The following is a 144179-nucleotide window of genomic DNA, read 5'->3' as shown; positions in this document are numbered from 1 at the left end:
CATCCACAAATATTTTACATTGCATGTACACAAATGTCCCCTTACTATTGAGACCATTTAAATAAAACCTTTAAAAGAAAAGTATTATGAATTGGAATCAAAACCACAAAGATCTGGTGTATCTGCATCACATTCACATGTGGGTTTAAACTATCTGAAATTGATCTGCTATTACTATAAACTGTCAAACTATTGTAGTAACACAGGGACACTTCATAAATGAGAAAGTAAGAGCTGGTGCCAAAATGTCATCTTGTTTATGAGGGTATAAATTTGGATTAGGCTTTAACCCTATATTAGCAGTGAAACTTCAATGGAATCTGGCTGACAAATTCAACTCTGTTGCCTATGTAAGCAGTACTGGACATCACAAATCAACAACAATGAAAGGTGCTGACTTTAGAAGTCTAGGTAAGACATCTTGCTTGGAGAAGCTGCCATTCAATGCAGGAATCAAAAGGTGTTTGGTGGATGAGAGCAGCAAAAACCAGCTTGCAAGACAAAATAGAAGTTTATTGCTCCTTTTCATTACTTTTTGAGGACTACATTATATAATATGTATTTGATATATATTATACCCCTTTTTAGTTTAAAACCATGACCCCTTGTCCTTTCACAACAGGAGGCCCTGGTAAAAAGTCTCTCTCCATCTTTCTTGTTAGCCCACTTTAAATATTGAAAGGCAGCAATAAGGTTGGAGCCTTCTCTTCTCCGGGCTGAACAACTCACAACTCTATCAGTCTTTCTTCAATAGGAGAAGTGTTCCATCCCTCTGATAATGTTTGTAACCCTCCACTGGAACAGTTCTAAGAGGTCCACATCTTTCTCTGGCTGAGGGCACAGAGCTGCATGCAGTATTCCAGGTGGGGTCTCAAGAGAACAGAATCCATAAGATTTTTCAGTATAATTTTGTTTATTTTAAAGAGATTACTGTGAAGTCTGTTAGACGTTATTTTTTTGTCTGACAGCATGAAGATGAATTTCAGTGATGAATCTTGAGACATTTCTTTCAGCTTCATGATCATGGTATGTATCACGTGTCCATGTGGGCTTGCCTCCTCTTATGCTAAGATCATTTATTTCTGATGGTAAGACATAGGCAGCAAAGTCAAGATTAGTGTCAAGGAAGAGTAAAAAACTTTTATTGTTTTTTGTTATTGTTCTTTATTATTATTTTTTATATTAGTTATTATTTTAATAATAACAAATATATTATTAATAATTAATATAATTATAATTATATAATATTAATATATAATTATATTAATACATTAATATGATGATTATATAATATATAATATAATTATAACATTAATATATTAATAATAATTACTAATAATGTTATTATTTTATATTCGTTATTGTTTTTATTATTTTTTATTATTGTTTTTTATTGTTTTTTATTATTTATTGTGCTTAGCTCCTTACATTTTAAGGTGGGCACAACTACATCTCAGGGTGTTTATTTTGTTTGTTTGTTGTTTGTTTTTTTTTTACTTTTATTCATGGAGATTTTTTTCAAACTAAGTGCTTTCCTGACTGACTTACAAAACTGTCCTGAGCAGGCTAACTGATTTTCACTGTTGAGTAATTCACATAAAAAGTTAATTAAGCCTTTGACCTGATGCCCCAATTGCTCCTTGGTAGAAGAAGAGTCTAGGCCACTTAGTTTCCTAGGAAACCAACAAGTCCCTGTTACTCTTAGAAATTATTTAAATTTCCTTGATTTTGTTCTGCAAAATAGTGTTATGGTGGCCATGTTATTTTCTGATGCCTTTTACATAAATGGGAAGAAAAAATTCTATTTGCCTTTTTCTGTGCATCTCTTGGAAGGCTATAGCTAGCACTTAAAGAAAAGACAGGCCTTCATTCTTTAAAGTTTTATTTAACCACTATGATGTGTGTTTTTCTTTTGCTTGTATGGGTAATGCAACTTGCTATGCTTTTCTTTCCAGTATGCCTTTAACCATTGAAATAGATACTGGCATTTTGCTGAGAGAGTCAATGACATAGTTGAGAGGTTAGACAACCATGAGATTTCATGTACAAATCGCTCAAACAGATCACATTTTAAAAATTGTGTAAAGTAGTATTTTCTAAGGCTGAGTTATTCTGTGTTGCGTATCTGTGAACATCTGAAAAGAAATACTGAAGTACTTCATGCTTTAATTTGATGATAAAGAACTCAAAAGGTTAATAACAAAGGTAGATTAAAGCAATAATGTATGCAATCACAATGAATTTTCTATGAACTTGCTGGATCGAAACCTCAGCTGCAACAGACAGCACCATTGAATCCTGTAGGTATCTTCAGTTTGCACTAGCTGAATTTTAGCGCTCTAGTGTCAAAATAACAGAAGGAAGTTTTTCGATGGGGATAATTTATACTTTCTTTTTTTTTTTTTTTTTTTTTTGATCTGATGAGAGTAAAATTAGTGTAATTAAAATAGATTTTTATTCTGGATCTGTTTTTAATGCCAGTCAACTGTTATACATTGTGGCTCACCACAAAAATAAAATGTGGATTTAAAGATCTCATGTGTCATGAGATAACTATCTAGCTAAATTTTGTCCAAGTCTCTCTTCAGCTGGTCATACCATGTAGCTTTAAGTAGCTACTATTCATCAGTTGAATTTTGTTGTACATCTGCGTGTCCCTTAATTAAATTTATATCAACTACATATGCACATAGTCATAAGGAAAACTGTATTACATGGAGAAGTAAAGTGACTGCCAGTAAAATGCTTTCTAAAATCAGTACATTTTAATGAGTTTCCAGTTACAGCAACAAATCAGAAAAATCAGCATCAGTAAATACTGCTCATATGGACTTTGATCTCTTCCAGAACATCACGTGTCTTTGATTAAAGGATGGAAGAGAAGGCTTTACATCTGGCTCTGACAAAATAATTAACCTAAACATTATTGACTCAAATGGGCCTGGTTTTCATGTGTTCAGTTTAGAAAGAAAAGAGGTAGTCCTCTTGAAGAACTGATGAACTTACTTTATAGCTGTGGGAGTGTACATTTCCAATTGCAGTTCTAAGTGGTTCATCATCAGAACATCGTCATCATTCAAAGTTTGTGTTGTGAGGAAGAACTCTCACTATTTGCCCTGGTTAATCCTATTTATAACACACTAACACTTTGGTTTAACATATTAGAAAATGACATGAGCAAGAAATACCAAATACTTGTTTAAAGTCTTTGATAGGTTATAGGCAAGGTATATAGCAATGATGACCTGTGTTTTTCTACGCATACTAGAAAACAATAGCCGCTCAATAATCTCTTCCAAGATTAATGATTTCAAGCAGTGCTACTTGAAATATAACGTGCATCTCGGTCGAGACTGCTTCAATTTCTTGAGACTGCACCACTACTCAAAAGGGAAAGAGTAGAAAGGCAATTTTTGTATTGCTTTTATTTTCATGAGACATGGTTTATCTTGCATGTAACTGTACTCATGGTCTTAAGCAATTGGTATATGTTTTTTATAAATAAATGAACAAGACATAATGAGTGGGACAAGTGCTGGCATCTGAGTTCTATAGAAGGTGTTCTCAGACATTTTCTTTCGTCTATGAAAGTGTATCCCGGTTCCCTCTACTGCTGTAAACCATGTTAGCTCTTAAAATAACTTTAAAATAAGCAGGATTATTGTAGTTTTCATCTAATGCTATAAATATCTTTCTGGGAACATTATTCATGTGATTTACCACCACCATGAAATGTAGAATTTTATGAAATCTCTGCTCATTTTTTCCTAGTATGGTTTAAAACACTCCCAACATTCTGCTTGAAGATAATATAATTTGAGGAGAAAATGCACTTCACAAGTGTATGTATTCTTCAGTCAATGGTCTACATTAACTTTTCTTTTCTAATTGTGTGTAAAATCTTTGGATACGCTGATTTTTAATCTTGTGATATTCTTAGTGTTATTATGTATTTCTTCCCCTCTCCTCAGAGCAGCCAAATGATATTGTACATTCTAAAGCTTCATATTCCTGTATTTATATTTTGTGTCTTATATGGAGATAGGTGAGGGTGTGACGTTTTGGCTCAGTGCTGAGCCCTGGAGCTCAAAACATTTATTCAAGAATTGTTTGGATCTGTTGCTGTCTAATTTCAAGTTGAAGGTGGAATATGAAGGATTTAAAAGGTTTATCTTCATCTATCCTCCAAACACAAAAACTAATTCAATGAAGTTATTATAAAAACAAACAACTAAAACCAAACAAGAACAATCAATCAAACAAGACACAATTCTTCATCTGTTAAAGCATCATTGTGAGTTCATGCCAGCAATAAGAAGAGGACTGAAAGAAGTGTAGAAGAATACTTCTCAAAAATATCATATAGATTCATAAAAGTGTTTCAGAAACTGCTCCTTAATGCTTAGAAGTGTTGTACCATAAGTGTAGCATTTATGAAAACCTTATGAAAAGTTTTGTGTAATCATTGATTTCATTTTTGTAAAAAAGGTTGTCATTATTGAAGCATGTTGAAAAAGAATGTTGCAGCTAATATCTTCTATGAAAAATGTATAGCAATATTTGGTAATATAAATGTTTTCATTATTTAGACACTTGTAATTTTATTATTAAATACAACAGATATTTAGAGCTTGTTTATTTGTTTTTATTATTATTATTTTTGACTTTCGTTCCTTTTATTTTTCTCCTCCAATTGCATTAACAGGTTTCTAGTTCTGGGATGTCAGGATAATAGAAAGTGAATTTGGGCAAGTAATGAAACAATAATAAACATAGCTTGGACTCAGTAGGAGTGATGTTGTTTAATGTCAGCAGTGACTGAAACTGCTTTCCAAGTGACTGAGGCTTTGTAGGTCTGTTCTACTTTAATTACTTTCTGCTTCTCAAAGGACATTGATTTAAATTGTATGTCATATAGCCAATGACTTTTCCTAGTTCACATCAGCATTTCTAGAGCAACCTGCTGGTGCACATTGTGGATGGTTTCATACTTCAGGGCTATTTTCTATTCATTTCATTTCATTATCCCTGACATACCCCTTTTAAAACAAAGGAATCTTTAAAATTTAAATGCTACTAAATCTTAAGAAAAGGAGACTGCTAGTTTAATTTTAGCCTCTGTGAGTAGGCTTGTTTGTATAAAGATTGTGGGAGATGGAAGAAAGAGGGAAAGTTGGAGCTCAGAAATAGTAACTGTAAAGAAGAAAAAGAATAGCACAGAGGTCATCTGTTCTTAGCAAAATGCAGAAAGTTAAGATTTCATACTCCATCAGGTACTGCAGTTCCAGAGGTTAGGGGCCGCCAAACCCTCATATTTGCTTTGAGTCCTCCTCTGTTCTCAGGAGGCTTGTATAGAAACACAAGCCACTGTTTCATATGTAGTTAGTTAGCTTTCCTTATTGTCAGAGATGAACTTGAAATTAAATCCTGGCCTGAGTAAAACCAGTGAAAAATTTCTGGCGAGTGTGTGGGACAGCATGTATATTGAGGGTGTCACAGCACAACCTCTCCGTTACTCTTTTCCTTTTATCTTCAGCACAATCAATGTGTAAATATTTCCCTCTCTTTAATGAGTGCAGCTTCATGGTACAAGTAATATAACAGTATTTAATCATACAAGTAGTATAACAGTATTTATTAAAAACAATCTATTACAAAATGTAGTATACAAATTCAAAGACAAAGTTCTCAAAAAGTATCTATCACTTGATAGGGAAATATGTTGTCACCTTCATGAGGCTTTGCTTGAAATACAGAAAAAAACTTTATGTGTTGCCATCCATCTAACCCACTGAGCTTCCATGTTTAAATTTGCACAAAAGCTGCTTACATTTGCCGGGGATTTGGATCAGAAATCTCCTGAAGGCTAAAGCTTCCATGTATTATTACTATAAAAGAAGAGGAAGAGGACATGTTAATGATGATTTGAAGGTGTCTTGTATGTGGGAGATACCACATTTCTCTAAATCCCACCTCCTCTTGGGACTGGAAATAGAAGTTAGCTATTTCAGTATATCTATCTGTCCTGTCTCTCACCAGAGCAGCCTGCTCTCTGCATCTGCTACACTAATAACTGGAGCCTACTCAGACCAAAAAGCCTTTTCCCTCAGATAAGACATTATTTGCTTTGAGTGTAACACCACTACTTACAGAGGAATTCTGTTATTGAGGTTACTTTGGAGTCAATAAATCTGTAAATGCAAATTATCTGAACTATTCCAATCTTCATGATATCAGAGTCAGTGATTCCCTATACTATACCTACTTGTATAAAAGATTTCTGATGTGTTTTTGTTTGTTTGTTTGTTTTTGGTGGTGGTGGTGTTGGTTGGTTGTGATTATTTTTGTTTGTTTGTTTGTTTTTGTCATGGCTACATTTTGTTTTAACCTTGCAGACAAAGTTCAAATTACAGTTCTTGTCCACTCTAATGATTTAATTCTGCATGCACTGGTCCTGTGTTCTTGTGTAACATCTGAAGTCCAGCAGATATCTTCTAGTAAAATTTTGCTTTAATTCCTAGATCATTCAAAACATTAGAAAAGAATTAGTTTTCAGTTCCCAGGAGGGATCAGAGCATAACATGTTAGGCCACTCACTGCCTGTCATGATCTGATATGCTAAGGATTAGGCAAAACTTGAAATTCAGGCTTTTCCAGATAAGGCACATCACTTTGTGAAATACTAGCTTATATTTTTCCATGAAAATTGAACTGAATATATTGCCTAAGACTTAGGCAGATGAAGGACTATTGTATACAGTCCCCACAAATTCAGCATAATGAGGACGAAACATATTTTCCATCCAGTTAACTAAATAGCAGTCAGAGAAGAGAGTTTAAATCACTAGATTGCAGCTGCTTCATTTCTGTATCTTCTGTTTTGTTTTACTTCTTCTTCCTGTTTTAGTTAGCTAACATGCAGGAAAACAAACTTTGTTTCTCTGTAATAACCTGTCATCATCCCATGAAAACACCCCTTTTTCTCGCTTCACCAAGATTGCCTAAGATTTATTACGGTAATTCTTATATTTTAATGACTTTCCCCCTTACTACCTATATTTCTGTATTTCCATGTTCTCTTGCCCTTTGCATGGAACTTGCAGGTGAAATAAAAAGATAATGGAGTGGTGATAATACAGTTTTGCCAAAAGGCACCCATGGAGATTGAAGTGGATATTAAGCAGAAATTTTCAGTAAAGAAAGAAATAAAATAGGGCTGGAAAGGACATCGCATACCCACCTGACCTGTGGCAAAATCAAGAATATCTAAGATATTTTAATCTTCAGCAAAGACTCTACAATTTTGGCAGACTTTTCTATCCTTAGTGCACTTGATAGCCACATCTCTGTTAACCCTACTAATGTGAGCACTGATCAGCTGAAATACTAGTTGTTCAAAATGGTATCAGTAATATATTCAATATATGTCATATGGCCAATCGTTAGCCAAAACACCCCCATCATTCCTTGGAAGAGCATACCCTACATTTCCACTGTTCCTGCTCAAAAGGCTGAGTACATAGATTAATTTGCTCTGCCACATCTGCCGGTCAACTCCTGTCTTTCTTCTGTTCTCCATGCTGAAGTACAACATCCCTGCCTTGAGTCTCATTCACTATTGCTGCTAGGCTAAAGCTGGCATTATGTTGATTCATGATTTATGACCTGACTTCTTGCTGATGAAGTTGTTCCTATCTAGGCATCAATGCATGGTAGTAAATCTGTGTCACTGTGCAGAGCTGGGAGTGTGTTTCTTTGCCGGTCTGGAGTCCCACAGTGTTTTATGCAATGTGTTTTATCTCAACAGGAACCTCAGCCTTTTTCCTTTCCCTTCACCCATGACATGAAGCTTATTTACCCCTGCACGGAAATTAATGCTCCATTGGCATGAAAATTGCTCTTGAGAATTAAGCCCTTAGGAAAGACAATTAGCAAAAACAGTTGCTCATTTTACTCCCAAAGAATGACCTGCAGTATCTAGGAAGCTTGGCAGATATCCATTCCATTGTAAACTTGGATTTTCAAAAATCCTAAATTTTCAAAAGTTCATTGTTGACTTAACTTTGTTCTGCTGAAATCAGCAGTAAAGGTCATGCTAACCACAGTGAGGACAGAGCTAAGCAAACCCTGACCACTCCTGGATATCTCATTCACAACTGTTGTCACCCTAGAACAATAATGGATAGAAACCAGCCACAAAACAATGGGTTGGGAAGGAGGACATTTTTGGGGTTGGAGGCCAGGACTTAGGGGACATTCCTCTTATGTCACACCAGGAAAAAAAAAAAAAAAAAAAAAAAAGAGTTCTTAGCATCTCTAGCAGTAAAAGCTTCTCCATAAGCAAAACTGAGATGTGCATATTCAGGCAGAAGGGCCCCTGGGCCCCTGAGTTCAGGTGAAATCTCATTCATTGCAAATTGATTATGAACTTCAGGATTCCACCTGTGGTTCTTGATCAGCCTGCTTAGCTACTACACAAGGCTGTAAGTTTCCATGCCAAGCAGAAAGGCAAATACTATTCTTCCAGATGTAGTTAATTTCCTATGCCTACAAGTTTACACATAAGCATTTACTTTGACTAGTTTTGTAATTAAATCCTGGACGTACCAATATTCTCTAAAAGAGCTACTATTTGGTATATAGCACCCAGTATCTTCATATTTTCTCACATCATTATCACTATAATTTGGGTCTCCTCCAAGAGGATATTCTATGATATGTACAACCTGTTTGTTTTCTGTTTTAAGCTAGTTGAGAGCAGCCCTTTTTCTATCTCCCTGGCAGTGATTTTTCCCCTGGTTCGGTAGCCCTGAAAAAAAAATAAAATAAAATAAAAAAGTCTGTTTATATGGCAAATGTGTATAGATTCCCTTGTTTTCCCTGCCCCTGTTTGAATGATACGCACCTGATAAATGGGACTTACAATTGAAAGTGGGGAAATTCTCTGTTATATTGTTGTCACGTATTGACAGTCCAAGACTGTTGCTATAGGGAAAAAAAAAAAAAAAAAGAATAGAAGAGGAGAGGAGAGGAGAGGAGAGGAGAGGAGAGGAGAGGAGAGGAGAGGAGAGGAGAGGAGAGGAGAGGAGAGGAGAGGAGAGGAGAGGAGAGGAGAAAAAGAAAAGAAAAGAGAAGAGAAGAGAAGAGAAGAGAAGAGAAGAGAAGAGAAGAGAAGAGAAGAGAAGAGAAGAGAAGAGAAGAAAAGAAAAGAAAAGAAAAGAAAAGAAAAGAAAAGAAAAGAAAAGAAAAGAAAAGAAAAGAAAAGAAAAGAAAAGAAAAGAAAAGAAAAGAAAAGAAAAGAAAAGAAAAGAAAAAAGAAAAAAAGAAGGTCTTTGGGCACCAATATATCCTGTGTATTGAACTATTCATATTTTCTTGTTAACCTCCACTAACATTTTTCTGTCACGCAGAGTTTCTCTGGAAGGCGTTCAAATTCTTTACCTTTTACATTTTTTGTTTTGGCTTAGTTGTTCTCTAAGTGCACTTTTTTCTTAGAGGGAATTAATTCCTTCTGTGGTCCCATTACAAATTCAAGTCAGCTACTCTATACTAGTTTGCCTTATTTTATGCTAAATTGCACATCTTAATTGTGATTGTGCAGTCAGTTATTTTAAACTGAATCAGGTGCTTTGCTCACTGCCAGGGTTACCCAGCTTTGCAAACTCCTTAGACTTGTGGCACCAAGCCTGGATGTATCTAGTCAGGTAGACTCCTGTTCAGATTTGCCAGGGAATATGTTCACATCAGAGTAAACTGATTGTCCAAATATACTATTTTTTAGCCTAGTTCTGTCTCACTCAGGCCCCTATGAACTCAGAAACTCTGGAAACAGGAAATGGAAAACAAATTGTCATTTAAATGCAACACCAAGAACGAAACCATAACAATACTATGGCCATCTCTACACAAATGACAGAAGTCAAGGCAATAGGATGTTTGACTTACAGTGAAAGCACTCGTCAGAGAAAACCTGGCGGAGGGAAAACAGTCAACAGGACACTGCATTATGAAAGCTGGAGTGAACTGTGACACTATGAGATTCATGCTATATGCTAAGGAGAGCTTACAATCAAATCAAATTAACAGTCTAATTGCTTTGATGGAATCTGTATGGATTCATCTGTATGGATCACAAAATCTATATGGACTGAAACCCAAGGCCTAAATAGAGAGATATGATTCTGGGTCATTGACAGACAAATCAAGATGGCAACGCTGGCTGTAATGTGTGGAGACAAATCAGGTCAAAGAGGCAGCAAGGGTAAAAAACACAACTTTATTGGATTACTTCAGTTTCCCACATCCTAACCAAAGAAATGTTGCAGGGAAACATGAAACAGAGGTTAAATGTTTAGGTGCTCTCTGTGATTACTGATTGAGCCATTGGCCAGAGAACACATGAGGAAGTAACACCCTTGACTCGATGCTGAAATATGTCCAAGATCTGGTTAAAAAAAAAAAGTTAATTGTGGAAGTGCTGGTGAGGGGCCTGGAGAACAAGTCCTACGAGGAGCGGCTGAGGGAGCTGGGCTTGTTCAGCCTGGAGAAGAGGAGGCTCAGGGGCGACCTTATCGCTCTTTTTAGGTACCTCAAGGGAGGCTGTAGCGAGGTGGGGGTTGATCTGTTCTCCCACGTGCCTGGTGACAGGACGAGGGGGAATGGGTTTAAGTTGAGCCAGGGGAGTTTTAGGCTAGATGTTAGGAAGAACTTCTTCACTGAAAGGGTTGCGAGGCATTGGAACAGGCTGCCCAGGGAAGTGGTGGAGTCACCATCCCTGGAAGTCTTCAAAAGACGTTTAGATGTAGAGCTTAGGGATATGGTTTAGTGGAGGGCTGTTAGCGTTAGGTTGGAGGTTGGACTCGATGACCTTGAGGTCTCTTCCAACCTAGAAAATTCTGTGATTCTGTGATTCTGCTCCTCTGTAACAGTAGGCATGAGGTCACATCTGCAACAGGGTCCCTACAGATCCTCTGCAGCCATGCTCCACTTCAAGGTGAACCATGAGAGATGAGAGAATTTGTTTAAAAGAAAACAAAAAGGACAGCCAAAAATTAAAATCCTAACAGGCAATTCTAGAAGGACACAACACTGGAAGGGTCATTAAAAGGGGAAATGGAGAAGTTCTTGGAAGGGAGATACGGTGTTGCTTACAAAACAAGAATAGAAGAGGACCTTTCAGCCTGGGAAAGCAGTAGCTTAAAAGAGAAATGAAGGAGTCAACCAGAATATGCGTAGCACTGAGAGGGTGGGGGGAAGTTGACTGTTCATCAACCCTCCCAGTCAAAAGCTACTGACCATCAAATCGATCTAGCAGAAAACAGATTCAAAACAAACAAAAGAAGATGACTTTTCAGACAATGGACAGCCACTCTATTCACTTTCTCACCAAAGGGTTTTGTGGTTGCAAAAATTTTAATGCAGTCCAAAGGGGGGGTCCAAACTTGAAAGAGAGATTTTGTGGGCTAGCAGATATACAAATTATAGTAGGCTCAGTAGGCTTAGCTGAAAGTGACTGGAGATGGGAAAACTGTTAAGGAGAAGTATCATATATCTATTTTCAGTCTTCCTTAGGCATCTGTTTATGGTTACTATTTTTTTTCCCCAGATACAACATTTATTGTGCCAGGGAAAATATTACTTAGTTCAGGGAGGCCCACAGGATAACCAGCAAGTCAAAGGAAGAGTTTATTCTGTGCTATTTTCATAGAGGATAGTTGTTATTAGAGATAGTAATTTATTTGGTGTATGATTATTTATGATTATTTATTATTATTTAATTTATTATATAATTTATTAGAGATAATAAGTTATTTTTAGAGATAACCTCTTTTCAGTGGTTTGCAGGGACAGGATAAGGAGTAATGGCCACAAGATAGAGCACAGGAAGCTCCGCACTGACATGTGAAAGAATTTCTTCACAGTGAGGATGACAGAGTACTGGAATAGGCTGCCCAGGGAGGTTGTGGAGTCTCCTTCTCTGGAGATATTTAAGGCCCATCTGGATGCCTACCTGGGCAGCCTGATCTAAGGAACCTGCTTTGGCAGGGGGGTTGGACCCAATGATCTTTCAAGGTCCCTTCCAACCCCTTCAGTTCTGAGATTCTGTGATAAAATACTGGGCTACACACGAAGGAGAGGGCCTGCACTATCCCAAACCAGCACAACGATCTATTTTCCAAGCCCAGAGGGAAACCTTTTGCAATTGAGTTTAACACTGTGAGTAGGAGAGAGCAACTACAATGAGTCACCTGCCTATATGGCCACTACCTGAGACCTGGCCATGCCTGCCAGGGGTATTTTGGGATACCTGGGAGCCTTGGTCAACCCTTCACAAACCAAGCCTGGGTTCTTGAGACCTCAAATCAAAAGTCAGAGAAATGAGCAAGAAAATAAGCTTGATGACATCTACACAGTCTTACAGAAAATCATAGATAGATAGATAGATAGATAGATAGATAGATAGATAGATAGATAGAAAGAAAGAAGTTTCATTTTGATGAGTTCACAGTTGCTGGGGAAGAGAAAAACAGGAGAAAAACAGCTATATATAATTCACTGTGCAGACTTTCAGAAAGCAGAAGCTCCAGCAAAGTATGAATTACACAGTGCCAATCTCTGAATTCAGGGCAATAGTTTTAAAGCTATTGGCAGTCTTTCAAAAATATTTATTTAAATGAAGCAATAAATACAGACTGCTTCATAGTCACAGTTACAGTCCCATAGTGGTTGAGGTTGGAAGAAACCTCTGGAGAGATGTAGTTCAAGCCCCCTGCTCAAACAGGGTTACCTAGAGCACACTGCACAGGATCACTTCCAGGCAGGTATGGAGTATCTTCGGAGAAGAAGACTCTACATCTCTTTGGGCAAACTGTTCCAACACTCTCTCATCCTCATGCTGTGTTTCACCTTCATGCTGTGTTTCAAATCACTTCATATCAGAATTGCTGCTTAAAATAAAAATTATTCATAGATTCTATTAGATTTTCTTTGAATTGATTGATATATTAGTATATACTGTGTAAAAAGCTTTCCTACCTTTGCAGAGAAGTGAACTCAATAAGCCATGTGGTCCTCATCTTGCTCTTAGAGTATGGTATTTTTGGTGAACCATATAAATACAGTGAAAACAAGTTCCCAGATAACCTAACAATGTTTTTTAAAAGGATGAAATAAGTAATGTTCTGTAGAAATTAAATTTTTTGTTAGATATTGTAGACATCAGTGTCCATGCTACAGTATTATACAGTATTATATATTCATCTTTTTTTCTTTTTTTTTTTTTTTTTTAATTTATTGTAACCTGTTGTGCTTTTCTACAAGGGATTGTTTTACTCAATTTTCAAATAGCAGACGACACACTAATTTACTTTCTAACGTCTTACATTGAAAGTTCTGATGAAACAAGCACTGAAAATGAGTATTTACTTCTTGTTTATTTTACTTAATTGTTTTTAAGGAAGCAAGCTAATAAAAGCCTGACCTTTGGAATTACTTCAAAGACTCAATGGACAAGTTGGATCTGATATTTATGTTCTTCTAGGAGTTTACTTCTTTAGTAAGTGAATCATGAAAAGCTACAGAAGCATTCAACAATGAAATTCAGCAAATTCTCTTGATAATTATGTCATGAATATAATTATCAGACTCTGAGAATGCATACATTTACATTCCCCTTTGTGAGAAAGTACTCAAGTCTCTGACCGTACTTTATAACATAATCTGTAGGACTCGTTTCTTCATCAATGCAGCTTTAAGTAAAACACCATTTATTACAGATAACACATTCAATAAGTGAGCTTCTCAAGAAAAATACTTCTATTTAATCACTGTATGCTGAAGAGAATACAAAGAAAATAAAGCTCTAAATCTGTTTATGGTACTTTCATCATATGAAAGGAGATTCATATAAAGACTGTGACCAAAAGCTCCTCTGTAATCTTTATATGCCTATCCTCCTTGGAGGCACTGATGAAACTCACAGTAAATTCAGTTACATTCCTGTCAAAATCTAAAATAAAATAAAATAAATAAAATAAAATTAAATAAAATAATAAAAAATATACACTTGATAACGACTGAAGTTGCACTGATTTTGGTTATCTGTGTGTTCAAGCGCACCTGGTACACAAAATAAAAGATGTTCTTTTCCCTCCATTCCAAAGAAAAGACACATTTAGTTTTTAACATACTTTCATATAGCACATTAGGAGTAATTGAAATCCTATACAAGTAAATGGGAAGGATTCCACTAACTTCAGTGAACTTGGACTGTTCGTGGTTTGACATCACTTGTACAAATATTGAAAAAAATTACAGCTATTTAATTTATAGCACAATATAACAAAATGGATATGGAGTGAAAAAATAAAATCATAAGGTCCAGATTCTCTCTCAGTTACTCAGGATAATTAGAAACTTATTGTTGAATAGGCACATTCGTTTCTTCAAGACTACTCAAGCTGTTTACAGTACTTCTCAGTAATAAAGGCAGCAGAATCTCCAAATAAAATTAGCCTGGAGAAAAGAACCTGCATTTTTGCTTTTATTAAATTAACTTTCCATAAACATTTATATGAACAGCATTTTGTTTTCAATGATGTCTGCAGCAAGAGAGTCTGAGGAATAATCATTTGGCTGTGCTGTCCTATTACAATTTTATGTAGGCAAATTTTGAAGTACATGAATGAATGTATGAATAACATCTACTTTGATTCAACAGCAGGTCTTTTGAGGACAGAAAGGTGCATTCATGACTAAAATACTAGTTGTTGTTTTTTTTTTATTTTCCCTCAGATTTAATCAAATTTCATTCAACATAAAATCTGAAATATGTTTCTTAGTGAGGTAAATGATTTCTGTTAGATATATATATTTTTAGTGAACTGAATTTCAAAACTAATGTTTCAGATTTGAAATGTAATAATTTATTTTATTATCATCTGAGTGCAACCTACTATTTCAAAATAAGTACATAGTAAGGAAATATTTTCTATCTGAAGTACATTGTAAAACTCAAAACACCTCAATTTCTCTAAAACAGCAACAGCAACAACAAAGAAAAATGTAGCCATGGATTTTTACTGCTACTTATTTCACCCAGCTAACTTGGAAGCACTTCATGCTAGAAACCCAGAGGACTAGGCAGGATTTAAGAGACTTATTGCTGCTTCCAAAACTTGGCTTGCACAACGGTCCGTTCCTCACTGCCACTGAGGCTTGCTTACAAATGTATGTTTCTATGAGGATATGTACAGAGTCTGGAGGGATTTAAGGGGTCCATGTGCTAGCTCAGAGAGCTTGTTCATATCAATAGACCAGTGCTGTGCTGCAAAGAGGCAAAAGTTCGTACCCCAGGATGTCCTCAGCAGAGTTTGGTAGTAAAAGCTCTGTGTGCCCAGGACAGCTCACAATGAGGGCCATACCTTACCACCATGCTGAATTGAGTAGAGTGGACTGGGTAACACTTTTTGTGTGATGATGAAGGGCTTGTGCCGAACACTTGCTTTGGCAAATATGGAAAAAAAAAAAAAAAAAAAAAAAAAAAAAGGAAAAGAAAAAGAAAGTGTAATTGAACTAAGTTGTTTTGAAGTAGGTTCTCCCAGTTTCTCACTAGTCCAGTTACACTTATATCTACCCTTCCCAAAAGAACTTTTCTATATGTTACAAGATTACCATTCTTACCCAATCTGTGTTCCATCTACTCAAACCTTTTCAGAAAAGTTCCCACAAATAACTACTGATCACTGCTGAAGAAAATTCAGTTTTAAGTTCATGCAGCCATGCACTGTTGATGGGTGTGCTACAGACACTGTGGAAGATGTATGTAAACTTATTCTGTTTCCTCAGACAGGACAATCTTGTCTACAGACATTTGCATTAGTTTCTTGCAGATACATCAGTTCTGGCCATAGGGAACATGCAGTGATATTTTCCACATCAGGTGTATTTTGCTTCCTGCAAACTCAGTCTGGTTGTGCTTGTCAGATTTTGTCTTAATCTCTTTACTGTATCCTTGCCACTACATGTTTCTGTAAGTTTGTGGTTTAATAAAGCAGACCATAGAAGTGTCTTTTTTTGTCTCCAAAGTTTTCATTTTACCTCTGGTTCTGTTGTGTAGCCTCCCAGTCACCACTGTTTCTTTCAGAGTCCTTTTCTCAATATCTAGGTACTAACTGAAATCTGAAATTACTTAAAACATTTCTCCAATATGTTACAGGGGTTTCAGAAATACGTTTTGGTGTGCAGCTGATACCTTTCAAAACTTTATTTCAGGGAGTGTTATATTTTCATTAAATTATTTTCATAAGCACAATTTTTTTCCTGACCAAACATATTTTTCAGGAAGAACAAGAACAACAAATCAGCTTTTTGTTGCTTCACTTTTCCTTACCAACTTCTCATTTTCTCCTATTTCTTCTGCTATCCCTCCTTGTGTATACAGTTTTTTTCTTAACAACACATGTTTGATAGTATGTCACGGTCTTAGATAGGATATCTTTAAACTAGACCAATATTTTAAACTAGACAAATAACCAACTTTAGTGCTTATTGTATCTGAGAGAAAATGAACAGAGAAGTACTAAAAACCTTTGTACCACTTTTCAGTGCCAGCACAGATGAACTTGCCCAAAAACTGCTCGTTTGAGGCAGATGTCTTCCAGTCTTGCCCAGGGCCTATGAGGCTGGCAAACATTTTCTGAATTTTCCTGAATAAGTTTCTTAAATATCTGGTTCTTTTTTATCCTAGGTAGTGCTGGGCAGCCCAGGAACTTAGGACATTTATGATTTATAAACCACTTAAAGGACGTAGTTCAGTAGCCATTTGCAGAGCATGGCTACAGGAATAGACCCTGCACAGATTGATATACAGTTTTTCCTCAAAATATGTTAAGAAAAGAAGATGTGAAGAAACAAAACAAAACAAAACTAACTAACTAAAAAATACCCTAACTTTCCTCATATTGACCAAATTAGGATTCCTTTTCTGTGTCACATAACTTTTGTCTCTTTTTATAGTGCAGCAACAACTGCAACATCCTGTCTGTGATTGTGTATATGCATATGTGTCTGTGTCTGTATGTATTCTCATGCAGGGTGAGCATATTTTGGCAAATTTTGGAACTGTTTGAAAAACATAGACTGCAGTTCATGTACATAAATCCTCCATCTGAGATGCATGTTTTATTTGATTTTAGCAAAAAAACAGATTCTGAGCAGCACGTTGTTTTTCTTGAAATTAAAGGAACTCAGTTTCTAGGCATTTTCTTGTCTTCAAAACATAGGCTCCTATTCATGTTACATATATATTTTAATTTGAGTTCAAATCTGGAAGAAAATGGATGAAATAAAGGAATTTTCTGTTTAATTTGAAATAAGATTTTTGCAGCCACAGATGTAGAGACTATGTATTCATGCCCACATGGCAGGACTCTTTTCTTTTTTTAAAAAATGGTGTACCAGCACAAGAGCAATATATAGCCACAAATATATAGGGGGAAATATATATATATATATATATTATTATTATTATTATTACAAGCAGTTGGACTATCTTCATAAGAAACAATCTGGAAATATTACTCAGCTGTGTTTGAAATGTATTGATTAAATTAAGTATGTCAACTCATTCAGAGGAATACATACAAGTTACCAAATGCTTGTTTTGTTACTAGAAAACCTCATTAGCAGAGGAATAAAATAGCTCATAAGTGAATCTCATTATTTGTCTGTCTCCTTCTGCCATGCCAATAACATTTAGATTTGCAAATAACATATTCTGATGTGAGGCACGCAGCACGTGTGTGTGTGATGGGACTACTTCTGTTGGATGTTGATTACTCTCTGTGTATGTGAAAAGCTTTCTATTCCCACAGCTTTGTGCAATATATCAATGGTAATGGATTCATAATCATTATCAAGCTTGATAGAGGCTTGACTACCATGACAGATGTCTTCTCAATTTTCCTGTTGCATATGTTCTTTTCCCTCTGGAACAATGCTTACATAAAATTCCAGTATTAATGTATCTCTTTTATGTTGTTTTGTATCAGTTGCTGAGTGCAGTGATCAATCTTTTAATTCAGATGAATAGGTAATTACAACCAAATGCCAAACACATCAACAGAAATTCAGCAACTGTCAAGCAAACCACAGTGACCAGAATTATTGGTCTGTGCTAGAGACAGCACACGGGTGTTTTTGCACAGTTATGCACCTCAATGGTGTTTCCATTGGCAACAATAATACTCTTCTGGTACTTATTGTTTTAGCAAAAGACAATAAGTAAACTTATTCTTTCTCATGCTTGTCATGAGATTAATTCAAATGAACGTGTAGTAGCGCTCACCAAGTGCTATCCTACCTTAACCAGGGTAAACTTCTTTAAACAAATAAAACAAAAAAAAAGAGCTTAATGGTGCTTTAAGTCTTCCAATGGAAAACAAGAGAAAGTCATCTCCATGTTTTCTATTGACAACAGTATTCTGTACTGAAACACTTATTTCCTTGTATTTCCTGTGTTGATCACTTGAAATTTGAATTGAGTTTTCAGAAGTCTGCTGTGATTAAAAATAAATAAACAAACAAACAAATTAATTAATTAATTTAAAAAATTGATTTATTCAATTTATTCTACTCAAAGGAGGTCCTTTCATTTGCTGAGTTTGATGTTTTTCCCATATTTTCCTTTCGATCTCCATCCTGTATGATACACAGATCCTGGAGAGCTTCTCCAGGAGTTCAGAGTACCAAGCTCAACTTAAATCTTCGATGCCCCTTGATAGCAACATATATGTGCTCGTCATATGTGCACATATATTTTTTTCCAGCTTACTCACCACTTGTTTGGCTGTGGCTGAAATATCTTTTTTCAATTTAACAGCTCTGCTGTAATAAGAACCTCCTGTGACCTGTGTGGACTATGGACTCTTCTGCTCATTCTGCCGCTTAGAGCATGCTACAGAAAACTTCTCCTTGGGAAACAAAACAACCTTTTCTTAAAACTGGTCTATTTTAGACTAACAGAAAAGTAATGGAAGACCAAGGGCAGTGAGTTCAGTTTTAATAATAAAATCTATTCTGTTTCTTCAATGAGGTATAAAAGACTTGCAAAGAGCTATCTTTTCTATGTGAACTTGTTGTTTTGTCCTGGTTTCAGCTAGGATAGACTTCATTTTCCTCCTAGAAGCTGGTAGGGCGCTATGTTTTGGATTAGGATGAGAATAATGTTGCTAACACTGATGGTTTAATTGCGGCAGAGCAGTGTTTACGCTAAGCCAAGGACTTCTCACTCTGTCCTGTCAGTGGGCAGGAGGGGGGTGCAGCAGGAGCTGGGAGGGGACAGACCCAGGACAGCTGACCCAAACTGGCCAAATGGGTACTCCATACCATCTGACATCATGCTAAACTATATATAGGGGTGGCTAGCTGGGGTGGGTGGGCTGGCTGCTCGGGGATAGGCTGGGCATTGATCAGCAGGTGGTGAGCAATTGCATTGTGCATCACTTGTTTCGTACACATTAGTAGTAGTAGTACTATTATCATTATTTTTTTTTTCTGTCTTAATAAACTGTCTCTATCCCAACCCACAGGCTTCATTTTCCTGTTTCTCTCCCCCATCCCAGAGAGGGAGGCAGGACAGCGAGCAAATGGTTGTGTGGTGCTTAACTCGCAGCTGGGTTAAACCACAACATTAAACAATATAACAGAAAGGTAGGATCCCAAGAGGTTATCAATTACATTCCTCTGCTACAAGGCAGAATCAGCTATACCTGTGTAATTTCTGACATACAGTGATCTAATTAGTTAAAAACTTCTGCTTTAGAAAGTTTTTAGCCCCAACATCCTTGGACATCACTTGCAGTATTTCATATTCCTAAGGTTTTCTAATGTCTAACAGTGGCATTTCCTACTGCAATTCACACCTTTTCTGTGTTTTACCCATCCTTTACATGGAGAAATGATTATTCTTTTTCTCTCAGTAAAAATGATTACATGGTGAGTCTGCTCTTTTTCTCTATTCCTCCACTAGTTCCAGTTTTGTCTTCCTTAGGCTATAAAGACTGGAATATTTCAATCCTCCAGTTTATTCTACTAACTGAGAAATAATAACAATATCGAATGAAATTAAATCTGTTGTCTCAGGTTTTCTATGCAATCTCATGTAATATTTTTGTGCTGTTGTGTATTTCCTTAGCTAAATGATCTCTGGTTGTGGATATCCAATTAGGTCTGCATCTTCCTTACAGCCATTTCTTCAAAACTGAGTTCATGTATTCTCAGAAAGATGTATTTAAATATTTGTTTGATTGTTCCAAAATTTTCCTAGGGAACTGAAATCAAGCTGATCAGTCTTTAATTTCTTCATTGCTTTTTAAAGATATGCACACAGTTGTCCTTACCTCATCTTTAAATACCTCATCATTCTTCATCTTGTTTCAAAGACAGTAACTTTGTGATTGCTTCAGACAGCTTTGCACTTGGAATGAACAAAAGATATTTACTGCTGGTAATCATTTTACTAGTATTAATTCAAGTGCACTAATATTTCCAGATAACTTCAGACCTGGAGAGGTTATAAACACTTTCAGGGCTGAATAAAGGTGCTGCTTTGAAGTGACTGTCGCCTTAAGGATTTTTGGGTAAGTAGGTGAGGTTTACTATCAGCAAATGCTAAACCTCATAGGCAATAAGAGCAAATAAAAAGATACAAAAGGAGGGGATATAAAAATGACAAAGTGGCAGTATCCATTCAATGAAATCAAACTTATTTTTCCTGTTGCAGCTTCTCTAGGCTGTTATTTCAGAGCACAGATAACTGTGACTGGAGAGGGATCAGCATTCAATTCCCATTGATTCAAAGGAGCTCAGATAGTCAGAGAGCTGGAGGCAAGTCATATTTCCACCTGTACCTGGGATCTCCTTCTTGCAGGGAAAAGAAGATTTGGACATGACTTCCAGCTCACAGAGACCCTGCTTGTGCTTGGAGAAGCTGTTGAAGGGCAGAAAGAGAAAGCACATAGTCCAAGCATAGCAGAGGTCTGCCAGGGGAGCGCCCAGCCCCAGAGCTGAGCTGTCTGCCTGGTGCTTACAGAGCAGTCACAGCACACCTGGAGTCACCTGCAGAGTGCTGCAGCTCTGCTGCTACTTTGCTGTCTAGCTGCTCTCAGCAAAGTTTGAGACTGATGCTGGGAAATACCCATGTAGGAACATCTCTTTTAAGATCTAACTCATAAAAACAACTGATTTACCAAGTATAATAAAAATAGTACATCTATAAACTCAAGTTTTCTAAAGCTTCCTTTCACTCAGTACTATTCGAAGTGCAATGGATGAAATTCAACCAAGAAACAACTCTAAATGCAGGCCTAGAATATTACCCACCAGAATATTGAGCTAGGATATGTAAAATGCAGTCATGCCAACACTGGCAACTCAGAAAGAAGTAAACCCAGTGCCTCTCAGGTTGGACCTACAGAGCATGCACAATAGACTTGATGGGCAGATGCCATTCAGACCACACTCCTGGATTGCCAGAGAGGGATCTGCCTCTTCTTGAGGAAGTGGAAAAAAATAAATAAATAAATAAATAAGTTAATTCAATTTCTTTAAAGAACTGTTCAGAAGCTTAAAGGAATCTTCCCTTCCCATGACAAGAGCCCAGCACAAGGGAAACTACACTTCTGCATGGCATTCCTCCTCCTGCCTCCTCAAAACGGGAAAGTAGCTCCTTGCAGCAGGAGGGTTGGCAACATTTGCTCCAACTGTGACAAACCCATCATTCAAGAACCAGCAAGGATGCCCTCCATGCCTGGGAATATCCGGATGCCAGAAAGGAGGTTTAAATTTGTACTGCCCGAGTCTGTGCATATGTACATACACACGGGGCTCCAGGTTGTGACACAGTTTTCATTTAGTTAATGAAATTACAAGCCATACAGTTAATTAAAAAAATATACTTTTAAAATATCAAATGAATTTCAATGAATTATTCCTCTCATCTTTAAAGAGATAATGTTCTTCATTAATACAATCAGACTTTAGTTCCTGCTCAAATGTAAGAGGGTGTGCGCTATTCATTTTAGATTTCATTTTATCTCTTCATGTTTCCTAATCAGTAGTTCATACTTCATTAGGGAATCACTGGCATATTCTAAAAGAGGCTGGTGAGATAGACTAGACTTTAATGTTTGAATTGAAGAAGTAGTTTGTTTCATGGTTTAACCAAAAAAAATAAAGTAAAATTAAAATAAAAAGAATGAAAAAAATATATATCAGCCATAACTGTCAAGCCATCAGGGACCTTCTAGTTTTACTGCTATCAGAGACAAAAGATGATCAGTGAACTTTTCCACAAAGCGTCTAAATTGAACTCTAATTAAACTACTGGTTTTAAAATGAGAAGAAAATCTAAAATTTGCTGTATGCTGATACAACTGTTAGTAGACTGTCATATGTGTTGGAAATACGTAAGTACAGTCTTCCCTGGAGTCACATCACTATTAATTGAAAATGTAACTCTGGGCACTTTGCTTCTTTGTTTCTGATTAGCTGTTCCAACAGCTCTCTCTATATGTAGGGCCCCAGTCCCAAATGATATTAAGGATAACTGGAGAAAGAAATAAGATGCTATGATGTAATTCTTTTATACGGTTTTAATAAGTCCATGAGTGATTGATGTGATTGATGTTTTCATACATTTCCAGGATTAGGATTTTCAAATTTAAAATGATAGATTTTTTAAAATTATAAGCCATTTAAGATTTATTTTAAAGGAAAATAAATAAATAAATAAAAAAGGATTAAGGCTCAATTCTGCAGTGCTCGAAAATAAAGTGTTGGCTTCAGATTGAAATTCAGAATGCTGCATATATTGCCTAGGGATGTAGTTCCATATTGCAATATCTCTGCTGGAAAAGCTGGTTTGAGAGGTTCATGGGAAACCCAGAGTTCTGTTCCCACCACCACCCTCCTGAGTTGTCCTTCTGCTTGGTTGTGTTGATTAAGCTGTTTGTAAAGATATACCACAAAGTGGTATGAGTGATCAAGTGGTAGCACAACACTACAGGGAGTTGCACATGTCCAGGTGCAGGAATAGACGTGCAGGAGTAAGGAAAGGTGTAACCTTCTTTAATCAGGTTTATCCCTAGAGGCAGTGGGACAGGGCACTACATAAGTGATAAGCACATGATAGGGGAGAGATTAACATATTAACATTTGGGGGATAAGAAATGTAAAATATATTCTGTTTGTATATATTTCTTTTTCTAAGAGGCATCTTTGGAAAGATCAGTTCCCTGTTGTGGTTTACATCACAGAAAGAGTAGCACAGTCTTGGATGAGCAAACTGCAAGGTGAATCGCTACCAGTTGTTTCATATTATGAAACCATGGGGCAGGCTCACCGTGGGAAGTGGGCAGTGTAGAGGACTGCCTAGGGCAAACTGGCAGGAAACACCAGCTTCACGTCCCAGCCCACCATCAGGACACTCGGCAGGAAAAGCCTACAGATTATCCTCCTCAAGACTCTTTTGCTCCCTGCTCCTGACTGAAGGAAGCAGTAAGGGGATTACTCTCCTGAACTCAGATGCCTAAATTCTGTCTCTGACATAGTTTGGGGGAGAGGGTTGGATCTAGCTATTATCAATCTTTAGAGATATTGACATGCTGACACAAGGTGTAAAAGTGGTTTTCTAATACAATAGGTGGGTGTTTGTGTTGTTATAGTGCTTAATCACAGTTTACATGACAGTTTATTGCACTTGGAACTATTATCTCAGATCCATAATTTAAAAGTGCCATATGTTTAGAAAGATTAAATTAGAATTTCATTAAAGTAAGGGATAAGGTGTGAGGTTTTGTTGTTGTTGTTGTTTCTTATTTATTTGTCATTAAAAATAAAAAAATATATAATTAGATAAAAAAAATGCAAAGCATAGCTAAAAAACAAACAAACAAACAAAAAAGGCATTACAAAGCAGCTTTGAACTATAGGTCTTTATTACTCAAACTTCTCACCAAGAAAAAAAAAAATAAAAGAAATCAAACTCTTTTTTCCTCATATATCCAGGAAGTCACCTCCTCAGAGAAAATGAATGAATCCATCAAAAACTCAAACACAAGAGCTTATAAATGTTATAAGTCCAGATTTCAAACAAATACAGCCTAAGGAAATAAAAAGTTATTAAAATCAAATAAAATTTAACAAAATGCTGATATCTGACAAATAACTTGAAAACCCTCAGCCTCTACACTAAAGTTTGATCAAATACCCTGGAGAACAAAAATTATCTTTCTAATTGCTATTTAAAGAAAGTGACAAAATAGACAATTTAGTTAATCATTGGACTCCTAGCAGCTCTGAGTTTTCCTGGGAGCATTCAGAAACTTGGCATTTTTCTTTGCCAGAAATGACATAGGTGTCACCCTAACTTTTGGAATACTGTCTTGCATACATGAGTCTATTTTCTGTTTCAGGCACAGAATGTGGTCTTCTCATCAATGAAAAATTAATGATCCTTCCTCACAGAGATTCGTGGGAGATTTCTGTTTTGCCAGGGACCTCTGTGGAAACACCATATTTCACCACGGTTTTACTGAAATCTTTTGATACAGATGTGATATTTGGACCTATAGTGTGGCCAATATACTTGGTGGCACAGCAGATTCTTCTTCAGGATCAATCCCAAAGAAGTGTCTCATGAGAAGCTGGAAATGTCAGGTTTTTACTAATTTTCAAAATTAATGATCTTAGAAACATCTGAAACCATATGATCCCACAACTCAGCAAGCCAGTTCTGCTCAGCAAAATATTTGTGTACATGCTTAGATTTATACATATAATACAGGATCTTTGCCTTTCCTAGTCATATATTTTACCTAGATTCATTGAGTCAAAACCTAATAGAGGATGGAGGAGGAGCTAAAAAAAAAGACCAGAATGTTGAATTATCAAAGGTCAGATCTTGCAATTGAAATTCTTTAAACAACTTTGGCACAAATGCATGTGAATTATCTCCAGATGCACCAATTTTTGGCATGAATGATTATCGATAACAGCCCTTGGGATTATTTCAAAGATCCTCCATCTTGCATCACAGTTTAGCATTTTGTTGCATTAATACATTCAACAACATCTTTAAGCTATTTAAATCTAGATTAGTTTTGTCTTGATCCTTAATTATATCCTTTCAAAACAAATTTCCATCTGTTCTTCTTTAAATCTTCCTGCATCTTATCTTGGGAGAAAAACAGAACAAAATACAGTGTTTTTCCTTGATATTTAAATAATAATGATTAAAAAAAAAAAAAGAGTATTTATAAAATATATCATATCTTTCTCCCAGATTCAGAGGAGCTGAATTTTCTCCATTCTCAAGAGATTTACAAATGGAAAGCCAAAGAATTTGTGATGTTTATGAGAATCCAGTTTTGACAACAGATGAACATGGCTTTTTCTCACACTGTTGGCTTTAGGCATATAAGTTTTCCGTTCTCCTCTTCTTCCCCCCCCCCCCCCCCCCCCCCCCCCCTTTTTTTTTTTTGGCTGGACCTAAATCGAGAATGAGCAAGTATCTAAATACAGTCAGCAAAATCTGCTAAGACTGATCTTAGGTATTACCATAGCTACTTCTAGCTTCCCTTTTGAATATATCTCCACAAAATAGGTCTAACTTGTAAAGAAGAATATGAATCTGGAAGGTAATAACACTTTTCACATTATGGATACTGAACCTTTATTTTTTTTACCACTGTTGTGATTTCCCTCTCCCCAATGAAAAAAATCTAACAGAATGAATGTTTATTTATGTATGTTAAATTATAACAGTGAAATTTAGGTATTTCAGTGACAAGGGTGAGATAATATTACATTTCATTAAAGTATCTTGAAAGATTCATCTAAGAATCTTGTTCTTCAGTGTTTACTATTGATTTTTTGAAAGCAAAATAAAAATAAATTACTTTCCTACATGACATTGTTTTAAGGAAATATCTAGGATCTGAAGATGGAGTAACCAATATAGAAATGCTTAGGGGCAAGTTCACATGTAGAAATGCTTGAGGGTAAATCTATATGTTACAACATAAGTCAGTTTTAGAGATACATGTGTTAAAGCTGCCATGCTGACATGTTGAGAGAGGATATTGAAATACCATGCAAAACATAAGTTTAAACCCTGGATGTTTGCATCTGCAATGTCCTGTACCCGCGTTAGTAAATTCAGTCTCCATAGATCTTTTTGTTATACATTAAACTGATTTAATGTATTAGCTTTCAGCATTAGAGTGACCCTAGTAAACATGATAAACAGGATATTTGTACTCTGTAGTCTGCTACAGAGTGGCCTAGTACAGGTTAACAGAGGGCATAGCACTATGGTACTGAGCATCATTGACTTCCTCATTCATTTTGGTAAGGTCTTAATTCAGCTGCCTTGATAATGATCAAGGATTAACATTTCCAGCTGTTGTAACCTAGAGGGTATGGCATTGCTCTGCACAGTTTACAGTGGGCGAAGTCTCATTTTGCTGCCAAGTAGGGAATGTTTTGGAGAGGATCCCATCTATTGTTCCTCTTCCAGGAGACAAGCACATAAGAAGTCTCAAAGCCCAGGGAAAAATTCAAGATCTGCAGTGTACTGTGACCGATGTCTTATTTATTATGTTTTTAAGAATTTATATTTCCATTAAAATAAGCAAACTCAGGAAAAAAAATATAAGTCCTCATATTTCTCAAAATTTTAACTCAAAATTTGGAAACCAACAAAATTCCAGAAGAAAGAACTATCAAAGCTTACTGAAACTGAAAATAAAAATAATTAGTATTTTTCCAGCTATCTACTGTACTTGTCAGCCACATTGTTTTATCTGAAGTATAGATTACAGCATTTAAATAATAGCTTGTCCAATTCTAAATATAAGTGTAGACTGTGTTAAATATATTTGGCAGAGAGTCAGGCATACTTCATGTGTATATAGTATGTCCAAGAGTGAAATTCCATTTCCTGCTAAAAATGCCAATCTATGATGCAAGTCATTTATTTACTAATGAATCAATTTTTTATTCCACTTTAATATATAGGAAATAACTGTAAACAAACACTCCATACCTTTCGGTGTTCAAATCAAAGTCATACCTGAAAGCAAAACAGATACAACTCCACTAAAGTTTGCTCTTTTACAAGGCTCTAAGTCAGGGAATGCTGTGTCTGGCTCCCAAGGTAGGGAGGTATAGGTCAGCAAATTTACAATTCAGAATTAACTAGAAAGTATTTTCATTTTTGAAAACCCATAGAATGCAATGCATAATTAAAATCAGAAAATACACATGGATAGATTCTTAACTGATGTAAACAAACATTTCTCAGAGGAGCTGTACTGCATGCCTGAAGTTTCTAGGTTTGGTGTTATTTTTAAATTGTGCTGTCAAGTGAATTCTTCCTTGGACGTCCTCAAATATTTAAATAACTATCTCATTATGATGAATAACCTTTATGAAACTGTCTTGTGCTTTGAAGCTTACAAGACCTTGATGTATGGCATGGATTATGGCCGTACTACATTGACCAGTACCATTATGCTGGTATTCTGTAATGAAGGGAGATGTATGTATACTCAGTGTAAGTCATCTATGTAAAAGTAAGGAATTGTGAGGTGATAAAGGTTGCTGATGGCAAAGTTATTCAGAATAATCAAATCTACATTGAGCTGTGAAGAACTGCAGAAAGCTTTCACATTACTGGAGAGACAGGGTGATAAAATTGCAAATGAAATTCAATGTTGATAAAAGCCAAGTGCTGAGGAAAAAATAACCCTAACTACATTTTCTAGTGTACTCTACCTCTACTTCAATGATACCAGCTGTCATTTTTTCAGAGATGGTCTAATTGACACATATTTAACTAAACTGAGCAATTGGTCTGTACTTGCCACTAGCTATGAAAGCTTCTGTTTCTCTTTCAGACCGAGGGGTCTTATGTACTCAAAAATTATTTATTGATTGATTGATTTTAACTTGCAAAATATGCGAGTTGTCTAATGAAAGATAGTTCTGCTTCCAGATCTCATCCTATGTAACTACATATATATAAAGAGCTTCTTATTGTATCCTTTTCAGGACATCCTTGTTTTTTCTAAATCCAATCAGAACTCAGTAATGAATGAACTATACACGTTAATGATATGAGATGTTTTCTTTAAACAACAGCTGTAAACGTGCATGTTTACATTTCACCCTCCATAAGTTAAGAATTTCAGTATTCTGCTGAGATAAATATTCTGGAGAAGAAGGGCAGTTAATGGATTGGGGAAATACAGACCAAACTACCATTTAAGTAAGTCATAGCTAATGTGTGTTTCTGCAGGACACAAATCTACAATATATTGTTCCAGATATACAAAAACATATGAAAACATAGTGCCATGTCGGCTGCACAAGCCACTTGAAGGGCTGGTAATAATGGGGTGTCTATGGAAAAGTCCTACATTTGCCAGAAAAGTTCTCTGACCACCAGCAATATAGTGTGGATCATAATTGAACCTAAATATTCCAGGAGAAGCTTATAAAAACTATAAAATTTCTTTCATCATATTCAGGAAAGTTATGTTAATGTCATTGTGAATTGGCAAAAGAACAGAGGATGTACTAGAGAGCATTGTTAGGCCACTGAAAATATCTGTTGTGTCAATATTTTGAAAACTACACACAGTTCTGCTTATCTCATCTGCAGTTGGACCTGATGATCTTTGTAGGTTCCTTTCAACTGAACTATTCATTTTCAATAGTAGTAGTTAAGTACAGGGAAGGGTGTCCAGAAAGATGAGGGATGTGGAACATCCATTAACCATTTTAAAAGCAGTAAGAACTCATATCAGAAATGTTTGAAGGGATGTATGGGTGCACTGTAGATAAATCCTTGCAGGACAGATTAAACATAATAGCCTGAATGTAGTATCGGACAAGAGATATCTTTAAATCGCTCTTTGTTGCAAGAAGAAGCAATCTTGTTATACTCAGCCTGGTTCACTCCTTCCCTAAGCAGACACTGCAGGTGAGTGCAGGAAACAGCTTTCTAGATCAGGATTGTTCCAGACATGATGCAGTTAAGATGTTCTTGTGCTAGCTTAGATCCACACCATTATGTCCAAACACAGAGGAAACGGATGGATTTGCTCTCATTTATTGATTGCAAGTTTGAATTCCTGACGGCTAGAAAAAAATAATGGATCTATTTCCAGAGTGCTTTATAAAAGAGGGGTTTAAGTCAGGGAGCACTTTGTCAAAGAACACATGCCCTTAGTGCATGACTCTTCTTAGTCAAGTCATGGGTAGGTTTTGACAAGTTTTGTTCCTCTTGATTTCACCAGCTAAAAAAGACTCTCTTTTACATGTCTTCATGAGAGATCTACTGCATTACTGGTGATCAGTTATGATACTAAGACTCCACCAGTGAAAATCAGAAGATGAACCCCAAAACAGACCTAGTACAGTTGCAATAACCATTGTCCTAGGAGTGGCCCAAGTTTGAATAGGCAGAAGAAAACTTTGATGGCTACCAAGAAACAGCAAGCCTTGTTAACTAACCAGAAGAAATATCATTTAGCAGATGTCTATTTCAGGAGTTGAATGTTCCTGAGAGAAACTATGGTTCTTCTTCACATTAGCTCCAACAAAGTTCTAATCTTTACTACCGTCATTATTAATGCATGCTTTGTGCTTTCCAGAAGAGTGTGGTGGTGGGAAGAATGATTTATATATGCATTTCCTCCAGCTTTGTGAACTAAAATAGTCCTATTATGCATCATTAACAAGCAGCTTCTGGTACACAGGAATAATAAATTAGCACCTGACCGAAAAAAAAAAAAAAAAAAAAAGGAAAGAAGTATGCATTGCCTACAAATATTGACACTGAATTTTACTGTTGGATAATATATAGATGAGCCACATCAAAGAGAAGTAGAGAAACAATACTCATAAAGGTCTGAGTTCTGTGATTTACACTGTCCCACTGGAGGCGTTTGAAATAAGACAGTAAAAAAAAAAAAAAAAAAAAAAAAGAGAGAGAAAAAAAAACCACAGGAGTAATTAAGGCTTCGAAATGTTGGAGGTTTATTGGTTGAACACCATAAAGAGTTCATTCATAAAGCTCCTGGCATTCATAGAATAGTCAAACTATAGTCTGTGAAATTATTTCACAATATTTTGCACATTTCTTGTTACATTTATCCTTGTTTATCCAAGATGTTTGTTTTTATCCCTTTGCCCACTGAGAAGAAGGGGAAGGTGAGTTACTCAGTTTATATGATATAGGTATGCTAGAACCGTGGAGGCAGTACTAACTTGCTCCCTACTTGCATCACTGCTGCAGCCTGACCTATATAAGGTGCAGACTGTGAATCTAAGCAGGGGTTTAGGTTTTTTTCTGCTTGCACACAGCACTGTAGTTACTGGAACACTGAGACTTAAATGTATTTTACTTTTTTCTTCAAATGCATTTTTCATGCATGTTAAGCTTGCTGTTTTATTTTATTCTTCCAAGCTAGAACTACAATGAACAAATGTCCTGACTTTTAAATTATAAAATAGAATAGTTAAACAGTACAAAATGTTTAGTCTATGATAATATATTTAGAGGTCACTTTTGCCTTTGATTGGTCTTCCACACTTGCACACATCTTGTAGGGAATCAGGAGGAAAATAAAGTATTTTAAATTGTATTACCAGACAGTAGGAGCAGGTTCATGTCTTTCAGACACAGGTAACCTCTACAGACTGACTGAGACTGAATGGGAGAGAGCTGCCCTTTGTTGTGTCTACACAGACTTGCCTTGAAGCAAGCTTAAAGTCAGCCTTGGCATGCAACCAGACACTCCAGGGCTGCATCCAAGCCTTCTCTCTTTTCCCGTTAGCTCTGGCCAGCTGGTGGGCCATTCCTGCCACTGGTGGGGCAGCTCTGGGAGAGGGAGGTGTGAATCACCAGCCTGGCCTGGCAGGCAGCACACGTCATGCTGGTCCGTGATCAACAGCGCAGCTCCAGAGGGTGAACGAGTGACTCCTGCTCCAGCCTGCCCCTAACTGCCCACCAGAGCTCGAGGGAGGTGGAAGGGCTCCAGCTCTGGACTGGGATCAGCGCAATGTCCAAGTGACAGGAGACGGTATGGGGGTCACTTAGGCTGCTCTGACCCAGTCCTCTTGGAGCGTTACAGTTTCAGAGCACAAGTTTAAAAGACTTTTCCATTTTGACACAGGGCATACTAAGAGCCATTGAAGAGCCACATAAGCTGAGCCATCCTGTCTTCAGCCTAATTTTCTCCTGAAGACAAATTCCATTCAGATTTTGAAATAATTCTGGACTGCACCCTTCTGCAGTGAAGCAAGAGCAGAAAAATTATGATGGGAACTACAGGGCCACCACTTTCAGGATTGAATATATGGTGCCTGGTCAGAGATGTACCACTAAAGATTTGTTTATATAAAATAATTTTCTTGCTCAAATTTAGAAGTTTTAGAAAAAAACTATAATGTTCTATCTATGGACTTCGAGCAATCAAGTTATAGAACTTAGCTGTTTTTGATTCAATGTGAATCATCATTACATCTCTGCAAATTATTTTTTCCAGAATAAGTAGGAATATCCTGAAAACTAATGGTCAGCTTGTTGCTACCAGGAAGACAACTTTTGTTGTTTTCCCCTTCACATTTAAAAACGGAATATGTCCCCTCTAAAGCAATTAATTTGCACAAAATATTCTAACTTTATAGATACAGTTTTTAAATTCTGAGAAGAAATCCTTAAAAATACTATTATTTGACAGATTTATGTCTATTATTCTTGTAATAAAAGTAAATGTAGTTATTTTATTTCATCTCTTTTTATGTTTTTATATTGAAATTATTCTCTATGACTCTATTTTAACTACAGGTGTATTTTCACCAGAAGATTCATAATGCTACAAGTATTTTCTACAAAGTTATAAATTTTGATTTTGAGCAACATGGCGGTCTTCTTTTCCACCAACACCTTCTTAGTTGTTACCAGAAAACAATAATCTTCTCCTGATTAAAACACAAAGCAAAACCAAAAACAAACAAACAAAAACTTTTATATTTTCTGTTGTATTGCATTTCCACTCCTCTCCTTAAATGTGCTAAGGATATGTTGTGTGTCTTGAAAGCTTTGATTCAAATGTCTATAAGTGATAAGTGAACAGCGTTTAGAGAGAATAGAGAGAAGCACTCTCCAGAACAAATCGTTGAGGGGAGTGCAGAGGGGGGATGCTAAATCAAACTCCCATGGAGGTTCATGAGAACAACTATTGTAGAGTTCAATAGGCTTTGAGTCATGGGGCAAAAGCCACTGGTACATGAATGAATAAATAGGGGAGTGATGAAATACATTGAAAATATCTTTCAAGAGTACTCCAAGGTTTGCTTTCAGATGTACCAGCCAGCTGGAATACCATGGAAGAGCCCTCAGGTTCTGCACACACCCAGCATTTTAAGAGACACCACCCTCGGTTGTTATTAAACACACAGTCCCACGGAAGAAGCTTTTAAATGCAAGAAGCTGATTAAGAACCAGATTGTGACATTTAGCTAGAGGCCTAGGTTGGTGGCTGTGCCCTTCCCAGGATAGCTCTGGACAGACTGTGCTCGAGGTAGTGCAGTGCCTTCCCCAGCTGCTCACTATGGGTTTCGAGCCCTGTGTGTGTGGATGAACCAGCAATCTTCCTGGTAGCTGGCTGCATTTTTTCTACACAAATTTCCAAATAAAGCAGTATTTAATGCATTTTTCTTCTTTTGCTTGGATTTTATACTGGATATTAATGCTCGAAGTGAGGATTTGAGGAATGCGTAATTAATTGTTCTGCCTGACATGGAAGGCTTTCCCAAGCTGTTTGTATTAAGGTTTCTACTGTCATGTTGAATAGGAGGTAAGAGGAAAGGAAGGGGCTTGCCTTTTCCATTATTAGCTTCCTCCATCTTGAGCTAAAACCATAGGCACTGACAGCAGAAATCCTTAGAGCTGTCATTAGGAGAACGGTGGAAGTTATTAAATCTCATGATTGTCCACTCCAATGAAACACACCTGGAGACAGTACCAACAGTTTACCTTGGAGAGAAAGGGAAAGAAGAGCAATAGAGTGTCTGGGGAAAAACTATCATCATTTGATAAAACTAATTAGGAATCTCCTAATTAAATCTCCTAATCTGATTCCTAAACTGTCACACTGTTTTAGAGAATAGTGGAAAGATATCAAAAAAATGAGAAGACTGTCTCAAAAGCTGAAAAAAATGTCTTCCAGAAAATAATTATGTGTTAAAGAGAGAATGTTTGTTTCCATACTGTCTTAATTGCAAGTAATAGAAAACCACTGGAAAACCAGAAGCAAGCAAATGCCTAATACTTTAGCATTTTCTTCAAAGTTATGTCTAGGATGCCTGATAAAGTCTGTAGTCTGGTTCAACTTCAACGTTCAATCCCTAGACTGAGAATATCTGTCACAAGAGAGGTGTGGGAAAGATTTCTCTGAAGTTGAAAAGAGTTTTGTGGGGAGGGTCAGATCTGATTCTGGGAGCCAAATGCAGGCCACAATTTATTAAAACACTTAAAAGAACCCTGGAAATGAAACTAAATAACCTCAAAACTAAAGAAAAGCCAAAGAAAGGGGCAGAACTGCAGCCTACTCAAGACAAAAAATGGTTTGATGGTGAGGGCCCTTGTGGTGGGGACCTTGACTCAGTAATGACAAGCTGGGGATTTCTAGCTTTTGGATCTAAATGAGTCCTTGCAATTCTGTTCTTGCTTCTGGCTAGCTGTTCATATACAGATACACAGATATTTCATATACAGATATACAGATATTTCTAGATCTCTGTAACTAGCATAGCAAAGCACATGAATGTTCCCATTTAGAGCATTGGAGTCTATTTGAATGTTTAAATGCTTTATTTGATAGGGTTTATGAACCCAGTCCAGCACTACTCAGTGAGGACAATGAAATTCTTTCCCCTGACATGAATGGATAGTGGTTTGGGTCTGGTAAAGGTAACTACTTATGCTTGCCAGGCTGTTATGGGAAATAAGCACCATCCTTTTATGAGAAGGAAGTACAATTATACCATACCAAGAAACCATATCCCTCAGGCTTTCAGCATTCTTCCCAATGAATGAAGCCTTATAATTACCACCCCTACCTGTGAGAGCTTGCATGGGTAGGACTCAGTTTAATATCTCTCTTTCAAAAAAGCAATAACAGCAACAAACAAACCCTTGTGAGCAGCCTGTGGCTTAGATCCTGTTTTCCTGACACTATTACCTTACATGCAAATATTTTTTTCTCCTTTGCTGTAGGTTTTTTTTCTTGGTTTGCTCAGCTGGCAGCATGAATATGTAGAGGATCTAATACAAATGGCTCAGCTGTACCTGTAGGCATGTCTCACCACAGCTTAGGGAAAAGGATCAGAAGGGGATAAAAAATATATATATTTACTCATTAAGAAGCATATTTCTTCACCTGGGAAGACTGAGTTGAGGACTGAGAAACTTTCTTAGTACTCAGTCAAGACAACCTTCCATCCAAATACTTTGGGAACATAATATTTTCCCTCACTGTCTGAAACAAATGCTGTAGAGATTATTCTTGCCTCTTAGAAGAGTTTTTTTGTGGATAAAGTATCATTTGCACAAATATATAGTAGATAGAATAAGGTCAATTTTTGTATCCTTATTAGAAGTATAGATATTATGATTATAGTCTTCTCATTATTTATTCAAGATTATTGAGCTAATTGTACTTTGGTGACATACATCCATAATTTTTGCTTCACTCCACATCTTAGAATCATGAATAAATTGCCAAGGTAGGGAGGCACATTTGGCAAGTTTGGTAAACTCCTCATTCTAGTGAATTTACTTGTTTTTAGAGGCTAAGATTAAAATCTTAATCTATTCTACGACTCTGAGATTAGTCATTTTTGTATGGGCCAATTCAGAAATAAAACATAAATATGTGAGACGTGCTATTGACATAAACTATAGCTGCCTTGAAATCTCCAGTTGTTTTCCTCCCTTACTGATGGGGACCTTCTTCTCAGGTGTCCACCAGTGCTGCAGAACCAAACCCTCAAATGTACTTAAGTAACGTTGGCCAAAAAGGGAGTTTTGTTGGTTTACAAATGAAAGGATCACAGCTTCTGATGATTCATGGCTATAGCAGCAGCCACACAAACAGCATAAATTCTCCCCAAGATATAATGGGGCTTTTTTTTTTTTTTTTCCTAAATTGGTGAGATTGTCATTTGTTGTTAGTGAGATTGTTGGTGTTGATTGTCATTGTTGGTGAGATTCTCATTTCTTGCATTAGCAGTAAGAGCACAACATAAAGCTGCCTGGTACCAGGCATCAGGTTTCCAGAAAGAACAGCAGGAGTCAGAGGGGATCAGCAGATGCTTTGATGACCTCAACAATAACTGGACCTGTAAGGGCAGCTCCTCCTGTACCACCCACCATGATCCTTCCCCCAGAAGCCACAAAGGAATGAGAAGGAGGGAGTCAGTGTTGCAAGGGCAGCCAAATGCAAAGGCTTTGAGTGCAGGGATGGTGGTTGCTCTTCATAACTGTGACCTGTGTGTGTATGCTGTCCCTGGCTTGTCCCACATTTGCCTAAGAAAGTTAACTAACACCACTGCACGGTGATTCCATTTAGTTCTGGGGTTTAGTAAACCACGCGAATTTATCAGAACAGATGTTCTTGTCTGCCTTTATGCAGCAACTACAAAAATTGTTATCAGCAACTCTAGATTGTGGTGAGAAAAGAAAAACATCAGTAGGAATCTAACAATCCTAAATTTACAACACAATTTGAATAGTGTAGACAATAAGGGCTAGGTTCAAAGAATGATAAAAGTAAAATGCAGAATATCTGCCTGTCTTCTAGGGCAGGAATTTTGTGCAAAATTAAGTGTGTACCAATGATCTCCATAGACACAAACTAGTATTGCATTAGTAATAAACACTAAAATGCTAGAAACCCTACCTGTCACTTCTTGACCTATCCATTCTTGACCTTGTAGCCTTAAAATTTTTAGACTTTCTTTGTGTTTCTCTTCACTACTGACCTGGAAAAGCCATTCATTTTGGAAAAGAGAATTGCACGAGCATTACAAATTGTTAGATGTTTTTTCAGAAAAAAAAAAAAAAAGTTCATACTTTTGGACTTCTGTTTAATGCCCATTACCTTCCTTTGATCTGCACAACATTGCAATTTAAAATAAAGTCAGAAAATATACTCTAGGGGTAATTTATCTTCCTTCTGGATAAGTGTACTGTCACGGATTTGTTTTCTTCTGATAGGTAGGTAGGTTTTCTTATTTTTGCAAGGTTACTAACGGCAGTTCAGCTTTACACTTCAGTATTAGTCTTCTGAAATATTGGCTGAACCACAGTTGCAGCAGCTAATCATACAGTGTCTGTGAACTACATTTGTAGGTAGCGGTAGTTTATCTGTGAAAAAAATACAAATGTAAAGGCTGTCATACTAGAGGTTCTTTTCTTCCCAATGTTGGCAAATACATCTAGAAAACAGAGATCTTCTTAAGCAAGGGTTTAAGAGAGTTTGTATGTTTTAGGAGAGAAGATTATTAGTATTATTGGTATTAGGTTATTTTCCTTTTTTTCTCAAAATTTCCTAGAAAATTGATGGATAAAAATGTTTTTATTACACTATTAATTGCTAACTTTTATATTATTTATTACTTTAATTAAAATTTAAAATATTTAAAGGAATTTTAAGGAGTTGTTTCCACAATGGAGTGCCTGTGCCAACTGTGTAGTTCATCCTTTGGCAGGGGCAATTTATGCTACTTTCTTGTCACTTACTGCTAAGGATTAGCATGGATCAAAAGGAGGTGTGCCCCTCAGCTAGCTGCAATGAGCCTGTCCATTGTAAGGAAGCCCATGTTCAGCTCAGGCAGTCCCAGTGAGGTGCCAGCTCTGCTGCCAATCCATGGGAATGCCGGACACCTAATGATCCTGGTCATTTGCTGGATGCTAATCTCATTTCTCAGCCTTTACCTTTGAAACAGTGGCAAACATCCAGGAGTTTCCCCTTTTCAAAGTGGGGAGGTGATGAGCTGAGAGACAAGGGACCTAGTCCTTAATTTTTGTTAGGAAGTGGAATAGAAATGCCTCAGTTCTGTGTCTCACCCCTTTGCTCTCCTGGCAAAATTATTCTTCATAGCAAAATCCCTATTCAGTTGTAAACTCTGATGCTAGCTTTGACTAAATTGTTTTTCTTTGTTTGATCTTTCTTTCCTTACAAGAAAGCCTGTTATACAGAAACCATATACATATGCCAGTAAAAACATCATAAAACCCCTTCCAAGTGTGCTAAAAGGAGGTGCTGGCAGCAATGGGAGGAGTGGAGGTGGAAACAGACAAAATATAAGATTAGGACTTTTTTATTATTCTCATTTATATCCACCATTCCACTGATATTGCTGTATTAACACCAATCCCCTTCCTATGGAGCAAGCCTGGCTTAGACCTGGCCCCAGGTTCAGTAGGAACATATTTTTAAAAATAACTATGCAGAACAACATTTATCCCATGATTTATCAGGTCTGAATCCACAGCTCTGCACCCCATCGCTGATGCTGGTGATGAAGAAAGGGAGGGCACATGATACTGGTGCCCCAGTAGCAGGGCAGGAGGGCAGTGAGGGGTAGCGCTGCCCCAAGCAGGCCAAACTGAAGAGTGATGCCAAGGGGTATCCCGCAGGGAGCCTCCACTCCTGCAGCCCACTCAGAGATGGACACCTCACGTCAACAGGCAGTGTCTGGTGGTGCCTTCTCTCCATCAGGAGAAAGGCATCATAAACTGCCCTTGGGATGGTGGAAAATATGTTTGTTTTTTGTTTGTTTAATTTTCAGCACTGCTGCATGTTTAATAAATCACTCAAGCCCTCTGTGTCCCTAGGAAATGGGTCACCCCAGCAGGGCATGGGTACTGGAAACCCCAGTCTGATGGGGAAAAGTCACAGCCAGCTTCCTTGTGTTGCCTCCTTACTCACTGTGGTGCTGAGCATGCCTCATTGCTCACCGAGCACACCTTTAAGCTAGAGATTTCCTTTATAAAGAGGCATGAATAAGCCAGTACAACTATATATATATATAACTTTTAATCTCCCTCTTAGTCAAACAATTCCCCCCCCCCCCCCCGCCCTTTTCCAGAATTTTGCAAGGTATGCATTTTTGAAAGGTAAAAAGGGTCTTAATGAAAGGGTTTGTTCCTAACCCCACCCTGAGAAGCAGAGTTCCTTGTAACAAAAATAGGTATTAGCTGTTGTCCAACCCACTTGAAAAGCTCTTGTATATTCCCCCAGTGTGAAGGGTTTATTGAAGACTACAATAAGAAAACTTCGCAGCTTAAGCATTTTCACCCTTGGGACTTAAACTTCCATTTATGTTTTTATTTGCTACAACCCCAAAGAGCTGCAATGTCAGTGCCTGAAGAAATGAGGCTTGAGAGGTGATTATAGTTTTATGTGGTACAAGAGCTGTTATGAATCGGAAGACAGATGCTAAAAACTGAGTCAGATAAAGGTATCTATTTTGCACTTGCAAGATATCACAACGCCTTCTGCTGTGTTGCAATCTTTTAATCTCTGTCAGCACATCTTGTACTACAAAATAAGTGTGGATCATGCATATGGATATATGGGAAATATTTATTTTAAGAAGACTACAAACTGCCATACATACATGTAAAATGTAATTAAAAAGTGCACCATAAATAAATAAATAAATACTTCAGGATTAAAGAAGCTTAACAGTATTGAACTACCATTTGCCAAAAATATCTTTCTATCTTGCTCTAGATGACTTTCTGAATTAATTGCAAAGATATCAAAACATAACCCAAATACCAGTAATATCACATCTTCTTTTCTTTTTTTTTTTTTTTTCTAAACCAGATCCTGTAGCCTGTGTACTCAATTTTAATGGATGTAAAATTTATCCACCTACTATGTTTTGATTACTGATCTATCAGCATCAGGTTTCAAATTTGTGCCAAGACCTAGCCAAGAGTAAGTTACACAAGGAGAAAATCTGGAAAAAGGCATGTATTCTGTATGTATAACAGAGGGTAAGGGGAGGAGTGACAACAGCAGAGTAGTCTCTCCCTCTTTGTATTTTCTGCACGTGCACTTAGCAAAAGGCACATCTCTGATGCTGAAGAACTAGCTCATGAGAGCTGTTAAGGGTGATGGGGCACAGGACAGAAGGAATTTTGTTTGGCCACCAGAACCCAGAGAAAACATGCTGGGTATCAATTTAGTTTATAATCATTGAAGCTTTTGCTTGACTTAATCTGATGATCCAACAAACATGTTTATTTGAGGAGTGTGGAGTTGGCTGAAGACTTTTGTGACTTCATGCTGCTTCTACATGAGTTCCTTAAAATAAATCTTAATTTAATTGTTGCTGACAGTGCCAGACCTTTGTTACAACACTGTACTTGTCCAGCATCAGATGATTTCCCCAGTCTACAGTAACACTAACTGTATAGCTGATGAGATAAAACAGGAACAGTTCACTGACCAACATTTTCCATTTGCTATTAACCATGTATTCTGAACCCCTTCACTCCCAGATATCAGTGCTAGGATGCTTACAGATTTGGATGACTATGAAACTAATCTGTGAAAAGTAATTGCCAATATTTCTCAAAGAAAGATGTCTGTAAGATATCACCTCTTCCTGCCCACCCCTTCCCACAAGAATAATGGAAGACAAATCAGGACTAAATGTACTCCAAGTCTGGGAAATGACAAAGTAAATATATATGTGAATCCTCAATTTGGACTGGAATCCTTCTTGCAGTGTCTTTGCTATTGTCTACCATCCCTTTGTGGTCTCTTATTAGCAACTGGCATTTCCAAAGCACAGTGCATTTTCTCCTCACAGACACATTTGAAATGTGTAAGATAAATTGCCTTTTCAAAGTGCCTGTTTCTCTCTAGTGACTGTAAAGAGAGTCTAGACAATTAGATCAGAGACAGAAGTCTGCACAATAAACTTCTAAATTAAGAGTGAGGAATCTCACCCTTATATCTCTAGGACAGACTCTGCATTGGGCAGACCTTTACTTCCATCACCTCTCATCCCCCAGACACATTCAGTTGCTGCTATGGTTTATAAACAATAGTTGAGGTGAGATTTCCAGTTCTCAGGTGTCACTGTCCAACCTTAAATTCTTCTGAACTCCCACTTTGGATACCTGAAACCTTTTCTAAATCTGAACCTTGCAATCTCTGCAAACTACTGCACTACCATGTGAACAGGACAAGTGGCAGTCTACATGGGTGCACTATGGCCTTTATCTTGGTGAAATATACACACAATAAATTGCATTCCTTTTGAGCTGAACTTGGCAAAAAAAAGTCACAAGAACAAGCTTCTATGAGCTGTGCAGTAACATTTTACTATGGTTTTGATCAAAGAGTTGCAAACAAGAGTTCTTTGTCCTGAAAGACCAACTATGTACACGTTTTGGGAAAGTTCTTTCAGTGCAAACACTGTTTTCATTAGCAGTAACATCAGTCCAGACCACTTTTTTGAACTTTTACTCCTCATTTACAAAAATGACTGGATTTCTACCAGAGTAGCTAGTATTATGAATCAGCTTATCATTATAAAATTCAGTGCTAGTGCAAGTATTTATCTACATCACACCTCTGGTGCTACATATGGTGCAAATTAAGGTATCAATGCTTTTAATTAATACCTTTGAAGCACATAAGTACTTATGTGATCAATAGGGATACTCATAGGAAAGCACAAAAATAAAGGATTTGTTGGAAATGCATCTGTATTCCCATACGAAAAGTTAAAAAAAAAAAAAAAAAAAAAAAGACAGAGGTCAGTGTATGAGGAAAATTTCTAAATTTCTTAAATTTCTAGCAAAATTTAAGCTGCAGAAATTCATGTAATAAGACATCACATGGTGACCTCTACACTGAAACACATTGCATAGCAGACAGATATAGTATTATGAATCCAATCAGAGATAATATAGGCAAGAAAAACTACTAGGTGAAACTAGGTGATGTTAGAAATAATTTCTGTGGTATGACTCACTGTAGTTAATAAATTACCAGACTCTGAGTAAACTGCATTTTTTATTTTATTACCAGACTCTGAGTAAACTGCAAAACAAATAGTACCAGGTACAGATACTGGCGTGGAAAGGAATAGCATCAGGGATGGAGAGCAAGACTGGATTGTGTGCAGAGCACAACAGGAAAGTACCATAAAAGCCACGGGAACACAGATTAGTAAAAATAGACTCAGCTGATGCTATTACCAAGGGGAAGACTGCAGATGGACAACATATATTACAAGAATCATCAGAGTTCTGCTATCTGCTCACTGCAGATAGACACTCTTTGTCATCCTCACTTTCAGAAAGATTTGCTGTCAAGTGGACATGGATGATTAATTTTACAGTGTCTGTTCATGCCAGATTTCTCCTTCTTGACACCACCATGTTTTTACACAGGTGGAGTTGCAAAGGCACTTTTTTTTTTTTTTTTTCCCAATATTATTCCTTACAGATTCAGAGAGACTGCTCCAAAAGCTAAAGTTAAGTGGCTGCACAAGTTTCCAGAACAAAGAGCTTCAGACATGTTTTACCGTGATTATTGATCTGTCACTTGTACATTTCAGCTTCTGTCATTTGGACTGCATCCTCCCAACAGCAGTATCACTTCGGTTTTCAGAATACATAGATTTGCAAGGGCTGATACAGACCACCTACATAATGTCAAGCCACATCCTTTGCTAATGATAGATATGATGATGACAAATAACTTTCAAACACTTTCAAAAAGGATGAATTACTCTGAGAAAATAGTGTGATACACAAAAATAAAAATAAATGAACGAAATAGTTGATTTATTTTTGTTTGTTTGTTTGTTTGTTTGTTTTCAGGACATCTGTGCTTGTGACCTTCCACAATGCCCCTGTGCTGCTTCTCAGTCTCTGATTACAACCAAGATGCAGAGATAAACATTCAGGTGCAAGTGGTTTTGTACCTCCAGGATGTGATGCCTGCCTTATCTGTTAGCTAAGGAGAGCTATGAGAAACAGCAAGATTGGCAGCATTGCTCTGGATAAACTAGATTATAAAATATACTTCTCTCCTACAGCAATGCTGGTGTAGTTCCAGTGGAACTACAGCTATTTAGGACTCTGATAGTATTACTGATGCATGGGAACTCCCAACTGAAAGTCAGGCTGCAGTCCTGGGTGCATATCTGTGGTGGGAAGGGCTGTCATGAGTGCGCAGGCCACTCGTAGCCATTTTACAGGCTCCTCTGTTGTGCCAGCACAGCTGTTCACACAGATGTGCTGTGACCAGGACCAGGGTGAGAAGCAGGCTTCAGCGTATGACCATGCAGGCACTGCCCTAACAAGGGGGGGAGGAGGAAGGAGGAGGTCAGAGGAAGGAGGAAACTCTGGAAATAAGAGAACAGGGATTTCTTAAAAACTGCCATGTCTGGCCATATCTGACATGGCAGAAGAGATTTAGGGCTTATTCCTGCTCTTGCTGAATGAAAAAGGGAGCCATAGAAATCGGGCCAGTGCTAACTAAATATGATGAAATTTAACAAATTCAAGGCATTCTGGATCTTATTCCTTGAAGAGATGAACCTTTTTCTTCGTTTAACTTGAGAAATTGTCTTTTCAGTGCAAACAGACAACAATGCAGTATATGAAAGAAAGACATGTGTGTCACAGCTATTCTGTTTTCTAGTGATATTCCTTTTTCTCTTTGGTTGTCATCGGCCACTTTTGGTGTGAAATTGAAGATAGGCTTGTAAACAGCTGCTGATACGTATAATACGCTACATGGAGCAAGAATGCACATCATGAGTCATCCACACCCTATTTTGTCATGATGGTATTTGCCTCAGACTGTGCTGAAAGTGTAATTTTTTTTTTAATTCCCTCCCCCCCCCAAAAAAAAAAAAAATCTTTTTCAGAAAAAATAAATAAGTCCTGAAAATGTCAAGTGTTTGCTTAGGATCTGATCCAACACACCACTAAAAACCCTTTTTGAAATCAACTACATCCCAAACTGCCCATTCCTTTTGGTAATCTAGACCTTGTAATGGAAATTCTAGCAGAGCTGTAACTATTACTAATGCACTTAATACATTAAGAGCTCAATTTTGAATGCCTTGAGCACTTAGTCCTTCTGCTAAAGTGGATAGGAGCTGTGGTGGTTTAGTGTAACAGAGGCAGTCCCGTAGTCTTTGTGACCTTTTGTGAGCAACTGAAAGAGATTGCATTTAATGATTTTAAAATGTCAAGGCCCATTTCAGGAAAAAAAGAAAGAAATCAAATTGGGTTTCTGCACTGTGTAAGCTTTTGAAACGAGTCCGTGGACTTTCTCAGACATAAGACATTGGGGCTGAAGTATCTTGGAGGCTGAATACATTATATTTCAGAATCAGGACTCAGATACAGTGATTTTTAAAAACAGGCCTGCAGAATAATAATGTTACGGCACATGCCTGCCATAATTTGCTTTTTAGTTCATTCTGAATTACCTCAGCACAACCAAGTAATTCATCAGTGCATAAAGCATGCAGAGACTGGAAGTGTGAATTATGCATGAAGGATTATATCGCTCTGATGTTCTGCTGGATGTGTATGCTTGTGCAGTGTACACTGGAAAGCTGCACTAACAGCCCATGATGACTGGGTGTTGGTTTGTGGAATATATGTGGTCCTGTGTGAAAGCATAGTCAACTGTGATATGGCACTAGTAATAAAAACACATCAACAGTATAAATAAATGATGGCTTTAAAATATGAATTATGCCATAAATAAATGATCTTTGCTTCCTCACATTCTGCCTCATAGAAAGCTAGTTAACCAAACACATTATTCACTATCCATAGACAGCCTGACCAATCAAGGTTATTTACTTCACTAATATGGACAGATACACCAAAGAGTGCAAACTTGTCATGTAACCAGTAATAAAATATGTGTTGATGACATAATTTGTCTGGCTGGTTCTGGCATGTCTTGGATTTGAATGAAGCTCTCCTGGGATTTAAAATAAAGATGCAAAATTAGACTTCTGAAGAATGAATCCAAGTTAATCATCATAATTAAAAACAATAATGAGCAGTCATTTCTCATGCATTATATAATAATCACGTAATAACATGTTAAGATGAAACTAAAGCTGCAGACATATTGGTGATGTGACTGCCTATTAACTTTTCACGAACACTAACAATGAAAGCAATAGAAAATACAGGAAATATAGAATTAACATGTTATTTCTCTAAAGAGTTACCTTGACCATCTTAATCGTAGAACTGGTTGAAGAATAGAGCTACTGTATGAAACGACTTGACAAGTTCAAAATTATTTTTGTTTTATAGACTCTTTAAATAATTATATTTTTATACAGTTTTAGACATATGTGAAAATGCTATTTGATTTAACAGACGTTTTGTTGCTTTGTCTGTATTTTTCCTTTTTCAGCTCTACGTTGGAAAGCAGAATGATTTACACAGAGAGAAGGAAAAGACAGCAAATAGATCTCTTGATATTTTGTTGATAACTGCATTTAGAAATGTAAGAAAATAATTTCAGGTTAAAAACAGGTTTTTCACAAAAGCTTCAATTGCACTTTACATAAATCTGACCTCCTAATGGGATCTTGTAAGAATAATAATAATAAAAAAAGTGGTAGATTTTCTTATCATATTTTAAGTCACTATCTAAACCTGAGAATTAGCGATGCCAATTTTGAGGGTAAAACATTTGTGTGAATTCTAAGGAGTGGAAAAAGGGTTTATTTTAGCAGTAAACAAGTCACTGTTTTAGTCATTCAACCGTTATTTTCATTCACTTTAAAAGCAATATTGTTTATTGAGTAATGTAAGTATAGTTATATTTTTAATCTGCTGGGGTGTTGGGTCCCAAAATGTGAGGTTCAGATATTCATTGTGAAAAAAATGCAGATTCCCAACTTATATGGCATTGGGATCACTGCCAGATGTAAAACTAATTCATGAGGGAATAGATGAGGCATGTTGGAAAACAAAGAACAGAAACCAGTGCTCCCCAACCTCCCAACCCCAAACCTGTAAGGTGCAAGAAAAAATATCCATGGGATCTGTAAAAGCCCATGATGACAACTACCAGAAATAACTCTTTGCTCACATGCTACCCTCAAGAGCACAAGCAACTCTATGTTTGAAACACATCCATTTCCCAAAAGCTCTCATTCATTTGTTCACTGCAGGAATCACTGCTGGATAGAGCCTGCCCATGAAGGTCACTCCAGACCCAGATAAACATCTCAGCACTACCATGGTAAGGCAGAAGCTCCTACATTGTTACCAATTTTAACAGGCAGGAAACAGATTACAGTAAGAAAAGGGGACACAAACATCATCCCCTATGTATACCCACATCAGCTATTGCTGACTGTGGTGGTAACTTCCTGTATGGGGACCAGAGATAGAGACCATTGCACTTTTTTCACCATCACCTCCAAAATAACTGACAAGCAGTTAGACAAATACCAGACTCTCATACATTTTTAGTTATTTAAGGCAAAGTAAGTTTCATCATTGAGCACAGACTTTTCTGGAAAGGGTAGGATTTGTCTCTCCTACATTTAGCTACCTGGTCATGAGGCTTGTGTGAGCTAACTGTCTAGCTACCATTCTGCACCCAATAAACAGACTTGGGCATATCCAGAAACTGATTCCCCTTGCTTACATGAGACATCCTTCACTGGATGAAGGTACCCCTCTTAGCTTGACCTAATGCCTTATGTTTGATTTCCTATAGATAATAATTGCCTAGCTAAATTCCCATCCTTATAATTCAGAATGACCTTTAACAAACAAACAAACAAACAAACAACAAAAAACAGCAGAAATATGATTCTAGAGTTCTGATGCATTTCTGAATTCACTAAGGACTCTCAGTTCTTAAAAGTGATTTTTTGCAAAGATAGTACTGCGTAGGTGCCACTGGCTTCAAACAGCAACTGTAAGATTCTGAGCCCTTGCAAAAATTTGTATATCTTCTTTAACTGGGCCAATACATTTTCCAAAATTTTCTGAGAATCTCTCTATGATGTAAAAATTAGCAAGAGCATTTACAAATAGATATGGCAGAAATATTTTGGGGGGTCCTACACTGCTCAGTTAGATTCTGTAAGGTGGATTACTGTACTCTTGGTCCTCTAGCAAGGACTCGTATTAGATATAAGTGTCCCAATGCAGAGAAATCATAAACTGAGGCTGCCTTTTCCTTCTGCAGATGAGGACAGAGCTATCATTTGGCTACAGACACAGAGGAGGTTGCTGCTTCCGATGCTGAGAAGCAGCTTGATGTATGTTGGCAAGATGAAATTCTGCTCTAATTCCTCTATGCTTTAGTTTGGCCTATCAGAGGAGCAAGCAGGAGAGCAGTCTGTGGCTGCTTTTCCTAGAGGGATGATGCAAGCTGCTGCACACTGTGTTCCTGTCTGATCACCACCTTCAAAATATTTCTGCCAGCCGCCACTGGAGAGCACAAGTCCCCAGCACTCTGGACCCTCAGCACAACAGCCTGTCCATCATTTAAATTCAGAGGTGGTAACAGTCTTGCAAAGAAATCAATACATTTTAATAGGTATTTGCTGAGGTTTATTAAGTATCAAACAGAACTGAAACATCCACTTATTGCTTATAGCTGCTGTCATTTCTGCTTGTCTTTTTTTTTTTTATTATTATTATTAACGAAAGCAGATGTGAGTTAGTCACTGGCAGACTTCTCATTAAAACGATGTTCGTTGCCTCTTTTGTGGATTGCACAGGAAGGTTGCGATAAACAGTTCACTTTATGTCATCCATCTGATGCTGCCGTTGTTACTAATGAAATACTAATGCTCTGATAATTCAGTTGTATCTTTTATTTACCTCTTAGGTTTCAATGTTATCCACTGCATAAAAAGAGCATTTGGAGAAACAAGTTCCACTGAGCCATGACAATTTATTCCAACTGAAGATTTGCCCCCCTTCCTCCTGAGGTAGACTTGGACTAGAAAAAGGAGCTGTCTGGCTAATACAAGCATACTTTGTAGCCATTGTCAAAATAGTTTTTATTCTCATCCAATGCAAACCTCAGGCATTATTACAGGGTTTCATGGAACAGATGTTCTTGAATTTACATAATGACAGACAGACTGCCTTTTCTTTATGAAAGGTCAGTAAAAACCAGTGCTACTGTTCAGTTAGCCCTGCCTTCATTAAGCAATTTGAGGACAAAACTGCTTTGTCTTCACTCACTGTTTTCACAACTACTGCTTTACATACTTTAATCAGATGAAACTGCCACCAAACCATTGGCTTATGTCACACCACATGGCTGTCTAGCTTCCCTTATTTCCTAAACTTTGGGCATTCTTGTATGATTGTTCAAAAAACAGAGGAGCAAATCCTTAGTTGTTGTTGGACTGTAGCGACATTGGTGAAGCCTCCCTGACAGATGCTGGCTAAGATAAACAGCTCTTCAAGATAACATCCCAAAACTGTGTGCTCAGCCTCAGTTTAAACACAATTCTTTAATTACTTGTTTTGTTTTGTTTCTTTTTTTTTTTTTACAACAGAAAAAAATAAATTTGCATGAATATTCTGAACAGAACTGTTATTTCTCATAAAGTGGATTTCTACTTAATAGCATGTGTCTCCATGTACAAGCAAGCTAAGCTGTTTGAAACATTTGTCTTCTTTTGTTTGTGATGTATGGGCACATCAGATAGCTGATGGGAAAGTTTTACATCTTCTACATCTAATGTCCCCGTGACAGATAAATTCCATAATGGATATCCCCAAAGAGAAGTGCTTGTTTGCCTTCAAGGCAAAAACTGAACTTTGCATGCTAGACAGCATGCAGCTGGAGGGTTATTGAGAAAGTTGATAGGCAGTGAGTGTCCTCATGGAAGTGCACTGGGAGGGGCAAAACCAAGATAAACGAGCATCATTGCACTACACAGTACTATCAAATCATGCTGAGATGCCTGAGAGAGGAGATGGAAGCTCTTTGCCTAAATGGGATGTGAAAATAATCACAAACTCAAACAATGAAATTCCTTGAATGGCCAAATAATTGAAGGTGAATCAGAATCATTAGTAGTCTCACTTATTGCTGTTTTTATCTAGAATTTTTTATTTGTCTCTGAGTGGTGTTCCCTAGAGGTTAACACATTCAGGCACACTGGACAAGAACGGGAGCAAATTTATTGTGCTGGTCTAAGAAAACACTGTACCAGCATCACATCCTTGCATGCATTTACATATAACTTACCTACTTCAGTATCGATGTTTACAATGACTTGTCAGGATATGAAGCTGGGAAGAAAGGGTTCTTTTAGTGAATTTAAGCTTAAAGCAGGCAGAGCTTTAGATTTCAGAGCCACTCATCATCCAACTAAGCCATGCCTGGAATTGAATTAGAAGATTGCTTGGAAGCTTGTTTGAATAGTGAGGATGATAAGGAGAAATGAATGGCTGTGGAAGGGTGAGAAAAGCATAATTCAGAGAAGAGAGCTTCACTCTGAGTCTCGCTAGTGTGAACTTTACAAGTCTGAGAAGTGAAGACCTACCAAAAAGGGTGTTAAAATTGAAAATCTGATTTTTGAGCAAAAAAAAATCATTTTCAAGTCCTCTCAGTGATGCATGATCATGCCACAGATTTTACATTTGGACAAGAAAAAAACAGCCAAGTTATTTGTACTTCTTTCTCTCCAGAGTTACATGGGGAAGGGAGTTTTACGTCCTCTCTGTTTCCTTTTAGCTTTAATGTTCCATTTAAATGCAGCACAGCCACTTTATCTGAACACAGAAAGATCTCAAAAGAAGTGAGCCTGACCTTCATGTCAGGAAGTGTGACAGATGCCCACAGACACTCTGAGGTGCCCACAGGCAATTGTGAGGCTAGCATCTGGGCAAAACTGAGGGAGGATTGATGAACAGTGGAAGAGGACTGAGATACAAAGGAGTAGATCTAGGAGTAGATCAGCCTAGCACTCCACAAGCAATGTCCTTGTCTGTACTGGAAGTACAACCAGAGTGATGGCGTCTTCCATCCATGTTCTCTGCAAAGCACAAGTTGCAATTTGATGTCTTGCTAAAAGTCAGGCTGTAGCAGGAGTTATTCAACCCATGGAAAATATTAGTATAAATTACGTAAATTTGGCTTTTGTCAAAAAGGGATGAGGACATATCTATTTACAAGACAATTCCAAGAGTTCCATAACTTAACCAATGTGTCTTGCTCAAAAATATATAAATGCACTTTAAACCTTTTTACTCACTTAGCATAATTTTAATGTGATATAAGACTATTGTACAGTTTGACAGTCATTTAAGGATAATTAGCGCAGCTCTTAAATGTATGGCTGTTATGACTGTATTCCTTAAAGCAGGTACAGGTTACACTTGTTCTTCAACTACAAGTTGAATTTGTTTGTGCTACTAATAAAATAGATTCCAATAATAGATCATTGGTTTGTATGATAAAACCGGAGGTGGAAAACCTCAGGATTTTCTGGTTTCTGATTTAAAGGGCTGATATGGGAAACTGAAATTAACTTCAAAGTTTTAGATTAAATTACCATTGCCTATTAGATGATGAGCTAGTTTCCTTTCAGTATCTGTTTCCTGATATTTCTTTTCTATTAAAGGTCGCTTAATGAAGTGCAACATAGAAAGCCCATGACTACCAGTCTTCACAGATAAAATGCTTCATGACACCATGTTCATAATTAATATCTTCTGGCAGCTCAGCCAATGCTATTGGGGAAATATATATATATATATATATATATACACACACATATATATGTTTCAAGACATGGCTTTAGTCTGTTTTTAATTCAAGTCGAACTAGCAGTGATTATTATTTGTGTTTATAAACTTTGTTGTCTACTCTGAAGTCCTTTTGGTTACTGCAATAAAACAGACATCTCATTTCAGAAATAAAATTCTGATGGAAATGAAGCCTTGATGTCGATTAACACTTCATGAACAAAAGGAAAAATTTCAACAAACCCATTCACATTTATCACTAATGAATAAATTGTTCTCTAAACAGAAGCGCAATCCCATAATAAGGTACATCACTTGCAGCATGCAGAGCATTCTGTTGTGTCAAAGAAAATGCTAACTATAAGTAAAATATTCATCTTTATTATTATTACAATTTTCATTTGTAGATGATTCTTAAAAGTGCCAAATATAGATGAGCATTTGACAACAGTGGAGGCAAATAGCTAACTCCAGACAACTGTGCTTGTAGTATCTTACTGAAATTATTCCTAATCAGAGAAAATCACACACACAGAGACACAAGACAGCCTGTATTCTTTTATTCCCTTAATATTTAGATCTGTCTTCTTTTGCTGCCTGAAACTGTACTCTAAACTCATTTTCAGGCTAGAGATACCTAAATTATGAGTGCCATAGTAATTCTGTAGAAATTAAGAACTGCACTGTCCACTGGCAGAAGAAAAAGAAAGTGAAAACAATTATTTACATTTCATCATATGGCAGATGATCTTACAAGTTAAATCCCTTAAGGGCAAATATGAATTTAATTTTCCCGTGGCGATAATTTTTCAGGATATCCACTGACATTAGACTCCTATTTCAACTGCCAAATTTGTGCCTGTTTTCCAAGATACTGATGTCCCTTTGAAATCAAGCCCCTATAAAATTGCTTAAATTTCAGAAATGTGGTTTTAGACACACATGTGGAGAGTCTTAGAATTTACTTGTAATGCACATTAAGATCTAACTTTCAAGTGTCTTTTACAGTTTACTATAAATAAGATTTACTATTTAAAATGTAACAACAACAAAATCTTTTCATCTGAAGCAAGGCCTTTTGCCAGTAGCTTTGGAGGCTGAGCAAGATAGATAAAGATTTAGCATAACCCAAAATTCATCAGTGAGCTCTTGTTAAAAGTCAGAGGTTTGGAGGGCAGGAAACTAGGCAACAGACCTGCCTGGTTACTCATTTTGACAACAGTGACAGCAGGTATTCAGATGGGAAATAAAAATGTCACGTCTCATCACTAAACTCAGAGGGATGTAAAAATCATTTACTGTCATGGTGAAAGAGACGGAGAGAGGGGGAAATTCCACTGGAAATGCCATGCTACCTGATTAAGGATGAGATGTTTTTTCTGGAATATTTGACGGAGAGCTGGGGCAGGATGGGGGAAAAAATAGTGAAATGGCACTAACACAGAGGTAAGAGAATTTTAGCAATACGTAGGTATAGCCAAAAGTACTTGACAAAAATAAAGAAATTAAAAAAATAATAATCATGTACATGATCCTAGAACTGGAAAGTTTAATTTCAAATAATTTTTAATTGTAAAACCCAAAGTATTTCCATTTCCAAGTTTGCATTTGCATTTTTTTCAGGCACATGGAAAAAAAATGTACAAAGTATTTTGGGCTCTATGCTCATTCCAAAAACTTTTAACATAAGAAATTAAAACATTTTGTTTCTAGCATGCATGGAAACTTAAACTGATACAAATAGGAAGAAGCATTTGACATATAAATTATCATCTACAAACAAAGTCATTTTAAGACTAGGTTGAAATATTTTGAAAATGAAAAACTCAGTACCCAAAGCATTTCAAATTCAGAAGTGTGTCTAGCAACTTCTTTGTTTATCTCAGTATAAAGGAAAAAAAAAAAAAGAAACAACAAAACACATTCTTGAATCAACAAAAATTGCAGGCTAACTTGCCATAGAAAATTAAGCTTAACTAAGCCTGAATACAAAGAGCAAAAAGCCCTAATAATCAATGTGAGAATGTTCCATCTATAAAGGTAGGACTTTTGATAATCTTGTACCCAGTTTCCAAGTTGTTTAGACTAAAACCACCAATGAACTGTGAGCATGAGCTTCATCTGAAAAAGCAAAGCTTTTCTGAGGACACTCAGGTCATTTAAACAGTGACTGATGTCCAAATGGCAGATTTTTTCTTGTTTGAAGGAGTCTAGATTGTGAAAGATAAAAATGAAAAATCAAGAAAATTGTCAATTTTTCTAACCTACCTTCTGCAAATTTTGCCTCTACATTGGCACTTTTCTAATACATTACTTAAACTGTCATTTCAAATTCACTTATTAACATTTTGAAGGATACCTTAATATATTGGTCAGGGAGCTCCTTCTGCCCTTAAGACATTTTTGTCCAGTCCATGCTCAATGGCAAAATAGCCCATAAAGAATACAGAATTGCAGCTGATAATGCTGAGAATGGCCATCATGTCACATTTTATCCCCTTTCTGGTTCCTTGCAACTGTTTTAACTGCTCCCCTCGGGGAGCTGAGATTTTCTATGTTCACTTACTACCAGAAGGTCAGTATTTGTTGACTTGTCCTAAAGTTTAAAAAGGACTCTGTTAGTTGAAATAGCTTTGAGGAAAAAATATCTGCAGTCTACTTATCTTAAAGAAAATTAATAAAAAAATCAACAATAAAATGAAAAATAAGCTCACAAAATAGAGAAGTGTTAACACTAAAGCCAAGCAAGCTAAAGAGCATAGATCTTCCACTGAGCTCTGGGCAGGATAGTGCGTGTAGAGGCAGGTACAGTGTCACTTACTAACATCGCTTTGAATTATTAATCACACTACTTATCTGGGTGCATCTTGAGACTGCAGTTAGGGAAATACCAAGTTCTCTCCTCTAGCCTTTTGCAAAACTGAAACCAGTAGAGAGGAAAGCTTCCTAAACACCCATCTGGGCAGTATAACAAAATATAACTCTCCACATGTTAAAAAGAAAATGATGTCTGATGTGAAGGATTGTTTTTCATTGTGGTTTAGCATCTTTTGTCTAGATATGCTCTCCTGACCTATGGTGTGTAGTGTATTTTCTAGTTCCTGGTGTGTGTCAACAACTTCTTCTTGCAGTTGTTTCAGCACACCAGCAGAATACAGAAAATTGTCATGTTGTTAATGGTTTTTAGCTGGCTCGCTAAGGTCTACGAACACAGTCCCCATCATGGGAATAATCTGGTCATGCACTAAGATTTTACAATCACTAATCTGTAGAAGGAAGTCTAATGCTATGCTGACTGGGAAAGCTGTCATATCTCTGTGATAAGAACATGCATCTTTAATGTATCATGGGTAACATGACACCACAAGATACCTTTTATTAGTCTGAATATGAAGAAAGCACAAATATGCTTTCTTAAGCAAAAGAGTGTCTTTTTTTATTATTATTATTTTATTTTCCTGCATTCCTTTGAGCACACAGCCTGCTCCTTTGTGAGCAGGGTTTGCTTCTCTGGCTATTTCTTCCCTATGTCTAGCTCTGGCAGGGACACTGACCTTTCCCCTGTCTTTTTCATCAGATTTCTCATTCTTCACTCTACTTGGTTACAAAGGCTTTTAGGCAACTATTTTGTTTCATGCTGCCATGTTCATCTTGCTATCATTCAGTAATGGTTAGAGAGATTTATTTTATGAAACTTCATAAAATGTGAGATGGTGGTCCCTATACAAATTTATTACCATCTTCCTTTAAAAGAAGAAAAACAATCACAAGATTACTATAGACAGGGGTGCAAAAACACATCAGGTAAGTGCTTTTAAATATGTCATGTTGTTATTGATCTACTGATATCTGGCAGATTAAATCGCAAATTGAAATTTCTGTTTATGTCTTAGTCAGTGTTAACTACTGTCATTTATCAAAAAACAAGCCAAAAAAGCCCCATGAACAACAAATAAGGTAGTGATTATTCTATAGCTGTATCAAGAGGGTTGCAGTGTAGCTAATTTAAACACTGGTAATGAAAGCATTTTAAAGAATTGTCTCATAAAAATATACAGAATCATTGCAGTCATTTTGTTTGCTGAAAAAGTTAAAACATGCTGCAAGTTACTATTGAATTACTGCTACTTAGGAAATATATATATATATTTATATATATATATATATTTATATATATATATAAACAAACAACACAAATCAAATTCACTATTTCACTATTCCTGGGAAAAGTATTTTACTTCACATATGAAAGAGTTGAACACGTATGTCTCTATAGACAGATGTACACACTGGGTTTGCAGACATGATTGTGAATTGAGTAATTCTTCTAGTGTGACAGCAACAAAGCAGATCATTAATCTACTCATCAAAGAGCCAGGTCTTCAACTACACTCTTCAGTTATAGCAAGATTTTGTTCTTTGTTACCCAGTTCTTCAAAATAAAATGGCTGAAGAAATGGCCAGAAGCTAAAAGATCAAACACTGAGCAGGAAGATAAAAGCAGAACAAAGCTGAGTGCAAATGATAATGTACTCCAACGTGCACAAAAGCAACTAGTCCGTGTATTAACGTATAGAACAAGCTGCAGTAGGTATTGTTTTCATTATGGTAAATCCTCTGAGACCCCTCTCTTGTTGCATGCTGCTAGTGGCCACCACAGTTTTAAAAGCAGCAATATACCATCAGTCCCACTGGATTCAAATTTGAGCTGTATAGCTTTTATAGCAGCTATATAACTTCTTAAACACAAAGTGTCACAACTTACTTGTGACTATTCATGTAAGACAAGGGCTAGAAAAAAAAAGACCTAAAATCTTAAGATCAAAATTGAAGATCTCAAAGCCTTCATTAAATTGCTGCTAGTCCCCAAAGCACATAAATACCTACATGTCTGAAGTTTTCACCATTAATACGTTTTGTAAATACCCATACTTCTGCTACTTGGGGTCCTTTGCATATTCATGCAAGCCCCAACAAAGCTAAGATGTTTAATCATCTGAGTTTGGAGACAATCTCTTTTTCTTAATCCTCAAATAATGGCTCAGGCTATTCATACCCCTAGGTCAGAATCCCAAGACGATGTAGGCATCTTTCCAAAAATGTGAAATAAATTTCAAATTCGTCCCTGTCCTCAGAATTTTCTGCTTTCTTGCTCAAACAGGCTGACTTGCTGTTTTGTAGATTCCTCCCTGAGACACTCAGGCTTTTCTGGGATCAGCTGGATTCTGCTCAAGGGTGAGTGCTTCGCTTTTAGACAACAATAGGATAAAACAAATGCCTAATTTCCTGAGAGAAGCAGATCTTGACATAAATAAAACAGATTTTAAAATGGGGGGGGGGGGGGAGAGGAGGGGGAAGCGGGAGCGTGTAATAGCAGAATAGACATAGGACTTACGTACTTACGTCCTATGTCTATAATCCTGAGTGCTTTGGGGTTCAGGTCTCATTCAGGTGATGCAGTTACATCTCTTGGTGGCCAGTATTCAAAGAGAGTTGACTGAGGAAATGAGTTACTACAGGAAACAAAAAAAAGGTAAACAGGAAGTCCTGACTCCATGGAATTTCAACATGGCTCTGGTTTGATCTTCAAAGGCTACTTACTCCCTAACACCACTTCTTGAAAAATATGAATCAATGCTGGGCACCTAATCTCTAGCAGATAGTCTTGTAATATATATCTTCAAAAACAGTAAAGGCAGATGCTTAGTTGAAGCTGAAGTGAGAGTAAACTTGGTATGTTTCATCCTCCCCAAAATCTGTCTATTGTTTAATAATGAGCTCTTTTGGCATTGGAAGCAATCATTTTGCTCTGAGTTATATACTACCACTATGTTAGCATTGCTCTGCTGACTTACTGCAGCTTTAGCAGTTTATTCAAACAGCAAATTTGGTCTGATGGTTTAAAAAAACAAAACAAAACAAAAACACTGTCTCCTGATAATCTATAAATATGTGTGATTTGGGAAACAATTGACTCAGTTAACTGGAAAATAATTGTGTAATTTTTGTGTAAAGTACATGCTAAATTCTAAAAACATGTTTTATATGAATATGTTCTATTTAAATCACAAAAAAGTTTTAATTTATTAATATAATGTATGCAAAAATGAATGCCAGTTTAGCAGAAGACATAGAACATAAATGAGAAAAAAAAATCTGTCCTTATGTATTTGAATGCACAGAATATATATGGAGATAACTGCTTTGATATATTGTGAAGTTTTATTTCTCACTTTATAAAATAGTGCTGCACTATACAAAAAATAAATAGGTCATAATGGTGCCTAGAGACTAACTTTGACAATCATTGCAACCTTCATAGATAGTAGTGCAAAAATATATCTTTCATAAATAGAAACTTGTTTCTGCTGACCTACCTGAGGGATGTACTTGCTGTGAGTATTCTTTATTTGGAGATTTGGTGATGTAGTCAAAACAGAATATGTTTTTATGGCAGCTAAGCCCAAAATGAAAAGTTTAGTATATTCCCTATTTGACAACATATAGTTTTAGGAAGTACAAGTTACCTCTGCTGAAGGATAACAAGTTGGGGAAATGTACTTACTTTCAAGTGGCTGTTGCTATTTTGTAAACTGTTTTCCTCTGAGGCTCAAAAGCCATACTGAATTGTATTTTAAACAGCCATTCCAATTCTTATTTGGATACTGTTGTAGACAAGTGAAAGAATAAATTAATTTTCACATACCCAAATATATGTATTTAGCTATGAATTGCAATGTTCCAAAGAACATTTAGAAAATAATTAACAATTTTAAACATTTTGAAGAGGAATAGGTTCTCACCTAATAAGCTCCCATCATGCTGTGAGTGATGAAATACGACTGTCCTGTAAAATGATGTTAAATACTGCAGGGTAGAAGAGACACAAAAGACACTAACCCATCTAACAATATGATAGAAGGAGAAACAAGTGTAAAACTGCTATATAGGATTATTTACCTTTATAACATCTCCTTTGGAGCTAAGCTCCTCTTTCAGTTTGCTGTCACACAAGTTTCAGAAATCAACATTCACAGACCATAAAATAATACGAATTTTAGCATATGAATCATGAATATTTAATTATTCTTTTTCAGGTCTTTTTTTTTTTTTTTTCAAGAACATTTGACAATTATTTCACAAGACAGATTTTTCTCTAAGTGAAAAAGAAAGTCTGCAACAGCTGAACTCAGATATCTGATGACTGCTGACAGAAGTGTTCGGGGATGCTCAGACTGCTATGCAGAAACGTTAGACGTGTCACTTTTCAGTTGTGATTCTGGATTCACTTGAAAGGCAACTTGCAACATACAGGTACCAAACCTTACATATACCTTACACATATGCATACATACATAAGGAGAGTTAGACAGTTTCCAAGACTCATAGGAGCCTCTCCAGAAGATGAATGCTGCTATACCGAGGTAGGATGGATGAGGATGGGTGAGAAGTCTGCAGTGTTTTGACACCACTTGCTATCTCACCACTCCAAGTGCTCCAGTCTAGCTGAGGTTAGTGTGAAACAACTTGTAGGGCGAAACACCTCTACAGTGTGAAGAGAAGGTGCTGCTCCTGCAGGAGGTAGTGCAGCAGAGGCTGATGCTTTGAACTGAGTCTTAAGGCACCATATTTCTAATGGTAGCTGTATTAAAGACAGAGTCCCATGTCAACTTTCAGGGGTGTGTGGGAAATGTGAGCTGAAAATCCATCTCCTTGGGTTAGAGAGTTCTGGTGAAATATTGAGAGAAGTTAATGAATGTAGGAGGTGAACAAATACTGTCCATTTTAGTGCTGTGTTATAAAATAAGTCTGGAATTACAGGCTGGATTTTTGGTTTGGGCTTTTTGCAGCTACAGAATAACACTAAAGGCTACAAAACTATATTAAAACAGATTCAGATGAAGCACTTTTATAGCAAACTGGGCTTTCAGTTAGCATGAGTAGAAACAGATCTGTGTATCAATTATTTTTGAAGCCCTGTGGCATAAAAGGGATGACCAGGGAGTTGGCCTAAATGCCAAGCTGGGCAAGAAGAAACTATATTAAGCTTTATGAAAGCAATTTTAGCCAGTCAAACAGGAATAAGGAAAATCTTGGTGGAGGAAAAGGCTGTCTTACAGTCTTGTTCAACCAAAAGACTGTTAGAAAGTTGTTCCTGCCACAGTCAGAGGAGCAATTTGGCAGCTGTAGGCAGGGCCAATACTTGCTAAAGAGGTAGGTTAGCAGCGATCCTTTGCCACTCCTAAAATGACACATTGTTGTATAAGATTCACAAATTCATCAGAATCTCATTCTGGGGCCCTTGAGGGGCCAATACCATAAAACATCCTTAGTGAGTTAGAATAAATTGATATTGTCAATATCCATCACCTCCCCACTCCACATGGTATATAGATAAAGGAGGAAATGACAATTGCAGACATCCAGCTTGATCTTCTGCTGAATGCAGGCTGTAGGACTGCCCTGAATTCTTAACATCTATGTGAGTTTTTTATTATAAAAATTGCAACAGACATCCATTTGGCCCAATATATTGTTGTTTATTTGTATTATTGTCATATTTGTAAACTATAACTGCAATAAGGTGGCAGGCAGTGAAGAAGTTATGGGTGTGAGCCATCTCACCTAACTTTAGCTACCTGAAGTTTAATATCTGATTTAAAGTGTAGCCAATGGAAAGGGGTAGTGAGTGAGAAGTATGTCCAGAGACCAATTCATGTTATTCCAGTCTTAGATGAGTGAGATGAAGCATCCTCTGAAAGTGTCTCTTGGTATATATTAAATATACAGGGAGTCTGGATAACTAACAGAAATGAGATTTTAAGATTTTAGAAGACTAATGTATGATGAAGTCTTGCCTAATTGCCTACAGATTTGCAGTCTAAATGAGTCAGAGAGATGAGAAGTGATCTGCCTAGCGTAACACAGTTGCATCATAGGTGATTCTTCCCAGCAGTCTATTAACTGCTGGCCCACTCTGCCCCTTTATCAGGTTTATCAAACAATATCATGTAGTAGGACCTTAAAAGCATAATAAAGAGTCCTGAAATTTGTCACCTGTACAGTTCAGTAACAAGATAAATAATTAGTCTTTAAAAACACTTCTACAAAATTTTCAAATACAACTTGTTCATTTCCAAGTAAAAGAGTTTCCAGTTGAATGAAGTATAGCAATTTACCCTGTAATTTGCTGCAACCTTGTTAAACCTTTAGTTTTGCTATGTGGGGTTTTTAAAGTAATTTCTAAAAGTTCCAGTTATACCGGCAATGATGAAAAAAGACGTAATTAATTCTGTTCTGACACTGCAGTCATCCATAGCCAATCCACTAGTTTTGTTAAATTATAAAAGAGTCCTAGAAGAACTTACATGTTTACAGTGAATAATTACTGCTGGCACTCTGCTTTCTCACAGAATATTTAAATATAAAAGTACAGATTTTCACTACAGATGACAACCTCATTGTCTCAAGACCTCATCTAATGTTTAGTAAAGTAAGAAAAATACAAATAAAAAATAAGTCTCATATTAATTCCATCAAACTCTTCATGATTCTTAAAAAATTTCATTGTGTTCCTTATTTGAAACAAATCACAAAAGTTAGGGTGCCAAGCTTACAATACTCTTGCCTGGCTCCTTAAAATACATTTAGTCACCAAAATATAATTTAATTTTCAAATAAAAAATAATAAATATAGATATATATTTATCCTTGTTATGTTAAATAATAGCTTTGCCAGACAATACTAATGTCTCTGTAAAACAAAGAATTCTGTATTTGCTGAATGTGTCATCAAAATAAATTTTCAGGGTTGATAAACACAAGATTGAAGAAGGACGTCAGGGATCTAAAATAACTTTATACACCCACAAAGGTATCTTATCAGCCAGAATGAATTCTCCAGTAAATATGTGTGCTGAAGACATAACTCCATTAATAAAAACAAACAACTTCCAATCATATTACAAACAAAGGCACAGAAATGTTATCAAATGACTGATAATATTGTATAAATCAATGATGTGTCCTTGTCTGGAATACTATGTTCAACAAAAGAAACTGTAGCAAAAATAGATGGGCTTGCATGGAATATGAATGAACAGTGTTACAGAAAACATGGAGTCTGAGTACACAAGAAAAGAATGGGTGATATAATGATATCCCAAAAAGATACCCCGCATCAAGAATTGTTGAAAAGGTGTATCACTTTCTGCCTTGCATAAAAGAGGAATTCACTCCAGGTGTGTATTCCTGTAATGTTTGTTTTCTGCACATCCTCTAACCATTTAGTTTCTGTTAGACTTCTAGAAAAATAAATTTAATACATTACGTAAATAGGGAAAAAAATGAAAGAAAAAAAAAACATGCAAATGTCATTTTCAGTTAAGGCAGCTTGTTTTTATCAGTGACATGGCTTCAATGGGAAGTTTCAGAATTGCCTGCATCATACACAGTTTACAGGTTGGGGTGTTCTGTAGAGACTTTTTAGATGGGGGTAGAGACATTTTTAGGCAGGGAAGAAAAGCCTTGTTCTTTCCTATACTGGGTGAGTGCCCTGACCACCAGACTAATATAGATTTCATTTCCTAACATTTTATTTTCCCTCCATTAAAAACAAAGCAGTAGCATTCTGAGCTTCTTCTTCCTCATATCTGTGTAGGTTTGAGGAGTGCTTTCAGGGCACCTTTGGAGTTTTGAGGAGGACATCTTCTATCTGATAATCTAGAAGAAATATTGGTCTGAATTAGTCACTGGTTTGTTAAGCTCTGTCAAAACTAAGGAGCAATTGCAGACCTCAAGAGACAATTTGTTGTTTACTCCTTACCAGTAAATGCTTGCATGCACGTGAGAGGTGTCTGAGAGCACGTAGCTGGCAGACTCATTAGGGAGTGTGCAATCAGACCTTTTTGCTGCTGTTTGCTCTGATAGTCTCTGTGGTCTGAGCACACCAAACAACACAATGATGTGTTTGAGCTTATGGAGGTTTGCTAAGATTAGCTAAGTAAGTATCCAGATATAGAAATATCACCATTCATTTGCTTCATAAACTACATGCCAAGAGTAGTTTGGAGGGTATGAGCAGCACAGAAGAATTCATTACAGCTCTCTACAGTGTTCCCTCCCTCACCTGTGATTCACAGCTCTTGTTTTTGTTTTCTCATTCCCAGCAGCCAATTTAGAGATAAGTGACCTCTGACCCAAATGAAAGCCACTATTTCTAGCTGTTTGATGGCATTTAGCTACAGTCTTGTGCTGTTTCCCTCAGGCAAGAAGTCTGTGGGCTCTCTAGTAAACACTGCTTTACTAGAGCTCTGTACTGCTACTGAGCTCTCTGGATCTTGCCTACCTGCCCCAGGGCTACCAGTGGGATCCCAGGTTTTGTCCTCCAGCATCTGATGGAGAAGGGCAGTGATGTAGATGGGGGGGCAGCAGCAATCCTGCAGAGTGTGCGGGAGTGCCGTTTGGCAGGCAAAGCCAGAAACAGACTGCCTGAGACTGGTGCTGGACATCTTTCTTTCACTGTAGGTCCTGCATTTCTGATAGTGGGGACAGCCACTTGCTGAGGGCTGCACTGTAAGTGCACAGCCTGAGAGAGCACATTGCCATGATGGGCAGCGGCATGAGCCCCAGGGACTGACTGACCGAGTGACACAGCATTTAGGCATGTCTTTGCTGAAAAGCAGCTGTTTTTTATACACACATATATATGGGGAGGGCACTTAGGCATTTTTTGAGGGAAAGAAAGTCTTCTAAGCTTGTATTTTATTTTTAAAATAGGGAAAAACTACAATGTTTTGTATCAAACAACAAGTTAACTTATCAAAAAGGGCAAGGCAGCTCTCCTTTATTATAGTGTCTGGACCTCTGTGTTACATTTCATGAACTCAGAGGAAAAGCTGGAAGGAAAGCAATTCTTTCACAAAGATACACAGCCCATTATGTTTACGATAAACTACTTAGCTAGGAATTGAGCTTCTCCCTCAGGTAAAAAGCCAGATAGCCAGAGCAGGACAAAGTACAGATTTGGACATTCCTGTTGGATCCAGCCGTACCCTGGGGAATAAGATGAACCTCTGTAGGATGTGAGGTCCAAATAGTGGATAGCTTTTAGGCTGATACCAGCCCCATCATCTCACACACATTACTGTAGCACACACATTACTGTTTCAGCAATAACTGAGAGCCAGACAATCATTAATTTCAGAGCTGGAGCACTGCTTGTTGTTTATCTGTTGTCAGGTTTATTTGCTGTCGAGTTTCTCAACTGCCGTTCTTACAAAGCTCTGAAGACACATATGATGGTCATAAGTGATGGAAGTGAGGCTTGAAAACTCATAGTATTAAATCCATTCATTCAGTAGCCCACTTTTGTAATACTGTTTTTGAAAACAGTTGGCATTTATGCTTTACATCTATAAGATGTATGGCATTTACCCTCACAGTAGGCCTTATTGGTCACTGATAGTTGCACTGCAGAGACAGAGAAATCAGTTCTCAGGAAAAGAGAAAAAAAAACGCTCATGGAAAAATGTGAACATATCTGCAATAGAAGACAGACCAGAACATGGTATTTTGAAACCTTACATTTAAAAACACAACTGCAAAGGCAGGAACCATTTTTTAATGAAGAACCAGGGTAGAGTTTTTGTATAATATCTTTCTTAATAGTATTTTTAAAACTATTTATTATGTTTTATATTATTCATTTTTTCTATGTGCCTTAAAGTCAGCTGGGAACTATTAACAATTACTTATCAGAGTTTAGAACAGTAATTAAGTTGAATTGTTTAACATTTTTTTGATGATTGGAGCTCTGACCTGTGTTCTAGGAATGAGTCACCCTCATCAGTACAGAAAAGGTTGTGCTAGAAAAAAAAGGTTGTGCTAGATATAAATCTACAATATTGTCTCATTATCTTTCTACCTCATTATGCCAGAAACTCATTCATATTTCAGATACTAGAGTTTCATTTCTATAGATTCTAAACGTGGTGTTTAGCTTTCTTTGACTCCTTGATACTTTGTTCTGTTACACAGAGAATTGCGAAGTGTGTAAATATTTAAATGTTCAGGAGAGTCCCATTTGCTGGCACGATGTGCTCAGTCCATATTGGTTTTATTGTAATGGAAGAGCAGAATTATGTACTCTTGATGACACACTACATTATTTTTGATTTTTTTACTTCTCTGTTGTATGTCTGTTTAGTCTAAAGCAAACTCATGTTGACTGAAAGAATATGGCAAGCTGTGTAACAATAGTCAGTATCCATGGCAGTTTCCTAATTTGTGTAATTCTCTTGCCACACTGGAACATACAGATCCCTTTCTTTCTCCTCCCAACCCACCTAAATGAAATTTTTAGTACTTGGACTTCATTAAAGTTAATTTCTGAGGATTGAACACTTGACTCATCTTCAAAGCTGTTAATAAATTTAGATCAAAACTTTCCTATCATAATGGAGGAAAACTCCCAATCTTTTTTCTCCATTTTTTTTAAATGAATTTAAATGTAAAAAAGTATCCTTTTCACATATATATTTTCTTTGATCTTCCTCTTCTTTCCTGCCTTTTAAAGGCAAAATGACAGAGAAGAGAGTAAGGGAGATTAACTCTGAAATAAAAAGTATAAATTTAGACAAAAAGATGGCAAAATATATTTCAAAATAATTCACTGTCTAATATTGATGAAAATTGAAAATGAATGCCTGTTTTCGTTATTTGCATAAATTAATGAGAGTTTTTTCTGATAAACTTGAATGAATTTTAAACTGTTACTGAATAACTTATCTTATTTCTTCTTGTTTTTTGGACACAGTGATGGGAAGAGGGTGATCAATTGATCATCAGCTACTGGTTTTCTATACAACACAAAAGAAGGTGGAAATCTGATTGTATTGTTTTGAAACAAATTGACAAAGAATCCTGAGAGCCCTAGAGTGTTCCATCTTGACCTTTGTCTAGAACAGAATGTCTGCATTTTCCACTGAAATTTCCTTTTTTTTTTTTTTTTTTTTTTTTTTTTTTTTTTTTTTGTGCGGGGGTCCCGAGACAGCAACCTCTGTTCTTCATCAGACCTGGCTTTTTCACATCCCAGGCTGGCCAGCACTGCTTTAAAGGCTGACTATTGGACTGCAAAATGATAAACACCTATACTTATTTGATTTTCATCTGCTAATATCTTTTTATTTTTTAAAGGGAGAAGGTTTCTTCTTGTATTGTTATCTCATAATTCAATGTAATCTCATAATCCTTTGGACCGTAATGAGAGCATTCTGCCAGTTACTCTATTTTGGCATGGTTTAGAGATATATGTGAGTAAGAAAGGACTTCTGTCTCTTCATCTGTTTGCCCCACTTTTTTTTTTACTTTTTTTTTTTTTTTTTAAATAAAGGCCATCTGGATTTTATTTTGCACTGAAGAATGTACAGCATGTACAGAATTTGTTTTCCATGTGAGAGACAGCATTCAGTTACGACTGCTTGGATTGTAAGCCTGCAAATGTTTGTGGCAAAATACCTGGCTTCGAGTTCTGCTTTCTAAAAAGAAATGTGAGCTAAGCCTGATCTTGAGAATGAAGTGTGGGAGAGGGGCTGACAGGGGTAGGGAAATGCCATGTTGGAAAGCCTAAGAGTTTCATATAACCCACATTCAGACATTACTGCACTGCCCTGAATTTTGCATGCCCCATCTAAATAACATGTAGACTATAAGCATGTGGCATTTCTAGTGAGAACAGATCAAAACCTCAAATAAGACATATAATGGCTTTAAGCCAGGGGAAGAAAAAACAACTGAAAACCAACTTGAGGAAAGTACAAATTTAGCTTGTGGTGTACTGTGTACTCAGTGCACGCTGTCAGAGAGGGGTGTGGTTCATTATTGTGAACTTCTCGCCTCACAATAACAACTTTCCCAGCTATCCCTGCTATCCCTGCTGTAGTGACTATTGCCATCATCATCATTGATCAGAAGGAACATCTGGGCTCTATGAGAAATATAGAAATAACCCAGGTATTATACATTTTTTGCATCTGAATTGCTTGGGCACATGCACTAGCTTTCACAGAATATTGAACAATTTCTTGAAATGCTTTTTGATTCAGTTTTAGGACTATCATATTTTACTCCATACCCAAGGGAGAATGACGGAGAATATTCTCGCTCCTCAATAGTTTAACAAGGTTTCTTATCCAGGAAGTTAGGGAATGTAGACACCAAGCTCAGAGAAGCTCTTATGTGACAAGGCTCATTGTACCTGGAGTTTTCAAGGCTGAAAAACACTGGTGATGAAGGGGGATAACATGACAACACTTCACTTATTCACTTGGGCTGTGCCATGCTCCTGGAAGCGCCTTGCACATGATCAAGCTTTTGAACAAGGGATCAAGTTGTGCTGGAGCACCTGAGCAATACGCCCTGGTTCAGTCTGGAAAATTATTTTATACCTGATAATGACAAAGGGAAGGGAAGGGAAGGGAAGGGAAGGGAAGGGAAGGGAAGGGAAGGGAAGGGAAGGGAAGGGAAGGGAAGGGAAGGGAAGGGAAGGGAAGGGAAGGGAAGGGAAGGGAAGGGAAGGGAAGGGAAGGGAAGGGAAGGGAAGGGAAGGGAAGGGAAAAGGGTGTAGTTCAAAGAAAAGCATTTAGGCATTTCAGAGGTGGAACAAAAATTTCTAAGCTACATGCCTTCTGGATACAGCCGAACAGTCCTGAGAAGAAAGTCATAAAGTCTCACAAAGCAGCAGCAGTAAGAACGTGGAAAGCTGAAGTCTCTTACCCTGACTCCAATCACTTCTGTACAATTCCTACAAGCTGGGGACAGCATTTGTTTTGATTGATTGCAGCCATTCAAAATCCAATTATTCAGTATAAAACTGGTATTTGGCCTTACTCCTATAATCAAGAGCACTTCTAGAGGCACTTCTAGAGGAGAATTTAATTCATTCTGAGATAGGTGTCTGGAATAGATGGGATTTGTAATAGTCTGGACATTTCTTATAATGGAAATCTTGGCAGCTAGCAAGATTTAGTTTTCTAAATGTTAAGGAGTCTTCTCTCACAGGTACTCACAGGATGCAGGACCTACAAAAGAGATCAGGAAGTTCAGCTGTTTTTGATTATAATTTCTTTTGCTTTTTTCAAGTGTGTATCAACCAACTGCTTTAAAACCTCTTCATTTTCTTTCATCTACCACTATACATCACTGACATATGTGTTTCACACACTGTTCATATAATTTGTTTTTCAAACTCATAAAGCATTGGTTAATCTTCCTTCAGTCACAGAAAGAATGAAAACATGTCTCCCTCTATAATCTATTTTAATTTCTCACACAGATGATTTAATGCATTGGCAATCTACTATTTAATGTTTTCAGTCACTTAATATCTATTTTATCTCTCACAAATATAATCACATATATAATCAAAATTTCTATCAGGCTACATATTTTAAATATACGTTTGATCTGTCCCTTGTGGTGGGTTTCACAAAACTGCTGCCAAAAAATACTAAGGCAGTTTGTGGGAAGCTACAAAAAGTTCAGCCTGCACAGTCTGCTTCCTTAGGTCTAAGATTATATTTTGGTTTTAAACTCAACCAGTGCTTACTAAAATGCCATCAATCAAGATAATAAATGATTTCTTTTTAATGTGATATGTTCTCCAAGTGGAATTTTAATGAGATACTAAAGTATACTTCATAGCTCAGGTTATACACAAATATCTTAATGTCAAATATCTTAGTGCCATAAAAAATATTTGACTAAGGCAAACATATATATGAAGGTATATGTGTTGCTGTAATGGGAAACATCTTTACTGATGGAAGATAAAAATAAATTTATTTATTCTTCCAAGTACAGTGGTTCCTGTATAGAAGCCACCTCCTTTAACATTAAACTCATTTCTTTTAATAGTAAACATTAACCTGACAATGACTAAGTCTTTGTCAGGACTTAAGTCTGACTTAGTCTGATGACTAAACTAAGGTTTTTGCTTATTTCTGTGAAGAGTTACATGTATTTAATAGGTTCACTTTCATCTTACCTAGCATTAATAGTTACTCTTATGGGCAGTAAGATTTTAAAGAAAGGCACTCTGGTTTTCTATGTCTTAGAGCAAATTGGCCCTTCCTCTTATGGAAACATCCTCACTTTCCTCTAGTATGCATGCCTAGTAGTAATAATTAATAATGGCAATCAATTACTTGTTTCAAGGCTGGTGTTATTTATGCATTGGGAGCATTCAAAACCTGCCAAGTGTTGAACTGCCAGCCTCTCACAGGCCTCCCATTCCTGGCTGTGCTGGGGCTGGCTGCCAGGCCTGCTGGCTGGGGCAGTGGTCGTGCACTGAGCCAAGCTTGCACAGCAGCCCCCATCCTGCTTACAGTCACAGAGGGTATTTAATGGGGACCCCGTGTTTGCTTCAATCATGAGGGAGGAGCCAACTGCTACCATCTTTTCCCCACTGATTATAAGCTCCAATAGACAACTGTGGGAACTATACAACATCTTTCTGAAAGCAACAACTTATATCACAAAGAGACAGTAGAAATCATATCAATCACTGTGTTTACAGTAGTGTTCCTCTTGAGAAATGAAGAAAGTAACCATGGGAAATGTTCCAACAGACGAGAGAATTTTCTCCACCAGCAAGTAGACTTGTTTTGTCCTTGTGCAGTAAAAGCTCTTCAAAGTGCTTGCTAGGTTTGTAGTACTTCCCCCAGTTTCCCCACATGTTCTTAAGAGTCTAAATAATGCTGTAGGAAAAAATAGACAAGAATTTATGTTTGTTTCTGTACAAATAAGTTAGTTGAAAGAGTATATTTTTTAAAATCTGAAAATACAACAGTTTCATTGAATCTTTGATTGGGAAAATGAGCTCTCAGACAGAAGCTGGAAATTCAAGTGGGTAATGAAGGGAGGGGGCTGAAATAAAATTTACTGAAATAAAAGATTTAATGAAATAAAAAATAACTTTGTGATAGGTCATTCTTTCTATATGTGAAAAATCGGAGTTTATATCTGTGGCTGAAATCACAGAAAATTTTTCATTCTTGATTTGGGAATTACTTTTTGGTTTGATGTCTTTTAGCTTAGTTTAGGGAGGGTAAGGGCTATTGTTGGTTTTCTTCACTGAAAACCTAAGACTTAAGTCAAGATTTTGTCCTAAAAGGGAATAGGGAATGGGAGACAGCCAGACAGAGACAAACCAAGAGAGACAGAGAGAGAGGAGAAGAAAAAAAATATATAAAAAAAAAAATGCCTCACACTGGAAAGTTACATGGGACAGGAAAATCATTTCCTGCTTAGCCCAACTAGTAAGAGCTGGCAAAAACTCCACAGCTGCTCTGGAGTGTCTCGCTGGTACTCAGAGCTAAACGCATCAGAGGGAAAGGAACGCAGCATGAGTAACACGATGAATATTCATGTCCTGGATGTGGGTCTTGGAATCAGCAGAAGTGAGCTACTGCCAGATGTGAGAGTTCAGTCCAGACGAAGGAGACTTTCAAAGAATCCTGCGGAAAAACTGTTGAGTTCCTACTCACTGAAAGAGTTCATGTCTCTTCTGGCTGATGACTCATTAAAACGACTTTTTGCTTTAAATTTAAAAAGAACACAATTGGGTCTAGTGTGTGTGTGTACAATTTTGTAGAAGTGAATGAAACTAACTGGTTATCACAAGTAAATATTTTTCTTCATCCTTTGAGATGCTATGAGGTGCATCTACCCTGCTTTATGTTTTATTTTTTTTTCTTTTTTTCTTTTTCTTTTTTCCCCTGGTACTGACATGGTCCTGCTTGTAACTACTATGTTCAGTAAAAACTTTTTACTCACTTTCTTTACTGTCTACTTGCTATTTGTCATTAAATTGAGAATGTTTTCAGGCTAATCACAACAAAAACTCAGTGAGTGTGGAAAGAGCTCTGTAACTGGCCTCGAGCAGCTGCCACATCTCCATGCATGCACAAAGGCAGCCTTGAGCAGAGCAGGCAGCAGTGGGAACCGCTGAGCCACCTCCGCCTTGCCTGGCGGAGCTCTGCCTTCCCCCTTTCCTCATCGCTTCCTGCCCCTCCACTCCCTTCCAAGTGTGTGGGCCTATAAAGTACTGGCAGTCCCTCAGTTCATTGTATGTCTGGGCTACATATTATTTACATTACAGTAGCTGCAAACAGCTCCAGTTAAGACAAGCTCTTTTTTTTTCTTTTTTTTCTTTTTCTTTTTCTTTTTCTTTTTCTTTTTCTTTTTCTTTTTCTTTTTCTTTTTCTTTTTCTTTTTTTCTTTTTCTTTTTCTTTTTCTTTTTCTTTATTTTCTTTTTCTTTTTCCTCTTTCTTTTCCTTCCTTCCTTCCTTCCTTCCTTCCTTCCTTCCTTCCTTCCTTCCTTCCTTCCTTCTTTTCTTTTTCCCTGAACTTTGAGCAAAGAACATAAAGTCTTGGTTCTGAAGAGATCACAATCATGAACCATGAGGGTGGTAATGGCAAAAAGAGCAAAAAGGAAAGTGGGGGTTAGATAAAAATGCCAGTAGAAAGTCTGTGGATCTTTAGCAGATGTGGGTCTGCTATTTAGAGCTGCTCTATCCATAGCATTTGGTTAGGGCTTGCTGTGGGGGACCTGAGGAAGCCATGAGGACTCCAGGCTGCTGAATGCCACCATGGCATGTAGGTTGCCTGTAGGCAGGGTCTAAGACAAAACATTCTGGGCCTACTGGTTGTCCTTTCTCATTCGTCTCTGTAACATGAGAGCAAGAGAAAAAGTAAATGAACAAGCACAAGCTTGGCTTTGACCTCAGACCTTTTCCTAATCATTTTTAATACATTTGGTGAAATTTAACATGCTATGCTAATATTTTCATCCAAAGCTGGAATCAACATCAAATATTAGAACTGTTTGATGTGTGGTATCAGGAATTGCAAGCAGAATAGAGCCATGCTTCACCTAATTTAGAATTTAGGCTTATGATTTGCCTACGTAATCATTTGAACCATTAATAATGGTTCCAAAAAGCACATATGTGGCTGAAATGTAATGCATAGATAAATAGTTGCTGTCACAATGAGGACCTTGATTTTCTCAATATGGTGTTCTACTTTCTACTGGTAACAGGGCAGTACATCTTTGAAAAACAAAAATATTATTATTCATAGGCTTTGCTAACCTTATTGGGGTAGTTTTAGGGTAAACTGAATGAAACTTCTAAGAGGAGCCAATTGGCCATCTATAATGACAGGATCAAAATAAAAACAAGAGAAAGTGCTGAAAACCTTGTATGTGTATAGACCACTGCAAGAATAATCAGAAATATATATATATATTCTTGCAACATGATCAAAAATGTGATTTACCTGGCATAATAAAGACTTCCTGTAATTCATAAGCTGAAAAAATCCTAGAATACAGATTGCTCATTAAGGACATATGAGGAAAGTGAATAAAATGACTTGAAATCACAGGGTAAGCCTGATGAAACAAGTGCCAATAGAAAGTGGACCAAACACAGGAACTAAAATGGAGGACAAGGCCGACCACCATGAATAGATGATCAAGAGTATAAAGCTTTATACAAGCTTCCATCAAAAGATCAGGGTCTGCCTGGGGAATTTTAATCAGTCATTCATTGGGAAAATAAAATGGCAATATATGGACAGGTGATAGTTCTGGGTGTGTTGGAAACAGTGGAGGAGAGGAATTCTAGTAGGACAGGACTAATTGAGGATAAAAAGTTGATAAGTGACTTAGGTGAAAATCACCATGAAATTGTAGTTCAGGATCTTTACAAAGGGGTGGATGGGAACGGCAAAAACACCAGTGAAATTCAAGAGGCAGAGTTCAGTATATGTAGAGATTGAAAAGATAAAATCCCAAAGTTTACAAGAGACAATTGAAAGAACATTGAAACAACAACAACAACAAATGAACAACAACAAAACATGTAAGGACTGCAAGCAATTTCTCGAACAATTTTTAGGACTCAGATACAAGCTGTTTCAACATGGAGAGGGAATAAAAAACATAGAAAGAGCACTACTGGCCAAACCTTATGCTGTTTAATAGCCTCAGATCTAGTAGTGGCACAGTAAGAAAGTGGAAACTATGCAGAGTAATAAGAATGAATATGAAAGAAGAGCACAGACATGGGGGCAAGAGAATAAAGGGCACTGAGTAAAGAGAGGTGAGTCATAGTCATTTGGTAATAAAATCAGTAGTAAGAAGAAGAAAAGTTGACAAATGAATTAAGAAAACACAAATGTTTAATTTCTGTTTTGTTCCCTTCCTCAATAAGAAGGTCAATGGCAATCATGCAGATATCACATTTAACGTCAGAGATGATGGAGTGAAAACTCAGATTAGAACAGGGAAAGAAAAGGGTAGAGAACAGACCAGGCTAGAAAGAATTTACATAGGCTAGATTGCTTTACATCAACAAGTTCTGATGAAATTTGCCCTATGGGACTTAAACAACTGGCTGAAGCAGTACTCAGGGACATCATTTGTTATCTTAGACAATCTGAGCAGAACAGGTGTGGGTCTTGAAGACTGAAAAAGGTAAATTTTGAACCAGTTGAAGCTGGAAAATGAAACTAAATATGACAGTAGTGACCCCAATCAAACTTTGGAACAGTTTCCCTAATATTTTGGCAGATTCACTATTACTTAAAATCAAATTTAAGCATAGATACTTTTTCATAGATGCTTTTTTCTTTTTTTTCTTTTTTTCTTTTTTTTTTTTTTTTCCTATAAGAGCTGCTACTGCTCAGACAGAAGTTATAGAGGAATCTCTGAAATTGTTTATGTAGAATAGAGAATTTTTTAACTGGGAAACTATCAAATATTTGCGGTGTTGCAAAAGAGGGAAAAAAAATCAGGGCAGTAAGTCAATGCAATGAACTAATCATCCTATTTCCATGGAAACAGCTGTGTTGAAGTGGTAGTCATAAAGTACAAGGTACAGCCTAAGATATTTATCATTGCTTAATGCAAAGATAACAGTGTACCGAAGAATGATTCATCTGAAATGGCAATGCAGTGATGGGGATGAGTGGGCAGAAAAATATTTAATACTGAATAGTATCTCTCTCTGTTAGAGACCCTCTTGATTTTGCAGAGTCATGACTGCACTCTTCCCATAAAAACCATAGCTGCAATGTCAGAAGATCTAGACAACCTTTTTGAGGGAGATAGTAGATCATCTGTAAATAATACTCAGATTTCTGAAGATCACGGTGCATTCTTCATGACTGCCTAGCATTTCTGAAAGTCTATGACAAAAATGAAAAGTCCTTAGAAACAATCTCTATTCCAGTTTCTTTGAAAAGTTCCATTTCTTTCCTTTTACTTTTATTTTTTTTAATAAATTAAACTTGAAGATTCAGACTGTGTTACTTTAAGATTTTTTTTATTTAAAAGCACTCATACTTTGGTAACATCCCTTCAGATATGACTAGCTATCTATTTACAGTCAGAAGAAAATCAGAACACTAAAATACTGGGAAATTACTTCTACATTACAGAAAAACAAATAGAAGTTATTTGGGTTTTCAGATATAATATGCATCTTTTTAGTCAGCCAAAACAAAAAGATTTCACTCTATGCAACAATACTGTTGTTCTGTTGAAATGGAAAAATATCCAGATATCTAAATTTCCTAAAGCTCATCTTGGGATGTAAAACTCACTTGGGTGTAAGAAATATTGAATAGAACTGAACTGTTTTATCATCCACTTTATGATTAGAATGACATTAGCAAAAAACAAAAAACAAAAAAACAAAACAAAACAAAACAAAACAAAAAAACCTCCAGGTAGAACTATACTATAACAGACTTTCTGAATATACAAAATATATTATGAGATAGATCCGTTTTTTTTTTATTTTTCTTTAAGTAGCTATCTCAAATAATTTTCAGCAAACCAGCAGAATGAAAATGTGAAAATGTTTAAAAAAAAAAAAAAAAAAAAAGAAGGATGGGACATGATGACACATGATCAAAAGTCTATTACAAAAGTCTATTACAAAACATGATTCTGTTATCAGATGTGATTATCTCTGGCTATACAAGAATATTATTATATTTGAAAAGGGAAAAAAACACTAAGCAGTCCGAATTAAGATCTACATTCTGCTGAAACCATTAGAGTTGCTCATAAATGCATTATCAAATAATTCTCCAAGTGGATATTGTTTTCACCAGGGAAAGATGCAATGCCCAAGTGTATTGGCTATATAGCTACAGTGTTGTTAAAACACATTATCTAGTTTATAGAAAGCTTTGCATAGTGAATGTATAGGTGTTTATCAGCAAAATATTTTCTTGTTTTCGTCAGCAGGCCTATTTTCTTTATCTGCAGTACGTGTGACTAATATTCAGATCCTCTTTCCTTTCAAGTAGCTTACCAATCTGTCAAATGTTTACTTGCCAGTTTAAGTTTGTTGATCTGCCATAGTGTTAAGTCTCACAAGATTTTTTTGGATTTGGATTTAATTTCTTCCCCTCACCCCAGATAATGCAAGCCACAAGAATGTACAGGAGATGACAGAGCTGCTCATGTATACATGTGAAAACACTAAGACATCTCAAAGATATTTTTGGTTTGAGGGTTTTATCAGTATACACCAGAACCATTTTAACCAGTGAGATTGTCTGACTCTACTATGTATAGCTAAAGGCATTTGCTAAACAGTGGAAGTCTGCTATCCAAATATGCAGTGCAACTGAGAGGACAAGTGTTGTAACAAAAAGGATTGATCAAACCTAAGCTTGGTGCAGACCCTAGTGAAAACTGTTAATCTTTATATGATTCTCTTGTGATTTTCTGTGCTAAGGCCTTCCAGATAACAACATTTATCTCCTTCTGAGGCCTCTGTTCCTATTGTCTGTTGTTTAAAATGTGTCATCTTCATCACACCCTTCCACGCTTGTGCTTTTTTTCATTTCTGTTAGCTGCAGTAACACAGTAGAATTGTACCTGGAGATTTCAAGGACCAGAATCGTTTACATCATGATTTAATGCTCTGGAAATCATATGAAAATGTCAATTTGTAGTTGCACATACTGGTTAATTCAGTTCCTGTTAGCCACGTAAGCTTTTCTTATCTCTTTTCAGTTTTACATGTAGCTGAACTCACTCTTCTTGATCAGATTTTTCAATAAGAGTGGAAGAACACCTGTACACGTGGTAGACCAGTTTTCAGCATTTCCTCTTGTCCTGTTTATCTAACCGAAACCAAAGCAAAAGAACCCCTCATTTTATGGACCCAGACTTAGCCTTAGAATAAGATTTTAAAAATATGGACTATTCAGATAAATTTATTTGAAAATAGAATTGTGAAAAGCATCAAATCTACCTTTTACAGCATTAATATAATGTGGGAATGGTAATGTTAAAATGGTGCAGAAATATGCTAATTTTTACTTAATTCTAAACCACATATTTGCAGTTCAAAAAGCAAGGTTTGTCATACATATCAAACAAATGGTGTTAATAGCTAAGGGCTGCTCATAAAGTTTCCTTCTACCCTACCACAGTGTGCCTGGAAAATGATTTGAAAATATAGATAGCGGAGCAATATGGCTTCTGAAAAAGCTTAAACTATTAAAAAGTGTCTAGCTAGTGAAACAGTTGAATTTTTAGGCTACAATTACAAATGATGCAAACATCTTCTTTTTAAGACTGAATCTTTAAAAAAATAGTACTTCTCAGAGGGAGCACAAACTATCTCCCCAGGATTTCCAAACAGGCTGCATTAAAGAGGAATAATCACAGCAGTAAGAACAGCTTTCATAGTAGCTACAGTTGGTAAATTACATTTTTTATTTTTATTTCTTTTACTTTAGACATTCTGAGTTGTTTTTTTTTTTAATTTTAAAGCAAGATATATAGGGTGACTCTGAAACCAAATTCAGAAAGCAGGGGGATTTTAACACAAAGAATATTTGTTAGTTTTGAATATTTATACCAAATAATACTGATTTGCAGAAGTACATTTTCATATTTCTTTTTATACACATGACCATTTTGTACGATGTTTCCAATTTGTCAGCAAAAACATTTTCTAAAAATAAGGGTAGAAAAAAATCTAACAAGTAAATGCAGATATGAATGCATCTGTTTAGTGCTCTGATAGTAGCATGCAAAATCCTATCTGAATCTTTCTGGATTTTTTGTTTGTTTGTTTCTTTCTTTCTTTCTGTTCTAGAAGTCATTTAAACTTGCAAATTTCTGAAGAGGGCCTGACTGCTGCAAGTCTATGCTGTCTGCTTGGTGGAGCAGCATTTGGTACACTCACTACCTGTGAGTGCAACTGGGAATGGCTGAGGAGTAATGTAAAGCTGTCTTGGGCCTTCCTCCTGTGCTGACTTGGAAATCCTGTTGTTTTCTTCCCCTGTTTGCACCCAGCTTGAAAAAAAGGACTAACCTGATTCTCTGGAGCAGAGCAGTAGGTGTAAAGGCCAGTGATAGTAGCCCTCTACCCCAGTTGCAATCTCTGCTTTGCCTTCTGGCAGTTTTTAGCTGATGTTAGGCTGGAATTTCAAAATAGTTTTATAAAGGACTGGAAAGTTTCTTTGCTTTCTGAAACAGGTAAAAAGTTGGAATGGTTTTCAAGCAAACCATTCCAATTATAGCCTACCACAGAATGCCAGCATTCTGTTTGTACTCAAGGCATGGTTTAAATATGCTGCCCCAAACTAACAAACCTATCAGTTTACACTTTACCTTTCCTTTCCTTTCAGCTGCCACTTTTTGTTTTATAAAATACTACCAAATAGCAGAGTTCTGATAAAATGTTTTGTCTGGCTAAGGTAATTTTCCAACATATTTTTCCCGCACATTAAAACCTTCTTGTTCTGCTAAAGGCGAATGCAAAGATCTGCATTTTTGTGTGCTCAAAATTCTTCTATGAATTCCTTTCCTTTCAACTCAGCTGATGCATGTATTGCAATATCTAATGTAAGCCAAAGAGGAAAACTCCGTTATGGGAGAATGCCAACAACTGTAGACTGAGATAGCAGCTTTCTTCCAACAGTTTACTTGATTCATGAAAGAAGTCTTTAATATATACTTGCTGATCTTGGAGACATCAGAGATTTTTTGTACATTCAAGGGACTACTCCATATTCATAGGAAATAATCATAAAGAACAAACACAAAGAGTGAGTTGCAAAACAGAAGTAAAAATGAAATTTGTTTCAGAAATTCTGTTGATTTTCCTTCCCTCAAGTAAGGGGGATGAACAAAGTAAGAAAAAATCCATCCCACTTAAAAAAAAAAAAAAATATATATATATATATATATGGAAATTCCAGATTCTTAGAAGACCACTTATTTCCAGCATTTTGTCAGAATGAAATAATCTATTTACAATGCGATTATCTCAGAGCACTTTGTAATGGAAAAATTTGCAAGAGATACAGGTATCTGTGACATCCCAAAGTGTTGCATTCTGGGATGTCTTTAACAAGAAGGAAAGCCTGAGGCTTATTATAATACTTGAAGAGAAGGGGGAAAAAATAACATTGATTTAATCCTTAATCTTCCTGACAGTATGACCTGCATCTCCAAACAGTTTACATGTTTTTCACTGCTGCCCAAGTCCCTTGCCTCAGTTCCACAACTCCATGTAGGAGATTGCTGGAGATATCCTTGCCATTTACCAGAATCACTGAATTGTGCTATTTATTTTTCTTGTTCTGAATACATTTATTTACACTTCTAGAGGTTTCTTCAAGGGGTTGAGGCAGTGAAAGTGACAACAAATGTGACACCTTTGGGATGGAGAAGGAAAAATAGGATTTGTGTACAGCAGCATAAGCTCTGTAGAGATGTTCTGTAAGAGGGATGATGAGAGATATAAGATATATATGAGTGAGTTCTATCAGAACTCTATAACTTAGTGAGTTCTATTAGATGATTGCTTCCAGAAACAGTCTTGGGTACAAAGAACAGACTGGAAGATCTCCAGTCCTCACACATGCCTCAGCCATTGCACCATTCCCTTAGAAAGGGTTCTTCAGCATCTGTCCTTTATGATGTCGTTTCCTGAACAGACTTCGGCAATCATGGTTCTGTCAGTCTACCACCCATTCAGATACATCATTGCATGTGGAGTTTCCAGTGGACTGGTAGGCACCTTGGTGTGTGTGTGCACAGAGAAGGAACTAATTTCCCAATACAGTAGGTGAGCTGTACTCACTTCAGGACTCTGGATCAGCCTTTGGAGGCACCTTTCTGTCTGGGCAGATCTCTAATGGCAATTTAGGATAGCATGATGTCTAACTTAGGCTGGCACAATCAACTTGGTGGAGCCAGGCACTTATTTCTTAGGAAACCCAGTAATGAAATGAGACATCTGAAGGGACAAGGAAAAATCTGGCTTAAAACCTACAAGAGAGAAAGACAGAATCCACATTCTCTTTGTAACTTGTTACTCACTGAGTTGTCTAATTTTCTGGGAGGAGAGAGACACCAGTGCCTCTTCATGAATGTAAACATTTTCTAGAATTATTCTACCTGAGGCAGAATGAGAAAAATCAACCCTTCAGGCCTCTATACCCCACTAGTTAGGGAGTTCTCCCTCCAAGGGAGAAGATTCACCTTCAAATGCTGCACGATTCTTCAAACCCTGCTCTGAATCATATTTTGTACTTAAAATGAAGGATCAGTCCTTCCTGTAGCCCTATTTATAGATGTATCTGGGTAATATGTCACTGTTCAGAATCTGTTTAGACTCAAGCTGCTATTCTTAGATTACACCAGACAGTACATAAAAGCAGTTACTAAGTAATGTCATTTGTCTGGCATACCCACACAAGCCATGCCATTACGTACAGCCGCTGACAGCGGAAAACAAAATTGTTGACAAATAATCAAAATCCAGATAGTACTGAGAGGTGATGATCTGTTTTGTAATGGCAAATGGAGATCAGGCTTGTTTACATACAATCAAGCAAAGACACAGACTAACCACTGGGCGATACAATTTTACCTCATCAAATGCAGAAGGACACTAACTTTATTTTAAGTGACCATGTCCAAATTTAAATTCACCTTTATAATTCACCTTTTTCTCTTTTAATCAACTAAATGAATAAGTAAAGTTTCTCAGTATAAAGCACATAGTACCTTTCTGCTAAATGTGTTACACTTATTACAAACTTTGTTTTAAACCAGGTTGGTTTATTTGCTTTCCTGTAGTTCATTTGTGAATCTGCTTAAATATATGACTCTCCATAAAGCCAACACAAGCATATTATCAAAGTAAAATTAAAGCTGGCAATACAATGAGCATGCTTAAGAACCATTATGTGAATATATATATATATATTTGATTTTTTCTTTGTTTGTTTTCAAACAAATATGTTTCGGGTTCTTCTTGGTGACATCCTGCTTGCTGAGCCTTGAGGTCAAGTAAGAGAGATATTTTGATGTTTTCTTCATTGTTTATGGGCAAAATGATACTTGAAAGGAGAAAGGCAGAAGTAAAAATGAAGAATAGCAGTAGGAAGAAGAAAGAGCTAAGTCGAACAGAAAGACCTTGATAGATGTTCCCAACCGAACAGTGGTCCCAGCTGCTCTGAAAGTAAGACTCTTTCAGGCCAAAGGCCTTGATGACAGAAGGCAGTCTGGGACCATACTGCAGACTGGAGCATGAAGTATAAAAATCATAATTGCTTTTGGTTCCTTGAGGAGAGAAGAGAGACAATATAAAGCCAGGCTGAATGATGGAGGGGATTGATTCTGGGAATGCAAAGTATTACAGACTTTTTATGTTATTGCCAAGTCAGGGAGTTGCTCTTGACATACTCCTTTCTCACTAGGAGGCAGGATGCTCTCACCTCCCAGGATGAGGCTCTCTGAAAGGTCCCTGAGACAAGATAAAAGCAGCAAAACTTGAGATATTTTGTGCTTCCCTCTACTATCAGTCAGAGAACAATTTATCCTCTACAGTTCCTGCATGCTCACTTGTGTGGCACTACTTCTTACTTCAGCATCTGCTTCAGAGGCCTAAGAGGTCATTTACCCCTTACTTTTTCTTTCCTTTCACTGGTGTCTCGATCCCCTGAAGATGGCCCCTTAGCACACCAATGAAGTCTGAAAATTGCAAGAAATTAAATTTCAATCTGTCACACAATGGCAGGTGCATCCTTTTCTATTCTGCTTGTGGAGGATGAATAGCAGCTGCCCCATCAGAACAATAAAACTACTTTCCAGCTCTCTGTGATTGGCTGTCATTGAACAGCCATGCATAAAAATAATCCATGGAGATCCCAGGGGTGGCATTTCTCATCTCTTATCAGCTCTGCAGCACACACCAGAACTTGATAAGACACCTAGAAGGATGATAAAAGTGGCTATCAATCTGTCTAAGTAGAAATAATAAGAGCAACACCAACAATATCAATAGATCTATAGAAAATCAGTGGCTATATGACTTTGATGTTGTTTTAATTATTAATTTCTAAAATCTTTCCTTCTCCTCTTTAAGCCTAGTGTATCTAACATAACAGGTCTGTATTTTTATATTAACTTCACAGATTAATATCCTTTAGTATCCCTGAATCAAGCTCAAATTATCTTCTCTTTAATTAAAAAAAAATAAATAAAAAAAAAATCAAATATAGTCCTTCAAAGCAACCTTCCTGAGCCCTTTCAAACATCCACACCATTGTGCACATACACATACATATCTCACCCTTCTCATCCCAAGTATTTGCAAAAAGGTAGTACACATAATCCTGCTAAAATTATTTGGGGATTTATTAACAGTGGAATAGACTGGTAATTTGCCTGGTTCCATATCCTTTCTCAGGCAATGCTTTATGGCAGATGTTCCAGAGGAAAACATTAAATTCCCTGTGGTGTACTTGACAATTGTGTAATACTACTGCTCTAGGGGAAATCTAAAACTTTCCCCAGCTGGTAATCAGCTCATATATTGAAGTATGAGGACAGATAATTGTTATCCTACCCAGAGAGACTGAAAATGATATTTTTATTCCGGAGCCTTCCTCTCTGAATCCTACTGATTACTTTCTTTCAGTATAATGCCCTGTGACTGTGAGTTCCCATGGCTAACTTTGTATTGCACTTGGTTTTGTTCTTGTGGATGTAAATGAGTATGTTTCAGTTTCATCAGGTTTCCTCTTGTTCGTCTTTCTCTTTTTAGTTATAGGTACTGCAAAGAGGAGATTTGAGCTATTCTAAGCAGTCTCTATAATATGAATAACAGTAAATGCCTCTAAAGCATCTGCTTTTACTTCTCCAGTCCTCAAAGGAAAAAGCTCTTTTCTTTCAGAAACACTGATAACACAGATAGATACAACCCATCTCTTTAACATCTAAAGGAAAGCATTACATCAGAGCACAGTAATAATAACTAAAGACAACAGTTTACCTTTTGAAACTAAAGATGGCTATAGCATTACAGAAGTTTCTCCTCAGTGCATACTTTAACTTGGTTGACTGAGACCTTTGCACGTCAAATAATTCCCCTCAGAGGAACAATACTACCTCACTGCAGTAGTTTTAGAATTGGTCCTACAGATACTTTACTGCAAAGTACATGGAGAACTATGTGCTCAGTGAAGCACATCCCTCTCACTGAAACCATATGGCAGTTGGAGGATCAGCCTCTCTTCTTTGCTGTGGTGTTCAGCGAATCGTCAGCAGAGGCTTTCCTTCAACATCTGTGTGAGACTGTGTGACTACAGTACCTTACACATAGAAGGGATGTTGGGATCACTTCCAATGAGCTTTTCCATGTCATAAATATATAACCACTAGTCTTAGATTTCCCCAGGTTGAAATCTGTTGACTGGAAGAGGTATCATTTGAATGGATGCTTCTGTAGACAAATGTATCCTCTGTGGACATATACTAATTATAATTGTCCAGTAAACAGAAAATGTTTTAAGGCTTGCTTATCCAAATGTTTTCCTTTTGTTTAGGAATACGTATATATATATATGTGTGTGTAAATAATATATAAATATATAATTATATTATATTATATTATATTATTATTTTATTATAATATATTATATATAAATATATATTTGTATATAATATATATATATGTTAATATATATACATATATTTTTTTCTTATACACATTTAATGGGAAACTAGAAGGCAGAAATTCTCTCTTTCAATAGGAGAGGAAAAAAGTAAGGTCTGCTTGGTAAATCTTCTTGATGTGTTAGGCAAGGAAGTACGCATGAAGTTTAAAGGTAGGAGGCATTATGAAACACCAGAGGGAATAGAAGTCAGTGGGGTGCACGGATGCTTCCTTTCAGAATGATACCAAGGGGGTTAATGTCTGGCCTGGTGTTAAAATCCTGGCATCTGTTACAGAAAACACAATGAGCATTGTTGTCATTGAGAGAATGGCTCTGTTTTTCCTGGCAAGAGTTGCTGTTTGGAAGCTGTTTTAAAATAGAAAAGAAAAAAAAAGAAAAAAGAAAAAAAAAAGAAAAAAAAGAAAAACTCACTCTGAAAAATTAAAAATAAAGGGCTTATGCCAGAATTGTGTTCTCTGCTGTATTTCTAGGAAGTGTTGTTGGTTCATTGTTCTGAAAACATTATTTGCATACCTTAAATACAATTGATGTCTAAATGCACAGCAAACTGTACAGACTTTGACACAGACACCAACTGCTGTATTGAATGTGCATAGGCTCAGAAATACAATCATACCGGAGTCTCCCCTAAGGCTGGCTGTAGGCACATGGCACTGATCATAGTGGGTTTTCTCCTTTGCCAGTGGAGAGCCTGCCATCCCCAGTGCAAGATTAAGAGCATCCAAAATAAAAGCCTTTTCTGACTGTCCCTAGAAAAGCTTCTCAGCCCACTCTCACTGACCCTCATCCCACCACTGGAGATTAACCTACAGCTAAAGTTAGTCTTTGTGGAGTGCCCTTCCTTAACATGCCAAGTATTCACAAGTGAAATGAGATTATAGCCTGCTTCATTAACTGGTTGTCATTTTTATGTGAACTTTTCTCCAAAGATGCAAAGATTTTGTTTGCACCTTCTAGTCCATATAAATTAACCATTTATGAAACGTGTCCTTCTATAACATAGTATCTCAGTTTATATTGAACTAGAGTATGCACTCACTGTTTTTGCTACCAGAGGCGGTGGTAGTGGGCAGCAGGCTTTTCATTTCCTCTGCTCACTGTTCCTTCCATGCTCTGCTGCTGCCTGCTATTTGTTGGCTAACTTCTAAATAAGCACAAGCAGGGAAGAAAGGTGAAAACAAACAGTTCCTAAATCTCATTTTGGGTGTCTCTGATTCACCTGACATGTAACTTTAGAACAAATGGAGAAAACAACCACCATAGGTGCAGAGCAGAGGAGAAAACGTATGCTACTCCCAGGCTGCATTGCTTGCCTCTGAGCAATGCAGAGGATCATGCAGACAGTGACCGTAACTTGTAATGAAAACATTGCTTGCTTTCTTATTTCAGACAATGCCCCCAGTATGAGCCAACTACAGAAAGCCTAAGCACCTCAGAAGATGCAACAATCTGACTCTGTACATGTGGTCAATAACCCAGCACATATTGCCCAGTGCAGCCCACGCTCATTTTACATACTGGGAGATAACAAAGGCATAAAGTTTATATATGAGGTTAGTATCAGATTCAGGGAACCAGAGTGGCTCTGCTGTAGCACCTTGGTGCCAGGGAATATTAGGTGTTGATGCAGCAAAGAGCTGCTGCATGACCATATCAGGTACAACCTCAGCAGTTGTAGCTAACTGGGGATCCATGGGGATCCATGTTGCTGGCAAATCTATTTCTGATTCAGTTAACCTGGTAGCTCAAACTGAATCAGAAAGCAGAGGACCCTTCCATGGTTTGTCAAAGCAACCATCAGACAACTTATCTAACTCCCAAATTGCCTCATCCAGAAACAATATAATGGGACTGATGGGTTAGTCAAGAATAGCCCATTGCATCTCTTCATAATTGGATTTCGGTAGAGTTAAAAGTAAGATGTCAATTAAACAAATTATAGGACAAAACAAACAAAAATACATTGAGAAACACCATTTGAAAATGGAAGCACTATTTTATATTTCCTATAATGATTTATTATATTTTATGTAACAAATTTCATTAAGCTATAATGCATTAGACAGCACAGATAAGTAATGTTATGGCAACAAGCCTAGTTCAGATTGGTCCAGTTATTCAGAAATAACTTTTTAAAGCCAGGAAGCTCAGAGTTATAATTAAATTTATGGGAAATTTCAAATACCAACTGCTTCATCCATTTTTCAATGTACAGAGTGCATAAATAACCCAAGTAACCTCAGGCCTCCATAGTTTCAGCAGTCTTGAAGGAATGCCACTGGAGGCACACTTCAATCTTCAGCTGAATGGTGTGTGGATACCTAAATGTGCTTTGAACAGTTTGGATTCATTTCCAGATTTCCATCCCTGGGTGTGTCTCTTTTGCCTTTGGAGACCTGGAGACTATTCCCTTCTACTCTGTGTATCCCATAATCTGTTGACAGATAAACCAAACCTCATTTCTAGCACTAGTAGAGAACTGTCATAAAACCTTAAATTACAGAATTCATTAATTTCACAGTACTGGATGGGGGATCACACAGCCTGTGCTGGCAAGCTATGTAACATCATAAGCACAATGTAGAAAGAAGTTGGCATCATAAATGCAGTGGATTGAATTACATTGTCAACTAAGGAAAGAAACAGCACTGACTAAGAAGCAGCCTCAGTAGGTAGGTATCTGTGTCTACCCATTACCCTGCATGAGTCATAAGAAGCTGGTATGAACCTCTCACCCTGTGCCACCTCTGTGTGACACATCTCTTTTTCACAAGAGACAATTTGGAAAGGGCTACTTTGACAAAGGTATTCCCACATCAGCAGTCATGGATGTATTTCAAGTCACTCCTGAATGAGGCCAATAAGTAGATTGGATCTGTTACTTACTGCTGGCAGCAAGTCTTCAAAGCTGCTACTACATGGTGGAGTTCCTTAGGATGGTGATCCCTACTAAAGAAACACAGTCAAAACAATTATTGTATCTTTTGGGAAAACAGCAAGGAACTGCCAGTCAGCTTACTGTGAATGATGAGCAAAGAATTTTTGATAGGGTTCAAAGTGTCAGAGGATTATGACTTGCCCAAGGACATTTGTTAGTCAATTTTTTTTTTATTTTTTTATTTTTTTCCCAGAAGCATATTCTAACAAAACAGGACATTACAAATCAATACAAGCAACCAGAGAATGTTTGGAGAACTATGAGAGATCTATTTTTCTCTAAAGTAAGTCTTGCCTACCTGCAACCATGCTCAGCCTAGCAGTCAATAACAGGATATTGAACAAAAAATTAATGAAACACCATTACATAATGAGCATTTCTTATAGCTGTATTCTGACTCCATGCACTGATTCAAACAGAAATACCTTTAATTTGAACCAATATCTCTTTAATAATCAAGTTAAAAACATGAGTTGTTTTTTTCCTTTAACCTAGGAAAATCATGAAACAGAAGGATAGAATGGAGACAGGACATTTTCTGCTAAACTAACTTACCCTACTTTCATTCCTGCCTCCTTACAGAAAGAAGTTATTGCCACTAACTGCTCTGCTGGGGATCTCACAAGTTGAGATACTTTTCAGCTCCAATCTAAGCTGCAAACTATCTTGAGTAGCATCTTTCCAGTCAGGGAATAAAAGGTTTCACATAAAAAAGTCAGAGGCATCCTCTCTGAAAATCTCACCTCTCTGAGATGAGCCATCATCAATACACATCATCTGTACTCTTCCAAATATTTAAAAAATTATTCACATACGTTTCATCTATTATTAAGAGAGGAAAAAAAAAAGGTGTGAGAGAGGAGGCCTCTGCTTTCCACATGAGCTTAAGTTTATGATGGTTTGTAATACCCTCACATGGACGTCTACAACAAAATCAATGAACAGTGTGTGTCAGGTCAAGACCTTGAGACTTCACCTTTCAGCTCTGCACAAAGAAGCCAGTGACTATGAGTGACTAGCAGTGACTAGTAGAGGTTCCAAGACTGCCCAATACTTTCTTAAGGCTGATTCTTGCTAGGCTCTGATTTTGTTTCTGTGACACCTCTGACAGCATAGGGAAAGGTTACTAGTATCTATGGATCATCATACACATGCTTCTCTTCCTGTGGACATTTCTGCTCCAACAGAGAAGATTCATTACATTACCCCTACATTACATGTAGTCCATGTAGCAGGGGCTCCCAGGACAAAAAAAGGTTATGGAAATGTGCATTAACAAATAGCCATTGAATGCTCTCCTAGATCTGTAAGCAACCTGTCAAGCCAGGAAAAAGTTAGTAAACAAAGAATACAGCTGTAAATCAAATTCCCATCCCTATTATAGCTCCTGCACATTGGGAATCCCTCCTTTGAAGGTTGCCTCCCCGATGGGATAGCATTGAATTTTGCCCACAGTGAGATAACCTGGAGGAAATTGTTTAGAAGTGTTTGATTGTTTGTTTTCTGCTCTTCTCCTTCTTTCTGTCTCATTTTTTTCATGTGCTTTGTTTACTTTTTAGGAAGGATTTGTGTGACTGAAGTTGACTGAAGCATCATTTTTTGTCTTTCCCCAGATCTCTTCTTTTCTCTGTGTGCCATCCTTTCTTCCTGTGACTCTTCCCTTTGTGACAAAAAGCACTGCTAATTGCATAGATTAGCTTCAAATCCAGGATCAAAACTTCAGCATTTCAATTTTCTGCTCTTCAGGCATTTTATTTTCTTTCCCTCATTACGGGAAATTTGCTAAACTGCTCACTAGAGAATTGAATTGATTTTCCTCTGAAAGTTGAGTGAAAAGGCTAACCAGGGAAGGGGAATATTCTTACTTGACCTTATGTGGTATTTTGGGAGTTATATATATTACATTGCATCATTAAAAAGGCAGAGTGAAGATTTTCAAGTGTTTACAGAATACCTACTGTTGGAAGCCACACTAGAGAGAGGAGATGCTGCTACTGTGTCATTTTTGCCACTCCTGAGAATGATAAAACTGAACCAACTATTGGCATATAGACTGATTATACGCTGTTTGTTAGGTTAAAGGAAAAGATGTTATGTGTTCCTTGTCTATCAAGAATGTGTACAGCATTGAGAGTGGACAGCATTTTGAAAAGCTGTTCTGGGCTTTTCAAAAAGAATTCTTATTCTTTTTCAGAGAGCATGAGAGACTGGCGTTTGAGAGACCTCCATTTCAAACCTCGACAAAGTACAGTGCTTTTAAGAGAGCCTTGCTCCTGAGGGCTACAAGGAGTCAGAGTTCCCTGTGCAATTATGAAACAAGTTCAGTCCCACTTTCTCAGCTGCAATCAGATAAAACAAACAAACAAACAAACAAAAACAAATAAAAAGGATGGGTGGGGAAAGTATTCATATTTTAAATCTGGCTTTACTTATTTTTTGCCTTTGACAATAAATTTCTTCTTTGAGTCAGTTTTAGCAGTCACATTTTGCAAAAGTGGTGGCATGTAATTTGAACAACTGCTTAACACTATACCTTGACATTCTTGACATATACCAGGTGTACAGAGTAACACTGACAGTCAACCTATGAAAAGAAAACTGTGTACTTGAAAGTAGATATTACTGTGCTTAAAACTATTCCACCAAAGTAAAGAACTTAATAACATGGGGGTGGTGAAGATGAAGCTAGATGAAAGCATAGTTTTCCCCAGTACAGTGTTGGAGTTATTTTTCTTATGTACAACCATTACAGAGCTTTCCTTTCCCATAACAGCAGCCAATCAAAAAAATGCAAAAATGGTAGATGACTAAAGCATACTTAATGACAAACAACATACAGTTTGCTCAGTGTCTGCATTAGCTAATCAAAATAGAAGCTGAAAGAATCAGAAGCAGATCCTTTACGTGGTTTGCTTTTATGTAAGTGGGTTTTATTTCTGTTTAAGCTTACAGATAAATAGTTCAGTATTCAAGAAACTGCCTGTATGTACAGTCTGTCGATGTGATATTTTGTTTCTCAAAAGCTTCTCAAGATAAAAAATAATAATAATAATAATAATTACCCTTTCTATATCTACAACATTTTATCATCAAAGATAATGTGAGTGTGGAATTATGGTTTACTCACCCACGCACAGAAGAAAATTGCATGCCATTCCTACATTCTTATTGGCTGATGGTTGCAAGTGATGGATATATTTTCTTTCTCTCTTCTTTTTTGTTACTGGCTTTTAGGAAACTTGATTGCCCTCTTTCCTTGTTTTTCCATTTGCCCATCTGCAACCTCTAACAGAAATGTGCTTGATCACACTCCCAGATCATGGGAATTAATTTTTACTATTATTATTTCTGGTTTTGCAAATACTTAAAAATGTAAACTTTTTTTTTTCTATTTTTGCATTTTAAGGCAGAAAAAAAAAAAAAAAAGGATAATGAGCAAGCACATGGCATTAAAGTAAGAAAATATGAAGTGAATTTCCTCTAATTTTCAAGCTAATTATTTTTTCCGCTTTGGTCATGCACAACTGAGAAATGTTTAAAGAGATGCACATTAGACAACTGTTAATATACAACCTATAGCTGCATCTGCCACTCAAGCAGAGGATCACTCTTCCCCCTCAACCAGCACTTTCAAGTTTTATAGCTTAGCATAACCATTTTAATTTGGGGCTGGGGGGTGGGGGGTGGGGTTGTTGTTTCTGTTTTTGTTGTTGTTGTTGTGTTTTTTTTCCTGTAAGGCATGAAGATAAACCATGCATGAATCAATACATGAATGAATCAGCCTCTGGTCTAGCTTACTGATGTACTCATCATTTATATCCTTGCATAATTTACAGAAATTGAAACTGTAGCTGAGCTTTGCATTCAGCTGAATGTGGCTTGTTTACACATTTCAATAGGGTTTCATGTTACAAAAAAGCTAATTCTGTAAGGATCACTCAAGCAGGATGAAAACATCTAAGGCTTTGTGCTAAAATGGATGCAGTTAAGTGCCTAGGTGTCCCAGAGCTTTAAGCCAAAGCTTAGTTAGTTCACCAGCATCTTAATTTTGTCACATATGATCTCACTTAATTCAGAGGGAGTTTTGGCTCCCTGGGTAAAATGTGTTTGCACCCTAAACTCAGTAGGCTGAAGTAGCCTTTGGCTGTCAGAAAGAGTGGGATTCATCTCAGTGAACTGCAATTACCTAACAGCTGGGTAACTAATCTAATCTACTTGTCCAGGTTCTTGCAACTCATTGAGATAACTTCCCTACCCAGCTGTTCCCTGTTCCCCTACCCTCAAGGTTGTTGGTCACATAGCCAGGATTCACCTTATGGACCACCACCTCTTAACTGGCTGACTCTTAAATCTCAGCCTCTATTGTCCATTAACCTTAATGAGAATGAGATTTGAAGCCACAAAAATAAATAAATAAATAAATAAATAAATAGATAGATAGATAAATCATGTTAACTATTCCCAACATTTTCAGAAGAATTCCCATATTATCAGCATGTTTCCTTCTGCTTTCTGTACCCACTCTTGCCACACATCACATGGATGAGGACTAATAGGAACACAATCCCTGTCAGGTTTCCTCAGAGCTCTTCTCCTTGGGCAATAGTGTTTTTCCTCCATTCTCTCCCCTTCTATACAAACACACCCCACCATGCACTCCACCATTCCCCAAGGTATCAGTGGAACTGGGGGAGAGGGATTGGAAGCTGTCTGCTTGTGCAGCCTCTCTGTTAGTTTGGATTTCATTGGCCTTTGCTGGGCCAATCCTGTTTCTATTTTCTCTCTTGGTTGTATTCTCCTGGGGATATATTCTGAATTTTAAAAGATTCCCGGGAAGGATTTCTGTCTCTCAAAAGCTTGTTATCTGTTTGAAGTGTTCGGGTTTACTAAAGACAATTACTAAACAGAAACAGTCTATATACGAGGAAAGATTTTTCTTGGATTGGAAGGATGTTTTCATTTTGGCTGTAACTGTCAAAGGGGATTTCACAGCCATCCACATTGCATCTCATCCCTGCAGCTGACATTAGAGCAACATTTGCTTGAGTAAAAGGAGATACAGGAATATACATTATTCAATTTTGTACAGAAAAGGAAAAAAGGAAAAAAAAAAAAAAAGTATTTTCAAAACCCATCTAGAACTCCACATCAGATAACATATGTATTTAAAAAGAAACATGGGATCATGGTCTTAATGAGATATTGTTATTTCCTAGAGGCTCAGATGAAGTGTTTAGTTCTGTGCAACTCAGAAATTTCAAAACAGCCCTGTCTCATTAGCACGGTACATCAAACACCACAAGCTGATTTTTGGTTCAGCTGAAGTCTAAGGATTTACACCACCGACAACAGCCACGCATCTGGTCACATACAGTCAGGAAATGAATAACTCTGCATGAACTGAAGAGAGCGAGGGTGCAATAAAAACACATCCTGCAAAGGGATCTGTGAGGGGAAATGGGAGGAGAGCTCAGTTCACAGGAGGAGAACAAAGGCTGTCTCACTCCAGACAACGCTTTTCTTCAAAACACAGCACAGGAAAGGCCTTGAGCTCAAAAATATCACCAGAGAGCTATTTCCAGGCCAGTAGCTCAGTTTGAATGTGGGTGGGTACCCAGGGTGCTGAGTGGGCACCAAGAGATCTTCCTTGCACCAAGCAGCCTGGCCTCCCAGCAGAGCCTGGTCCTGGGCCACAGGGTGCTGGTGAAGGTGTTTGGTTTGTCCATCACCCAAATGCCTCAAGTAGCTAAGCAGTCAAGGACATGGCCACTTGTGAAGCAGAAAACTTTATGTTTTATTCAGCTGTGCCACATACAGTTTTGGCATTTGTTTCTGTAACCACAGACAGCTTTTGGAAGAAGAGTTAAACATTAAGCAAGCCCAGAAGGAACAAGAGAGGATACAGAAGTGTGTTCTGTCTTGATATTTCTGATTTTCACAAAGCTAAACAAACACAGAAAAAGAAGCTGTGAGTCTTTTTAACACATTATAATGAAGTGAGAAGGAGCCTAAATTCTGTTTTGTTTGGTTTGGTTTCAATACATTGCCCTCAATGACTTAACTCTTGCCCAATTCAGGCAGAAAAAACCTCCACCAATGTGTCTGGAAAGTGAGTATCCAGAAGGGAAGCAGTACCAATCAGTCCCTGGGTGGGTTAAGCAGTAAATGCAACTACTCGTGCTTAAAGAGCTTTTTGCACAGTGACACTGTGGTGACCAGTTGTTTTGGTGACGTGGTACATTTAGTGATACCACGAGGGTGTCCTTCCTGTTTGCAGAGAGATGTACACATTGTGAGACGTGCTTTGTTGATATCTTGGCCGCCTGCTGCCTTCCTTTATCTGATTAATATTTTATCAGTTTTTCATGTAATCAGTGTATCCATTCCCACAGTAATTATAATCTGCACTGTTCTACTGTATGGATGTCTGACTGCACTGCAGCGTGACACCAGGTCTAGATGGTATACACAAACATCTTTTATTCATAGATTTTGAGACCTAGAACTAGAATCATTTTAAAGTACTTAGACATGACAGAGGAGTACTAAATCAGTTGATAAACAAACACAGTAAAATGTGGAATGGATTATTTCTTCTTTTAACATTGCCAATAAATGGCAAGAAACTTCAGTGTGTTTGGCAGTGCTCCACTTCCTTTCCTGTACACCTGTCTGAAATTAAAGGCGTTTTCTGTGATAATGTAGGTATACTATATGTAAAAATAAATACAACATGATCTCTCCTTCACCCAAGAGTAAATAAGAGCAAAGCTAAACTCACATCTTCAGAGGGATGTTGACAGATTGCTGAACACATGCAGACAGGAGCAGTGCTTGGGCCACTTGGGCTAATGGTGCTATTTGTGGAGCCAATTCAAAGTTCAGTCAATGACTACTTAATTGGCCTCACAGGCTTCAGATCTCTGGTTCCTGTGACAGAGGTAATGATCTGCTCAAACCTATCTGAGAATTTTAAGATTGTACTTAAGTTACAGCAAAATAGGTGTTATAGTCTGTACTTTCTTGTAAGTTATTGCAATTTATTCTTTGTAGACAAACGAGGTGGAATATTGTTCTTTAGATGCATGTGAGATGCATACTTCTTTTTGAGAAATCAAAAGTCAGCGTGCTTGAAGGCTTCTGATAGTAAAAGACAAGGGGAGATAAGTAACACTGCATACTGAAAAAAAAAATAATGAACAAACTAACTAACTAAAAAACCAGACTGTGACTATTGAAAGCAGGTATTTACTGTAAACATGTTTAGAAGACATCCTTGAAGAGACCTTAAAGACCTTCAAAAACTTCAAGAGACACAGCCCTGCAACTGAATTAATGGCCCACTCTGTTCCAGCTTTTCCTTAGGACCCTGGATAAATATGTTAAATACACACTTGCTTTTCTTGTCTGGATTTAGCCTCTACCTGTGACCACGCCTGTCAGGTAATCCAACCCGCTGAAGATACCTGTCCTCTTCAGGGAAGCTGATCTCGGCCCAACCTAGAGATTGGAAGGGAAACTGCCATCCACCACCTGGACAGGGCATTTCTCGTCTTGGAGCTTCGTTTGCAAGAGATGGAAAGAGCCCACCTGACTTGTGAAATGTGGCACCAAGAGAGGGGCAGCACAGGGGCAGAAGCCCTTCTCTGCCCTGCTGCTGAGGATCATGCTGCAGCATGGAAAGGGCAACGGTGCCCCTAGTGCCCCTCGCTCTCATGCAAAGCACAGCAGATGGTGGTGATCTGATCTAGACTTGCTGACCTTGCACTAGCGTGGATGCAGAGCCGCCACATGGCCAGGACACTGGAAAGAGGCTTAAAATCTGCTCCAACTGTTTCCCAGCGGGTGTTTACTTCCTCCCAGCTGACAGGCACGACTGACTGTACAAACACTCTTGCCCCTCTGAGGACAAAGTCAAACAAGCGTACCTTCGGCAGCAATTTGTGTGACTTTGCTCTCAGACACATTAAGGGTGATTATATGGCAGGTAACTGCCTCCTGGCTGGGAGGTAGCAACAAAGAGCTGGGAGTTCAAAGACAAGCCAGAGTCACTCATTCAGTTATGGTAATAACCTGGGTATAAATTACAACAGACTGTGAAACAGAATTGTGTTTAGATGTAACAACAGGTGGGCAATTGTTACCAATTCCTTACAATATTGAAATGTACACCTCAGTGATTTCAGCCCCATCTGAAGTGACTGCATTGGAGCTCTTTGAGGCAGGGAGCCTACAGTGGGGATCCAGGCAGAAGAGCAGAGAACAGGAATCTCCCTGAGCAATGGTGCTAGTGGGTAAGAGCCCTCTGCCTTTCTGGCCCTGCTCTGTGGGGGCCCATGCAGACAAACAGCCCACTCTGAACACTGAGCCCCCAGCTGCGGCACCACAGGGAAGGGGGTTGGGGCTCACCATGACAAAAAGATTGCATTCAGAGCTGCTGGGGGACCTCAAATGCTACACTGTGTTCCTCCCTGACAGAAATAATGGTGGAGGAAAACAAATTTAACAAAAACAATTATTTTTTCAAGAATGTTTTGGTTGAAAATCCCTTCCACTCTTACAGCTCTACCACTTATGTCTCAGCCTCAGGTCTGCCCCAAGACTTCCTGTAAGCTCTCCCATGAAGATTCACTACAAATAAATCAAATCAAGAGAAGGTTTTCTTGATGTGAAATACAACTGAGAGATCATCTCCCAGGCTACATTTCCTGATTAAATGAATTTTGCTCCCAAATTTCCAGCACAATTTAGATTTTCACATGTTTCTCTGTTGCAAAAATTTTGCAGCATTATGCTTTCAAAACTGTCATAGTGTTGGCAGAAATATGGAATACCACATCAGAGATAATTCAGTCACAGATCATTCCCCTTCATTGGGTTTTGGCCACCAGGACCTAGAATCAGGTTGGAAGGGACCTTAAAGACCACCCAATTCCAATCCCCCTGCCATGGGCATGGATGCCACCCACTAAATCACTTTGGCCAGGGCATCATCCAGCCTGGCCTTCATCCAGGGCATCATCCAGCCATCCCTCTAGGGATGGGGCATCCACAATCTCTCTAGGAAACCTGTGCCACTGCCTCACCATTCTCTGCGTGAAGAATTTCCTCCTAACCTCTAATCTAAGTCTCCCCTCTTTTTGTTTAAAACCATTCCCCAAGAGTGGTCATTCATCTTTCTCTGAGAAAATACAGGAAAGCACAGGTGTGAATTTGGTTGAGAGCAACCACTTCCAATTTATTGCAGCTCTTAGCAGTCTGGTATTCCTAGCCAAATACCAGATATGTTATTCCATACTTATTAACCACCAATTTATAGACCAGATTTTAACTGGTATATGTCTGGACTGCTCTGTTGAGGTTGCTTCTTTGTATTACAGAAGCTAAAGTCTAACTAGTGTACTTCACCTTTCCTAACAGTCCCATATAAATAAATATGGTACTTTAGACAGACAAGAGCATTCTTCAAGGCTTTGGCTGGAAGGCAGAGCATGGTGTTCATTTCAGATATGTGTGTGAGAATGGTGGGGACAGAGGACAGGTAGTGAGCAAGAGAAGTAATGGTTTTATTTTCTTGCATCCATGCATAACTGAGACAAAGATTTCAGAGTTTAAAACATAAAGTATTGCTTAGTACTGACAAAAGCACCAGGTATTAATTGACAAAAAGAAATTGGTTCAGAGTTGCAGAAAAAAGATATATCAAATGTCCTTAGGTTTCCCCCTGTGAAATTAAACGCTTCTTATAGAATATTGAGGTTGCCAAATTAGCAAAACATTTCATTAAGGCAGATAGTTTCAAACCAAAAGGCCGTGATGCTCCGTCTGAGGTCACCAATAGCCATATCACCCAACACGCCCCATACAAGAATGAGCAAGTCACCTTATATGAGTCAGTCATGGGTAACTTTGCTTGTGACTTCAGATAATTTTCACAGTCTGGTTAGGACCTGTGGGTCCAATTGTTAGTACCCCTTAGCTGAGTAGAGTTTGCAAACCAAGACTTGATGGACCTGATCAACCAGTCCTTTGTGTTGCCCATGCACTGGTGAAACCACCAACACCACTGGCTATGCGTGGAGGCACCTGGAGGGGCTGCCAGGCTCCCCACTTTTAGTCAAAAAATCATTTGGTGGGAATCCTAAGCAACAACTGAGGGCTGACTGTGCTCCAAGCAAAAGCAAAGGAAGAAAAAATAATGCAGCAGTAACTGTTTGGGTTTCAAAATACGTGTCATTACATGCAAATTTAGTCATGATTTTTTTTCCTCCAGAATACTCAGGTTTTTAATAAACCACGGTGTTCCTGCCCCTCACAGTGCTGTCAAAGTATTTGTCAAAAATCACAGTGATCAGATGGGTTCATTTCCAACCCCTATGCATGTTACTTTACCTGCTGGTTTTGCATGTCCTATTAGCTCAGATGGCCTGCATGACAAAAAGAGCATAATAACATTTCTGGGCTTTGCATTAGGCCAGTGATTTGTTAGTGTTTTAGCCATGTTGCTGTATGCAGAAATGTTCTGTCTCCTCTTTGAAATGAATCTCATCATCATCAGAGGACCTGGAAATTACATCAGCCTGGAAAAAAAAAAAAAAAAAAAAAAAAAAAAAGATCCATGGCATAAACTTTGGGGATCAGCTACAAAATCCCTTCAGAGACACACCAAACACTTAGCTGTTTTTCAGAAGAACACAAGTGGCGTGAACAAACACAGTCACCTCCACAGCTCCTGTTCCCACTTGCTCTCCAGCTTTGGCAAGGGCAGGGATACAAATTCCTTCACGTTCCCATTTGCTGGGTGATAACAGCACTAATGACAGCAGTGTTGACAAGGCAGGGCCATTTATCAGTCTCTTGCCTGACCTTATTCCGAGCTCAGCTGCAAATGACGCACCAGGTGTGACCTGCCCTGGGGGACTGCCAGCTCAGGACCCCTGTGGACCCTCTGAAGCCCTCCAGAGAAGCAGAGCTCTTTCCATGCACCAGGCACATCATTTCAGGTTGGCCATGGGTCAGAGTGTGACGCAGAGTGCTAAAAACCCTGAAGCTGTGCCTTGGGTGTCATTGCAGCCTTTTTAAGTTCCACCTGGTCTTCTCTTTCCTAGGGTGAAAAGTCCTCCCTCCATGGGCAGCTGTAAACAGCTGAGCTCCCTGCACTGCTGCTAATATGGTCCTACACTTTGCAGAACAAAGGGGGACTTAAACACAATGCATGTAGTATAAATTAAAGCAAAATAAAGAATGCAGTTGGAGCTACTAGTATCATCTACATTACTTGCTTCTTCTTATCAATCCTATTTTTCGCTGGTTTATCATTTTTTCAGACATGGGGAGGGGGAATTTTTCCAAGCCAGGTGTCTCTCTTTGGCTGGACCTTTTATTTAATTATTTTATAGTTTCAGCAAAGTGGTTCAGCCATTTCCAGGAATAAAACTGGGGGCAGGGGAAGGAGAGGGAAATGTTGTCAAGGCAACAGTAATCCCATTATTTTCTAACTTCTGAGTGCCTGAGTAGGCAACCTTTATCTTCTTTTTGTGCCATTTTTGTACATAATAAAATTGGTAACAATTATTCTCATGTTTTAAGAAAAGAGCAAATAGGGATGGTGAAGGGACAGTAAGACATGCTTTTCCAAACAAAATAGACTGGTACCTTCATAGTGCTGGCTGCTGGATCTCCTGCAGCTGTGTTGAAAACAGATTTTCAGGGCCCGGCTGCTCTGCTAGCAACGTCTCTCTAAATTGCCCTCCATCCGGACAAGATCAAGAAGCTCATTTCCCTGGCTTGAAGTGCAATTGACAGCCTCCACGTGTTCTGGTATTAAAATCATTGAGCATATGTTAGTGTTCAGTAATCATTTCCCTCCAGATTTTATGGCTCATTGTCATTTTTCACGCAACAAAATGTTTTAATGAGAAGGAAGCCTCTGCTTTATGTTTTCGGGAAGGTCCCTGGGGAGAGAATTTTAATTTCTGCATGATGGGGAAGACTTTTAAATCATATTGCATCAGTTACAATTTGTCAGATAAGATGTGTTCTTAGCATAAACTAAGCCTACAGCACATTTGTAAAGCTTACTAAATAAAAGAAAAAAACAATAAATAAATAAATAAACACACACACATTGTCCTTTCAGGAGTCCTTCTGGCTTTACATTCTTTCTTCCTTTTCCTCCTCTAAAGCAAGAAAAGTCAGTCAAAAAATCAGATTATTTTTTCCAAAGAAAATAAAATACTTATCTATCAATATTGGCAGAGCATATAGGGATCCATATCATGGATTATTTTAGGAAAAACAAGCAGAGTGGAATATGACAGTCATACTTGAATAGATAATTTTATCTTTTCATTCAGCAAATAATTTTATTCCAAATTTATTTTGTGTTTTTACATTTTTATTTTTTGCTTTCAGGTCTTTTCTGTGATTTTTAATAGTGTTGCTCTGTGTTTTTATATTTTTGTAGTGTAAAACAGGAGGCAACAATTCCTAGCAAATAGATCACTGGGATACAGCTAATGAAATTTAAATTCTACTCAGGGCTTTGCCACTGCACTTCTGTATGATAGACCACTTTATTTTTGTTTCTCAGTTTCCCAGCCCATGAAGTGGAAGTGATAGGTGATCTCTTAGGTTAAGCACATTGAGGTTTATAATAACAGGCACTAGGGAAAAGCTGGTTTCATTATTTGTACTCTCTATATAAAATATATTGCATAATGAAGTATTTACCCTTGGATAAGAAATCTAAAGAGTGTGAGAAGTGATCAGACACATTACAGGAGATGTCAACATTAATGATTTTTTTCCTATTCAGATGGAAATATCTCCAAAGGTAGGACCTTTTTTTTTTTCTTTTTTTTTTTCTTCCCACCCCCCCAGGAAAGAAGCCTTCCTTGGCTTCTGTTCATGCTTTGCACCACCAAGCAGGGCATGTGTCTATGATTTGCCACAGTGTTACCCTGCTGTGCTACCTCCTATATCATCAGAACTTGCCACTTTTCTGCTAGAGGAAGCTGAGCTCACATTTCTTTTTTTCAAGTACACTTTGACAAGCCATGTAGCTTTGTACCTAGCTAATATGTGCGTAGGTACTGAATCCCATCCAGCGCCATACACCAATTAAGTAAATGTACTTTGAGAACAGATGTGACATTTAAAAAATCATAGCAAAACCTATTTCAGCAAAACATCAAGCAAAACATTAGCAGCACCCTGAAGAATTTCTGAGAATATCAGAGACAACTTTACTTCTGCAACAACAGCAACAAAAATAAGCCCAAGGCAGGAACAGGAAAACACACTTGTTAAATAACAGCGAAATCAGCTGGTGTGAAAATCTGATGAGAAGTTATTGACTGCAAAGGAGTACGTGTGCATATACCACATCACCACCACAGAGGTACAGGATGTTATTAGTACAATGAGAACCTTTACTCAGCTGTCATTAAACCACAGACTGTGCTCACTCTTGGGCTGTTTAACCAATTTTCAGACACTTTCCATGGAATCAGCTGTTCTGCTGGTTAACTTACACCAACTGTTCCCGAGCTGACAGAGTGAACTAAGTCACTTCTTCCCAGGTGGTGGTACTGAAGAAACAAGGCTGCACATGCTATCTTCTCCTTCCCACCCCACTCAAAAACAAAATATCTGCATAGAGAATTTGGACCCCACACCTGCAAACGTTTGGACATATGCTGAATTTTACTCTAGAATCTCCCACTTTGACCTAGCACAGGGTTTAATCCCACTTTACTTATTAATAATAATCCCACTTATTTATTAATAAATAAATAAGTGGCAGGGTGCCCATTGGAAGGAAGGAAGCTAAATTCTTGTGTCCTTGCAGGAACAGGTTTTATGCCCACAGTATGGTTTTAAGCCCACATAAGTACTTTTGTACTTTTTTTTTTTTTTTCACCTCACTAATCATGCATTACTGAAATGCTCTGTTGTTCCAAACAGTAATAATAATTAAGTACATCACACTCCCATGAGACAGGTAAAATGATGCAGGCAAGGGTCAAAGCGGTTCACGCAGTTCTAACATGGGCAATGCTGAGTTTATTCATTGCTGGGTTTGGAGAACAAACAGGGATGTTGTTTATCTGTCATTTTAATTACTACTGTAGCACTGGCATGGTGGAGAAATGCACAGCTGTGAAACAGAAGCTGGCAGCCGTATTTCCTGCAGTACTCCTGTCCTCAAAGAACAAAGTAAAATGTGTGATACATTTACAGCCCTTCCAGAAGTATCTCCCAAGTTATATAGAAAAGAAAAGTGTTTTGCCAAGAGTAACAAAAATCTTATTATGGCCACACAAGTATATGCATGCAAACAGCAACTCTGATTGCTGAGAAGCTGAGGGTCAGACACAAGGATAAATTAGGTTTTTCAAACTTAGACAGTAACTGGAAAGATAAATGGGCAATGGGTGACCTTATTCAGCCTTCCTTTGAACATCAAGACACAGTTCAGGCAAGAAACAACTGTAAATTTAGCAGAACCAAGGATAAGTTGATGGGCTTTGCAGGGATGGGCTCTCTGTGAATTCTCAGCAGTTTTCTTGTCTGACAGGCATTTTCAACATGCTGAAATGCCCTGGCGCTGCTCTGTTCTCACCAAAGCAATGTATTTGACCTTTCCATATCAGTTCTTGTGCAACATGTGGAGCATGATAGCTTTAGCCATGCAAGACAAATAAAAGCCAACATACATGGTTGTAGTCACGTTATCTGTCTGGGTGGCTTTCTCTCAGGGACTGTCACTGATTCCTTTGCTGAAAAGCAAATGAATGGCACTTTTGCAAATTTAACCTTTGCTTTATGTTACTTCTCATTTCTCTGAGTCACAAGGATTTTATTCTCTGTTCTTCAGCTCACCTGCGAAAAACAGTTTCCTTCTGCCACAAAACATGCATGCACAGTGTAGAGACAGAAGAAACACTGTTATCATTTCCCCTTGGCTGATTTGAAGAGATCAGGCAGCTAAAAGCAGCAGTGTTTCTGCTGTGTTTACATTCCTGCTGAGCAGGTACAGACAGGGCACAGACCCAGATGTGCCGACCAGGGCACTGCTGTGCACACACAAAAACTCCTCGAGAAATTGAAGTTCAGCCAAAAAGAAACTCAAGGGTCTTTTCATGGTATCTAAGGTGGGGATTAACACCTGCAATTGTGTGAAGTTTTTAATTTCCTTGGGGCGACATTTCTCGTGCTGTAAAGGCATAATTCTGTGGTTCGTTTTGCTTCTAGGTACTCAACATACCTCTCATAAAAAGGGTAATAGATTATTATCTGACCTGCTCTTACTGTTTTACAGATCATATTTTGCCAGTGTTGCCTTGTCACTCTAAGGAAGCTTTCAAGGCACTACTCAGATAGGGCATCTTCCACATTTTTTAAACATGAACTCCTGTTTTTATGTTATTTTAATACATGACAAACTTGGCTCAAATTTTCCACATGCTATTTCTGAAGCTGAGTGCCTCCTCTTTGGAATATCTGATAACAATATAATTTTATTCAGCAAATGAATGTAAGGGCTTTCACAAAGTCTGGCCTCTTAAATATTTCTCACACTGGATTTAACCAGAACTATGATATCCCAAATAATCTGGCATTTTTTTTAAATATAAGCAACATTTTTTTTCACTCTTTCAAGAGATGTTTTATGATGCTAAATGCTTAAATAATGTCTTTGTCCCACCAGTGGGCCAGTGGGATTGCCCATGCAGTAGGTTTCAGAAGAGCTCTGTTCTTATTCCACCTTGATCACAGAGCTATCGCAAATTTTTCTACACATAATTTTTCACATCTGTAAAATAAGAGATGTCTACAGCTTCATCTGTGGTGTCATATGAAAGGCATTGATGAAAAGTATTCCTCAAAATTTAGTTGTTGTTAGAAATAGTTTGTTAGCTATGAATCCTCTCTGCTTCCCTTCAGCACAAATATCTTCAGCATGCAAAAGGTTTCTCCACCCGCATGCATGCACTTTGCTGTAGACACCAATAGGAGGATGTACTTGGGATGGTCCTGCTGAGGGACTGCTCTTTTCCTGTCACCAGCAGCTGCAGGAGCATGGATGGGCCATCTCTGATGTACATGCTGCATGTGTGAAGAATGCAGCCTTTGTTGCTGGGGAAGAGAAGAGGCAGGGAAGATCAGATCCAGCCAGGAGAGAGGAAATGACAACATACAGAGGGGGAGGGAGATATGATGTATTGGGAAACTGCAAAAATATTATCTTACGGGCTCCCAGTGTCACAGCACCACCAGCTTGGCCCACTGTTCCAGACATTTCTTCCAGTTGGTCTCAGTGTCACATGGCCCCAAATGTCTTCCTTCTTCCACTGCATTGTCGCTTGTCTGCTTTTCTACTGCAAGTAAGAAAACCCCAACTGCCTTCTTTTTTAGTGCAATTCTTGTGAATTGCTGATTCGTGCTGACACCTTAATTCCCTTGGAAAAGTTTTCAACATTTTAATCTAATTGCTTCTAGCAAGGAGGGCCAGAAACATTAATGCTAAATTGTTAGCAGCCCACATTGTAGTCACTGGTATAGACTTCTAAGATTTAAGTGGGAGAAAATCAAGGGGACATGATTTCCAGATATGTAACAGCTTCCAGTGAAATCAACAGTGGTTGCACCAAGCATGCTGTGTTGCACCAAGCTGAACTCTGCTTTTTGCTGATTAACTGATTGAAATTTTACAGTCATTACTGAGATTTTTTTTTCTCCAAATGATAATCTGGGTAACAATAGTGTCTTCATCATGACTTCTACTGTCAGACCTTCACATCTAAGTGGGGTTACTGTAGCAAATTCCACTGAAGCTGAGAGCTACCTACAGATTGGGAAGTGATGCCTGGATGAGCTGAAGTAACTTCCTGAAGTCATACATCAAATCTGTGGCTTGGTGCAGGAAATGAGCTCAGATCTTGCAAGTCATGGTCCACTGCCTGTGCCCACGCAGTTAGTGGCCACAAGTCATTCTGCAGAGTGGCAAAAATGAAGAGGAAAAGCCATTTCCCATCAGCAGCAAAACTCAAGCTCAAACATGCAAACTCAACTTCAGTGTCATAAAATCCTTTCATGGACAATGCAGGAAGGGTACCTGTGCATGACCAGGATAAAACTGACTCATGTAAGAGCAGTTGTCTGCAAGCTGCAGCACCCCACTTAGTTCTCATGGTGAGCGGAGCCTGGCAGTAGCTGTGGGCTGTGACACAAAAGCTTTGGCAGTTGTAGCTGTGCTGGAGCCAGCTTCCTGTTTCTGCTCCCTTTGCAAAGCCAGAGAGTAAGATGGGGAGGATGTCTGGCAGCAGCAGGCATGGCCACCCCCTGCCCTCCTGGCAGCAGTGAGAGCAGCACCCCACATTTCTCCATCCCATGTCCATCCTGTCTCTATCTCTGCTTTCTGGCAGGAGGCAGTTTTTTGTTCTTGTTTTGTCAGACATTGCCAAGAAGCCTTGATATGGCTCTGCAAAGCCCTGCTGAAATTCCAAAGAAAGGCATAAATGTGAGATTTATGTAAGCTTTGGCTCTGGGATAAATCTCACCTGCAGTGCCCAGATGGCCACTTTCTGCCTTCACTAGATCTACTGTAGTTTAATATACTTTGTCCAAAGGCACATCTGAAGGTAGCATTTGTCCAAACAGTAAACAAGAGTTCAGTTCATGCACCAGCAGAGATCCTATCTCTTTTGTGTCTGCTTCCTGGTCACATGAATATCTCTGTACAATACTTCTTGAGCCTGGAAAGCAAAGGGTTGTAGCAGCTGCCCCACTTTGACCCTGAAATCTTTTGTCCGAGGCCACCGTGATGCATTGCTCTAAGAACTGCAGATTTCTCTCTTCAGCTTGCCAGCTCTTGGCAGAGCTACAATAAATACATAACACGTAGTACTGCACTTTGACAGCTGCTCTGTCAGGGACATACCTTACTGTCTGATTGCTATTCTACTGTTCAGCTCAGTTGTGGCAAAAGTTGTCTGAGGAAGAACAGAACCAGGAAAGTCAGTGGGCACTGGGGTCTGCTGAGGATCTCCATCAGGACTCAGCCCCTCCACTGATTATGGAGTAACCAGTTCTATTTTTTTTGTCAACATCTAACATATTAGACAATATATATATATAATGGCTTGTTTAACAGCAACCAAAAAGACCAGAAAAAAAAAAAAAAAAAAAAAAAAAAAAGGCAGGAAGAACACTCTTGTGGTTTGTAACAATTTAAATTTTCAGTTCACCTGGTATTTTCCACTAGCTCTGTGAATACTGTGAGAATTTCATGAAGGCCCAGCCTTTATGAATACCTTCTTTTTTTATTATTATTATTTTTGAGACACATTTGGCTCAGAACAGTGAGCTACTCTCTTTTGAATTTAATTTCTCAAATATTTCTTTACCACATAGACATAAACCACAGACTATGATTTCTGCATCAGTGAGCCATAGACTAGAAACCACTATGTTAGGATATTTGCAGTTGGGATCAATGGCATATGGATTCATAGCTCTGGATTCCTGCTGAGAGAGGTAGTTGAATAGTGCTTGGCACTAGGCTGGATATAGGAAGCTGCAAAATCTAGGGTCTTTGGCAAATGTCTGAAAAAAAAACATGGCAAATGTTAAGAATCCAGACCAGCTGCACTGGTAGCTCACAGTATTGCCTTCAGCTGATCTCTGTCAGCAAACCCACGAGCATCTCACCTGAAATGAGCTTTAGTGGTCCCCACATATGCAAATAAACACAGTATCCAGTAAGGCAACCATGAAATCTACCTAGGAAACTGCACAACAACTGGCAGAAGATATCTGGCTACTGCTTGAAAGATTAATGGCAAACCACCAATATCCTTCATACCTAGCTTCACACAGCTTTGTTTATTATTTATTATTTATAGGGTAGCTGAGAGAAAATTCTAGGATGATTGACCTCTATTTAACAAATGTTACACTGCACATAAGGGAAAAGAAAAGGAAAAGGCCATGTGTACCTCCTATATGGAAAAAGCCTATAAACAAACAATTCACACTCCAATAGATCTCACACTGCCTATAGGATTCACATAAAAGAATAGTGTGAATTTATTTGTCCAGAAACAATGAGCTATTGCTTCTTCAATTCTGACAAGTGTGAAGTGAAAGGACAAAAGTCTGGAAATGTTTTCACAAGGCATCTGAGTAGTGAAGATTTTAACAGGTACTCAACTATTGGGCTACTTCACTCTCCAAGTTGTTCTTTTTGTCTCATACCAGGGATAGGCAACCACCTTTCACAGTGCTGTTTTGAGATTCAGGTTGAATGGCTTTTACAAGAGATGGCAAAGGAAAGATAAGAACTTGCAGGAAGTGTTATTAACCTACCAAAATTGGGGCAGGTACATGAAAAAGGGAAGGAGAACAGGAAGGAAAATACTCCATAACAACTTGTCTGCTCTCTCAGGGTACACTTATATCTGGATTTTATGGAGACATATGGTATTGTGACATCTCTCTCTTTACAGTTGAATGGTTTATGTGTCACTACTTAATGTTTCAAAACAATGGTGAGAAAACGGGGGAAAATCTGTTGTTAGTAAAAAATTCTCAGCATTTCCAGGAATGTTCTCCTTCCCTGGAAGGAAAAGTTCCAGCTACTATTTCAGTAATCCCTCCTGCCACACCATCAGCTTGTTCGTTTTCTACTTTAAAGAAGAGCTAGCACTGAAGTTTTCTTCCGCACGAGTGGCCTTCAAGCATAAAACCATAACAAGGGTCCTACTGAGTAAGATCACTGCTCCATGTTGCATGGTATTCTTCCTTGAGCAATGAAGAAACAGGTACTATTTGGGAGGTGCACATGAGTGAGGACTGAACAGTCCCAGGTTTTTCAGTCTTCTCTCTTAAAGTCATTGTTCCATCCCCTTGATCATTTTAGTTGTCTTTTTCTGTATCTCCTTCACCTACGCTAAATCCTTCCTGAGGTCAAATACCAGGACTGCACACGGAACTCAAGATGGGAGTACATCAGGTTTTAGATAGAAGAAAAACATACCTTCTGTACTGTTCCCAGCATCCTTCCTGATGATGCTGAACATTTAGTTGGTTTATTTGGCCGTGCGGCACACTGAGTTGATTTTGTCACAACAACAACTCTAATATCTCTTTCCTGAGTTGTAATGACCAGTTTCAAGTGCAGCGTCAGGTAAGCATGATTTAGATTATTAGATTACTAATGCAAATATAGAACACAAACATGTTTTGATACCACACCTAAAATTTGAATGCAAAAACAACCCTTTTTACAGTGTTGGAACATGGATTTATTTTATCCCCTGACAACTTTTATAAACCAAAATCTGATAAATACTTTCAAGGAAAAAAAAGTAATTACACAGTGGCCTAGAAAAATATTTGTAATTATTTGCTTGGGCATCTTAAGTGCAGCAGACTACTGTCAAAAGAGGTCTGCTCAGCTTTCAGAGCTAAAATTTAAAGCAGACATTCTTCAAAGCTGAGTGAACTCTGTCTTATTTTTGTATTGATATCTATATAATGAATGCAAATTAATTACAAACATTGTGTATTGATTGTATTAGACAATGTACTTCTGATAACTGTACAGAAATATCACCATACAAAATATATTCCTATGTTAGGAATATCCAGCTATATTCCTTTAATTTAAATATTGTATATTTTAGCTAAGTTTTGACAGATAAATTTCAATGATAAGGTCAAAACCAAGGCAGGTCATGAGAGGAAATTTTCCTTTGTGCTGAAGGTTGCTGTAAAATTATATACTATAGATCTCACTTTTAAACTATAGTATTGGAGAGAATTCCACCTGATATAATCCAGAGCTATCTATTGCCTTTGCAGATATGTTTACCAGTGCACTGTACACATATACATATATGTGTATGGAAATCACCTGCCTCTGACGGGTTGCTCTTGCTCCAAGTAAACTCAACTCTTTTGCTAAAGCTGCTCTTTGTTTTCTACCAGGATGTTTTGGAAGTGGACTAGACAGCAGCCCTGCTGATTGCTATAAAAACAGCTTTTACCAGACAGAGGAACTGATGCTTGTGGATATGTGCCAAAAACAATTGACCTGGTTATCCTGAATGTGTGAATATCAGATTATTGGTTATAAAGAGTCTGAGAGAAGTGTATTCATGTCTTGGTTCTAAAATACTGTCCATTGATTCTTTTGCCAAAGGGAATGAAAAAATATATACACAGAATAGCCACTGTCAAAAATAAAATAAAATAAAATAAAATAAAATAAAATAAAATAAAATAAAATAAAATAAAATAAAATAAAATAAAATAAAATAAAATAAAATAAAATAAAATAAAATAAAAAATAAATAACCACTGGATGCTTGTTTTAACTTGTGTAAACTTCACGTTGGATTGGTTTTGCTGTTTTGCTTCTTTATATGAATTTGGTCTATTGAAATCTGTATGAGTTAAAATCACCTATTTGAAATTGCTGTAAAGGGTGGAGAGAAGATTATCCAGTTTAAAACAGTGCTCTTGGAAGCCCAAGAGCTTCGTCCCTGAAAGGAATCACCCACTGATTTATTTTTCATATATTTCCCCAGTCTTGAATAACTTCTTACCTTCCTCTGCAGGTGACAGCAACTTGCCTCCTACCTGCTCTATGGAGAGCCCAAGCAAGCCCAAGATAAGGCTTGTAGGGAAATCCTCCTGCATTGGTACCCTTTATATTTGGACCTGGAACCCTTGTCTATTCAATACTCTACTTTGCGTGAGCAGATCAGAGAAAGAAAATTAGATGCACATCTATAAGGCAACACACAGTATGTCTAAATTTCAGCCCTGACACTCTCAGTACCTGTCAGTGCCAGGTTATATCATACATATTCTTGATAATCTCCCACCCTCTATTTCCCATGAAGAGGTGGCAACTCAGTTTCTAAAGAGTTGCCCAACAGCAGAATTAGATATGAAATAATATGAGGAAATGAGGGGGAAAAATACAGAACACATTGTTACATTAAATTCTGCTTTAATGCCAGCAAGATAGGATTCAGGTGCAGCATTTCTGCTGCTTGTTTTGTGTATGGCAGGACATCCCTGGAACCCCAAAGTACATCTGAGCACAGTCATCCACTGACAGTGTAATGACATGGGAATCCCCCAGTTCCCTTTTCCTGTACTCCTTTTGCAGGTGAGAGGGTTGTCCCCAACAGAGGGGAAGGATTACAAGAAAGAGGTAATCTCTTCATATTCCCTTTTTAACAAAATAAAGTTTATCCAAGGAAGAACTCAAGACAATGCAGCGAAAATAAGGCACAAATCTCAAGTATTGAACACACAGAAAAATAATAGAACCTATTAACAACAACTTTTCCTCAAGTTAGTGTATTTTTCTTGAAACACTTAGGGCAGTAAGAGGGCCTGTATCACAGTGCCCATGCATACTTCAGCAGATGGTCCCTGATGGAAGCAGGTGGAAGAATGTCCTTTCCCTTATCCTCTGGTAAGCAATGGAAAAAATGTTTTGCTTTTGAACCTCCAAAGCCCTAAGCCTCAGTCCTAGGTCTGACAGAGATGGCTTGCTAGCTTCTTCCTAGAGGACTGTGTCATCCACCAGGACAGCAGGGAGAAAAGAAACATGCTAGGAGCTGGTATATGCCACTTTGGTTGATAAATTTGCCTGGACCAGCAGATCTGTGCTCTGCTTGTACCCGGGGCTCAGACAAGGCCACTCATTACCTCCGTGCTACATTAACAGGACATGTTTTTGTTCATGTCATGTGAAAATGGCCCCCTGCATGGGCAGGGGGGGTGGTCCAGATGACTTCCAGAGATCCCTTCCAACCTTAACTGTTCTGACATTCTGTGATTCTGTGAAGAAGAACAGAGACTCTGTCAGAATACCCTGAAATGTCCTTATCTGCAAATCAGTTTGAAAAATCCTGTATTTTAGGACAACACGGACTGCTCCAATGCCAGAATATCACACACTGAAAGAGTATTCTTCATCCCAAGGATAACCTACCTCTATTGGGAGAGTATCCGACAAAAATAAAGGTCGGACTCCCAGAGAAGTAAGATCATTCTGACTCCCCATCCCTCTTAACATGTGTGGGAGGATTTCTGTAGGGGTCTCCAGCAGTGTTATCCAACACATCAGTCTGCAGGGGCACCTTTGTGGCTGTGAGAGGAAAGAGCAGCTCTTTTAAGTTAGGATGAGATGCTGCTGGGAATCAAGAAGGTCATTTTCTATAACTGGAAACAAATTTCAAAAGCAGGCTTATTCTTGTTTGATGTTTTCAGACATGCTAGCTTAAAGCTAATCAGGCAAAGTAATTTTTTCTAGTCCTCTGAGTTCTGAACTAATGTGTTTTGCTGGCTAAAGGACTTGATATTAGCCCTACCGTAAACAGGCATGAAATCTGAGATGTCTTTTGCCTCCTTGTGATTCATGCAGAGACCTGTAGCATTTTAAGCCCAGCGACTGGTATAAAAAATTGATTTGATATAGATAAAAATGATGTTTTGTTTGTCAAAAATGAACAGGCTGCCAAAGAGATGAGTAAAGTCAAAGGGTTAAAGGAAACTGGTGTTGAGGGAAAGCCAAAGAATGAAACACCATTGCCATTCTCACTTCTGTAAGTAGAGAACACATAAATACTTCCTGACTTATGTACTGTCACCTGATGAGGGGTGGCCAGCCTCAGTGCTGTGCAGGACTGCAGCACTCCTCACTGCTGTTTTCATAACAGCAGCATTTGATCTGATTTTGCTGTGAGCAAATCTGAGCACGAGTGTTCCAAAAGTACACAATGTGTGTGTGGTTCCTTCCCACCTGGCACTTGGACAAATACTTCCCCCAGCGTTAGCAGGACAACTTCCATAAGTGAAGTGCCAAAGATTTAGTTCAATGTTCATATTCTTTAAATTAACTTTCTTCCCATATACAGAGATATATAAACATAAACATCCTCCCCCTTCCCTAGGAAATTAACATCTGTGTTCACTAATTTCCACATTCTTGCTTTTCAGGAAAAGCTGTCATCCAGTTACACTCACAGTCCTCAGCATTCAATTTCCAGCATGGTGCAGACTCTCAGGCCCTCACAGCACTCCTCCTAACACGTCATCACTGTCCATGACAGCAGAACCGAGCCCAGCTTTGCTCTCTGTAAATGCACACTTGGCAGGAGGGGAGAAGAAAGATAGGGAGAGCAGGGGGCTCTGCTAACATTGTAGTTGTATGAAAATAAATATGTGATTTTCCTCTCTCTTAGACCTGGATGGAAAATAAATAAATAAATAAATAAATAAATAAATAAATTTTTTGGGTTGTTGTTGGTAGCAGTGGTGGTGGTTTTATTATTATTATTGTTATTATTATTATGGTTTGTTGGTTGTTTTGTTTGTTTGTTTGTTTCTTTCTTTCTTAGCTCAAGGATGTCCTTGGCTGGAATTTAAAGCTTAGGAATAAGAAAAACAGATTGGGTTTTAAGAAAACAAAAGCCTTAGATGTCATCTATATTTTAAGTATCAAAAAAGTGCACTCCTCTCCCAGTCCCAAGTTAACATATTGGAGTAATTTCTACAGATTGCATCATCCCAGGATACCTGGTTGCTGCTGCTCTAGTTGATATTTTACCAGCAGTCTGCTGACAGTCAGCTTGCATTTCTACTTTGCACAGTAACGAAAGCAGAGTTTGTGGGAATAAACTGAGGGGCTGGACACTGATAGGCAAACAGCTATTTAAACATAAAATATCTGAATAGCTCCAGACCAGGGGCTAATTTTTAACAACCTTTGTCAATGTGGGCAGGCATGAGCAAAACGTTGAAGCCATTTATATTTTCAGCCTGCAGGCAGAACAGTTGGTGATGTAAGACCTTTATCTCCTGGTAGGAAAAAAGCCTTTCAGTTAAGGAACAACAACTTTAAAAAATTCTCAGCCACTCCTCCTGAATAAGGGCCAAGTCCTGCTCCATCTAAGGAAATTTTGAAAGGGGCAGTGCAAGTACTGCTGCATTTTCAGGAAAGCAGACTCCTTACATGATAGTGTGTGGCAGCCAAACTTCTCTGGAGTTAAACAGTAACCGCCTTTTTGGAGGCGAGCCCTCTCTCTTCTCCTTCTTTTCCCTTTACCCGCTACCACCAGCCTTGCCATGATGTTAACACAAACAGCAGCCCCTCAGAAAATAACAGCTGCCACAGGGAGGGACAGAGCCTCCATGCTCTCAGAGCACAACTGCCCCACCACCAGAATGGCTGGGCACCCTCACAGGTAGGGGATACACAGATCACAGGCATGTGCCGAGCTGCGGCCAGACCATACCACAGGCAGCAAACGTAACTCTTTTTTTTTTTTTTTTCCTAAGCAGTCTGATCATAAATAAAAGCAGTTGCTAAAGACAGGTGAGATGATCTCTCCTCTCCATAAAATAGTTTTGGATAGATTTCAACTCAGGTGCAAACTCCTGGCAAGAGAAGCCAGATGCTGTTTTCTACTATTTATTTTATTTTATTTTATTTTATTTTATTTTATTTTATTTTATTTTATTTTATTTTATGAAGGAACTAATGATGATGCTTATATAGATTTTTTTTAGCTAAGAGAAAGCATTTTTCCCCTATGGTAGTTTTCAGTTGTGACAGAAAGCCTTAGCATGGGGAGTGGGCATCCAGGAGCACAGGATGCTCAGGGCAGGGTGTGAAGCAGGATGGGTGTCATTGATGTGCAGTACATGGTGTCATCTGAAGCAGTTTTGCTTTCTGAAGCAAGCTCAATGAGAGACACCACTTCAATGGGGGGAAGGAGTGGGTAAGCAGGCAGGATCACTGAGGTTGTCCTATTTCCCAGTTGATTAAAGCAGCAGCAGCTCCAGATCTCTCCCACAGGCAGCCCATGTCCCACCCAGCTCCATCCCACCTGGAGAAACCCAGAGCTGATAGCTCCCCAACAGCAGCGGTTCATGCCAGACTCCTCTTGCTCCCTCCCTCCCCTTCCTTCCCCCCTGAACACTCTTTCTGGCCATCAACAGACCCAGCTCTGGGTTAGATGTTGCCCTGCAACCTGCTTTCAGTAAAAGGTGGTTTCCTGCTGCAGGAAGTCACAGTTCCCCTTTGGGTGCACTGAAGTAAATCACCTCCTGTACTTTACCTGCATTTTCAACAAAACCACTGAGTTATAATTTGCAGGTATTTTTTCTTAACAAAATGATAGACAAAATACTACCCATTTATCAGGCTGTTCTTTCTTCCATGCCATGTGAATGGCAGAAAGAAGAATATCCAGAAACTCATCAAAAGAGCAGAGTTTGTTTCTCCTTCTCATTACCTGTGGTGCTCTATGGTGAGACAGGAACTGCCATGTCACCGCTGCAGAGAGCAAGCCCTCTCATTTCAGGGAAAAACAATAATAAATTGAAACAACATATCCTATCCCACATGTACTGTCCTTTCTCATTGTTTTTGTTATCACATAGTCTCACATCTCAGAAGTTTGAGTTCCACATTCAGATAACCCCTCAGAACCTTTACATCAAAATTAGCATTTAATTATCAAATTTGTATGCTTTGTCCATGTCTAGTTCACTGAGTTACTTCATGACCCCAGCTTTTTACAAATGCCTTGTAAACTTTCCAGTAAATCTAAATTTTTGGATTTCTATTGAACTCTCTTGTGTTCTGGTTTGATTGAATGTGCTGCACATGCTGTGAGCATGGACACCCTCACTGCTGCACCCAGGGGACATCTGCAGCCCAGGAACAGCATGTAGGAGCATCTCCCAAACCCCTGTTGCCTGATGGTGGAAAATGGAAATATATAAAGCTTAGCCCATTCTGAAACACCAGATTTCCCCTCTGGAACTGAAGATAGATAGGAGTCATTGGAACTAGACAAAGATGTACTACCATGTTGTGTCCACATTAGCTTTATTACACAGAAAATTAAAAATCTTGCTGTGCACAGTCAAGTACCCCAAAAATGACCGTGCTCTGAAAGCTTTTGGAGAGCCTGAAAGGAGGAAAGCAATTTTAAGGGCAAAATAGTTCTCTGCTCAACTGTGACTTCCTCTGCCACAAACACCGTTAAGTATGTACTGCCTGTAGCACCCCTTGGTCAGAGCAGCTTTATCCTCATAGAAAGTTGTCCTCAACTGCTTCTCATCTGTGGTTCAACTTCATCTCTGCCAGAAGTAGCTAACCACATTTTGGATGTGTCTGTGTAAGAGAACGTGACATCTGAGGTGGGGAAAGAGGATGGGGAAGGTATTGCACAGCAGCACAATATTGTGGCTATTCAGTTAAAACATGTGCCAACTTCAGTGGTTCAGTGGTTTCATTGAATTGTTTCCAAAAGAAAAAAAAAAAGGGGGGGGGGGGGGGGGGATAATGAGAGTTAAAAATATGAGTGGTATTGACACTTGTAGCATGGACATTGTGTAAGAAAGGGCTTTTATGAAAAAAAAAAAAAAAAAAAAAAAAAAGGAAAACACTTTGTTCTTAAAAGTATTAAACAATGACAATCTGTCCATAATATCAGTGCAAAGGCACTGAGTAGACCAGAGCAAGGAGAGGATTTCACACCCATGTATACAAAGAGCTGTTAACAAAACTTCAGGAATACCTCCCTGGGAAAACTTGGGAAAAAGACAGTCTGAATTGTAAGCACCCCACCATACCATGAAAATATTTTTCATTAGTGGGGAAGTAAGGTGTCTGGGAGTGAGAGCATCCAGTCTTCACAGCACCCTGTGATGAGGAACCAGGATGAATCCCTGGAAACCTCTGCAAGGTTAATGTTTGGTTCAGACAGAATAGTCATCCACATTTTTTGCAGTGGCACAAAGGGTGACAGCTTCTTATGGAAAAGACGTGGATTAGTTTAGCACCATCTTCAAAAATGAGCTGAAATACTCCATTCAGAACAATACCAGCATAGCATTATTGTCAGAAAAGAGAATTACTTGTCACTTGGGGATGAAGGGAATGAAATCAGGGAAGTCTCAGGTTGCCAAAATACGGGGTGAGTAGAATGTAGGGTTCAGGCTTCCAATGATCATTGTGGACACTCTTTGGACCCAGTGAATGTAAAGTAACATGAACTATCTTAGCTCACATTCACTGATATTAGGAAAATATGCATGCTCTTGCCTAGACTGTGGCACAGAACATGCATGTGTACATTTACTGCAGTAATGATGATCAGTTAGTTAAGAAACAGCAACTAGATTGTAAGTCATTGGCATTACAGTGAAAGGAAATTGGAGAAATAAGTCTAGTGAGTATGCATGGAAGAAAGAGAGCAGCTGGAGGATTTGGAAGAACCCCACAAGTGAGCAAATACAATGCCTCTAAGAAAGAAAAGAGATAAAATATTGAGACTGAGGAAAGCATGTGAAGGATGTCTTGATTTCGGTCCTTCTAGAATTTATCTATCAATGTTAAGACCAACAAAGAAGCTTCTGAGGAAGATATTAAGGCAAACCAAAAAGGCATGGAGGCTGCAAGCATAAAGCATATACAGAGGGAGAGGTGGAGGTGATAAACAAAGAAAGGAAGACGTGGTTGGATTCCTGCGCTTTCTCCAGACTGTTCTCATTGTATTTTGCTAGGAAGAGCTGATGTCTTTTGGACTTAAAGCACTGGGTAGGGTGCAGACATACTTGTTTGCCTTCCACCCCAAAAAAATAAATAAATGTGAATTTTGGAATACACTTCCAGGTTAGAATAAATAAAGAGAATAATTGTGGGACACTGGGACAGTTAAAGCCACTTGTCCCATTTTCAGATAACTAAAGTCTGATTTGGAAAATTCATCTTTATGAGGTCTTATAACAGTGCCATTACATCACTGTATATACCTACAATGCTGTAAATACAGCCTCAGGGCAGCATGAGGTTTTCAGCCCCAGCATGCAGTGTTGCAGCTCCAGGTTAGCTTACTTTATAAGATTAGGAGGCTCTGAAGCAATGTTCTCCAAGCTTTCTGCAATTGCTCTCCTCCAAAGTGCTGCCGGCTCCCAGGCGCTAGGCTGCCAGCCCTCCCGTTGCTTCTCCTCACCTCGCCGCCCTTCCCACAGCTGGAGCTGCAGGCCTTGGGGCTGAGCACGCGATGAGGGCAAGGGGGAGAGGGCCTACTGCTTGTGCAGTGGTCAGTGCTCAGTGCCTGATGCATGAAATTACATTATTCCCCAAATATGTGACCTAATCACATCACCATGTATCTCGCCGTAAGAATCTCACCCCTTCTTACAGATCTTGCTGTTGCCAGCCTGGGATGTTGCTTATGGTTGTTGTGATAAGCACCCGAGGAAGGATTTGTAATAGGGCAGCAGTATTCACCCACCAGAAGTGGGAAAGGAACTTTCTAGCTTTTAAACTGTAGTTATTGCTTCACCCTTGTTTACCCTATTCTTTCTTGTCAGTTTGAATAGGAATTTAAAAGCAGAACCGATTTTTTTTTTTTGTATAAACATTTGTGGTAAGCACTGAGCCACAGCAGTGTCGCAACCAAAACACAGTTGCTCAACGGCACCTGTTAGTGCAATTACTTTGACATAAAATGTGTTCTTTACTGTTGTCTACAGGGAAAACCAGCAGCAGCCTGTTACCCTGTAGCTCCAGCTGGCAACAAAATTTGTTACCTTGATCTTGCATAATATTGCAGATGAAAATAACAGAATTCCTGTGATCAAACTTGTTTTTCACTTATTACCAAGTGCAAACTACACCCCGCAACCCAATAACCTTGAGAAACAAGACTAAACCAAGCTGCTTATTTACAGATAAATATTTTCATGGGACTTGAATTTATATGCATCAAGGAAAGCATACCTGAGGGTATATTTTTCCTTCATTTCTTTTCCATCACTGAGTTACTGCTAGAGAGAAGGCAGAGTTTTAACAACAGTCATTTATTTCTTTGTATGTTCTCACAAACGCTTTTTCAGTCCTAAGTGGAAGACATACCAAAATGTTGGCTAAAGGTAAAAGAAAACAATATAATTAGGATCAGACTAGAAGTTCTGCCAAGTTTCTCCTAAAATTACTGTCATTGTAGAGTGCACAGTGCAGATGTTACCCATATATTCAGGGCTAAGGGTTTTTATGGTTGTTAAAGACTATTTCTTAAGTATCTGTAAAAGACAGTTCAAGTGGGCACGAAAAAGCTCAGAAGGTTCTAGTTCACTACAATGGGGCATGGAAAATATATTCAGGTTCATAGAGTTAAAAAAGTGAAACTAGCTTATTGAGCGTGGAAGCTCAGAGACACATTTTCTTAGCAGGTTTACAGGGATCGTGTTCCATAGGTCCTCTGGGGAACTACATGAAATTGAGAATTCTCCTTACACCGAGCTCTTGGAGCAGATTTTATGTACTGGTGTGGAAGAAGCAAAAAAGGGAAATACCATGGCACTCATGGGCTGTCCAAGGACTTCTGGAGGTCTTGGAATTGGCACAAGTCTCTACCTTCTATGCAAACAGTAGCACAAATATCACAGTTTGGCTCTGAACATGTCTACACAGTTTTGACACCATACAGCAATGTACAATGCCCTACAGTCTACAGAGCCGCAGAGCCATGCTAGAGCTACCTTTGTTGGAATGAAAGGTCAGAAAAAGTTGGGAAGCAAGCAGATGGATGGATAAAAATTTTTATCTCTCTGTGAAATGAAAGGGCATGAAATTGATGCTAAAGTTATTGTGAAAAGTCTTTGCTATCAAGATATGACTTCAGGCTGATGGTCCAAACACTGAGTCAACACTCAGAATAAGCATGCATTGAGGGCTTCTCTCACAGCAAATGCTCGATGACTCACAAGATAAGGTCTTAGTGTATGAATTATGATGGAGTGAGGTCTGCAGATAAAAGGCTCATCCCACCATTTAATGGAAGTGCTCGGAGCTGGTAAAATTTAGGTTTCACCCAACAGTGCCAAGGATAACTGAATGAAAGGGGAGCCCTGTAACAGACATAAAGGATATTCACAAAGAAATAAAGATTGAGAAACCTGTAAACAGACCCTCTAATCTATGTTTAACATCTACTTACAGCACTGAGTAACAGACTGGGAAAGTTTATCATTTATTTTTCTATTATTATATATCCATTTTACCTTTAAATTTGGAAAAAAAAAAAATCTCAAAAAAAAAAAAAATGCAAAAAGCCCACAAAAGGACACCTGAGGGTAAAAGGTTGTTCTTTATAACTTGCAAAGCTAACATTGTATAATAGGAGTAAATGTCAAAAAAAAAAAAAAAAAAAAAAAAAAAAAGTCTACAGTGCTAGCAAAAAGGCATTACTCATAGCCTGATATAAACAACTAACAACTCCCATCTGGCAACAAAAGTCTTTGCAAAGGGAAATACACTAAAACTACTGCCGTTGATAACTGAGGCCTGTTATGGGAAATGCCTGCAGGATCCAACTGTGATTGCAGCAAAGGGAGGGGAAATGACATGTTCATGTCCAAAATAGGTTGGAGTCCAACAGTATTTGAGGCATTTCAAAATAGCACACATTCAAAAATGAAAAGCAAGTAAAAGTGGACAGTGGATACAACACAGTTCAGGCAGCTGAGCTCTGAGATGGCTCCTTGCCCCTGACTTTCTCATGTCTGAGCATTGCCACCAGCCCCAACACCCCTGTTTCAGAGCAGAGAGGAGCAGAGTGAGGTGGAAGTGGTTCGAGTGGAAAAATACAGGTAAAAATACATAGGAAAAGAAAAATAGAAACTAAATATTAGAAATTTTAGTTAATTCACAAGAAGAGATTCTCATTCATGTAGAGCTTGAGCCAAAGCCTTCTGAAGCCAAAAAGAGCCTTGCTGTGAGATTCAGTGGGCTTTGGCTCATGTCCATAGGCTAAACGCTTTCTCTGGCAAGTCTACAGAGTGATTCAGCCCCAAAGTGCTCAGAACAGCCAAATTCAAAAGCTCTATTCATATTCTAAAAAAGGCAACTGGACATCATTCCATGGTCCCAGTTGCATAATTGTCTTCAAACAGGTGGCAGCAACAACATCCATCATCAGCCAGAAAAACAAAGAGAAAGTCAGAAGCTTGTGCTAGAACAAGATTTTACATCTAACACTCATATCGTGGAACCAATTTATCAGTTTCCATTGAGATTACTGTCTTTAAAAGCAGTGTTGAGTCTTTTATTTATTTATTTATTTATTTTTCCCTCTGATTTCACTGCAGAACTAATATTATCTCACAGGAAATCATACAAGCATGTGGAACTGATACTCAAACGGTAGCATTGTGAGGAATGTTTTAACAATTCGTGTCCATAAAGAACAATTTTGTTTGAATCCTGTCTGCCTCTGGGCCCTGCACTGGCAATTTAATTCTTGAACCACAGATGCAGTGTGTCCCAGTCTCCCCCTCATTCTAGTCAATTTATCAAGTCTTCAGAAAATACTCCTTAAATTTATGAACTTGTTTGCTTTTGTTATTCCGGACTTCTATTTCTAACAGTTACAGCCTTTTTTCCTGTCTTCTTCGAGATTAACTTAACACTGCTATAGACGTGTCTGTGAATGGCTGGGGAAGAATGTTTTAATTACTCGTGAAGCCTCAAATAAGAAAGCTGTTCGTGTTTGATGTCTGGGAGTTTCAGAACAACTGATAACAACTAGTGACTGTTATGGGATACTATGCGGATCTTTGGTATCTGGTTAGATACTTTAGGATCTTTCCATTAGTAGAAGAAGAATGATAGCTAAATATTATATATTTTTGGATAAAGCCAAGAGGAGACTGGAGAAGAGTGTGTCTCACAGAACAGGAATTTCTGGTGGGCAGAAGAGAGTTATTTTTACATATTCCCCAGGAAGGGTGCAAATGAATAGGCACAAAGATACATTATTGGGTCCATATTTTGCAAATTGAGCTTTTTCAAAAGATGATAGCTTCCAGCCTTTACAAGACTAATACCCTAAATACCAAATCACACCATAACAAGCATACACACAGTGAAGAATAATGGAGAATGGAAGGAAGCAGCCAGTCCGTCACACAAGCTTCTGTCAGGGTCTTCTAGTATGGGTAAGAGAAAGTTGAATAATATGCAAACCACATCACACAGAGGCTAAAATGCAAAGAACATAATTTGCAATCCCCAAGCAGAAGATGCTTCAGTGGCTATTTAGTTTTATAGCTGGATCAAGTATTTGCGGTTAATATATTTCCATATCCCTACAGCCCTTAGGAAAATTAAAGGGAAAAAGTACTTCGAGTTTACCTATATGGTGGGGGACAAACTAAAAAGTAATTTAAAAATAATAATAATTACGATTTATATTTTCATTTTGAAAATTTTGAAATTGAAACACTTGTTTGGCAGAGCTGAAATGTCTATTCATTTTTTTTCTAATTTTACTTTTCCTTTCAAAATAGCATTATTTTGCTTTAAAATAATCCAGATGACAATGAAAAAATAAATAAATAAATTATACAACCCTCAAATTAAATTAGGTTTTGAATTTAGCTTAAAATTTGAATAGTTTCTCTTCTGCTGAACTCAGACTCTTCCCTCCTCACACTCCCCTCTAGCTTTTCAGATTTGAGCCAATGAACAAAAACATCTATTATAAACCCATGTTGTGTGAACAATGACATAGGGTGTATCTGCAGTGCAGTGATGTTCCAAGAGAACAGGCAATATCTTAACAGGGGAAGAAGAGATCCTTATGAGAATAACACTGCTAATTCTCTGTTTCTCTCTGCTTGATGTAAATTTGTAAATTCCTGTTCATGCACGATCAATGCATGAAACACACCTTCACTCTCTTTAGACAATATTTTTTAATCATTTCCTACTGTTGTGAACAAGTACAGGACAATACACCATCAGCACTATGGGTCCACAACATGAATAAATATTGGTGTTACAGCACAAAGTTCTCCTAGAAACCCCTGGATGAGAGAAAGAAAATAATAAAATTAACTTTCCAAAGAATTGAAAGGCCAAGTTTTCATTGTTGGTGGAGAAATCCTGGTTATGCTTTAAATCATCAAAAAATTACCAGAGACTTCAGTTGGAATGGGAATGCAAGTATGCACCAGCCTCACTATGGACAATTCATTTCCTTTTATCTTTAATTTAACTTAAGGTATTTTTTCTGTTGTTGTTTTGGTTTGGTTTTATTAACATTTCCTTTTTTTTTATTCTTTCCTGGGCAAGGACACAAGAAGGAAATCCCAAGGGACCTGATATTTTTCCATCCCAGCTGCTCCAGCTGAACTACTGCAACAACAACAAAAAAATAATAATAAAATATCTAAGTATTGTTTCTATAAACTGTTGAGTACATTTTATAACACAATAATTCCCACAAAATCAGTAACTGCAGTTAATGACCGGTTTGTTAAGGCATTAACTGCACTCAGCTGGGAATGACCAATTTCTCTGGAATGGCTGTATAAAAACTAAGGATAATTCAGTAACACTTTCAAGTAATTATTTTGTTAATTAATGGTAAATTCTTTTGGAAATCCTATCAAAGTACTTGTGACCCCCATATTTAATATCCAATGAGTTCATTATGATTCATGTTTTATTGCCATAAATACCAGAAGAATCCATAATGACTAGGCCATTATTTTCCAGGGCTGCCCTTACTGCTTTAGGCCATTTGGCTATTCCACCTTCAGTTATAAAATGCTTGATGCTCAAAACTACTAGCGTTTGTAGGCCACAACTTTCTGACACCCCACCAAAACTTTGGTGATTTTTATGAACACATTTGGCAAAGAGCTTTTTTCATCTATTTCTCTTGCTTTTTCTGGTTAGTGGAATTATTGATGCCTACCATAAAAACCCATAAGGAAGCCTTTCTTGCAGTGTCTGCTTTTTCATGTGTGGCCTTCAGACGTGGTCACAAATAGCAAAAAAGGTATCGCTTCTATGCTTCGTAAAGTTGTTCTTTGGTGAGGTAATTGGCAGGGTTTGAAATTTTTGCAGCCATGTTTCTGAGCAATGACTTACCCGTGGCTTTATTCATCATTCAGATGAGTGTAAAACAAAACAAAAAGGTGATTTTGGCACCAACATGTTCAAGTCAGAGTCAGTAGCTGACAGTTGATATTTTGGGGAATGAAGCCCCAGTGTAACAGGATGGCATTTGGCTTATTGGTGGATTTCTTCAGTCTGTCATTTCCTACCTTTTTACACCATCTTTAGCCTGCAAGATGATGCTTAGTGTTCATAGCATTGTAGCTGTTGAATCTGTTCTCTTCCTAATTTTAGACAAAGTAGTTATGCACAGTTTCCAATCAACTTTCCAATAGGTTCTATGCTTCCTTATTGAGCACGGTATTAACAATTTGCATTAAATCATTGTGACTGTGCTAAAGAACAAGCACCTCTTGATTTTCCTGAAGTGTTTTATTCTTTGGCTCGTGAGTTGCCACAGTTTTACGTGAGAACTGATAGAAGTGGGAGTTTTTTTGTTGTTTTGCTTTGTTTTTTTTTTCTACTGAAGTGCTTCCATGGTGAAATTTAGGATTTCAATGCTGTTGTGTTACTGAGGTTAAGGTCTAACGACTCCCACCAGAGGACCCTGCTCTCAGATGAAGCTCCTAACCCCCCCGGTGAATCAAGCATATGGTTATAAGAGGGTGTACTGAAGGGCACAAGATGAAGAGGAACCTATGGAAGTGGATCCACCTCGGCAACAACAAACATGGGACTACCCCAGCAGCTCTCTCAAATGTGTCATCAAGGAACACCGCCAGCTGTGCAGAAGGGCTCGGCAAGCTCCATACTCATCATCGCTCAGGCTCCATTCCAGGCATTAGCCTGGAGCCACCCGGCAATAAAGATCTTTTGCTAGTTCTCAGGGGTTGTGTAAGTGCTTCTTTCCCATCTGACAGCCCTTGTGCGAGAGGTGGCAGCCCTTCTGCTCAGAGCCTCGAGAAAGAGCACAAGAGAGGACCCAGCTCCCTTCGGGCTGCTGCACTGGGGTGACAGGAGGAGTCCCCAAGGGCCACCATGTGCCTTTAACATTTGTGAAAATAGACCAAGGGATGAATATAGCAGTGTGTGAGCGATTATAGCTGGATAATTTCTTATATTAGGAGTGAGTTTCTATTTCTGAGTAATTGGTAATGACAGACATGGAGAAGGCTGAGGTACTCAGCAACTTCTTTGCCTCTGTCTCCACTGGTAGATGGGCTTCCCACATCTTTCATTTCCCTGAACCCATAGATGGAGGCTGGGGGAGCAAAGCCCCACCCACTGTAAGCAAAGAGCAGGTTCGAGACCACCTGATGAATTCAAACAGCTACAGGGCTATGGGACCTGATGACAAGAATCCCAGGGCCCTGAGCAAACTGGCTGATGTAGTTGCCAAGCCTCTCTCCATCACAGCAGAAAAGTCCTGGTAGTCAGATGATGTCACTGGTGAGTGGAAAAATGGCAACGTCATGCCTCTACTCTTCAACAATTAAAGAATTGAACAAAGAGCACTGCTCTTCAACAATTAAAACAATTAGGAGACATTACTTCTCAGAAAGAGCGGTCAGGCACTGGGACAGGTTGCCCAGGGAGGTGGTGGCATCACTGTCCCTGGGGGTGTTCAAGGAAAGGTTGGATGTGATGCTTGGGAACATGGTTTAGTGAGTGACATTGGTGGTAGAGTGATGGTTGGACCAGATGATCTTGAAGGTCTTTTCCAACCTTAATGATTCTATGATTCTATGATTCTGTGGTAATAGGAACATGTAAGAACTTGTTGAGGGAGAAACAATGAAGTACATTCCTTTTTGCATTTCTGAACTGCAATTTCACTGTTCACATGCTTCTAGCCCTAAAACAGAAAGGATCCTATAAGTACTCCCATTTACTCTTTTTGTTATTTGCCACTTGGAAAATCATCTTAAAGAACTTTCCTGATGTTTAATGGGGAAAAAAAATATCAGTGTGTGATAAACACTGAAAATTAATAGATTTTTTTACAACCCCTTCCAAAGGAGGAAGAACAGGAATTAAAAACGTTCTAGGTAGGGAAAGGAGTACGTCACACAGCTATGCTCCAAATAATCCCCACTTGAGCTCTGCTTCAGCTTGGAAGAAATGAAAACAACTGGGTAGATCTGTGAATTGCTTCTTTTTCCCATCTCCCTTCCCCTCCCCCTCCTCCTCCCCCTTTAGTTAGGAAGAAAACAGACTAACAGAGAGGGAAAAACAAAACAACAATAACAACAACAAAAGAACACTCCCCTTGTGAACTGTAACTCACACTTAATAGTCTTGAGGCCAAATTATGCAACTGAATTAACACAGTCTAATCTCTTACTGTCACTCTTCTATTATAATATCTCACATAAATTATTCAACTTTGCTCTTGAAATTCATCCTGTTTCACTGTAAACATACCCATTTGTGGTCTGCTGTGGAGTTCTGACCTTGACTCTGAGATTCTACCAACCTGACAGAAAGTGCATCAACCTTGTCCAGGAAAAAGGACAATGGCAGGTTGTGCAGGTTTGCTTTCACATGCAATTCTAGACATACAATAAATTTATAACTGAGAAGTTTAAACATGTTGTAAGAATATAAACATGCTGATATAGTACATAGCAATCTGTCCTAACAGGAACACTTGCAGAAACTTTGGCGAACAATCAAACAGCATTAAAAAGCAGCCTTTCTTCACCCCACAATGCAATGTTTTCAATTTCTTGTTGCCAAATTAAGTGAATACATAAAATAACAAGGGTTGAAGGGAAAAGGTGTACTGCAGAGCCTCTCCAGTCATGAGCTATATCTGTAGATAATTAATTTTGACCAGCCACAAGGTCTATTGTTCTATATCTCTTGTATTCAATTCATATATAACTAAGGTGTATTAGAAATTTCTAAATTTGCAGTCAGCATTGAAAAAATGGAAATGCTGGAATTAAAGCTACCTGGGTAACACCAATCCAACCCACTTATGCGAATGCACCAAGATACAGACTTATTTATTTAACTACACATTTCTTCACCACTGTCTTCCATCCTGCCTGCTACTCAGTGCACACAGCAGACTCAACAGGCATGTCACATTTATTTTATACTTTCCTTGTGAGGGTTGATTACACTAATGAAGAATGCACACATACTCTGGCAGAGAGTTTCCCAGATGTTTGCTGCCAGTGAGGAAGCTGGCATTTCATTCCAGGCCATAGATAGGCATACACAAAGGAGAAGACCACTGGCTTTTGCCCTGCCCTACCTACCCTGACCAAACTGTTCTCCTCCTGCCTGTATCTTCCCTATGCCTTCTACTTTTTTTCTCCCAGTCCCATCCTTCCAACTCCAGCCTTATCCAAGGCCTAAACAGTCCTTCCTACTGTATTCACAGTTGCAATCCTCCCCACATTTTTCATGGAAATGTCCTTCATTACCAACCCAGTTTTCCCTATTAATTCCCCAGGTCTCCCCACAGCCTCTCTTTTTGTCTTACTCTCCAAGCCCCTGACGTTTCTACTTTCTTTCCACCAACAAGCATTTCCATGTTATCCTTCATGACCCTTATCCCAGTAAGCAACTCCCAACCACCACCAAGCTCTTAGCTCTTGATCATACCTCACACAAAGCAAATTAACATCTCTTCCAGATTGCCCGAGCAGCCACAAGCAGTTTCCTAACCTTCCACAAGGCCTCCTGGCACCTGGTTAGCACCCTGCAGCTGGGAAAAGCAGCATCAGAGAAAGTCTTGGTTTCAGTAAGAAACCTTGGAGATAGCATATATCTGCTAACAACAGATCTCTTTTTGTTATTATTTTTCTCTCTCTTTTTTTTTTTTTTTCCATTTTGCTTTGCCTCTTTTCTCCATTTTCTGCCAAACTGCAACAAGTCTTAGCCAAGCACACACTAAGAGATTTTTCAAAATGTTCACATTGGCCAACATCAGCCAATCTATCCAAAGAAAAAGAAGTAAAAAATTTCTTAAAGGAAGAAAAAACATGTCATGTCGTAGGATGTCATTTCAGAGCTATAGAGATGCAAAACATCCCCAAGTAATTCATCGAGAGATTAATTTTTTATTTTTTTTTCTTTTTACTAAAACATCTTTTCTCTTAAAAATGGTTTTTGAATGTCGCTTAACTATTTTGTCTTTAAAGTTTTTTCCAGAAATATTCCATCTTACAGGTAGCCATTATAGAAAATGTTATACAAACATATTTCCTAAGAAAGATCAGAATCTGAGATGTTCCACGCAAATGACCATCCCACTTCCACTATATTTCCAAAAAAAGATGTTTTGGTTTCATTTATCTATCAAATGCGTTTGTTTTATGTGTTTTGTCACAACTGGGTAAAGTTGGTTTGGGGGAGAGTGGGGCTGTTTTTGTTTTTTTCTTTTTGAAAGCATAGTTACTGGAAAATGCAAATTTGTCTCACTGTAAAGCACGAGATAACTCAAATAAAATCATATACATCCATCACAGTTCTGATACTCAGGAGTATCATCTGCCTCTGAGAGATGCAGTTCAGGAACCCCTCCCACAATCTACACACAATGGTTTGGAAACATTCCCTGATTTTTTTTTATTTTTATTTTTTATTTTATCTTTTTGCTGCAGTTTAGTTTGGCTTACATGCACTTTGGAAAAAAAGAAAAAATACACATCTTGTTCCTGCAAAGAATAACATGTTTAATTTTACCATTTGAAAAGTCAGTAAGTTTAAATATGTGCACAAATCTTTGAAGAGTTGAGGCCCAAACCACCTTCTGATCAAAGTACAGGAGAATATTTGTGATCTTGTATGACATTTTTTTCTCTCCAGATTCTACAAAGGATAAGTGAAACCTGCATTGCCTTACAGATTATCAACTCGACATACTCTATTGTTTCATTTCTTTTTTCCATTCTTCTTTTATCTTACAGCTGCTAGCTTTGTTTTCATTTTACAAGGGCCTGCATCTCAAAGAATGTTGCTTGGATTTTCTTGCAGCAGACTGCGTCTTCTAGTCAAACCCATTTCTTCTGGAGATAAGTCTAGAGATTCACAGAAAATTGCTTTATCAGACTGAATCACAGCAACAGAAATACCTTTGAGGAGTACTCCTAGAAGAGGCTAGGCTGATCAGGCTGATCAGGAGCACTTACAGCTCAGAAGCAATTACCAGATATTTCCAGGAGAAACTCTGAACTGGCTGCCCAAAGGTACACTACCACACTGCTGAGAGAAGATATTTAGGCTGATTTTAAAATTTAAAATCCCATGAAACCTTTTTTTTTTGAAATTATTTTTATTTAATTTTATTAATTACATTTTTCTCACTTTTTCTGTGGAAATAAACCACCTAAATGCATTGGTTTTGAAGAAGATTATCAAATGCTTTGTGGACTCCAGCAGTTAAGACATTGTAATACAATCACTCATAGATTTGCTGGTGTAAGCAAGCTAAATTTCCACAGAGGCTACACTGGTAGAAACACTTCAAAGCCAGTCCTATAGTAGACGTTGAACTTTACTCTTGAGAGGGCAAAAAATTGCTGTGTGTCTCTGACATTGGCAGGGAGAGAAAACTCATAATGAACTTAGAGAATAGGGCTTGATCCACCAAAGCAAACACAAGCATATCTTAGGAAACTAAATTTATTTAAGGTATTCTTACATATAATAATAAATAAATAAATAAACTAAATAAAGAAGAATTAACATCAAAAGCACTTGAAAGGTCAAACAACTCACTGTGCTTATAAACCATTTATTAATATAAACAGCTGTGGTGATTTGAAGAAACACTGCAGTACTGGATCCTGAAGTGGAAGGAAACAGAGGCTGGAACAAGCTCAGGCTTCAATCCAGATAGTAGAGAAGGTTTCACTAAGGGAAACTGTAGAGACTTTCACCACATTAGCTGGGAAAAACAGTGGGACACATGTTGTGTGTTGTTTCAGCAAGCCCAGATGCCAAAAGAATCACCACATTAATAGAGCTTATGATGAAAGAGCCCTGATTAAAATTGAAATAGCCAAAGACTAGCAAAGGATGAGAAGTAGATGCAAACCCAGAAAACCATTCAGCCTTAAGTTCAGAAAGAGCCAGGAGAATGATGAATGTTAGTGTGCCTTTGAAAAATGTGAGGCAAATACTTACACAGAGCTGCACAAAAATTAAGTTAAAAAAATGATGCAGAACTGAGAAAATAATATAAGAGTTTAGCCTAGAAAGAAAGAGAAAAGAAATGCACTGCTGTTACCTGAAACATGAAGCAGTGACAGAAATCGCGGCCTTGCACACCTCAATCAAGATAAACATACATTATCTGCTATAAACATATCTTAATTAGTAAAATACAATTCAGTAACCAGGGTCTCACTAGGTGATACATAACCATTCAGCACAGCATACAAACAGTTAACAAGAAAAATTGTTTATCGTCTTTACCAGCCCCAGCACATAATAAGCAGACACAGACTTTGGGCATGGGCACTGTTATCATTCTTTCCCAATAACTGCATTTTCAAAATAACCCACAGATTGTGTATCAGGTAATTTGGGATCCTAAATATTAGGCACTTGAGCATTTATCATCAGCAGTGTTCTGCACTTAATTCTCTCCCCACTGAAGTTCCTGTTCCGAACATCCTGTCCAATTCCCAAAAATATGAAATGGTTCCAGAGCCCGTTAACTTTATCTGGCACTGTGGCCATTCAGCATCTTGTTCAAGCAAGGTCTTGGAGACATGAGTTTGACAAACTGAAACACAGTAACCTAAAATCAGCAAAAGAACTGGAATTTGGCATGAATAGGTCTTCTGGGAAGTTAGCTTAACCTATGGCAAATCATATTCCTTTTCTCTCCTCACTATCTATCCCCAAGCCCAAAATAAAAAGAAAACATTTTTTTTGGAAAGTATTAGTAGGAAGAAGGACCCACATCAGAGATTATTATAAGTAGGAGAGCTGGCTCCCCATTAGAGATATGGCATCGACCAAGCAATCAGCAGTAAAATGAAAACAGCCTGAAAGCTCAGTAACTGAGAAACTACAGAACTTTGTAAATCACCCAAATCAAGACAGAGGCCACTTTATTAGCAGATCTAAGGAGGAGTAAACTGAGTAAACTATAGTTGGTAGATAAAATTCAAAGAGTCAGAGCTAAGAACCACAACACCTTGGAAAGTTTAATGCTCAGGAAATACAGGATGCATGCATATAGTCCCACTGAGCTCCTGGCATTGCAGGGCTGAGACCTAAATTTGGATTTGAATTTCACACTCAAACTCTTGCAAATGTAAATTTAGTTATATTGGCAGAAAGACTGGACTAGTTTCATATGTCCTGATTATTAAACTCATTCTGTCCCTATAGCAGATACATCTAGACACACAAAAAATCCTGCCTGAGGTGACAGTCAAAGAATTAAAAGATATTTTTTTTCCTGAACTGTGGAATAAAGAATCTATTGTGAATCACTTGACATTTGGGGAGAGCAGTACCTGTATGGTTAATATGTTGTCTGGCCCACTGCAAAGAACTAATAAAAGTAAAAGCTGTGCAGCTGCTCCTGCTAATCTGAGAATAAATCATAAAGGACGGCATAAACAAAAGGCAGGTGAGTTCTCAACTGAACAATTAGGAGGAGGAACAAAAAAAAAAAAAACAAAACAAAAAAAAAAAAAAAAAAAAGTTGAGCAATCCACCCAACCTCTTCACCAGAATTTAATCAGAAAAGCAGTTTATAAGGGGGCAGCAAATCTACTGAAAACAAAGTTTCAAATAGCAAACACCAATAAAAGTACAATATAAATAATAGCCCCGAGGCCAAAGTCGAGAGATCAGCAGAGCAATCAAAAAGAGCCAGAAACAAACAATTGCAAGTCTGTGAAGCAGTCTGTCAAGCAAACAGCTCTTGAAACCAGATTTAGAGAGCAAGCTCTGTGGAAGGAATGGTCTAAGACTGAGTGATAGAGCCAATATAACCAGCCAGGCTGGGATTTCTTAGTGAATGTCAACCTCATGAAACAAAGACTTTTCCTAAAAAGCAACTACACATGATAAAGGGTCATAAGGAAAAGATCAGAAGTTTGTTGCCATAATCTCTGTATTAAATACAGCTACTCCCTCTTGGCACTGAAGATTTTGGTGATGTTTATTCGTTCTTGGTCTTAGGAAATATATTAGAGCTACACTGTAGGATACTGTATGCATTAGCCTTAGAGACAATAACCAATATGTCTTTGGCACACAGTCAGTGAAAATACACATTGATATTCAGCGGCCTTGCCTTAGGTCTGCATCTGGGTACTTATTTGAGACAAGGTATGCAAAATGTCCATTCTTTTAGCCTTCTGTTCCCTCCTGAATTGATGAGATTTGGAGGCTACCACAGCTCTCAGGCAATTGTGGACTCCTGCTCTGGGATAAAAGCTTTACCATGTCTATCTGGTCAGAATGTGACTTTGCTGTGGCTTGCAAGATCATAACATCCAGGACAGCAACATTTTGGAGTAAGACAGCCCTTGAGACCAGGCAATTGGCAAGTTGTATTTCATTAATTGTGCATGAATATTCCAGAACTGAACTGTCAAAAATAATTGTTGCCTGCAGAATAATAAAAGCCAGAGCCGGTCTCTGTTTCCCTAAAATACTTACTCTGGGAGGTTCAGCCTTCACCACTCACTCTTTCTGTGATGAGTCCTCATTTCCAGCCTGGCACTGTACCTTTCCCACTGAGGCTTGCTGTGGTGTCTTGTGGCAGCGGGCAGCCCCAGGCCTCCAGAGCTTGGGCACCTCCCGAGCCTTCTGGTGGTGGGTGGTGGCACTGAGGGCAGCACAACTAGCAACATGCATGTCAATCCGTGCAAGTACAATCATGTATTTGCGGGGTTGGACTGCATTATAATATTATTAACACAGGATCATTTAATGGAGGAACAAGAAACTTTTCATTGTATCTGAGGAATAAATCCCTGACTGTTTCAAGGCTCCCAAACAAGAAGGGTTTTCATATTTGTCTGTGCCCGCTGTCTATTTTGGATCTTTGTCATTTACCCTGCCCCACATTTAGGCCTGGAGCAGCTGAGAGAAAAGCCTGGCTGTGTTTATTTTTTTATTGCCCATGGAGCTGAGCCATGAGGTAGTTCCCCCTGAACGGGAACGGCCTATGAAGGCATGAATGACAGATTACAGTAAAATAATACAGTGCATTTTAAAGTGTACCCGAGAGCAGTGGCTCTTCAAGCAACATGACCTTGTGGCTTCGTTTAATGTTTCCAGGACAGAGTCTGCAAGGTTAATGTGTTAAGACAGTAAAACTTTCCCTTTGCCTTAGGCACATCACTTCTATTCAGCCAGGCAAACAACACCCAACCTACGGCCGCCTGCCCTGCAGCCCAAAGCTGCACAGCAACAAGACTCCGTTTCTTCCCTGGCTCCTTGTCTCCTTGAGACTGACATTGCCTGGGCGCTGAATAGCCTGGTGGGAAGAGTTCAATGCAGGGTTTGCACTTTCCCAGCCATTAGCCAGCTGCCACAGCATTTCATTATCTTAGGGGGGGCTTTTGTACATCAAAGGGACTTGCAAACAGTGTGATGAAGTGGAAGTAACCGAACTCAGTCCACGTTGCAAGTTGCAGTATTATTTATTGTTGTTATTTTTTGCACCGGTACCATGCCATCTGGCCCGCTGACTGTAAAGGCCGGTGATGGAAAAAAGAGTCAACACACCCCTCTTGGTTTCTTGGAGTGAATCCTGCAACACAGTCGGGCGGGCCAAGAGCAACTGCCCGTTGTTATCAGGCCTCACCATTGTTTTGCACAGGGAGCTCTCTAAAAAGCAAGGGGAGAGGGGGGCAGTAGGGGGGACACAAAGGTAGTGCACAGGATCTCATGTGAAAACAAAGTAAGCAGACCATGAAAAGCAGCGCAGGGATGGCTTTTTCTTTGCTTTCTTTCCAACACGGCCAAGAAAGAAAAAGAGTTGAAAAAGGTTTTCTTTCAGCCTTGTAAAGGAGCAGCCTGTGAGCAAGCCAAGGTATTGGGGTTTGCATCAGACTGCCTCGGATCGGTGTTCAGCTGGTCTTACTTCATCTTTTGTCCTATTACAGCTTTCTTTTAATAACAAAAGCCCATATGGTTAGTAATTCATTGTGCTTCTCCAAAGAGTTTGAAACCTGCATTCCATTACCTAATATCTCTAATCGACACATTCATAAAATCTTGAAAATTACATTAAAAGGTGAAATAAAAGTGAAATCTCTCTCTGTGTCACAGACTGCTTAAACAGAACTTGTCTGTGCATGTATGATTAAAGTTATGCTTTAGTGTGATGGATCTGTTTTACACTACAAAATTACATGGCACTAGTGTACACCAGTGCGCACTACAGCACGTTTCTACATTTCTACCCCTGCTGCATCTGCCTGTCACCAAAATACCTTGTTACCAGGAAATTAAAGTCAATGATAAATGCTCATACTTCCATAGCAGTATTTTATGGTATTTTGGCTAATGATTTATTTTACTGTCCTGTAGCCATTAACTTGAGGCTTAAAAACATTGTAGTTTGAGTGCGAATAGGACAGGATGGAATTGACTGTGCTACAACAAGGTACTCTGGCTTGAAAAATGCCCCAGACATGCAGATTATAACTTGCAGACTATTGGTTCTCTTTTCTACAAAACCACAAGTGTTTTGCATTTTTGATCACTTACTATGAAAATAAATATTTGTTATAGTGAATAGTGATATGTAAGGCCCTGGTTCTGTAAACCACATTACTTAAGTAAAATTTCTGTTCATATGGACTCCAAGGTCTCATGTGCATGAAAAACAGTTTACAGTGTTAGGGTCAGTTTCAGCAGGCTTGATTAACTTCATTTGAGGTTGACACATATATGACTGAGACAGTAAAAGATCCTCAAATCTGTCCTGAAATCTTCTGCTCTGTGCCCACTGCAGCTACCTGTAGCTGTGAGATCTCTTCCTGTAAGCTAACAATGAGATTGCTATCAGAGGCTGGTTTGAAAATAGTAGTCAGAGAAGTCAAGCTACTTGCAGCCAACATCAAAAACAAAAATTCCTGACCTTGACTGTTCTCAATACAAAAACACTTTTCCTGCTGCTTTTGGATGAACAAAAGAGTAACAGCCAGCAAATGATATAGCAGACACTTTCTTCTGAAAAGATAAAGCAAATTTGTTTTATTTCTGTACACAATCTGCTGCCCAAGTACAAAGACGGGAAGCAATATTGGGAATTTTTTTAAAATATGATTTATGCTGGATAGAGTCTTTTCCTTCTCTTTTCTATCACTTGGCATAAACAGCGGGCCAAGAATTTCCTGAACTTTTGCAATTTGATTGGAAATTGTGTTCTCTCTTCCTTGTTACTGCACTGTGAAGAAAGCATTCATTTCTAGTAGTAGGTTTTACATTTCACTTAAAATAAACCCACATTTTATATGCTGTCCTCTGCCTCTACTCCTGCTATCCTGGCCTTCTTTGTAATGGGACTGAACATGTGCAGGTACACGGCTCCATTTTCAAGCTACACATGGATAATCTTCATTTTAGAGCATGGCAGGAAGTCCTGCTTGGGTAGTCAACCCAGTGCCACAAAAATGGAGGGAAGAGTCCCAAACAGAGAAGGTATTTGCTCATTTTTAGAAATATGAGCAGACTAACGTACCGTGTAAGTCTCCACCAGAGAGATTTGTGAAGTGTTCCAGATGATCTCACTGGACAAAATCCCTCTCAGGAAGGGTGAGGCACAGCCACGTTGCCTGGAACTGCAGGATGCAGGGCACTGAGCATCCTGCAGAGCAGAGAGAGGAGAGCGCTCAGCCTTGGCACTGCATTTGTCTGCGGGGAGAGGCCAGTTTCATCCTCTGATAAACTGGATTAGGGAAAAGTCAGTGAATTAGACTTCTGGCTGGGCTGTTTACCCACTGCAGGCAGGTTGGGCTCTCCTGGTCCCGCTGGAGCATGGCAGCAGCTGAGGACACAGCCCCCAGTGCTTACTGCCCGTCGGTGGGCTCTCCCCAGGTAGCAATGCTGCCGGCCCCTCACTGCAAGCAGAGACACACTGAGGGCCAGATTGTAGCCTGCCCAAACACAGATTCCCTGGACAGCACAGTTCTCTCCATCCCCCACCTACCCCCTGCCACCCCGTGAGGCTGTCATATGGAGCCTTGTCCTTGCCAGCAGGTTTGGGGCAATCTGAACTGCTGCCAAGGCACAGCCCTGGCAGGGGAGATGAAGATGGAGGCCGAACCCAGTGATCCTTTGCTGGAAATAAGGAAGAACTGGAAAGAGAAAACACAAGCAGCACAGAGTTTGGAGCTATGTGCAGCTCTTCCCTCCCAGGATAAAGGGGAAAGTGGGAACAGGCGGCAGCACTCAGGATTGCTGTCACACTGTGCAGCAGCCCTGGCTGAGAGCTGGGCCAGGAGGTCCTAACTCTGATGATCCAGGGGAAAGGATTTGTTTCCTCTATGGTAGAATACCACTAAATATCCCAAAAGAAAAGATAAAAGATAATAATAGTCCTCACCTTGTTTTGGATGTGGTGAACTAGAAGTAGATTTCTTTAGCTTTGCATTTTGTTAAAGGTCACTCTGAGTTACGAATCTCTCATCTAAACTTCTCAGCTATTTCCATGCAGTGTCACTGTCTGGACAACCTTCCTAACACATCAACAGCTAATGAGCAGTGACAATAAGTTATGAGGCACAATTCAAGGAAACAAAAACAAAAATGGAAGGATGTGAATTCTATGGGGCATACAAAGAGAAATGGGTGGGATGCTTGTTTCCTCAAATTGTGTATCAACTTCATAAGCTAGCTACAAATTATCCCCCACTAAAGGATTAGGGTATCATCTTACAACCCCCTTTGTGTTCTTTTTCCACTGCTCCATTGTGGGATGAGATCTTTGCTGCTTCTATTTGAAGAACTGCAATTTTTTACATTTCTGAAACATAGCATACAGTTGTTAAAATGATTTAGTGCTGATCTTGCAGCACATAAAATCAACAGATGATTTCAGAAAATCTGAAAGAAAGAAACCACAAAGCAAACTTACACTAATTTGTGTTCAAATGACAGTACTTAGACTATCTTTAGCAGGATAACAAATTAAGGATGAATTACATCTGAATACAAAACAGAGATTTTTCATACAAAATTTTAGAGCACCTTTCTGTAGGTCTGTCTTCATTCCTGAAATTGATATTTTTATATGAATTTTGAAATTTTCTAATTTTAGTGTCCTTGTTACACCATTGTCTCTTTTTCCTTAAAAATAAATAAATAAATAAATAAATAAACACCACCTTTTCTCTCTCGCTTCTTATAACTTTACCTAAGAAATGCATTTGTTCATCCAGATATTTAGTTTCTACAGTGAGTTATTGTTTGTGTTTTCTGCTCCCAAAGAGAAGCATACAATAGCTAAAAATGTTGGTTTGCATGTACACTGTGTGCTGTACACAACATGTCAAAGATGTGTTTGTTTTCAATGCTTGCAGTTTTCAGTCATTAGGCTGACAGAACTTTTATTTATTTATTTTCATTTTATTTAGGAAATAAGGAAAATCTTGAATCCATTTCAAGGAAATAATTTCCCCTCTGGTATGAAAATATTTGAAACATTGGTAAGATGCAGGTTTTCCAGGGCACAACGAGCTATTCCATGAAAAAATACTGTTTTACAGACCTAATTTGTGTATCTTTTTCTTCACAAATACAATATCTTAAGAAATATACATATATACATAAGGTAATGTTTTCTAAAAAATAATTCACATGTTTAGGAAATACTGGATTTATGTTGCAGTAGGATAGATTCATTAAATACCACATCACCATTACAGCAAAGAACTTATTTGTTCACATTATTACATGGAATATACCCTTTGGCTAGAAGAGGAAGAGCTGCAAATAGATATAACAAAGAGAGTTTTGTGTTGAAAGATCAAATAGCAAACATATAACATAGTATTTCAAGACAAAGCAAAATGAATGAAACATTTTTTTCCATTGTTAGAATTTCACAAAATAGATGCAAATTCAGAGTTAAGCAAATTTAGAAACAAATTAAGCTGAAAGAGGATGCTCTGTACCAAAGCAAATTCAGTTTGACAATGTTAAACAGATAGCTGGGATCTGCTGGGAATACATACCTTAGTTTCATCTGATTGACCTCATATCATCACTATGTCACATAACTACACCTGACAGGCCATTGATTTAGCACTATGTAAAGTGGATCCTTAAGGAAATAGCTTGGCAGAGAGCAGCTTCCCATGTTTTTCACATTCCCATAGCAAAATTCAAGTCCCTGGTTGTAGTATTAATTACAAACAGAGAGAAAAGAAAAACAATTCTCTTACAAAACACTTTATACATAGAAAAGATGGGTAGCAACAATCCCATATGTCAATTAACAGATTTCAGGGCTCTGAAGACACACACACACACACACACACAAAGATTAATATTGATTTCAAATTTCAGAATGAAAAAAAAACAATACTTTTTTTTTTAATCTCTTTCCAGTCCAGCTTTCACCCCATAACTCCAGTAACCTTAACACTTTTCGTTCTTGGTCTTTGAAAATTTTGCCAGAAGTCTGCAGCACAGCCATGTGCACAGTAACAAAGCCAAACCAGAGTGCTGTTTATTCTGCTTCCACAAAGGCAATTTTACTCCACTTTGTGCCACCAAACGTACCACAATGTTTTCATCACCAAGTTAAAGAGAGTATGCCTAATGGCTTATACAATCTTACTGCACAAGAACCCTATTCAAACATTTGCTCAAGTCATGCGTGGTTTTAGTCACATGCATAATAGCCTACAGACAAAAGCACAAGAGACAAGGAGGGCTTTATGTATCAAACTGAAAGTAGTATTTCCCCGTGCTAATACTACGTAAACAACAGAGAGCTGCAGGATATCATATGAACGTGATTTTTTGGTGATAAAGAAATAATGATTAATTCATATCTAAAAGCTACAGTACCTGTACCTGGAGGGAAAAAAAAAAAAAAAAAAAAAAAAAAAAAAAAAACGTAAACAACAGCAAAAATGAGAGACAAAACATCAACTTAGATGTTAATATTAAAAAATAATGTTTACAGTAAACCTAATTACTTCAACAAGGATTAATTGAAAAGCTTTTTGTAAAGTTCTGAAAGACCCACCTTTTTGCTGCTTTATTAGGTAGACATGATTGCAATTTCAGAAAGAGACATAAATAGGTAAACCATCACTAGCTATTGAAAGAATAGTGTTGAGTGACAATATTTTTCAGTGCTCCAAGCCTGCATAAAGCCTTGTACATTAACATGGGGCTACTGTTCTGAAGTCAACACCACCCATAAGGTGCCAAGAGGCAAGAGTACAGAGAGGTAAATCATTAGGCAACTCATCAGTTGATGCAAAGTGACAGACCCCCCCTCATTCGCAATGGCTGAAGCTGCACTTCCCAGTGGCAAACAAAGACAACAACAAAACTGCGAGTGAAGCCAAAGTAATCTGATCATATTCATGGAATGGACATGCAACTCTTTTATAAATCTAGAGGATAGATCCCAGTCAACAGGCTTGTCACAAACCAGATGCCCACTCTGTAACAAAGGGTTGGTTTGGGGATAAACTATGCCATTTTCCAAGCAAAAAGCAAATGACCCATAGGGGATGTAGTACTATGGATTGAGTTCTCATTCCCAGCAAGAAGAAAATATAATGTGCCTCTTCCACATGGTTCAATTATTCAAGAGTGCCAATAAAATTAAATGTTTAGAAAAGACCATTCTCTGGATCTTGTTAAAACAAATGTTGCCTTGGAACATGCATAAAATGTACACATAAAATACACCATCTGTGGACCCTGAAGCATACAATGAATGAGATCAGTACCGGTACTCTCATTTTCAAAGAGGACAAGGGAGGTAAACTAGCCTCAGTCCCTCAGCAATCTGAAAATAAACCCAGAACTTAGACCCAAACCTTCTGAGTCCAGGTATAATACATGGAAGAATATATCAACTCCCTTAACACCAGAATGGGACCATAGCTGGCAAAGACCTCTCTATGGCAAAGGGCATAATAATTCTATGAAGTGCTAACTGAAAATTCATTCAACACTGGGAAAAAACTGTGATTAACAGAAGTGGAAACTTTCATGGAAATGGCTTAATTTTGATAAAACGTTGAGAATGAAATGGTTTTTCAGATTCAGAATAAAATTTTGACTCAAACTAAATAAAAAAGATCGGAAAAACAGCTTCATAGTTTGAATCCTCATGTACAGTGCATTTCCCAATGAATATTTCATACTCCAACAGTCTTCATGCAGACTTAGAAGGCAGACAGATGGCATCAGGTTAATGGAAGAAGGGCTTGAGCTTGAGCCTTCTGCTGCCCACTGAGTGCCTGATCACAAGGCATTAACTGCTCTGGTTTTTGTGTATCTGGTGTGTGTGGCCCACTGCTTCAGAGCCAGGAGGACTGAATTTCTGAAATGGTGTCTTCCAAATATTCTTCCAAGTGTTAATGCCAGGTGATCTTGATTTATTCAAAGTATCAGAATAAGAGGTCAATTTTCCCCAAAAAGAAAACCCTAGATAATGAACAAAACAAGCAAAAAAGCCATAAACCCTCGTCTGGTACTAGAATACAGGATGATGCACCCTTAGCAGGAAACATTGTTGCTGATCTGTCAGTTAGATACCAGCACCGCCTTTTGCAGAGTGTTTTGCAGGATAGCTATCTGACTGCTGCACACACACATACACCCTTTCGTAAGGGAACCTAACTATCCCAACATGGTGTATTTTTACTCCTCATATCTTTTACATACTGCTACAAAACCAGAGCCTTGTTAAGTGATTATCTCTATTAACCACTGCACATAGTATGCCTTATTGTCAACATATTTTTCAGAACATCCAACTGCGTGCACTAGCATTTCTAAAATTCAACAGAAAACTGAATAATGTATGTGGAGCAGCAATACCTATAGATTAACTATAAACTCATTAATTTAAAATAGTAGAAGGAATCAGCAATGTTACCAGCAAGATACCCCTGATAGCCTGTGCTGTCAGAGCTTGGTTGGGGAGGTTGTATGTGCATTGGGTATGAGCTGAGAGCAGAGCCTGAGTTGTGTCCCAGAGAGCCTGGCACTCATCAGAGCCTGCCCTAACCATCATGTTATTTTCCTTTGTTCTATTTCCAACTGGGAACAGTTGTGGTGCTCTGGCCACCTGGTACAAGGAACAGACATGAAGCAAAGCAGGAAAAATTTGCCAACACTCCGGGTTTCTGCTATTTCCTCCCATGCCAGTTTAAGCAATGGTTATACTGCATGTGGACCTGAGTCCTAGTTTGCTTCATAGACCTGGCCCTTGATGTTATATAATGAGTGTCATGACACCATTTGAAGGATACCTAAGCTTATATTTATGATTTGAATAAGGCAAATGGAAGGGCATGAAATGTTGAAACTAAGGTTCATGACAGCATGTCCAAATGTTTGATAACAGTCAGTGCCTTTATTTACCATCATACAGGGCATGCTGATGTACTAACCTTAAGATTGCTCTTTTAGTACTGATAGAAACAAATCACATACTAACGAGTGAAATTTCCCATCAGCTCTTAAGGCTACACTTTGTGGAATGAAAATAAAGTCTCTCTGAAAGTCAGCAATGATACTATCATAAACCTTATTGACTTGATCCTCAGGTCATAAGAACTACAAAGTACATGAAGAACTAGTTTTTCATTTTCTTTATGGAGTTATGGAAAATCATGAGAACACAGGTGAAATTACAAATGAGTTTTTCTTTGTTGTAGAGTTTGTTTCCTTTGTTTGAAGAAGAAAAAAAAAAAAAAAAAAAAAGAAGAAGAAAAGAAAACAGAAAAAAAAAAAGAAAAAAATGTATCTCTTTCAGAAATACCAAATCCTCTGCAGAGTTAAATTACATTGAATGAACAAATATGGCAGTTTTATAAAAGCTTTTTTTATAAAAGCTTATCAAAGTTTTATATGACATATTTTATATCACATTTCAACATTTGCTAAACAATCCATGTAGGTTTCTGATTTTAGAATATTTTTGTTTGGAAACTGTTGAAGATTTTGAGAAGAAGCAGAAATTTTAGTAGATTTCATTTTGGGGCAATATGAACATTTATCAATTGTTTGGTTTGACCTCTAAAAATAACAGTTCTGTAAAAATAATTCTTTAGATTATTTGTGATGACAGTGATGACATAACACCTATGTAACAATGATAAACCAGCTAATTCACATCTGAAATGTATCTAATTCAGGAGAAGGACATACAATGCAGGTTGCTCTCTCTGGCATTCACACTTCTCTCAGTGATTCCTTAATGCTACTACAAAGGAGTGATAAACTATGAAACTGCCAATGGAATCAGAATCATGGAATGCTTTGGCTTGGAAGCGACCTTAAAGATCATCTAATTCAAACCCCACTGCCATGGGCAAGGACACCTCCCACCAGACCAGGTTGCTCAAAGCCCCATCTAGCCTGGTCTTGAACACCTCCAGGGCTGGGGCATCCACAATTCTCTGGGCAACCTGTTCTAGTGCCCCAACACCTTTGTATTGAAGAATTTCTTTCTAATATCTAATCAAAATCTACCCTTCCTTAGTTTAAAGACATTAGAAAGATCTGTCTAAAAAACATGGGCTGTCCGGTGATGCAAATCTGATGTAACGTTTGCGGTGCTGCTCACCAGGGCTTCTCCCAAGGCACATTTCTGTGGGAAGAGCCACAGAAAGGCATGGTACCTTGTCTACTAAGAGCACAAAGCCACCATGGAGGTAGCAGTGCACAAGCTTTCAAGTCGCTAAAGTGCCTCTAATCAACAATGCTAAAATCTTTCACTATTGCAATGTAAGGCCATTTTAAATGGCTAGGTTAGTTATCTTCCACTACTGCAGCTGCAGAACACCACCAGTATGCCCCAACATGGATAAAAAAGAACAAGTTATATCAAAAGCATAGACAGGAAAGGATGTCCAGTGTGTTTACTTAAAATCTGTTCAGTGTAGGAATTATATGAGATAGCCTCTTTCACAAAAACAGATTTCTGTAAAGAAATCAACAAGAAATCTCATGCAGGTAACTAATTTGCTACTGTGAAGTGGCAACTGATGCTTTTGCACTTTTAAGATGTATTTGGGAGTCTAATAAATATTAAAATATGCACTGAAACAACTGTCACTTGTAGACATTCAGTCATGTTTCCTATATACACTCTGGGCACGTTTTTGTTTTTTTCCTATTTGTATTTACCTTATTCTCTGTTCACTGAACTATGAGCTCAAAATCATAACATAACACAATCAAAATATAGGCATCAAAGCAATGAACATGTTCTGTGTGAAAGGTAATGATTTTGAAAAGCATTTTGAAAGCATTGAATAAGCAGAAAAACAGCATTGCCTTTCAGATTCCTTGGGTGCCTCTCCTTCTCCTCCAGGCTTCCTATACCAGTTTGGGTGAACATATAAAAGACTTCATTTTCACAGTACTTCTTGCCACCAGTATGTTACTTTATGTCTGCCCAGATACTTCCATAGTAATAGAGGGTTGATTCCACTCATAAAAGCCTTTCAAAAGGCACAGTTTATAGGTAGAAAACAACCCTGTAATTTGTTAGAGGACCAGAATTAAAAACAACTTAGTGGTCCTTGAAAAGATAGGAAGTGTCTCTCTGAGAGTTTATGCATCACTGATGTTAATGGAAGGAGAGTTCTTCCACTCTAAGAAAAGGATGATCCCTAAATACTCTTATACCCTATCTAAGATCATGTTTGTCAGAACAGATGCAACGGGCACAGCTTAGGAAGTAGGTGCAAAAATATCTACATATCTTTAGTGGACCATAGGCTCATATATAAAGAATGGCTGCCAAGACAGCATGGTACAGCACAGGGAATGCAAGCAAAACTGAGAAAATTCTCAAAATGTGGAAGTTTACATATTTGCAAACTCAGAATTTAAAGACAAATAAAAAGTCTAATAATGTAATATTTTAATAACTGTTCTATTTTTTCAACCTTTCACATATCACAAGCCTCCACATTTCATCCAGTTTTTCTAATATTGAACCTACTAACTTATATTTAACTTTAACATATCTTCCAGAAAGGCACATGGTCTTGATTTGCAAACATCAGGAAATGGGGCCCTTGGTTCCATTGGTGGGCTGCTAGAAGGATGAAACCTTCTTTGTGAAAAACGTGATCTATTTCCAATACAAAAAATGCCAGGATCCAGGCATTTCCAAGACTTTGCTTTTCATTATCTGCCTCTCCATAGGGCTCTAGCATTCTTGGTCACTCAGTATTACACATTGAATAACCTCTTGCAGGCTGTAAGATAGATCCTCAGTCCTGTCTTTTTGATATGCTAACCAAGATAGAGAGCTAAGGTCTAAATCCCAGGAACACTTTCAAGCCTGAAACTGTTCTGGTGTCACTGCTCTGCCCTATCCCCAGTTTCTGAAATCTTTACTCTGACATTGACACTAACATGGGACACTGTCTTTAGGGACAAAGGAACTGATCAGAGCTGGCAACTCTCTAAGAGAACTCTTAACTTTAATCTTTAAGAGTAGTTTAGCACTTCTCTTTAGTAAGAGCTCTCCAACCCTACGTGGAGGAAATCAAGCAGGGAAGGCAGAAAACCAGCATGGCTAAGCAAGGACTTGCTGGCCAAACCGAGGCACAAGTAAATGCACAGGCACTGGAAGCAGGGACATGTGGCCTGGGAAGAGTATAGGGATGCAGTCCAGATATGCAAGGATGGGATCAGGAAAGCCAAGGCACAGATGGAACTGAGTTTGGCAAGAGATGTGCAAAAGATAAAAAGAAGGGATTCTAGAGGTACACTGGCCAGAAAAGAAAGGCCAAGGAGAGTGTTCCTCCCCTGAAAAATGAGAAGGGAGAACAGGTAACAACAGACACAGAGAAGGCTGAGGTACTCAACAACTTCTTTGCCTCAGTCTTTACTGGCAGTCAGGCTTCCCAGGTTTCTCTTTTCCCTGAACACCTAGGTGAGGGCTGGGGGAGTAAAGTCCCTCCCGCTGTAAACAAAGAGCAGGTTCGAGACCACCTGATGAAACTGAACAGGAACAAGCCTATGGGGCCTGATGACATGCATTCCAGGGTCTTGAGAGAACTGGCTGATGTACTTATCAAGGCACATGCAAAGCAAGGAGGTAATCCAAGACAGTCAGCATGGCTTCACCAAGGGTAAATGATGCCTGACCAATCCGGTGGCCTTCTATGATGGAGTGACTGCATCTATTGACAAGGGAAGACCAACCAATGTCATCTACCTGGACTTTTATGAGGCTTTTGACATGGTTCCACATGACATCCTGATCTCCAGACTGGAGAGATATGGATTTGAAGGGTGGAATTCAGTAGATAAGGTATTGGCTGGATGACCACATTCAGGGAGTTGTAGTTAAGTGTTCTATGTCCTGGTGGAGGCTGATGAAAAGTGGTGTCCCTCAGGAGTCCATCTTAAGATTGGTACTGTTTAATATCTTTATCAATGATATAGACAGTGGGATCCAGTACACCCTCAGCAATTTTGCATATGACACCAAGTTGATTTGTGCAGTCGATACAACAGAAGGAAAGGATGCCATCCAAAGGGATTTAGACAAGTTAGATAAGTGGACCCATGTGAACCTAATGACGTTCAACAAGACCACTCTAGAATTACCTTAAAGGAGGCTATAGCAAGATGGGGATGCTCCCAAGCACCAAGTGATAAGATGAGGGGAAATGACCCCAAGATGTGTCAGTGGAAGTTTAGGTTGGATATTAGAAATTTCTTTACTGAAAGGGTTATGCAGCATTGGAATAGGCTGCTCAGGGAAGTGGTTGAGTCATCATCCCTGGAGGTCTTTAAGAAACATGTAGATTTAGAACTTAGTAGCATGGTTTAGTGGTGGACTTTAGGTTGAAGTATGGACTGGACGTTCTTAGAGGTCTTTTCCAACCTGAATGATTCTATGACTCTAAGTGCAAGGTGCTGCATGTGGGTGAGGGCAATCCCAGGCATGAGCACAGACTGGGAATGTGGCCCTACAGAAAAGGACTTAGGGGATCTAGTGAACAAAAAGCTCAACATGAGCCAACAGTGCATGCTTGCAGCCCAGAGGAGTGGCCAGCAGGCTGAGAGAGGTGATTGTCCCCCTCTGCTCTGCCCTTGTGAGGTGCCATCTGTAGTACTGTGTCCAGGTCAGGGGCCCCCAGCACAAGAATAATGTGGTTCTGTTAAAGTCAGTCAAGAGAAGGTCCACAAAGATGATCAGAGGACTAGAGCATCTCTCCTATGCAGAAAGGCTGAGAGAGGTGAGGCTGTTCAGCCTAAAGAGAAGGCTCCAGGGTGATCTCATTGCAGCCTTTCAATACTTGAAGGGGGCTTATAAAAAAGATGGAGAGTGACTTTTTACATGGGCAGACAGGGATTGGACAAGGGGGAATGGTTTTAAGATAAAAGAGGGAAGATTAAGATTCAATGCTAGGAGAAAATTCTTCTCTCAGAGGGTGGTGAGGCACTGGAACATGTTGCTCAGAGAAGTTGTGGCTGCCCCATCCCTGAAGGCGGTCAAGGGCAGGTTGGACAAGGCCCTGGGCAATCTGGTCTAGTGGTGGCACCCCTGACCATGGCAGGGGGGTTGGAACTGGATGGTCTTTAATGTCCCTTCCAACCCAAACCATTCTATGATTCTTAAGTATATCCCTGGCATCAGTAATGCTATGTTTCAAAGTAAAATCACACTTTCCCTCCCCCTGATTTTTATACACCCAGGAGTCTCACTGGGCCTTTCTGCTATAACATTGTGCTGTCAGCTGCTCTTCTCATGAGCTGCAAATTCATTCCAGCCGCTGACTTCCAGGACACAGTCTTCCATTGAAATATAGAGGACCTATATTTGTTATTCCTCAATGAGTGGCTTTGTATATGTTTCAGTAAGGTCAAATACAACATATACATCCTGTTTATTGAGCAACATAGATTGTTCACAATCAGCACTTTATTGTCCTTTTTTTATGTTCCTCCAAACTGTGGCATATAGGCATTTTAAAAGCAGAGATTTTATAAGTATTTTCAAAACAGTAATGAAAATTCTTAATAGCAGTTTTACAGTACCGGTCCCTGCAGAACTTCACTGGAAGCATTTCCATTCACTGATGAGTCTCCATTGACAGTCTTTTTGAGAACAGCCAGTTCTGTTCCATTTATTATGCTTTGTGATATGTTACAGTTCTTAACAAAGCTATTATGACTGGAAAAAATATCCAAACAAATGACAGTTCTGTATGTTAGAGTACCAGGGGACAAATTCTGTTCTCTCTGAAATCAAGTAGAGCTTGGAAATGTTCTTTGTTGAGAGCAGGAGCAGACCTGATCTAAAAAAATTAAACCACAACTCATTCCTATATTGCCACTAGCACAAAAGAAATTCATTTTCAGCAATCAACAGCATCTTTCCCTCTAGCCCAAGGTAACACTGATCTATTCCATGTAATCTGAATGGTGGTAGTCAACCGAGAAAGTTTTTACTGGATTTAACTCAAATGTTCCATTAGCATTCACAAGTATAGACAGCAAGCCAAGACTGAATGGCAGCTTACTTTGAAAAACAAAATGCAGCAAAACAAAACAACCCACAATTATTTATTTCTAAATGTATTAATTTACAAGTGGGATAAATTCACACCATGACCATATTAATGGATCACAATGCAAAAAATATGGTGTTGTAGAGTTGTGTACAGTCACTGAATATCCAAACACTCAGAGGAAAGGTGATGTTTACATTTCATTGCGCAAGAAAAAACATGGTACAAGACAAAAACAAGCAAAACCCTTCCTACCACTTAAAGGAAACACAAGTGAAAAAACGAGAAGCAAGAAAATCAGTGGTTTGTACGTGAATGTGAAGATGAGCCCAGAGCTTGACCCTTCTCACCATCACTGATCTTAGAAGTTTTACCTGGACAGATAACCACAGTAGGAGGCAACCTTATTTACAGAACATTAAAAGAAAGATAAGGTGGAGTACAGTACACCACCTAACAAAGGAAAACCTCTCAGAGCTTATCTATTTCTTTTTTAGGCTGCCCTTCCCTGTCAAGATTAAGCATCTTCTGTGCCATGAGATAGCCCTGTTTCAGAAGATGACAATTTAATAAGACGAATGCTCCTGATTTCTTGGAGCAAAACCCAAACAAGCACTTTGGAAGAGCATTAGTACAAGTAAGAGAACTTGTGAGCAGCTTCCATCACATCCAAAACCAGCTTGACAATTTCAGAGCAGCTCTGTTAGAGTTGTGCTGGCTCTCCAGCTGCCTCTTTGCTTTTTGTGGCCCAACAGCCTGGTAGCAGCATATCCCTCCTGTACAAAAAGGGGTGTCTAAGGTGTTAAAAATAACAATGACCTGGAATTGCATCAGGAAAAAAAATATATATATGTGTGTGTGTGTGTGTGTGTGTGTTTGTGTGTGTATTGGTATATATATTGGTATATATATTGGTGTGTATAATAATATTGGTATATATTTATATACCAATATTTTTGTGACTCCATAAAGTTAACTGTTGACATCTTCACCAATTGATTACAAAAAGGAAACAGGTATGTGATCTCTAGCTCCTAAATAAAATGAATGTCATGTAAGAAACTTAAGATCTCACAAGAATCCAGCAGTAGCGCTGGGAAAAGTGCTCCCATGGTGCACACAGCCCTTGCAGAACTGCACAGTACTACCAGCAGCATCTACTGCCCAGCAGTTTGACTCAGAAGAACAACTATGTTAAAGTGCCAGCAGCAATCTTCAGCAGCCACCCTGGATGCAATGGAAGTATGTCCCTTGCATCCTGGTAGTGTTTCTATTCCTCTGGACCTACAACACTGCTTGAAAGAAGCAGAGAACCCCATCCTGTGATTCCTCAAAGGGTTTATTGGCTCCCAGCTTCTCCTCTCCAAGCACGGCACAATTGACTTGGGGCTATAACACGGCTGGGAAAGCAAAGCATCTGCCCACAGCCACTCCTGCTGCAGAGCAAGAGTCTGGCTGGGCTCCAACCTGGGGCTGCAGCTGAGCACCTGGCAGCTGGAACAAAGCCACATGTTTTATGTGTAAACTCAATACAGCCAATACAAAAAACACAGATGTGTTTAGGTCCTCTTAGAGTGTGCTTTTTGAAAGGAAGCTGCACTTAGAAGCTCTAGTTTTATGTT

Source organism: Aythya fuligula, chromosome 1, assembly GCF_009819795.1.
Source record: "Aythya fuligula isolate bAytFul2 chromosome 1, bAytFul2.pri, whole genome shotgun sequence".
Lineage (NCBI taxonomy): Eukaryota > Metazoa > Chordata > Aves > Anseriformes > Anatidae > Aythya > Aythya fuligula.
The sequence above is the reverse complement of the archived record's forward strand: the minus strand, read 5'-3'. Positions refer to the sequence as shown.